This window comes from Haemaphysalis longicornis, unplaced genomic scaffold (genome assembly GCF_048455015.1).
Source record: "Haemaphysalis longicornis isolate Haplotype H1 unplaced genomic scaffold, Haemaphysalis longicornis Haplotype H1 scaffold_8, whole genome shotgun sequence".
NCBI lineage: Eukaryota > Metazoa > Arthropoda > Arachnida > Ixodida > Ixodidae > Haemaphysalis > Haemaphysalis longicornis.
In genome coordinates this window covers 185,353,347-185,481,326 of record NW_027526445.1, presented here as the reverse complement: position 1 = coordinate 185,481,326, position 127,980 = coordinate 185,353,347, and the positions used below count along the sequence as shown (strand labels likewise).

Below are 127,980 nucleotides of genomic sequence, written 5' to 3'. Positions count from 1 at the left end.
TCAATGACTATGGTTTCCACGCCAGCCTTAGAGCTGGGATACCTCGATACGTGTGCTTTAAATAGAAAGACACCTGCATACGAGATGGATTACCGTGTAGCCGTAGAAATGTTGCGGTAGTTTACACTTTCTGTAACCGTGAGCTTTGTACCTTCGGTTTTAGTGAGCGACACTGACAGCATGGGAGCCTGAAAGCAGAAGTGGAAATCCCACGTTTGTGGTGGTCATTTTATCAAGAGCCAAAGTTATTCACCAACTCAACAGCCCAAGCTACAAACCATCCCTCCTCCCCTTCCCGTTTTACCACCTGCGTAGAATAAAGGCTGGCACCGATAGTTAAAAAATGTGGCAGTGTTAACGTCAGCCGGTGTTTTTTAATGCTTAAGTATTCTTTACAGAGTACCTAAAGAAATCGTGTAACACCTGGTGAAGACACCAAAAACGCGCGATTAGTTGCCTCAAATATGGGTGCATGAGCACGAGTCTTCCACCGCAGGCACATTTCTGACATGCTGGAAAAAGTTTAGATTTTGAGAGGGGGCTTGGAAGTTCAAAATTAAACAGCAAAATCATCTAGCCCTCCGTCTAATGGTTATGATGGTTGAACACAAAGCTTTCTTCGTGCGAATCGAATGGGAAATGGTCAAAGTCAAAGACACTGCGATCAAAAGACTAAACTGCGTGCTGGTCAAATTCGACGCTTAACTAGTCAAGTTTAAATCCAGAAGGCAGCCAAGGAAACCCATACGATAGAGCTTTGCGATAAACCATCATCGTCGTTAGACTGAGGTGTGCATGATTTTTCAAGCGTAGGTGGCAGCTTGTAAACCGACCCCAGCATTCAGCTGTGAAGCTTTCGGTTTCGGGTTTCGGGCACCCTCCTGTCTTGCGTCCTTCAGCCACGCAGTAATTGGTTTTTGAAAAACCATTTACCAACTAGCCAGCAACCATTGCAATTCTTGTAAAGCAATGCTTCTCCACGACAAGCAATAACGTTATACTATCATGCGGTATTTATTCTATCAACGATTCCCGATGACTATAGCAGGAGCATTTCTGTGAAATTAAACACGTTTCAGCCGTAGGTAATGAAGTTACGGAAGCGTCGTCCGTCACAATTTCTGTTTTGAGGTAAATCTTCGAAGACACAGCTCAACTTTGTCTTTCGCTTGTGCACGATGTCGACGCCGTTTCGCCATCAACTGCCAAAGGCCAGCGCCGCAGCTTTCCTAGATCGGTTGCACACACCGGCTTTGTGGGAGCATTTAGCGGCAATATGCTCCTCGATTCGCGAAACTGCATGCAAGCATGAAAAAATTGCATGAAACAACGAACTTTCACTTCCAGCTTGACTTCCAGCTTGGCGCATTGAGCGTCGTCTGCTATTTGTAAATACTGAGTATGGGCGTAAATAACACACATGGCATGCCTCGTAAACGTCACATCCACGCTCAAGATTTACCGATCTGAAAAATGCACGTGGGGTTACGTACGCTTTGCAAGCCGCACCGCAGAAAAAACGACAGAAAGCCATGCACAACTACGCTGCGCTGACCGCCACCGGCATTCCACTAACGAGCGGTTCGCCACGGGCGGCGCTGTTCACTGAAACGACGTAAGGTCCCTAAAATTACTAAGGTAGCGCCATCTTTAGATCTCGCCGCCTTTCGCCCTCGCCCGCGCTCCTCTCTTACTTCGTTTTTTGCCATTTTCTTTTTCGCCGGCGAACGCCGCGCGCCATTGGCCAAGGGAAAAGTCACGTGGTTTTGTTTTTTTTTGCTCCGCCGCCGGGTCGCCTCGCCGATGCCTCGCCGGCTGGGACATTGCGCAACGCCGCTGCTGCGACGCCATTGCTGGCTTCCGAGCCACCGTCGCCACCGTGCTTCAGTACCGGCTTTATCGTAGGCGCCAGCTAATAGCAAAGTAAGAATTAGCTGCTCGTTTCGAAAAAATGTCGCACCGGTGTCGTTTTAGGTTGCTTCTCGGTGTCGATGTGCTGTGCCTTAGGCAGCGCGAATATCGTCAGGCAGGGCGCAAGACTTCGTTATTCCGTCCGGGAAACGCGACGCAGAAAGGAGAAAAGTTTGGTTGCATAGATTTGAACGGGCATACTTCAGGCCGACGCTGCCATCACACTTTTGCGAGGTAAGTTTCTGAATGCTTGTTCTTGCTCTGTTAAATTCTGCGCGAGCTTGAGCGGTCACTTACGAAGAAATGCGTATTCCCTTCGCGACCGTCGTTCACGCTTTGTTCTGGGTAGGCATTGCGCGCAGCGCCGAGTTCGTCCAGTCGTAAGCTATGGTTTGGGTAAGAGGCCGTGTATTTGTCATGTGCGCGCTTAACTTCCAACATCAATATCAGCGGCGTAGCATGTTCAGTCAGTTGTCGTAAGGTTTTCGTGACGCGAGAATTGTTCACCTGAATTCATGCTTGTTTTGGCCGACGGCAGCTTGCGTCTGACCATGTATCGTGTGCGTTCCGAGTGCGTGTACGCTCTTTTTGGCGTGAAGTCATGTTTTGTGTGTTAGCTACCCGAGTGGTATTATAATCCCGTTGTTATGATATCGGAGTGATTTGCTGCGTAATATGGGCTTGGTCGGTGCGGCGCAAATTGAGGCTGTTGCGAGAAAAAAAAAATTGCGGCTAGGTAAAACAATTTAAGGTCAGCTAATATAGTGACCGCGCCGTTGACGTACGTTTGATGCGCAATTTCTGTTATCGCTTTATTAAATCGCGCACGTTTGAATGAGCACTTCAAATGCATATTCGCACCGTAACGGCTGTACGCCCTTTCTTCCGTGTACGCACAGAGGAACTTCAATTACGACTTACGTTTGCATTACACGCGATGCCGTACATTTGCAGAGTGCGCTCTTACTTCATCTTAGTAGTCAATGGCGCAGCGTATTCAGTCATTGCGATTTGAACCAAAACACACTGGGCGACTATATTATTTTCAGCAGACGTATTTGTGTCCAAGCAAAGCGCTTGCTAAACGGGTTTAGTGTAGCGAGTTGAGCGGTCGCGGCACTGAGCAGATGCGCGAACACGAACTGCAATGCATTATTGCCTATATTTGCGGACTGTTTGTGGCGCATCTCAAACTCGGTGGCGACATTTTTTTCCCTTCTCAATAGGATTATTTCACAGATCAATTTGAGCAACGGATATTGGAGAAGCTTGGCGTTAAAAAAACTAAACCCAAATGCCACTCCCAACATTTTTTCTCACGGGAAGCCACGTCAGCAGCACAAGCCACCTGCACGACGTCATTACGGACGTTTGTTCCAATAAAATATCTATTTGCTGGCACCAATTCATTTTTGTGATTTATTGTTTTCTCTTGATATCATCGTGACATTGGTCCTCTTTCGAATTTCTTTCGGGTGTATCCCTGTGTTAGTGCAATGTGCAAATCTGCCAGAATATATCCCAGCACAAAACAATTCTGTCCAGGCGCCTCCATTAATAACGGCTGTAAACGACCGCGCCCGGTGAAAAAACGTATTGCATGATTAATTAACTCTAGACGGGGCTCTAGAAATCCTCTAGAAATTAACGGGGCTCTAGAAGTCCTATAAATGCGACCAAAGAGCGATTTCGGCGCGAAAACAAGAGCAAACTGCAGCGAGCGCCCTGAAGCGTAGCGAGGGGCGTCTGCTCTCAAGTGGCCAACAAATATGGCGGCCCCGCCGCGGAGTTAAAGGGACGGCGGCGCCGCGGGTGAGGGGAGAGAAAAAAGAGGAGGGCAGCGGAGAAGGAAAGAGCAGTTGGCGCTACCTTAGTTCTTTCAGGGACCTTAAAACGACGGTGGTGCCATACAACGGCCGCCCGGTCCCTATACCGCGGGGTTTTGTATTTACGACTGCTCAGAGCCCGGTCAACTAGCGCCGCCCCTCGTCCACCGCGGGAAGACGTAGAACGTCTTTTCCCAGCGGCCGCACGTAAGACGTGGTCGGAACTTTGGCTATCCCCGACTTCCGACCACGTCTTACGTGCGGCCGCTGGGAAAAGACGTTCTACGTCTTCCCGCGGTGGACGAGGGGCGGCGCTAGTTGACCGGGCTCTGAGCAGTCGTAAATACAAAACCCCGCGGTATAGTCGAGAGAGGAGTCGCCGCGGAACTAGCTCAATGGTAGAGCACCGCACGCGTTATGCGGAGGTTGTGGGTTCGATTCCCGCTTCCGGAAAAAACGGCGCATTTTTTCTCGACTTGAATTTTCAATTATTTATTCCTGCAGAAAAAAAAAGCAATCATACCTCATTCGGCACTATAAAACATTGTTAAAACGCCAAAACAGCACTGGCAATAAGGACTGCAACTTTGATATGTGTCCTTACGGAATCCCTCGTCCCGTACGTCTCTGTTCTATATATCTACATTGCAAACATGTCGATTGCGCACGTTTGCAGGTTCTACTTCTACCGTTCTTCGAGCCGCCGCCTAACGCGCTGTCGATCAAGTTAACTGTTTCCGAAGATACGGACATTCCCACGAGATCTTCCGTCATAGTGCCTGTTTTGTGCAATGTGGACGACACGACTGTGCTTTTCACGCCTTCCAGATCCTTCCTCTCGCGCAAATGTCTGCCTTTACCCTATGCTGTCATGAGCGTCCAGTCCGGTTGCAGTTTTATCGCCATCTGTAACCCATCTTCTTGCCCGACTACCTTGTTCTATGGGGAATGTATAGGGTGTGGGGAAGCCGTTGACCCTCCTCACGTGAACGCTGTGCCCGACGAACCATCGCTACTCACTGTTGGCACACTAAGTCCTGCGCGTGCTTGCGTCAAGCTCGGATGCGTTCCTGCAGTCTGTCGACAAGGGCCTTAACCTTGAGCAACGTCATCGCCCTCCTCCAGAGTTTTCGCGACTAATTTGATTGCGTGCAAACCACCCTTGGACGCACGTCGGCCGTTTCACATAAAATAGACACCGGCTCCCACGCCCCACTGCGGCAAAGACCATACCGCGTGTCACCTGCGGAGCGGCGTGTGACCGACGAGCAAGTGTCCGATATGCTTACCCGTACGTCATCCGACCGTCTACCAGCCCGTGGGCCTCTCCCGTGGTTCTGGTCACAAAAAAGGACGGGTCGATCCGGTTTTGCGTGGTTTATCGCCGCCTCAATAAGATTACACGCAAGGACGTTTATCCCCTGCCCCGTATCGACGACGCCCTTGACTGCCTCCAGGGTGCCGAGTTTTTCTCCTCCTTGGACCTGCGGTCTGGTTACGAGCAAGTGCCCATGGCTGATGCCGACCACTGAAAAACAGCGTTCGTTACACCTGACGATCTTTACCAATTTACCGTGATGCCGTTCGGGCTTCGTGATGCGCCAGCCTCTTTCGAACGAATGGTGGACGACGTTTTACGGGGCCTTAAGTGGAAAACCTGTCTTTGTTATTTGGATGACATTGTTGTGTTTTCATCAGATTTTGACAGGCACCTTGAGCGCCTTAAGCAAGTGTTGACCTGCCGCATGCCAGCCGGCTTGCAACTGAATCTGAAGTAGCGCCACTTTGCTGCTCGCAAGCTAACAATTTTGGGGCCATGTTGTGTCCAAATACGGCATCCTTCCAGATCCGGACAATCTTCATGCAGTGGCAGAGTTTCACAAACCGGCGACTCTGAAAGACCTCTGAAGCTTTATCAGCTTGTGTTCGTATTTTGGCCGATTCGTCCGACATTTTACCACTACCATCGCCCCTTTAACGCAGCTCCTCAGCGGACACAACGATCGTCTCCAGTTGTCGCCTGCTTGTCACACCGCATTTGTGACCATGCGGCGCCTGCTTACGACACCCACAATACTGCGCTAGTTTGAACCGCTTGCACCTACTGAAGTGCACACTGACGCGAGTGATGTCGATCTTGGCGCCGTGCTCGCTCAGCAGAAAGCTGGCTGCCATGAATACGTCGTCGCATTTGCCAGACGCACTCTGACGAAGGCGGAACGGAATTATTCCGTAACAGAGAGAGAATGTTTGGCGATCGTTTGGGCAATCAACAAGTTTCGCCCTTACCTCTACGGTCGCCCATTCCACGTCGTCACGGACAACCACGCCCTCTGCTGGCTGTCTTCACTCAAAGACCCTTCCGGCAGACTCGTTCGGTGGGCTCTTCGCCTGCACGAACACGACAGTCGAGTCGTATACCGGTCCGGACGCAGACACACGGATGCTGATGTCCTGTCCAGATCACCCGTGGGGCCGGACGATCACAGTTCATATATGCCAGATAGTACCGTGGCGTCTATAGGCTCCCTTGACATGGCTGCGGAACAGCGTAAAGATCCGTGGATCGCCTCTGTCCGTCAATATTTGTCGAGTCCGTCAACAGTTGCCGCCTCTCGGGCGCTGCGTCACCAGGCTTCGCACTGCGCCCTTCGGGACGACCTTCTTTATTGGCGCAACTATTCATCTGAGGGCCGGAAGTGGGTACTCGTCGTCCCTGGCCATCTTGGCTTTGGTTTGTGCTCCCACTACCACGCTGACGCGAAGTGCGCGCACGCTGGGATGCTCAAAACGTGCCAGCGGTTGCGTTTGCGCTATTTCTGGCGTGGAATGTACACGTTTGTAACCAAGTACATCCGCTCGTGTACAGATTGCCAGCGTCGCAAGTCTCCCCCTCAACACCCAACCGGACCGCTGCAGCCGCTACCATGTCCGGCTCGCCCCTTCGACCGTGTCGGCATTGACATATATGGTCCGCTCCACACCACAACAACAGGCAACCGATGGATTATCGTTGTGGTTGACCACCTCACACGGTATGCAGAAACAGCCGCACTACACACCGTCACCGCCCGCGACGTCGCATCATTCCCAATTCAACGTTTTATACTTCACCATGGAGCGCCGAGAGCATTGTTGAGTGACAGGGGACGCGTCTTTTTGTCAGACGTTGTTGAGGCGCTGCTGACCGAATGCCGAGTCGTTCATAGAAAGAGCTATCATCCGCAAACTAACGGATGGACTCAGCGCTTCAACCGTACATTAGGCGACATGACTTCGATGTACGTTTCTCCCGACCATTCCACCTGGGATTTAGTTCTGCCTTTCGTCACTTACGCCTAAAATACGGCGACGCAGACAACCACGGGCTTCTCGCCGTTCTTTTTATTATACGGACGTGAGCCATCGTTTACATTGGACACTATCCTTTCATACCACCCGGATGCGTCAGAGTCTGCACCAGTATCAGAAATCGCCAACCATGCAGAAGAGTGCCGCCAACTGGCGAGATCATTCACAACCGCAGAGCAAGGCCGTCAGAAGTCCCTCCATGACGCTTCCAGCGGAGCTCATACGTACGCTTCTGGCTCCCTCGTTTGGCTTTGGACAACGTCCAATACCCCGGCCTTTCGAGCAAACTCCGAGCTAAATACGAGGGGCCCTACCGAGTCGTCAAGCGAACTTCACCCGTGAATTACGTCGTTTAGCCGGTCAATCCTCCTAAGATCGTCGTCGCCGTAGCCGCGAGACTGTTCATATTCAGCGCCTTAAGCCGTATTACGACGCGCTCGTCCTCGCCTCGCCTTGAGTCGCCAAGGATGGATCCTTTTTCCCCGGGGGTAATTGTAACAGAGGTAGTGGCCGTTAGAAGGCGCGCCAGTGTGGCCAAAGGGGTGTGTGCCCAACTGAGACCGAGGCTGACTGTCAGGTGGCGTCAATTCCCCAACTAGGTCTATGTGCAAGGCTCAGTCATCGGAGCAGCCCCATCGAGAACGATCTAGCCGTTTGGTAATAAACCCCATTATATATATATATATATATATATATATATATATATATATATATATATATATATATATATATATAACACAGAAATAATGGTTGGCAGTCGAGAAAACCTCGGAAAGCAAAGGGGAGGATGTGGTAGATCATTGAAACAGATTAAGAATTTGGAAAGAATCGCACCAGACCGGTATCGCACCAGACCGGTATTCTGGAGGTCGTGGGTTCGGATCCCACTTGGCGGGCATTTTTTCTTCACTTTCTTTCTTTCTTTCCAAATTCTTAATCTGTTTCAATGATCTACCACATCCTCCCCTTTGCTTTCCGAGGTTTTCTCGACTGCCAACCCTTATTTCTGTGTTATTTTCAACGAGCCCCTCATTTCCTATTCTGATTCGCTACATGCATAGCGAGGGCCTCTGTTCTGGCAGTCTTGTTGCCAAAGGGAGCTTAAGAGGGTTCAAAGCTGGTCGACCACTCTGGACATGTCGTAGACACTCGAGTCACGACCCGGGGGTTAAAAAGAAGGTCCCCTTCACCCCGATTAGTCCGAATGGCGCTGGCTACCACCCCCAAGCATAGGAAACAAACATACCTAACATAAATACCCCAGAAAGTGAATGGGAAAATCGCCCCGCCGGTAGCGTAGTGGTTATCGCACCAGACCGGTATTCTGGAGGTCGTGGGTTCGGATCCCACCTGGCGGGCATTTTTTCTTCACTTTCTTTCTTTCTTTCCAAATTCTTAATCTGTTTCAATGATCTACCACATCCTCCCCTTTGCTTTCCGAGGTTTTCTCGACTGCCAACCCATATTTCTGTGTTATTTTCAACGAGCCCCTCATTTCCTATATATATATATATATATATATATATATATATATATATATATATATATATATATATATTGTGAGCGCTGTCTTCACATTGATTGCTTGAGTGGTTATTCTCCCTATTGTGTCCAAACACACTATCATCAGCATCGTTTCGCCCACGCATCGTTTGGTGTCATCATCGTATCGCTGGGCTCACACGATTTAAGAATTTGGATTTAAGAATTTTTAAGAATTTGGAGGGTCGCCTTGTGTCGTTCGCTTTTCACAGGGATCAGCTTTCATCGCGGCACTAAACATTGCCTTTGAGCCGATTCTGCTTCCTAAAGGCACTAAGGTTGCTTCTATTCTAAATGAGGAAGTTGGCCGTCTTGCGCTTTGCCCTATAGCATCACTCCAGCATGCCTGCGGACAAGCGATTACGTCTTCGAGCCATACATCCACCATCAGCACAGAACTAAGCGAGGAAAATCAAAAATCACTACTCGCCCTCCTTACCAAGCACAAGGCGGTGTTTGACAGCCATTCCCTCACTCTTGGACGAACATCAGCAGCGACTCATCGCATAGAAACCGATGGTTCTTGTATCGTCCGCCGTCGCCCCTATCGCGTTTCATCCGCAGAACGCAAAATCATTCAAGAAAATGTGGACGACATGCTTCAGCGGGACATTGTTCGCCCTTCGGGCAGTTCCTGGTCTTCGCCGGTTGTCCTGGTCCGGAAGAAAGATGGCTCAGTGCACTTTTGCGTGAACTACAGAGCGCTTAACAAAATAACCCGGAAAGACGTCTATCCTATGCCCCGAATTGACGACGCTCTCGACACGTTACACGGCGCAGAATACTTCTCGAGTCTCGATCTTCGGTCAGGATATTGGCAGATTCCCATGGCCGAAGCCGATAAAGAAAAAACAGCCTTCGCCACACCAGACGGCCTCTACGAATTCAGCGTCATGCCGTTTGGACTTTGCAACGCTCCGGCCACCTTTGAGCGTATGATCGATACTGTACTTCGTGGCTTGAAGTGGAAGACTTGCCTATGCTACCTAGATGATATCGTCATTTTTTCGTCCACTTTCGCTGAACACCTTCAACGTGTGGATGAAGTCCTCACCTGCCTTGGCAATGCTGTTTTGCAGCTGAACACCAAGAAATGTCGCTTTGCCAGTACCTCAATCCAAGTCTTGGGCCACGTTGTAAGCAAGGAAAGTATACGCCCGGATCCAGACAAGATCAATGCGGTCCTCAATTTTTCCCGGCCTCTTCGCCAGAAAGAGCTACGAAGTTTTCTGGGCTTGGCTTCCTATTTCCGTCGCTTCATCCGAAATTTTGCAGCAATAGCCTCGCCCCTTCACAAATTGCTCACATCCGGAACTCCATTCATCTGGACCCAAGACTGTGAAAAGGCTTTCCAAACCCTGAAACAAGCTTTAACTTCTGGACCGGTCCTCTCGAGCTGTCCTCGGCGGATGCCCTTCACACCGGCTCCGTCTTTAGCCCCTCGTTTCTTTGGTATATTGATACCCCCGCTCTCAAGATTGGTACCACGAGGATCGCTGTGTCACACGGATTCCTGGGACCCAATATCTTGGACATCGGAGTGCCCACCGGACAGTTACAACCATCTGAAAGTGCGACCACGCCGCCGACCGCGCTAGGCCTACTTCGGCCTCGCGATTCCATCTAGCTCGCTTGAGCCGCAGCGGCGGCGTTCCACTCTACCGGCTGCGGCGCAGCGACGCCGCTCAATTCCCCAGCATGGAAAACGTCGTCGAAGGTGAAGAGATGGACCCCGCTGAGTTTCAGAAGCCTGGCTGGGCCACCATCCGGCACCGCCAACAAGTCTTGCACGCCGCGGAACAAGCCTCCACAAGCATGATGAATACTCCAGGTCCAATGCACGCAGCACAACAAGGCCGCCGGCGCCCTCCGAAGCGCCAGCCACCTGCTTCCCCATTGCCAGCCTCCGACGTCAAAATCATCTTACGCCCACGAGGCGGATTAGCGTTAACGTCTGTCGCACAAGCAACGCTAGCTGACGTCATCCAGGCTCAAGCTGGATTAGCACCTAACCGAGATGACCAGATAAGAATTAACCAGGTCGCCAACTACGTCATCAACAGCACCCCATCAGAGGAACGAGCGAAAATGTACGCCAACATCAACTCCCTCACGCTCCGTGGACAGCAGTATGAAATTGCAGCTCACGTCTCGGCACCAGCCAACACCGTTGTCGGTGTAATCTTCAATATTCCCGAGGAAGATACTCCAGAGCAGATCATGAACAGCATTTGCAACTACAACCCGGATCTTAAAATACTGGAGGCCAAAAGGTTGAACTCTTCCAATATGGTCCAGATTCTCTTCGACGGCATGCACGTGCCCTATTGGATCCGCTACAGGGCGACTACCTATCGCTGCAAGCCGTTTTGGAGGAAGACAGAGGCCTGCACAGCATGTTGGCAGGCCGGACACAGACCAGATGTGTGCCCGAATTCGAACGCTCAAGCTCGTTCCCGCTGCTCCAGCTGCGGCACAGTGAACCCCGCTGAAGCCCACCTCTGTTCTCCCAGGTGCATCGTCTGTGAGGGCCCTCATGTCACTGGGACTGCGGATTGCCCTAAACGATTCCAACCGCGCAGACGACAACCAACATTTGCCCCGATCGTGGCTGAAGGCCACAACATCAACAGGACCCCTGAAAAGGACGCCGAATTCCCGCGATCACAAGACAAACCAAAGGATAATCCCACCAGCCAGGCCAACGACGCGGGACCCAAAACAACTGGTGGCAACTCCTTCTCGCCCCGCCGCCGGGTCACCTCGTCAAAACCCGAACTGAACTACGGAAAACAGGTGAGCTACCCTAGCGCCTCCCACCCTGGCTCGTCACACCCGCTCCCGCCCCTCCCTCCCTCCCATGACATCCTTAAAGAGCTTAACGCCATTAGGGCGGAAATGACTCTCCTTCGCCAGGAGAACGCAGCACTCAGGTAGGAAAACCAATCTCTGAAACAGAGAATTACTGCTCACATGGAAGAAGCTCCCTCTCCCTCTCCCAATCCCCCACCCCCAAAGCGTAAGGCAGTTTCAGACGACTCCCAGTCCGCTCCCGCCTTGTCGGACAGAGAGGAACTGGTGGGCAAGCACCTTACCGCTATAGAAGACTCATGTAAGCAGGCGCTCCTGGAGCAAAAGGCAGAATACTCCAACTTTTATCAAGGCAATCTCTCCGTTGTTCAGGCCAACATTGAAGAACTACGAACAGAACTGCACAATTTCATGAGGGAAATTTTTGCCCGTATTAACGCTCCCACGGCCCCTCCTGCGGTGAACCAGCCCCCTTATGACACCACGTATGAGCAACAATAAGGAGATGCTCCGAGTCTGGCAGTGGAATTGCAGAGGGTACCGCAGGAAACGCCCCAATCTGCAGATGCTCATTCAGTCTACGGAGTTACCCCCTGTAGTTATTGTCTTACAGGAAACAGGCACTGCAGTTAAGCTTCCGGGTTACAAGGCGTTCCAATGTATAACCAGTCCAAAAACGGCGGTCTTGGTTCAACGGAATGTGCCAGCTCAAAGATCTCAATTCGATAGCGTTGATATCGCACATGATCTTGTCGTCTTATTTCCCCCTAAACGAGATGCACTTAAGATATACATACTTAACGTATACAGCAGCCCCAAAGATACTGGGCACAAATTTGGTCACTTATTTTCTCTCGCTAAGCAGGCAGCCCAGAATCACATGCTGATCATAGCCGGGGACTTCAATGCCCCTCATACTGCTTGGAGATACTCTCATTGTACAAAGAAGGGTCGCCTGCTATGGGAACAAATACAAGCACACAGGCTTGTTATTGAGTCAGATTCCTCGATCCCCACCAGAATTGGCAATAGCGTACAAAAAGACTCCTCCCCAGACCTCACTCTCACTCACAAAATCAAGCGCTGCCATTGGACCTGCACTGATTCATCACTGGGCAGCGATCACTTAATTATTCAAACGGATATCTTCCTTTACGTTACCATTCCGCCGCGAACCAGACAAACCTATTTCACTAATTGGGATGAATTCCGCAACGTCCGTGCTGATAACACCTCGCAAGAAGTTAGCCCCGACAACTTCCAGGACTGGGTAGACAGAATCATCTCCGATGCACGACTTGTAAGCACTCGCTTAGACCCAGAAATTCCTTCGGATGTAGTTGATTCCCGGCTACAGCACATGTGGGAAGCATTCAAAAGCATACAACGCCGCTGGCGCAACAACAAGCACAACCGCAAACTCCGCCTGAAGCTAGCTGAGTTAACCGAGTCCATACAAAACCACGCTGCCGAATTAGCGCGAGATCAATGGGCCCAGATCTGTGATCAGATGAAGGGAAACTTAAGTATGAAACGCACATGGTCACTTCCCAGACATCTTCTAGATCCCGAACGGTCCAAGACAACTCAGTTGAATCGACTATCCGCCATAGTTCATAATTTCCCGGGCACTAATCAGCAACTCCTCAATAAGGTACGCTCTCTTTACATCCCGACAGGCGATAGACAGGCTCTTCCGTCCTATTCAGGGGAAGCTAATGCTGAACTAGATGCGGAAATAACGGAAGCGGAGGTGCGAGCCGCCCTCCTCCACATTCGCCCAGAGTCGGCCCCAGGACCAGACGGCATCACAAATAAGATGCTCCGTAATCTAGAATACCAATCTATTTCAACCCTTACAAAATACTATAACCATTTTTGGAAACTCGGCGTTCTACCCCAGTCCTGGAAGCACGCAAAAATTGCACTGATACCTAAACCGGGGAAGCCGCTCAATATTGAACATCTTCGGCCCATCTCCCTCACTTCATGCATTGGAGAAGTTCTAGAGCACATTATCCATGTTCGCCGTACGAATTATCTCAACTCTACTAATTTTCTTCCTCACTCCATGATTGGCTTTAGATCAGGATTGTCCACTCAGGATATTCTTCTTCAACTATCCCGGGAAGTAATTACCCCTCCGTCAAAAATGGACACGGCCGCTGTACTTGCCCTAGACCTCACGAGGGCATTTGACCGGGTATCACACAAGGCAATCTTGCAAGGGCTGGCAACAGCCTCCCCTGGAGAACATACTTACAACTACGTCAGGGACTTCCTCACGTCTCGCACTGCAATTATTCAGGTCGGAGACGTCACATCAAACGTTGTTGAACTCCCCTCAGTTGGCACTCCGCAGGGCGCCGTACTGTCTCCGCTTTTGTTTAATCTCACCCTCCTCAACATCCCCAAGAGGTTGGAAAGAATCCCGCACCTTCACTTTAGCCTGTACGCGGATGACATTACACTCTGGGCACCGAGTGGTAGCGATGCCCTCATAGAAGAAGTCCTACAAGCAGGTGCACAGGTGGTTGTCGAGGAGGCGGGTGCGGCAGGACTCAGCTGTTCACCTCAGAAATCTCAGCTCCTTCTTCTACCCGCGAAGCGTAAATCGAAAGCCCCACCGGACATAAAAATTCAGATTGGGACCAACACCGTTCCAACAGTAGAAAGTGTTAAAATTCTTGGTCTTTTCATACAGCGTAACAGATCAAACACTCAATTTATATCGCAAATTACATCGCATGTAAACCAAACTATCGGCCTAATTCGACGAATAACCACCCGTAACAAAGGACTTAAGGAGACAGAAAGACTCCAGCTGGTACAAGCTTTCGTGATAAGCCGCATCACCTACTCACTTCCTTATCTTAATGTAACAAAAACCGAACTGCAGAAAATTGATTGCCTCATTAGAAAAGCTTATAAGGCGGCGTTACAAGTGCCCATGCACGCATCCACTGCTCGACTCGTACGTCTGGGGGTTTATAATACCGCGGAGGAACTCGTGGAAGCACATCATATTAATCAACTGCGGAGGCTTTCGGCCACCTCCACCGGAAGGCACATACTAGATCGTCTGAAGCTGCACGCCCCTCTAATTACTGATAAGAGACTCCCCATTCCGCGTGATACGCACGCGTGTCTTAGAGTCCGCCCCATACCGCGCAATATGCACCCCATTCATCACAAGGGTCGCAGGGAGCATAGAGCACGACAGCTGTGCCGGCGCTTCCCAATAAATCCAGGCATACTTTATGTCGACGCGGCGGACTATCGACACCACGCCGCATACGCAGTGGCAGTAGTCGACCGACCAAATGCCCCCCTGTCACCTCCCTCTCCGTCCGTACCACCTGTCCCGCGACGGCGGAAGAGACGGCAATTGCACTAGCCTTAACTCAACGGCCAGCCCCCGCAATCGTAATCTCTGATTCGAAGACGGCCGTCCAAAATTTCGGCCGGGGTCTAATAACCCCGCAGGCCCTCAAAATTCTCTCCAAAAATCCACCCACCACCCCCATAGAACTGATCTGGACCCCAACCCACACCGGTGTGGGGGGTAACGAGGCGGCCCACGCTACTGCTCGAGAACTCACTATCCGAGCGGGCCCCAGCCTTGTCCCCTCCCACGGTGCCAGATCGGCTCGAGATAGCCTCCTCAGCTATCACGACTTGGTCTTACACTACCGTCTCTCCCGCCGCGCGTTTCCGCCCGCTCATGTCAGTCTTAATAACTCCCAGGAACGCACGTGGCGGCTCTTGCAGACCGACACTCTTCCATGTCGTGCAGTGCTGCACCATATTCACCCCTCACTATTTCCCTCCCCCAACTGCCCTTCGTGCGGTGCTCTGGCCACCGTGTCGCACTCCATGTGGGCATGTCCTAATGATCCCTTCCCCTCCATAGCGTGTGACGAGCAGTGGGAGGGGGCGCTGGGTAGCTCGGATCCGGGGATCCAAATCTCCCTGGTGAACCGAGCCACCCATGTCGCCGCCAGGCTCATGTCACCGGCCACCCCGCCCTCTTAACTGCCTTGTACAATAAAGTTTTTCTCTCTCTCTCTGCCACTTCGATGAGTCGGCACCCACAATTCTTCACACCGATGCAAGTGGTCACGGTCTTGGTGCTGTCCTTCTTCAGCGTACGGATTCCTCCTCGGAGCGAGTAGTTGCCTATGCAAGCCGCACTTTGACTCCCGCTGAGAAGAACTACACCATAACTGAAAAAGAGTGCCTCGCTGTTGTTTGGGCAGTGCAAAAATTTCGTCCTTACTTGTATGGCCGCCATTTCTCAGTGGTAACAGACCACCACGCCCTGTGTTGGTTATCCTCCCTCAAGAACCTCTTGGGGCACCTTGGCCGCTGGGTACTCCGTCTACAGGAATATGACTTCACTGTGACTTACAAGTCGGGGAGAAAGCACAGTGATGCCGACGCTCTTTCCCGTTGCCCACAGCCGACCACCCACTGCCCACAGCCATCGTCTCAAAGTAACTCATCGCCTTCAACAACTCCGCTCGCGTTGCCCATGGCCCCTTTGCAAACCGCCGGTCAAGATATACTACAAAATCTTGTTTCTCTCCAATGAGCCGACCCGTACTGAAGACGATTACTGGATCTTCTCGACGGTTCAACATCCCCACCTAACAGCCGAACGCGCCGCCAACTAAGAAAATTTCGCCTTTCCATTGGCGGAGCCCTTTACCGCCACAATTACCACCCTACCGGAGAGAGATGGGTTCCAGTCGTCCCTCGCTGTCTTCGAGCCAACATCTTGGAAGTTTTCCACGATGACACCATAGCTGGCTATCTTGATTTCTACAAGACCTACGACCGCATCAAAAGCAGATTCTTTTGGCCAGGCCTTTCCTCAAGTGTCGCTAAATATGTTGCGTCCTGCCCTTCGTGCCAGCGTCGTAAACGCTCGACCTCAGCCCCTGCCGGTATGCTACAGCCGCTGCCGTGTCCTTCGGCCCCATTCGAAGTGGTGGGCATCGATTTGTATGGACCATTGCCTCTCACTTCGACTGGTCATCGATGGATTGTAACCGCTGTGGATCACCTGACACGGTATGCAGAAACTGCCCCTCTACGTACCGGCTGCGCTTCTGAGGTCGCAGATTTCTTTCTGCAAGCCATCTTCTTACGGCATGGACCACCTCGTACTCTTTTAAGTGATCGTGGCCGAACCTTTCTGTCAGCAGTCCTTGAGGAAGTTCTCCAAGCTGCTGGTACTGCCCACAAAACCACGTCGAGCTATCATCCGCAGACAAATGGGCTAACAGAACGGTTCCACCGTACACTTTCGGATATGATTTCTCTCTATATCAACCCCGACCACAGGAACTGGAACGTCATACTTACCTTTGTCACATACGCCTATAATACCGCCGTTCAAAGCACCACCGGATTTTCACCTTTCTTTCTGGTCTACGGCCGCCACCCACCGTCCATTCTAGACGCATCTTTCTTTTCCTGTCCCGTGGATACCACAACCAACACCACCGACCAATTTGTTTCTCGACTAGCGCAGTGCCGAAACCTCACACGATTGAACACCGAGTTCTGCCAAAATGACCGCAAGTCGCGCTATGACGCAGACCGACGGGAACTTATATTCAACCCTGGGGATGAGGTACTGCTTTCGACGCCGCTCCGTGCGCCAGGACTCTGTGAAAAGTTTATGCCGCGCTTCATTGGTCCGTACACCGTACTACAGAGAACATCTCCAGTCAACTATGTCATTGCTCCCACTTGTGGAGTCGCTGACCGACGGTGCCGTGGCATCAAAACTGTCCATGTTTCGCGCCTAAAGCCCTTTCGGCGCACATCATCCTCCCTTTGACGGCCAGGATGGCCGCTTCAGCCGCCGGGGAAACTAGTGTGAGCGCTGTCTTCACATTGATTGCTTGAGTGGTCATTTTCCCTATTGTGTCCAAACACACCATCATCAGCATCGTCTCGCCCACACATCGTTTGGTGTCATCATCGTATCGCTGGGCTCACGCGATCGTAATCATCATCGGAGTTCGTTGGTTCGGCTGGCTGGTGAGTAACGACCGCCGGAATAAACACCGCCCTGCATTAGGCCTGCTTTCCTGCTTCCCTCTTTCAATATATATATATAGAAATAAGGGTTGGCAGTCAAGCAAACCTCGGAAAGCAAAGGGGAGGATGTGGTAGGTCATTGAAACAGATAAAGAATTCTGAAAGAAAGAAAGAAAGTGGGGAAAAAATGCCCGCCAGGTGGGATTGTCAATGTTGACAAGTCAATGTTGACAATGTCAATGTTGACAAGTATGAACATTACACGGGCTTAGATGGGTAGATATGGCAGTGAGTATATAAGACTATTACGCAGTGTCTGCTTCACTTTCGCCGGGTGTCTGAATCGAGTCACAGACAGACAGACAGACAGACCAAAATTTCTGGGTTTAAGTAGCCGAAGAAAGACTATCGTCTTCAAAAATACCAAGAAATCGCCGAGCGCACGCATGTTAGCGCGGGCCTCGCGGTGACCGCCGGATAAAAAAAAACAAGAAAACGCAGAGCGCTTGTCTGTGCGTGCCTCGGGCCGACCGCCCAGCGTCCCCGGCATGCAGTTGTCAAGCCAAGCATACCCACTTAAGAACATTGGCCAAGATTGGCCAAAACGAAACTCCAGCGTTCGCCATAATCGGGGCAAGACTTGCCGGGAACTAAAAAAACACGCCATTGCGTACGCACCTCCAAGGTGATGTCATCATCACTTCTAAAAAGAAAAGCTGAAGAGGCATCTACGTTTGGAGTTCAATATGTAAGGCGCGATAGCGATACTTCAATTCCCACGGAGCTGTTTCGTACGCCGTTGCCGCATTTCCGATATATGCTTCACGAGCACTAAATGTCATGAATAATGGAAAGACTAACAACGAGGGTTTTTAATCGCCGTGTCTTAGGAGAGAGAAAGGCTCTATGCGCTTCTGTGGCTTGAAATGTGAGCGTGAAAGATTGCGGATGCGAGGTGTTGATCAGTTTGAGCGGGGAGGTGCCAGTGTCAGTGAAACAAAATTTTTATTCAATGATGCCTAGGCTGGCCCAAACAATTTTGCTTTTTTCAGAAAGAGAGAGAGAGAATATCTTTGTTAGGAAGAAATATTTGTGGTTTTGGAAAATGTGGTAAAGAGATGGCATGGAGCTCAAAGGTGGAACCTGAGCCTACGGCACCATTGACTGGTACAGGTGTCCACGAGACATTGTTAACTTTTTCCATAGTGAATAAAAATATGTTAGCGAAAACCTTGGGTATTCTGCCTGCAGAAAACAGTATAATGTCCTTTGAGGGTCTATATTGATGTTAAGCTTCTTTTTCATACTTCCACTATTCGAATTCCCAAGAGGATGGCTCCTACTTCCACTTCGTTATTCCTATATGTTGGAGTGCCATGCAGTCACAAGGAGTGACACAACAGTCAATTACAACAATTGGGGCCTCGTGCTTTTGTACATCCCAAAGTCGGTGTATACTGTGGTCTCCTGGTATTGGAACTTTCGCCGAATGAAGTTCATCATGCCATATCGCCTCTTCTTGTGTAGAAATGGATCCATATTTTTGGTACAGGAGCGTTTTTATGCGGGGTTGTTGAATCAGTGCCTTATCTTATGGCGTGCAGTGGTTTCTTTTCAAAGGGAGGGTGGAAGGGGCATGCCTGTCTTCTATACAATGGCCCCTCACGAATTTGTTTTTTTTTTATCCGCGTTCTTGGTGCTTGGAGAGGGGCCTCTGTGATGTCTTGAAATTCGTTAGGAACAGACAAGTTGAGGACCTATTCATTGTCGTTGTAACCAACATCCAATTTAGGACGACTGCCGGGTGAAGGACTTTTCCATTGATCTTCACCCGCTGTTGTCTGGCGCTTCCCGAGTCCATTCTTTGCTCTGAATGTAGTTATCTTATCCCTCCATCGAGTAATTGGCCTTCCCGTCTATGCATGTCCGTCTGTGCATGTCCATTCTCTTAGCCTGGTTGCCCACCTTTTGGTAGTTCATCTTACAGTCAAAACCTCTGTATTGAGGACTACCTTATGTGCTCTACTGATGATGGTGTTTTTTTACTTTCTTTGGTGCAGGTAAGTTTGTGGCACGGTAGGCTATGCAATATTCGGGTCATGATCAATGTTGCATGAGCCTCATCGTTTCGTTTTCTCTTTTTGTTGCTATGCTTTTGGTCGGGCGTTCTGGTTGTGGGCAACTGTTTAAAGTTTTTCTGTTTTTGGCGATTGTGAGTTTGGCACTACCGCTTCTCTCTAGAGCTACGCCGAGAATTCCTACGTTACTGTTTTCTGGGAGGACATCCGTATTTACTTTTAATGCGATTTTTAACTTGGCCGCGTGACGCGATCGCTCATTTGCCAAACCGAGCTTGAAGCGGAGACACAACCACGCGAATGTTTGAAAATTCATGTGATTAGACCCTTGGGTTTCATTTTAGTTCGTTTCTACTCATAATCAATGCCTTCCGTGAGTTCTGAGAGACTGGTGTTAATTCTTTGACCCCTGTTTTAGTTAGGTGACCCAATGCTGGTGCCGGCATCAGTCCCGGTGAAAACACGCCGGGGTGGCCCAGTAGGTAAGGCGTCGCGCTGCTGAGCCCAAGGAAGTGGGTTAGATTCCCGGCCCCGACGGCCGTCTTTCTGATGGAAGCAGGCAACTGAAACGCCCGTGTGTCGGCACTTCAGCGCACGTTAAAAATCACCAGGTGGTGGAAATTATTCGGGAAACTTCCGCTACGGCGTGCTTCGTAACCAAGGTGTAGCATAGGCTCACGAATTACGGGAACCTTATATTTATCTTTCGGTGAAAAGACGCTTCGATGGGGTGGCGTAAGTTGCGGGAACGGGTGGCGACCGCGTCTGCCGGGCATGCTACCACCGACTGGGCGTAGAACAACCTTCACCACGCAGGCGCGGCACCTGCTGATAACGCGTGTCCTTTCTTTCGTATCCGACGTTGTATCACTAATGTCGTTTCCAAACTTCAGTTGCGCCACATTACAGATTGAGGGGAGCAGTCAAATCTTTCTGCCTCAGTCGTAGCTTTCGGGTTGCAGCGGTGACGTATTTCCGTGCACGCCTGATGAGCACGGCTGATAGCGGAAGGCTAGGAGCCAAGGGGGAATCGAAAAATGAGCCTAATAACGCTATCCCGTTAAAAATGATAGAAACGCACACTTATACCAACAATGATGCAGTAATGGTAGTTGCGGCAGCGAAGATATACAAAATCGGCTGAAATCGTGAACTTATATCGTCGTTAATGTCGTGAAGGTGATTGATTGGTTGTGGGGTTTAACGCGCCGACGCAACGCAGGCGATAAGGCGCGCCGTAGGGGAGGGCTCCGGATTAATTTTGACCACCTGGGGATCTTTATCGTGCGCCGAAATCTCGTACACACGGGCGTTTTTGCTTTTCGCCTCCATCAGAAAAGCGGCCGCCGCGTCCGGGAATCGAACCCGCGACCTCGTGATCAGCAGCGCAACGCCTTAGCCACTGAGCCACCGCGTCGGGTATGTCGTGAAGGTTGCGCACAGCTTCGCGGCCTTCAAGTTTTACGCGTTGGTGTGAGCTTCCTGCTTTTTTTGGCTAAAGCTACTGCGCAAGCTTGGCACTATACACTCTCTCATGAGCCCTCGCCATTTTCTGGTTCCTCGTGGTTTGTGCCAGTTTTTTTTTTCTTTGGCCGATCGACTATCCCAACTCGCCACTATAACCCTTCGGGGAACCGACTACGCCGTTTCCGCCTACATGAAGCCACCACCCGGTACCTCCACGGGCGTTATTCATGGCATCCCGGAGAACACCACGAATGAGCAACTGCTCGAACTCACGGCTACCAACCGCCCATATTTGATCCACGCCCGGATGATGGGTAACACAAGATCTGCACTGCTCACCTTCAACGGGCCACGCGTACCATACTACATTAAATTTGACTGCGAACTAGTGCGTTGCCGCCCCTATCGTCGTGCCGTCCAAACTTGCAAGTGTTGTCGCGACATCGGCCACCGTCATGACGTGTGCCCCCAACCCGACCAGCCACGCTGCCCGGCTTGCGGCATCTCCAACCCCCCTCCGGATCACCCCTGCGTTCCAAGCTGCAAGTTGTGTGAAGGCCCTCACCTCACGGCCCACAAGGACTGTCCCAAGCGCCTGCTTCCCACCCCAGCTCCATGCAAGCCTCGCAGCCAGCCCAGCCACCAACCTCTTCCGGCCTACTGTACTGAAGATTTCCCGGAGCTACATACCCCACCGACGGACGCCCGCTCCAGGTCCAGTCATAATCCTCCAACACAGGTGAGCTGGTCAGCCGCACTTCGCAACACTCCCACTGCTCCCAACCCAATCCCCTCCCACCCCTCACAATCACTCCCCCCTGTCCCCCCTACTTACGAATCAGTGATAAAAGAACTCAAAGAACACCAACAACGTTTTCAAACACAACTTGACACTCTCACCAAGAAGATTGAGGCCCTCGTTGCGTCCCCTCTCCCCAAACCTGTCGCACCAGTCGTGCCCACATCCGACCAGATAAACGCCACCATCGACAGCAAGCTAGTCGAAGTCTTAAAACAACTCATCGACGCCCAAAGAGAGAGTCTGGCCCCCTTATGCCCTGGCATTCAGGCGCTCACTGACCGACAGAACAAGTTAGAACAGGCTATCCAGGGCATACATGACACCCTGGCGTCCTCCCACCCGACCAAGAAGCTCAAGCATCACCCCTATCATGACTAGCGCACCGGAGGCCTTCCTCGTCGTATATCAATGGAATTGTCGATCTCTGAGTAGTAAGCGACACCAGCTAGCCCTCCTTACCCAACAGGACCCACCAGATGTCATTGCTCTTCAAGAAGCAAATACTCCTGCCCCTCGCTTGCCACAATACAACACCTTCACCCAGGACCCCCAAAACCGCACAGCCATCCTTGTACTGTATTCCCACCCAGCCCAAGCACACCAGCTCAGCCAGACCATTCCTAATACCTTCGTTGAAGTCATCTCCACCCGCCCATCGCAACCCAGCATGTATGTACTAAATATCTACAGCCCTCCCACCAGCAGTCTTCACACCATCGAGGCGCTCTTGCATGAAGCTACACTCAAGGCCAATGACAACCCGCTGCTTCTCCTTGGTGATTTTAATGCCCCGCATACGGCTTGGGGATATATGCGCGCTTCGAAGAAGGGTACGGCTTTGTTACGCGCCACCCAAAATCATCAGTTAGTCCTGCAAAATGACCTTACAGTCGCCACCCGGACCGGTAACAGTGTCACACGTGACACCACACCCGATTTAACATTTACAAAAAACATTCGAAATATCACGTGGTCATGCTTGGATGAAACTCTCGGCAGCGACCGTAAGATCATCTCCATGCGAATTCCGACCTCGAAGAAGTCTCCTCGGAAGGGCACTGCCCGCCTAACCATTTGGTCCGCGTTTCGAGATGACGTCACTCCTCTACCACCCATAGATCAAAATCTTGACGAATGGACACTGGAGCTTGAAAAGCGGGTCAATAAGCACACCAACAAATCGCACTCACTGACAGTACACCAACCGCGGACCCCCACCTTATGCACATCTGGGAAGCTCGACGAAGCCTGTCAAAACGTTGGAAACGCCAGAAACACAATCGTTCCTTGAAAAAACGCATAGCCCTTCTAACACAGCTAGCACAGACCTACGCTGCTGATCTTGAACGACAGAATTGGCACTCTTTTTGCGACAAGCTCCAAGGCACTCTGCACACGAAGAAAACCTGGCATCTGCTTCGGTCCCTTTTCAACGACACCACTACCAGGCGACAAACAAACCATAAAATACACCAGTTGATTCGGAACAGCTCGCTGTATTCTCAGGACCTCCTGAGGTCTATCCAACTCCACCTTTTTGGAGACCCAGCCTCTTATCCGACCTACCCGGAAACACATTACACCGGCCAGGCAAATCATTAGTTGGACGCACCTTTTATCCTCGCCGAACTCCACGCTGTACTTGCCCGCTTGAAACGCAATACTGCACCAGGCAAAGATCAGATAACATATCGCATTCTCCGAAACCTGGACGAAGACACCCTGCAGGCGCTCCTGGACCTGTACAACCGCCACTGGGTTGAAGGCACCTTACCTGAACAATGGAAATATTCGGACATCACTCTAATCCCAAAGCCAAACAAGCCCGTCTCCCCCACGACCCTTCGGCCGATCTCCCTGACGTCCTGCCTCGGGAAACTTTTCGAACACCTGGTCCATCAACGTTTATCTACGTACTTGGAAGATCACAATCTGTATCCATTAACCATGTTCAGGTTTCGACAGCATCTCTCTACGCAAGACGTACTAATTCAGCTCAAGGAACAGGTCCTAGATCATCTGAGCAGAGCCACTCCTAGGGCCATCTTAACACTTGACGTCAAGGGCGCGTTCGATAACGTCACGCATCAAGCCATTTTGGAAAACCTCAACACGAGCAATTGCGGCATCAAGACTTTCCACTTCGTAAAAGCTTTTCTCCGAAACCGGACCGCAACACTGCGACTTGGGCCCCTTCGATCCCCCATCTTCCACACTCCGCCCAAGGGCACCCCACAAGGCTCCGTTATTTCGCCATTGTTATTTAATATTGCCCTCCTTCACTTTCCGAGTCGCCTACAAGCTATCCCCGGTCTCCAGCACGCTCTTTACGCGGACGATTTGACCATTTGGACAACGCAGGGCTCCAGCGGCGCACAACAAGACGCTCTCCAACAAGCGATCGACACAACTATCGACTATCTCTCGCCCAGAGGTTTGACATGCGAACCTAACAAATCGGCTCTCCTAGTCCTTCGCGCCCGCACGCGAGGTCGGCCTGCTGTGGCTACTCCCGATCCTCAAGTTACCATCCAGGGCTCTCCTATTCCCCAAGTCCCCACTCTCCGTATATTGGGTGTGCCTATCCACTACGATGGTTCCGGCGCCACCCACCTGCCGCAGCTACAGAAAACGGTCACACAGCTCACTCACCTAATACGACGAATAAGAGGATCCACTCACGGCCTCAAAGAACAAGACACCTGCCGCCTGGTCCAAGCACTGCTGGTCAGCCGTATAACCTACGGAACTCCTTTTGTCAACCTAAAACCACAGGAAATCAACAAGCTGGAAGCTCTAATACGGAAAACGTACAAAGCTGCCCTCGGACTCCCAACTTATACTTCCAATGCGCGTCTGCTTCACCTCGGCCTGCACAACACGCTCAGCGAACTACTAGAAGCACAGCGGACGTCCCACCTCCATCGCCTCGCCCTCACTCCCTCAGGTAGACGCGTTCTCCAAAACATTGGCCGGCCCTCCGCTTCCCCTCAACACGAACTCCAACGCATCCCCCTGTCCATTCGTCAACGCCTGAAGGTTAGCCCGGTACCCAAACACATGCACTCATCTTTCAATCGAGGACGTCGCGAAGCCAGGGTGAAGATGCTTGATAAACGGTACGGCGCCGACTCTCAAACCCGATATACGGATGCCGCAGCCCGCGATCTCCTTACCCGGGCACTCCCAACCGCAAGGACCGACACCGCCGGGCGCCTCATCTCTGACCATGAAATCCTAACTCCGCTGGACTCTACCTACAGCTCCCTCCTCGCGCACTACACACACATCAGAAGAACATACCCTCCCCCACACCACAGTCTCTCCAACCACCAAGCTTACATATATCGGCGTCTACAAACAGAAACCTTCTACAACCACACTATCCTCTCCCACATATCTCCGTCCATTTTCCCCCACAACTGCCCACAATGTGACATCCCTCTCACAACCTACCACCTTGTGTATTCATGTCCCCACCACCCCCACCCCATTCACTCCCCTTCCCTTGAGCAGTGGGAGTCTGCGCTGACCAGCTCGGCGCCGGAGCATCAAATCGCCCTGGTGCAACGAGCCCTGGAGTCGGCGCAGGCTCGCGGCCTCCTGGACGTAGGAGGCTGACCACGTCCCTTTCCAGTTCCCTTGGCTGCTCAATAAAAAATGTTTTTTACCACCACCTTTCCTAAAGACAATGCGCGTGTCTAGGACGCTCGGCGGTGGCAGCGAGGCACGCGCTCGCGAGCGCTTAGCATTTTCTGGGTATTTTTTTTTCAACGGCGAACTTACGGCCAGTAACAACAGTTCCGCTGTTAAGAAGGACTTTGAGATTCATGACGTGACTTACTGGGCAAGGAAACGGTGATAATCACACATTTTATAACCCCAAATTAACTTTTTCACCCCGAGTAAAGCGTTCTTGGGGCCTTGTTTGACCGGCAAGTACTTACAGGCTTTCAGCATTGGTGTTGTTAATCGGCTGTTTAATTGACCGCATGCAGTACAAGTTTCTCTTTGTGAATAGGCGTCACTGCAATAACTTGTAGGAACGCCTGGTTATAAAGACCAATTTCACCGCGAGGACTTTAATATGAACTTCGGTTTTATGCTCAAATGCATTGCTAGAGACTTTTTTCAGGGGAAATACAAGCCGCCTCAGATCAGTATTTTGGGAACATTTATGCGAATTAGTTATAAGCCTAATGTGTGGAGCAACACTGCGTCGTTGATTTCGAATGGCACCAAAAATAGACGACTCTGCAATCAGCAAAATCAGCTAAAAACAAATTTTGGATTGACTTCCAATTTCTTAGGGCGATTCCTACAAAGAAATTAAACTAATAGCCTTTAAAAGAAGGTGTGGTATATTAAGCTCTGAGTGGTAATTGAACTCGGGCCTCACGGATGCGAGGCGCTTCTGCATAACGCTGGCTGACTAAAAGCATGCCTAGTGCATGCATCATTAGGCATGTGTTGCGCTATATAGGAATCAGTTGCACTGCAAGTGATGTCATAAAGAGACCCTGCAACACTCTTTGAGCAGTGCAAGTAAACCTGCGCGACGTTTAGATTACACTGCCAGGAATACCTGAGCCAAATATTACACGTGCACGTGAAGCGGTGAGCGCGCAAATCGATGTGAAAGACGCGGAAAAACCAACCACTCTCTCTTCAGTTGTCCTCATTATGCATGGCCTAAGGGACGTCACATAGGCCATGGCTGCCCGATCGGTTGTCACTAGTCAACTTCGCGGCTAGATTCTCCCATTTCCGTCGTCGTCATCGCTGTGTACGAACCTCTTCTATGCCTGAACCTGTAGGCACAGTTTTGCCGTTTCTTTTGTGTTTTGAGTGCACACGAAGTTTGAGTGATGAGCTCAATACTTCCCTTTCAACGGGACCACTCGACTAAAACCGTTTATTGCTTCAAAAACGCCCTACCAACCCGAGCGCGCACTTGCGAGCAGGCACCCATGCCTGCTTTTTTTGTGGCACCAGACCGGAAATAGGCCCCTCCGCGTTGCGGAGAAAAGGAGAAAACTACCCGGCATGTGATATATCGAAGGCCGCCGAAGAGAACGCCGCGAGCCGCCCCCCTCTCCGGGAGAGAGCGCGCAGCTTTCGTCGTGTTGTCCGCGGTCGAGTTGAGAGGGAACGATTATGCGCGATTTCTCATCGCGCGTAGTTTCGTTAATTGTGAACGGATTTTCATAATTCTTGCGGGAGGAGATTTCTGGGACAATAGACTTTATCCCAAAATACATTACTAGTAGTCGATGGCAAGTGTTGCATGGTCCCAAAGGAAAACCCCTGCACCCCCGCCACGGTGAATACTGACTCCCGGGAACCAATAGCGTGAGGTGGCACCACCAGTCAGTCTACCAAAGAAATGTCCGCCGTGTCTCCTAACAGTGAGTTTAATAGGTCGGCCGAATCACCAGTTTCTGCACCAACTAAGCGTGGTCCACCGTGCAAATGCGTAAAGTGGGTCGAAGCACAGAAGCGAAGAATGCTGCCAGAAAGCGAAGGAAATCCAAGAAAGACACGATGCTAGAGTAAAGAAATTTTTGAAAAGTATCACCAGGCACAGCCAAAATGCTTTTGTATTCAGAGTATGTAAACAGACTTGAGTGCCACGAGAAAGTTAATCACTGTAGCAAGGTTTGGATTGGGTTCGAAAGCAGCCATGTGGGTAGGCTAAGGGCATGCCAGGATGTCCTCAGATGTCCGTATACTGATGAAATATTGATGACGTATACTGATGACGTATACTGATGACGAACTCTCTGCTCACACTACCGCCCCTGAGAAAACCGCCGTAACCCATGGCACACCGCCCAGTTTAGTTGAGAAAAGTACCTTAATTGGCTACCCCACGCCTCTTGAAAGAACTGCAGGGCTGGTTTCTCTATCTCCCGATTTTTGACGTTATGGTACAAAGCCGCCCACAAAGGTTGCACTCCGTTCGTCGGTTTCGGTTTTCCAGAGACGTCGCTACGGTTGAGTGTTTTTTACTTGCTCATGCGTCCCCATTCTCTTGGTTCTACGATTTCGCCACGCTAGTTGAGGCTCTGGGAAGCGAACTGGTACTCGCGGTATAATACATACCCAACCAAAAGAGGCACGCGACGAGGGCTTTTGTGACATCGAGGGAATACATGGTTCTCGTCACCTAAGCAACCGACAGACAGACCCCAAGCAATTTATTTTGGGGCTCGCCCATATAAAGTCCACTGTGACCGGCGCTTGCCAAACACCAGAATCGGTGTACCACGACCCCGCTACCGATCAGAGGCAGTTTTATGTGTAACTGCATTAGAACACGCAATAAAGGCCGATTTAAAAATGAGAGAAAAAGTAGACAGAAAGAGCTTATTGAATTTTCTTTCTATTACGCCTTAAGTCGGCGCGCAAGTTGAATTAAAAATTGAACTTTAACTTGCCGGGGTAAATGTTTTACGCGTACACGTGATTTGCCTTCAATAAATTGATTTCTGCAATAATTTGTACTCATATTCCTTTCACACAGGATACGAGAAGAGAAAGAAAGTCCTATTCACCTTTCAGACCAACTTCATCCGTTCAGGGAGACAAATACACTTTGTTCACCCTTGGCAGCCTCGGGCCGACAAAGAAGCAGAATGGTCCTCTTCACCTGTAATATCTTATCAACCGCAGCTGCACTACGACCTTCGAAAAGGACAAAGTTTTACGCCCACGGATCCATTTTTTGCTTTTGTATGCATTTGGCGCCATTCGCTTACAGCTCAAGCACGCCGGTGCCTTCCGATAAAAGATTCTTTCGGGCCGCGAAACCTTTATTTGATCACGAGTTCCCCTGATATGGCAGAACCGCTAGCCGTATGACGTAACAAATCGCGTGATCTGAACAATAAACCCACTTCTGCAAGAGGGCACATTCGATGTGTCAGCTTCACATTGTATTTACCCTTTGGTAAGGCTTCACCTGCACTGTGGTCAAAACGTATTGCAGGCCACGTACGGGCAGCTCAGTCATGGGTGAGTAATTTTCAAGGCAATCCTTTGATATCTGCGAAAGGCAAATCAGGTCAAAGCTAGAGGCCTTTTTGAGGTGTTTATAAGTTTGGTTTATGTCTTCAAAATAAATTTACGTGTAGAAACAAACGGCGCAGACTCGTATAATTCAAATATTCACGGTAAATTTGTCAGTGCTCTCGAAGTTAGCTTTAGTTTTATATAGAAAATTAGCTTAGAATTATGTCCTTATAACAATACAACTTTGGCATTGGTAATACAATGTTGCATACCGTACATTTCGGCTCATTATACCTTGTTGCAGTGCCAGAAGGTTTTCATGCCCACCAGAAGGTGGGCATTTCAAAGAGGAGTCAAGTTATAAAGCTACAATAGACACAACAAAATCCGCCGACTTTTTAAAATTGACCCGCAAAACGAGTGCAGCCCAGAAATACTGAAAAAAAAAGATACTCTACGGGAACCTAGCTTCTAAGCTTTTCCTATGACATGTATCTGCGAGAAGATTACTTGTTGCAGACTAGCTGAGCGTGTAGCTGAGTAGGCATCTGAGACTATAGTTGAGCCATTGCAGCAGATAAACGCTGTCGAGTTTAGTGCTATGTCCCTCTGCTGCCACTACCACTTTACGCTGCCTCTCGCTTTCGATGATGAGTAGGAATAAACGTCTGCACGCCGTATTAGCCTTGGGGAAGAGTCCCCATTCCAGGAACCCTTGAATCCGTCCGGCATTTTGGGCTTTCTTCACCAGCCAAAGCTGGTCGTCAGGGTCCAAGCTGGACAGTGCTGTTTCTTAGGGCTCAGGGGAGGAGAAGGGCAGGGGGGTAGGTTCTGGTTCTTCTGACAGCTATATAATTGGTGGTGGTGCCCGGAACCTCGCAGAAGCGGTATCACAAGCAGTAGGGGGGTGGGACCAGAATAATAGGCTTTAGTGGGGTCAGAAATGGTGGTAGTATACGTGCCTCGAAGGTGACCTTCTTGTTCTTTCGTGACACTTTTGTGCAGATGGGGACACATTGTTCATCTCATTTCATTTTCATTTCCTGAAGGACCCCACTGCATTACATCAGGGGTGGATATACAGAAAATAAAAACGCATATGAATGCATTTGTTTTATGATGAATTAGTTTATGAATGCATTATTTTGATGGGCAGGTGGCTAAAAACAATGGAGCAGGCAAGCTCCTTCCAATCTTTGGCTGCACGGGGGAAAAAGAAGCGGAAAAGGTGACAGTTCTAGTACAATAACGGGACATTCCAAGTTTATGGCCGGTGTGGTGTGAAATGCATGTCGGGGGGAGGATGTAAGGGGCTACATTTAGTGAAGAATGAAAAATTTTGTGAAAGAGGGAAAGGGTGGCGATACGGCGGCGGACCGAGAGTGGTGATAAACCGGATTGTGGTTTCAAGGGTGAAACGCTGATGCTGTACGAGTACAGGGAATGAATAAATCAAGCGGCGCGATTTTTGACAGATTTGAGATCATTTATGAGATATGTTTGGGGGTGATTTGATATGGCGGAGGCATATTCAAGTTTTGATCTGATGAGTGAGTGGTAAGCGAGCAACTTTACGTGATGGGGCGCATGGCGTAGGTGATCTTTTAGGAAGCCAGGTGCTTTGTTTGCGTATAAAATGACGTTAGTAATATGCGCATTCCAAGTAAAATCGCAAGATAAACTGACACCCAGATATTTGTAGAATGATTGTGGCTCTACAGGGACGTCCGCGATGTGATATGAAAAAAGAAAGGGATTTTTACGGCGGGAAAAGAAAACAAGTTTAGAGTTATTCGGGTTAAGAGACAGAAGCCAATTATCACACCATTCTTGAATGTGGCTGCAGGACCACTTGGTCGTGAGCGTTAGTTACTGCTTGATAGATTACGCAGTCATCCGCAAACATGCGTATTTTGCAAGATACGCTGAGCGGTGAGTCGTAATGTATATTAGGAATAGAAGGGGGCCAAAAACCGAACCTCGAGGTACACCTGATGTCACTTGGAGACACTCCAAACATTTGTTATTGACATGCACGAATTGAGAACGGTTAGTTAGAAACGCTTCAATCCGCTTTAGTAGATCTGGGTTTAAGTTTAACTGGGATAATTTTAGCATAGGTCATTGGTGGCGAACTGTGTCGAATGCCTTTGCGTATTCTAGAAAGATAGCGTCAGTTTGTAAGCTGTTGTCGAGGTTAGCATGCAGGTCGTGAAGAAAGATTGCTGGTTGTGTTTCACAAGACAGTCCTTTCCGAAAACCATGCTGGCTAGGGTGAAAGTAGTTGTTAAAGCCTAGAAAGTTTACTATTTGATTGTAGATGACATGTTGTATGATTTTTGCACAGGACGCTGTTAGAGAAATGGGCCGGTTATTCAGCGGACAGTTTTTATCACCTGACTTGTAGACGGGAACGACCTTGCCCATTTTCAAGTCATCTGGAAGAATGGCGGTGAAGAGCGACTGCGCAACATACAACACAGAATTGGGGCCATAGCGTCATGAATGTTTTGTAGTACTTTTGAATTATTTTCATAGACGCCACCTGACGAGGACAGTTTCATATGTTGGATGACAGATAAAATATCGCCTGTGCAAAAATAAATGGGACACATACTGGATGCTAAAAGTACCATGGCGGATGGGGTAGGTACGCTAAATTCGCTAGTAAATAGAGACAAAAACGCGGTGTTAAAAGCATTCACGCATTGCTTATCCGTGAGCACCTGACTCGATTCGTTAGTACACTCTTAATCTGGATCCACATAAGATCCACTTAGTAACTGGAACTTGTTTGCAAAAAAGTTCCACTTATATATTTGGAACCGTGTTCCACATACCCTGAAAATGTAAGTGGAACAGTGCACCACATATTTTTGCAGCTAAATTATGTGGATCGGCGTTCCAAATAAAAGTATACGGATCACTGTTCCAAATAAACGGGTAGTGTAAGTTACTGGAACACTGATCCACGTAAAATGATTATGGATTTATTCGGTGCGCCGTTCCAGGTACCTTCAGACCAGCTGTTTATATAAAACGGTGTTCCTATAGACGTTGGGAAGCTGTCTATGGGACTCCACTTTTCCAATATATCTGCTTTCCTGTCGGTATAAACCGAGGTCATATGCCAGGCTGGCGGATGCATTGGTATCAGAAGAAAACCGCAAGCACCATTCTAACACAGCCTTGACATATGGCCCGCAGAGATAGCAACAACTGGAAAGCAGAAACCGCCGCAGAAGTGTGGTCCCTGGCAGTTCCTAACAGTTGCCTATCGGAGCACAGTCCTATATAAAAGTTGCTCTGAGATACCTGGAGCGGCACACAGGTACTTTGGTTTCATCCGTCGAATCCTGTTCTGGGTTTTGGCTGCATGTAAAAGAAACAAGACTCGCATTAAAATGCATACCAAACCAACTATTAGCACTGATACAATGCTATTCAATACACTAAACATTTTATTCGCTGATATTATTGCGTACATTTGAGATACGGAGACATGTCTGTTTGACGTTTATTTTAATGTTACCTTCAGAAAAATAGCACTGGAACACTCCAGACATAGTGATACAGACTTCTAATTCCTAAGCAACGTACAACCCATTACCTTAACTACAATAGCTTGAAATTTCTCAAACCGAGTTAGTTGCTATGGCCACAGTCCTTCAACGGTTTTCTGGTCATAAAACTCCGCCGTAACGCTATGGAAGGGTTTCCTACGTCGCCGAAGGCCACAAGAGCCCATTGCGGGAATAGGGTGCCTCGATTCTAGCGCCGCCGTACGGCAGATATTCGCGAATCGAGGCACCCTATGTGGAACAGACAAGTGCGCACTGCGTCGACGAAGCTAGGCTCCTACAGAATCCGACAGCATTTGCAGGTTGTTTTCGCCATTCTAAGTAATTAGTTGATGTGACGCCTTTGGTCATATTGTGCGGTAACACTGGGCGGAAGGCCCAACCAAGACTTGCTGCATACGGCGATGTCGTCCGACTACAGTGGTACGAGTGAAACGACCGACATAATGGGGCTAGTGTTGTTAACGCACGAAAACTGCGTATCACTATGCCTTCAGTGTTCTCGTTGTTTCGTTTACTTGGTGACGCCGATAAGCGTGAGCAGTGGAAACGTGCGATACCTCGACGCGAAGCCCGCGGCTTTTTTTTTTTGTTTTTGACTCGTAACATCTCTGTGTCTGTGAAGAATATTTTGAAGCAAGAAACGTCGGTCTTGTCACTAGTGCGTGACCGCGCCCGGCTCACTTAACTTGGGTGTCCACCTGAGCGCGACCTTACTGCTGTCGTAAGCGACGAATGGCAGCGTTGTTTGATAAGGGAAGGGTGTAACCTTCTCGTCACTAGCCCAGACTTCTTATCTCATTGGCAATGCTCCCGGCCTGTACGAATTTTTATGGAAAGAAAAGCCTTCATACACGAGATAATGCAAACTTTGCCGCTTTCAATGCGCCAATACTGGTCTGTGCAAGTGACTTTGCTGACTCTTTCTTACGTTTGTGCTTTTCTTGCTTATTGGGGAGAAAGCGCTCCAATAAGCCTTATTGCTTTCCGATTCCTTAGTTGTTCTTGACAGTGTACCTAAGTGCGCTTTCTGCTGTTTATACATTTATAGCTTATTGCGGAAAAAACGCCTTCTCCAATAAACCGTATTGTCTTAGGAACACCACATCGCCCTTGACTCCGTGACAATAAAAATTGAAATATACCCCGTTTTAGTTGCGATTTAAGGCTATGAGGGACATAAACAACAGTCCATCATCAGAGAAGGATCTGGCTACCTTGGTATAGTAGTTGGCCGCCGCCTCCTATGACTAAGCAACTCAACTCTCAGCCCTCACTCGGCAGCAGCTGTAGAGCACCTGCCCACTGCGGCGATCAGAACAGCGATACAGAAGAAGGTGCTAAGAATTTCTGGGTCCGGACAGCCGGTCTTTGAAAATTGATCCTGGCCACGTTCAACGCACGCATTCTGTGTAGCTAGAGAAGCTTAGCTGTACTACTAGAGGAGCTCTCAGACATTAAGTGGGATATTATAGGGTTAAGAGAAGTTTGAAGGAGAGAAGGCTTCATGGAGCTCACTAGCGGGCATATTCTGTGCAACGGGGGACCAGAAGAGAAGAATGAACACGGGTGGGAGTTTTAATCCACTGAAAAATAGCAGGAAGCGTAGAGAAGTGTTTCAGCATTAGCGAGAATATTGCGGTGGTTGTGATCAAGCTAAACAAGTAATGCACGTTAAATATAGTACAGGCCTACGCGCCAACAACCAGCTATGATGATGATACCGTAGACAGCTTTTACGAGGATGTAGAATCATCTATGAAGAAGGCAACAACACAGTTCACGATTGTGATGGGAGACTTTCCGCAAAGGTCATTAAGAAGCAAATGGGACAAAGGACAGTGGGAAACTTCGGAATAGACAATCGCAACAGTCGGAGATACACTGGTGGGATTTGAAGAGCGAAATAACTTGAGGTTGATGAACACACTTTTTTACAAACGAGAGCATAGAAAATGGACATAAAAAAGTCCAGATGGTATGTACTTATTGAACTATCGAACGAAAGGAAGGTCCGCCAGCAGGGGTAAATTGTCACGCCTAGGGGCGGACACCGGAAGCCTGCTGGTGTAGGGGAGGTGGGACAGGGAGGAAAGAATACATAGGAATAGGTGGATAGGGTAGAGGGCTTACATCCATCACATATAACACATAGGCAAGAGTAAGAAGGAAAATGCGACAAATAGGTGAAAGAAAAAAAAACAAAAAACGAGGGGTTAAACAAGAGCAAAGGACAAATACATATAAACACTAGACATATAAATTTACACCAAGATATATGACACAATGGTGGCATATAAGGCACCTTCACACATACACACGCACACGCACACATATACACACTCAGGAAAGCTACGCCTGCAGCAGCACTCCACTACAACCTGGGCGGTTACGTGTTGTTGTAGCGCAGTGCGCTGTGAAGCCCCGAGGCACCCAGGTATGCACCCAGGGCCTCGAGAACTTTGTCCCGCTCCCTGGCACTGCCTGGGAGCCAAAGCAGTTCCTCGAACGCCCGCACATCTCATCTCGTAGCACGGCCAACAGCTCTGCCCGCCCTGCTGCAAACTTGGGGCACTCGTAGAATACGTGCAGCACGGACTGCACGGGTGCTCGACAGTGAGTGCAGGCGGGGCTGGCCACCCGCCTCAGTCGGAGTTTCCACTCTGCCCTCCACGCGTCCGCAACGCGGAGGCAGAGGACGGCCGAGCGCAGTCGACGCGGCAGGCGTGATGCCCGTACAAGCGGCAGGCCCCATCCGACTCACAGCCGCGGGTCTAGATGCCAGGTCCGAAGGTGTTGTTGGATGAGCAGGCGGGCGTCGTCGCTGCCGCATTGGCCACCATGTCCGAGGGAGGCAGCGCATGTGCCCCGGAGGCCAGTTCGTCCACCCGTTCATTGCCATCCAGCCCAATGTGGGCGGGGACACACTGCAGATACAGCTGTGTGCCCCGATCTGCCAGGTGCGCTGCTTTCTCTCGGATACCCCGCATCAACAGGGAGTGCGAGTCACCATCCCGGAGACGTGCCAGGGCCACCCGGGAGACTAACAGCTGGGCACAGCGCTCGGGCAAGGGCTCCATCTCCAGCACCAGGTTCAGGCCCAGACCTACACCCACCAGCTCAGCTGTGGCCGAAGATGAGGCGTAGGGCACCCGCGCCTGCCGGGTGGCCTCTCCCAGCACTGCGGCTGCCGCGGCTGACCCTTGATGCTGCCGCACCGAGCCGTCCGTGTAAACAAGGGCGTGGATGTCTGGGTCCCCCCAGACGATGCCCCGTGCAAGCTGCAGTTTTCCGCAGTGGGGTGTCCGCCTCTTGCTTCGCAGACCTGGGATGTCTAGCCTCACGTCAGCTGCCAGAGCAGGAGCCAGGCCACCAGGTGGTGCCTCCACGGGGGCCGCCACCTCTTCGTAGAGCGCGAGCATGCGCCACATGCGTGAGCGGTGGTGGCCCCTCAGTCATTGCAGCAGTGGGCCGCTCCCCTAGGCGCGCCGCAGCCGGTCAATCTGGCCAAGCACCCGCTGGTCAGTCACCATCTCGAGGGTCCACGCCCCCGCCTCGGCCAGTGTCTTCTCGCACGGCGAGCTCTGGGGCAGGCCGAGGCAAGCGCGGACCCCCTTGCGGTGATTTCTTTCCAGCTGCCGCCAGGTTGGCTTCCGCAGGTTCACCAGCGGCAGCGCATACATGAGGAGACCCACAGCGGAGGCCCTGTACAGCCGGAGAGCCGTCCGCTGTGAGCAGCCACTGTCCCGGGCCAGCATCTTGTGCAATGCCGTGGTGGCCAGCAGCGCCCAGGCTTGGAACTCCTTGGCTGCCTGACGAAAGTTCAGCCGGCGGTACAGAGTGAGCCCCAGGTAGCCTACCATGGTCCTCCACTGGAACTCCTCGCCATCGATGATCAGGCGCCGAGTCCATCCATGGGCGCCGGCCTCCGGATGCCCCAGCATGGCGTCTGTCTTTGTCGCCGACAGCTGTAGGCCGACGCCCGCCAGCTTGGACCGGACTGTATCCATGGCCGCCTGCAGTTGCCGCAAAATGGCTCGGCCCTGACCCTTGGGCTCCAGCCCCCACAGGGCAATGTCGACAGCGTACACCGAAATATACACTCGGTGGCCCCCTCCTCTGGGCAGGCATCCTGGCAGGGCTGCCATCACCAGGTTGAAGAGGAAGGGGCTGATAACGGAGCCCTGTAGGGTGCCCACGTCCACCGGTCAGGGTGCCGACAGGGCGTCTCCCACCTGCACCTGCGCCGTGCGGCCCTTCAGGAACGCCTCGACGAAGCCCCGAAACTTGCCCGCAATGCCACCCTCCTCCATGCCCAGGGAGATGGCATGACGCTGCTGGTTGTCGAAGGCGCCCTCCACGTCTAGCGGCACCAGGGCCGCCACCTGCTTGGAGGCCCTGGCGCGTTCAAGGGCCGCCACGACGTCGGCAATGAAGTCGGAGGCTTCTCGGTGCCTCCGGAAGCCCGCTAGCTGCTCGGGGATGGCCTCTTCCTCCGCTGCGATGGCTTCCATTCTCCACAGCGCCACCCGTTCGAGCAGCTTGCAGCCGCAGGATGTGAGGTCAACGGGCCGGTACGCCGTGACTGCCACAAGGCCCTTTCCTGGCTTTGGGATGGGCTGCAAGATGGCTAGCAGCCATTCAGGTGGGCCCGTGTCCCTTATGACGTTATAGGCGACCAGGAGCCGGCCGAACCCCACCTCATCCAGATTACGCATCATCTGGTAGGTGAGGCCGTCTGCTCCTGGCGCCGTCCTTGATACCGTCCTCACCGCAGTCGTTTTAGAAGCGCTAAAAGAACAGAGAATAGGTTAAACCTACATAGGAGTTCTCGTAGACATATAAAAGGAATGCACCGGCAGGATCCGATTTTGTCGAAATTTTCGTCCGAAAGGGAGTAAGACAGGAAGGTACCGTTTCGCGAAAACTATTCACAGCATGTCTGGAGGGGGTATTTAGAAAGCTTAACTGGAAAAACATAGGATTAAGGATAAACGGGAATACTTGAGCCATTTGAGGTTTGCGGACGGCACAGTCTTGCTGAGTGAAACAGCAGAAGACACGAAAAGAGTGCTTGAGGAGCTACAATCAGAAAGCACGGCCATGGGGCTAAAAATGAATATGTATAAATATAAACTAATGAGGAATAAGCATGCCGAAAACGTTCCCGTCAGCTTAGGAAACGAAACGCTAGAAGCAGTAAAAGTGTATAACTACCTCGTACCGATGGATAGGGCTGACCACAACCACGAGAGATAAATCCGGCGTAGAATAGGTAGGGGTCTGGAGCTCTCGGCAAGCACTCCCAAATAATGAAAAGTAAGCTACCTCTGTCACTGAAATGAAAAATCTACAACCAGAGCATTGTGCCTGTTATGACGTATGGAGCTTAAACTTGGCGCTGTACTAAACAACTACAAAGCAAACTTAGGTCGGCTCAACGGGCCATGGAACGAATGAAGTTAGGACTTGGGCTGGCTGGACTTGGTGAGACGAACCGACAACCGGTGGACCATTAGGGCAACAGAGTGGATACCAAGAGATGGGTCTAGAAGAAAGGAAAGGCCATTATTCCGATGGAGGGATAAAATAAAGAAATTCAGGGGTAAAGTGTGTAGCCCTGCAGCGCAGAACAGGAGCGGTTGGACGTTAATGGGAGATGCTTGCTTCCTGCTGTAGACCTGACTAGGCTGGTGATGATGATGGTGATTATGATAATGATGCCCTTTGTGGCATTAGGGTCTCCATAGCTTGACAAAATCTGCTGTATTTTGACCTATGTTAAGTAGTCAAGGGAATAAATCATTGGTGGAGCAGCAGCATCATGCGCATTAACACGTGACGTTATTTTTAAGATTATGGACCTTGAAACACGGCTTCGTTCCAGTAGACCAAGTTTACCCGGTGCAGTCTTGATTGCACTACACCCTGCTAGTATAGTCGGACCTAGCAACACACTCTACTAAATATGAACCGTGCAACATCAGTGTGCTAGTGGGATTCGCTCCAGAGGGTGAGACATTTCTGGGAGCGCAACACTTTCAGAAATTGGAGCTTCCTGAATGACGTTGATTGGCTGAAAAAAAAATTACACGAGACGCAGTTTCGCTCGTGCAGTGAATATGTAACATTACCTTGTTGAAGTTCCGTGAAAATTACCGCAAGTTACCAGGGGAAGCTGTGTTAGAATCCTAGAGATCAACCCGCATTCACGCGACAAAAATGACAAAAACTTCATCACTCGCGTTTTGAAATCTTGCAGAAGGACTATGTGATATGCGCACAAGAATGACATTAACATCGCTAAACTGTAAACACGGGAAATCCGTAGGATTTTTTTTGGTGCGGCAGCCGCGGCGAACACCGGCGCTGAATACGGTCGGATTGTGTATAATTCGCGCGATCGGCGTTCCGCAAGACTTGCTGCGCGGTTCATATTTGCGAGTTTCTAAATCTGAGGCTTCGTCAGCGTCACAAACCCTAGTAAATAACCTTCGCTTAAATAAACCACATTCTTACGCTGCTTTGCACGAGGATAAAAAAAAGTGCTGCAACAACACGTACAGTCGTGATCAAATGAGAGTGAGTGAATGAGTGAAACACTTTATTAAGGACGAGAGGCCATGAGGCCCTGTGGGGAAGTGAGGATGGCGGAGAGGGAGGAGAAAGGGAGAGGTCACAATTCATCACAATTCACACAGTGTACACTCTCCTAGTTTAAAGGTCCTATTCACAACATGCACATTTCACTCTGTCAGTGGCACCAAAATGCACAGTTTGCACTGTTGACATAGGTCGTGGATGGGTATGGCCAGTCCGGGAAAGTCTGTCAGTCCGCTACACCAGCTTGTACAGACCGTTTTCAAGCGCGTACTGGGTAAATAATTCTACAGTAGCGGGGTCTTCACGCACACGACTAACGCACTCCAGTTCTGTCGAGGGTGCAGGACCCACAGTTAGCAGTTGAAGGCAGTTACGGGCGAATATAGCACAGATCCAAATTAAGTGGAAGAGATTTGGTATGGCATCACTATTGCAGTGGGGGCATCGGTGCAATTGCGAGCCTGCCGGGGCAGACCACTTATGTACAATGTGTGGTGTGTACGCTGCATTTGCATACACTTTATTGGCAAATACCTCGGCCGAACGTGAAAAGCGCTTGAGACCTGCAAGGATACCAACCGGAGTTTCAGGTTGCAAATGCTTACTGCTTTCTTTTTTGAGGAGACGTAGCTGAAGTTGCCAATCTGCTTGGAGAGAGGGGACGGGCGTGGCGGGCACCGTGGGAGGTGATTGTAGCATTTCCCTGGCAGCGTCGTGAGCCATGCGGTTGCCTTGTGCGCCGGAAGTATGTCCCGGGGTCCAAACAATGCGAATTTTGAATCCTTCAATTTGTAGGTCTCGTATCGTAGTCAGGATATTTGTCGCCGTGGTGTTCGGGGAATATGGACGGTTCAATTCTCGGACAACAACATAAGAATCCGTGATAATGCGAAATTTCTTCGCTGTAAGATGGGCGGAATGGTCATAAATTTGCCGGGTGGCGTCCAAAATTCCCCGAAGTTCTACTTCTTCTACAAGGCCGTATGTGTTGGAATTTTGCCGGGATCCATTCAATTCTGGCAAGTCTGTAGATGTCCAGGCAATGGCCGCCATCATCCCATTCAAAGACGCGTCGGTTTAAATGTCAATTTCGTCGTCTGCGAGCGTGGAACGTATTGTTCGCGTACTATTCGGTTATGGCGCCGGATCGGGCGTCGACGTGGAACACCAATGGAGGGGCGTTCCCACGGAGGAATTTCTGGCGGCGAATCCGTGCTGTCAGAGTCACTATTTAGGCGGTCCCATTTCTGAAGTCTTCCCTGTGGCGAATGGTCCAGATGATATTGGAAACGTAGTTTGGTCTCTTCAATGAGATTAGTGAGAGGTGGAAGATGAACTGCTTCGTGGAGAGTATCTACCCGGGTGAATGAGGGAAGGCCACTAATCGCACGGAGAAGGTGCCGATTCATCTTGTGAAGAGCATTAACATGTGACTGTCGCAGCTCATAGACCGGGAAGCCGTAAGTGAAACGTCCATGCACCACGGCACGCGCGAGCATGGTTCAAGCAGCTTGGTGCGCCCCTCCATATTTATTAGATATCCGTGTATCGAGGTGTAAGGTGGAACGCCAGGTTTTCTTAAGTGATGCTATCCACTGTTTTGAGCTATTACAGCTGCTGACTGGAACACCCAGCAGTCGAGTTGTTCCGTTGCAAGATTCAAGGAGTGTATCCCCCACTTGAAGGGCGATAATCTGTTCCTTACTAGTACGACGTTTACCATTGACGCTGAGCAGTGCTGTCTTTGTCGGGGATAGCTGCAGCTGAAATTGGGACAGCGTTTGTTCCAAACTCAGGACTGCTGCTTGCCACTCTGTTTTGCATAGCTTCCTCTGTGTCATAATCGGTGGCTTCTGTCCATACCACAATGTCGTCCGCATAAAGACCGAACCGGGCGGCAGTGTCCTGTTCAACAGTTCGAGCAACGCGGTTCATGGCCAAATTGAAGAGGAGAGCAGCCAAAATGGACCCTTGTGGGACTCCTCTGTCCAGGTAGAAAGTAGTGGGCTGGTGGGTTCGAGGGTTAAGACGGATATGTCGATGTTGAAGAAAGCTGCGTATCCAGGCCTGAGGTTTTTGGCTAGGGAAGGCGAGGGCAAGTTCCTGAAGGATTACTGATTGGCTTTCATTATCAAATGCCTTGTGCATGTCTAAAGCGGTTACGTAGTCCAGAAAGGCCTTGCGCGAGGTCCGAATACCTACCCTCAGCAGCCACAAATAATCGTGGGTAGCATGGGGGGCGGAAGCCTGTAAGAGCGGGATGAAACCAATTTGTACCCTCCAAGTGGTGTACGATCCGATTGTTAAGCATACGCTGGATAAGCTTACATATTACAGGGGTAAGAGCGATGGGGCGAAGATTCTGAGGATGACGAGCATCTTTGCTGGGTTTGGGTATTGGATGAATAACCGTTACGTTCAGGGAGTCAGGTATCTCACCTGAGTCCCAGGAGTGGTTGGCCAGATGTAGTAGAGCGTCGAGGACAGGGGGGGGGGGGAAGTTTCCGGAGATCTTGCAATTTCACTTGGTCATGACCAGGAGCAGACTTGGTCTTGCCTTAAGAAATGGCTACTTGCAGTTCACCCAGGGTGAAAGGGGGGTCGTGTTCAGACAGGGGGCGATCAATGTGGATGATCGGAAGAGGTGGGAGGGTTGAAGGATCGGTAACGGCGTGAGGGAACAACGCGTGAATGATGGCATCTTCCACTTGTGTGTAGCCCATTTGAAGGCACATATTTTTTAATTGAATTGAATTTTATTGATCAGGCGTGGACATGAAACGTGAATGGGTACAGATGCACTTTGAGGTCCCAAGGTAAGAACCGCAGGCGGGACCTCCCATGATGATTGTAAAAAAAAGAGTAATCATCAAGCAAAACTAGAATACATTGTCAGCAAATAAACACTCAGCATAAAACAGAGAACGATGAATACAAAAACCAAAGAAAAAATATTACACTAAGAAGCAGGAACACTAAAAAAAATCCCCCCACCTCACCGAAGGGGATCGTGCGGAAATGCGAATGCATTGGGTGCACCGAATTCTTCTTTGCGCTATCGTTGCCGCGAGGGATTCGGCTTCACCGACTTCCATCGCTATCAAGGCGAAAGTCGGCAAGCAGTCACGGAGAGAGGCGCGTGCTCCCTGCATTTATATGCGCAGCGAGCGGAGAGGGGTACGCGGAGAGGAGAGAGAGACCCGCGCCAGCCCGCGCGCGAGCTCTCTCTCTGCCCCGAGCTCCGCGATGCGAGCGCCCTCACACGCCGAGCGCGCTCCTCCTCTCCGCTCACTCTCCGCTACTCCGCCCGAGCTCCGCGACGCGAGCGCCCTCACACGCCGAGCACGCTCCTCCTCTCCCCTTGCCCTCCGCTACTCCGCACCTGCTCCGGTTGCTAGGCGCGCGCCACAGCTGTTGCTACGCGCACGCCGCTCAACGACGCAAGACAACCTGCGACTAAGAAATGCATTCGCATTTAAAAACAAAGAATATCTCTCCAATCTATTCAAAAATGGGGATCGGGAGACGCACCTTCGCACAGCTGTTCATGCTGCGGAAGACACCCCAAAGACGAGAGAGACCAGGTTTATGTCCAAGATCTTCACAGAAACTCTGCCAATTCTCATTTTGTAATGTGACCTGATACTCGCGAATAATTCGATAATGACGTTTCATCTGCATCAGGTGATGATGTCGTTTTCCTTGTGTACGATATCGTTTGGTTAACCCTTCTGCTTTGCGAAGTTGGAACATGTGGGAATCAGGGCAGTCCCCATCTGGCGTACTGGTGAATTCTTCAGATGCGAGCTACTGTGCTTGTGTAATGAAGGTGATGAATTCGTCGAGCGTAGGTTGAGAAGAGACTGCGAACTGCGAGCGATATGACGTACAGTTTATCTGACAATAGGCACGTGTAGTGCGTAACATTGTGCTGTTAATTTGGAGCATGATTGGGTAATGGTCCCTACCCCAGGTGCTGTTTAACGTTTTCTAGTTCTTCACCGCCCCAGGAGTAGCTAGAGTGAGGTCCGGTGTAGTATCTTTTTGAGCGTAATAAAGGCCAATGCGGGTAGGGACGCCATATTCGTTTTTTAGTTGAAGGGGGCTATACTCAAAAGTTTGCTCTAAAATCCGTCCTCGGCGGTTTGTGGAGGAATAGCCCCAAAGAGTGTTACGAGCGTTAAGGTCTCCCCCGATAATGATGGGACCGGTAAAACGCAGTCAAAAAAATTTCCCCGCATTTCCCCGAGGGGAAGAATGGGAAAGTGCGAATGCATGAGTTGAATTTGCGCGGTTCGGTAATGTTCGCGAAAGAGAGATCACACACACACACACAACTACAAAGAAAGAAAGATGCATTTATTCACAGACACCTATTTGTGTTGTCGTTGTACTTGATTGCTAGAGCGGATCTCAGCTTTGAAATTTCGTGTCAGTACTCCTTTAAGCGGGTGCATTAGCCCTTCTCACGCCTGATTCCTGGCCAATCCCCCACGTGGGTATGTGCCATGTCAGCGGCCAGGCAGCGCGCGCCCATCTCCCCCCGTTGCCAAGGAAGACGAGGAGCGCGCGCACCCGCAGCTGTTGCTATGTGGACGGACGGCGGTCACCGGAATTCAGGGTCGCTTATAAAGTGCATTCGCACTTAAAAGATATGGGATCCAGTCATAATGTGTTGAGGGAATGGTACTCGAACTTGCCGTGTAGTAAACCGACACAAGAAGTATCGCTTTGCCTCCTGGTGGCGTAACAAGGACAATAACCACTTCTCTGTCGCCATTGCATGCTTGGTCACAACGGTGCTGGACAGCGTGGCAGGATTTGTGTACAAGTACCACAGCTAACCCTGGAGTCGGGCCATGTGGGGAGGGACCTTGGCTTGGAATAGTAGGATCTGGAAAGGTAGTATAATCTAAAATTTTGCAAGGACCACGCGTTTCATGAAGCAGTAATGCCATATGATGGAGCGTTCTCAGTTGGGACTTGTGTAGCGGGCAGGTTTGAGAGAAACTACGGCAATTCCATTGCAGTATGCTTTTATTAGGATAAAGGGCTGAGGGGAACATTCGATGGCTAATGTTTTTTCTTTCGTTTCGTTTCGCTGGGAGGGAAATGCGAACACAAAAATATGAACTACACAGCGCGAGGAGGAGGAGAAGGAAAAAACTTTATTTGTCCCATCCGTTGAGTGCAGTCACTCCGGACCAGTGAGGGGTGTCCTCAGTCCAGGACTCCCTTGCTGTAGCCGGCCTTCCGGGCCCTATTCACCAGCCGAAGCTGGGAGCAGGGGTCGGAACGCGAAATCGAAAAAAAAAACAGTGTTCGTTGAGGTCAAATATTGGTATATAAGAAAGGCCGCATGTCCCAACTTTGTTTTTGTAACTTAGCCAGGCGTCATCTTGATTTGCATGGACAGATTTTGCGTTGTTTGTGCGTTCTGGTTCGTATTTTCTTGTTCGCGTTTCATTTGTTCATGACTTTACTTTCGTAATTGCTGCGTACGCACGACTGACTCCATCATAGCGTTGATATCTTGCAAAGGTGAGCGATGAAATCTTTTTTCAAATGCGAATGCAGCAACCCCATTGTATGTGAAGGTAAATATGAGCGACAGCCCGCTGCTGTAAGCGTTACAATCGTCAGGCTTATCGAGGGGGGAGGCATGATAACCGCGCGCACTTCCTCGGAAATAGCAAATTTCCTGTCCTCTTTGCTTCACCTTTCGGTGAATCATTAGTCCCTTAGCTCCCTAAGGCGAACGCCATGCGGTGCTAATTGGCTGTGGGTTTCAACAGCTGTATCGCCAAATGTCTAATATTCATTATCTTCTCTGCAGCTCAACAAACCGAGGGATTTCAAGAAGACACTATTCAGGACTTCCTTTGTTACGTTTCCGTCAACATGCCAGATTTCTCCGAAGATCAAATGGAACTTCTTAAGGAGTACATCGATTCAGTTAACGTCACATGTGAAGCAGAGCTGTACAAAATAAACGAAGAGGACCTTGGCAAGCTTGTGGGAGTAAAGGAGGCCAAGCTGATTATGCAGTACCTCAGAGCAAAATGTAAGTACTCGTTTTGTGCCCACGGTAAAACACGCCTCTTAGGCTGTTCGCACGAAAAATTTAGTGGCCAACTAGCCCGTTAATTAGGTTCGATATTAGAAAGGAAATAGAACGCTTCAAGGACTTCACATTCCTCCCCGAGTGGCTGCGAGTTCGCCGCCGATAAAAAGTCACGTGCCGCCGATAACAACTACAGCAACGTACACCGCGAAAGGGCAAGGCCAGGCCGACTCACAAATGCGGCCAGATTTTTCGTTCGCTTTTCCAGCCTTGAGTGCGGGATTCATGGCGTCAACAAAGCTTGCCCGCAGCAGACAGCAGTCTTAGGAGCGCCATAGCGGAAGTACGTCACCGCTGACGAGCGCAGCAGCATGGGAGGGAAGGCTCCCGCGCCGTCAACAGCGAAAGGAGGAGGAAACTCGGCGCGACGATAATGCGCGGTTTTTGATTTACGATTTCTCAGCTAATACTCATCGCTTTAACAAAATTCTTGCGGGAGGAGATTGCTAATACATTGCTTTATTTGGTTACATGTACATCCATGCATCGGCGAAAAGTATTTCAGGACCCCTTTAAGTTCCAGAAACTTCTCAAGTGATACAAAAGAGGCCTGACTGGGATGTCTCAGGTTAGGACTTTACTTAGAGGTGTACCCTGCGAGAAAGGAATTCTAGTACTATTACTGAAATGCGCTTGTTGGCCCGTACTTTTTGGGACATCTTTCACTCGGTTATAGGGTCATAGCTCAACATTTTGTTGCAATTAGGCTTTCCCATCACTCAGGTGCCCAATTCGACCTGTGTGCAAAGCAAAAAAATCCTGGGCCATCTCCACCAACGTGAAACCTTGGCAGGGGTGAAGCATGCAGTGTATAACTGTATTCTTGGCGCTTCGCGTTTTTGCCCACAGATATGAAACCATTGGGGGTTAGAAGTATACAGCTTGGCTGTAAAATTCGCGTGTATTTGAAGCACGAGGCGTTCTATCGCTTTTTAGTACGCGTTGTCGACCACAGAGCCGTAACGTTCTAGCGCGAGGGGTTGGATAACGAGTGTCCCGGGGTGTTCTTTGAGTACGCGTTACGCTCTAGTGCGAGGCGTTGGAAAACCAGCGTCCCAGTGTTTTATTACCGTGACTACATGATACGAGATACGACGACGAGGACAGGAGACGTCGATAGCCAGAGCCCTTAAAGGGCTTCGCCCCTAAGACAGTTTTTGGTGCTGATTCCATACGATACAAAATCATGTGGCAAGGTCCAGCAGCACACTAAAGGTACACTTGTGTACCTTATAATAACTGCATTGTATACACTTCTTATGCCACAAGTAAACTTCCTGACAGTTTTATGGACTCCTTATGCCTCTGTTTCCGACTATATATTCCACCAGCTGTTAAGCATAATTCAACTTTTGCAGAAAAAAATCAAACGGTAGCAGCTGCTGTGTACAAAAAGATAACAGTCGTCTCGTTTACATTATAAATGAGCCAGTCGAACTAATGTGCGTTTAGAAGAAGGGGCAGCATAAATTCTACCCGAGTTATAGCATGACGGATGAGATTTAAAAGTACTGTACTTTTTGACATAACAAAGGTGAAACATTTTTCACGGCACCGGAAAAGCACATTCTTGCACGGAGACCTACTGGGAACCCTTAAAGTGGCGGCAAGACTATCTCACGGTAAGCAGACAGTTATGGACAATTTGGAGCTGCCGTGGCGCATCACTTTGCACCGCAAACATGGAAATAATTTGAAAGGGCAGCTCATCTAGTTTGAATAATATGACAAATTTTTGTAATATGTTGCACGAGACAGAAAATGAATATTTTAAACTTGTAAAATCGGGCTTTGATTCACGTGCGCCAGCGTCCAAAAAGATATAAATGAAACTATTCAAGGTGAATATGAGGCATGAGGTGAATTTGTCGGCTTAAAGACATGTCAATTGGCTGAAGGGAGACCGTAAATTGTCGTCAGCAAAAACTTTTACCTGTTTGCTAAAGAAAGGCCAATAAAAGCTAACCGAAGGAAAATTTATTACCCGTTAACATTACACAGATCAGTGTTGAGAGAGAGACACACACACACACACAGAGAGCAGGGGTTTCCCCAGGCATCGAATCAAGAGGGGGTGTCTCAATGGCTCTAAGGGGGGGGGGGGGGGTTCATAAACTAGAAAAGCTGTTTTTTTATCCCACTTAAATAATAGACGTCTGTTAACCAAACGCTCATCCCCGTGACGTACGTTTTTCATTGTCTATCATTCTTTATTTTTATGCCGCACGGGCTATCTCATTCAGATAAGCAGACCAGGGGTTTCCCCAGGCATCGAATCAAGGGGGGGGGGTGTCTCAATGGCTCAGGGGGGGGGGGGTTCATAAACTAGAAAAGCTGTTCTTTTATCCCACTAGTTAAATAGACGTCTGTTAACCAAACGCTCATCTCCGTGACGTACGTTTATCATTTATATATATATATATATATATATATATATATATATATATATATATATATATATATATATATATATATATATATATATATATATATATATCTATATATATATATATATATATATATATATATATATATATATATATATATATATATATATATATATATATATATATATATATATATATATGTATATATAATATATATATATATATATATATATACACCTGAAAGGCGGTGCTTCCTATTCAGTCTAAGAAAAAAACCAATTTAGAGAAATTCATGTTTTACCATGAAAGGTCCGTATTCAGTTTTTTTTTTTCTCGCCATTTTTCAACGTATACGGACATTTTCGAACTTGTTACCAGGACCAGTGACGAAATTTGAGTTCTTGAAAATGTTTAGGTAGTACACGAATTATGCAGCACTTATAAATCAGGCACCGATTGTACGATCCCGATTTATTAAAACGCCAGGATTAGCTTCCGTAGCGCTTCGCCTCGCCAAATTGCCCATTTTAAATGTACATGCTGAAAGAGCTTCTGCAAAGATTACGGTTGTAAACAAAGAGCGGCATCGAATCAATGAAGAAAGTAAATTATATGTGTGTTTATGTGCGGGAGGAAAAGATGCATACAAGGACTGACAAGAGTGAAATTTGGGGATTCAAGGGGGGGTGTCCAGAAAAACTAGGGGGGTCTACACACCCCCTAGGGGGGGTGTAGGGAAATCACTGTCAGAGAGTAATCTTTATTCCAGGCTGACAAACCGGAACCGAACCGAACCGAAAACCAGAACTGAACCGGTATTTTTGCCGGAACGGAACCCGAACCAGAACCGTTATTTCTTGAGCACGCTGAACACGAACCGGAACTGAACCGAAAAAAGAAATAACGGCCGGTTACCGGTTCATGCCGAAATGGTTTGACCCTCTGTTGTTGATATTGCACAGGCAATGCAATTCAGGCCTTTTTTTATTTCACGTACCCTCAACTTCGTACCCGCTCTCGCACTTTCCCCTCCAGACAATTGAACACTATCACGCTCTATGTAACAACAGGGGAAATGAGTCAGCACCAATGTAGCAATGGTCTGTTGGTGCTGGAAGCGCGAGCGTAGTGCAAGCTGACAAACGAAATGTTATTCTCTGCAGCCTGCAGGGGATATAAAACGAATTTTCACTTCCCTAGCTGTGACTTTATTGGAGCAATCAGGCTGCAGGAGTGCTGTACTGCGCAACAGCGATAGCGCACACCCGATGTGTGCAAACTTTTTGCAAACTTTTGCATGAGGATTAGGAGCAAAGATACAATGACTAGCAGAGGTGCGCGTCCACACGCATCTTGAGTTACAAAGCCGTGCGTAAAAGCCACCCGTACCGAAAGTAGGAGCCACCACGCCTGTTGCAGCGGCGGGACGAAGTCAGCGCGCACGTGTGCTGCCGGCAGCGCCCGACGCAACGAGGCACAGCGGCATCCGATGACCTGCGCACAACCCGAGAAGTTCGGTGCGCAGCACTAAAAGCAGGCTGCCCGGCAACGGTGGAACCGGCGGCGTGGTAGCTGGTGAAAATCAAACACGCAACTCTGGCGAAGCTTGCACAGGAGCTCTATGGAGGATGAATGGATGGATGGATTGACTGATGGATGGTAAAACGTAGGAGGGGGCATGGGCAAGCGTATCGGCGTGGTATCTACCGGGAAAAAACTGTACTTTGCTGAATATTTACATATTAACACCACCAAATATAAAATAAAGCTTCGTTTTCTCATTAGGAAACAATAAAAATGTAACGTTTACATGTTTCTACGGTTTTACTTTTATGACTTACGGAGTACCCGTGAGCACTAGCGTGCTACTTGAGCTTTCTGTCGCAGATAGCAGGCTCGGCAACTTGCCTCGAAGGTTTTCCATGTTGGCCCTTAACTCAAAGGGACAACCGCGGACCGGTTTTTTATACATGGCTATAGGAAGTTTTGCAGCTGGTGCATATCGAGTAACTCTGACCGAGAACGTGCGAAGCCGTGGCCAGCGTAAAAATAACACCACAACCTCCTCCAAAATGTTAACTGGCGCTACACAAGTGAGGCTAACCAGTGTTGAATGTGAAGCGATGCATTTACGAAGTAGTCATTACCGTCCCAGTAAGGCTGCGTGCTGCCCACTACTTCGTCGTCGTTGGTGGTAGGACAGCAAGCGTTACCCGCCATTGTCCACAGGTTGTGCATATCCTGTCAGTGTTGTAATTAGCGATAAGGGTCATGATGAATGAATACACAAAACATCCACTAGTCTTAAAAACAAATGAAAGTATATAAAACGCAAGCACCGGTTTTCCAGTCCAAGATGACCATATTTGAGGTGTAATTACGGAAAGGGGAGAACGACACGTGTCCCGGGTGGCTCATCCGGTTTGTGCTCATCGTATGGGGTATACGTGTCCTGCTAAAAAAAACTTTTCACTGCCTTTCACGCGCACTACCACCGTTCTCGCTCTGATATCTTTCGGAACAACGCGAGGCGTCAACTCACAGTTATTGCCTGTGCCGCGTACACAGCATGTTCGAGTTGACTGCCTTGTGTTGCCTTGGTGAACGCTAATAAATTTTTGCATGTAGTTTCTTCCGTGAACACCCTTGTAGATACAAGGTGCGTCTTTTTTAACAGCGGTGCTGTTTACACTGATGTTGGCCCGGCAAACGTGTGCAACAAAACCTTGCCGAGCGATAATGTCGTCACGCGCGCCGGCACCGCTTTACTTTCGAAAACACTCTGTCCAGCATTCATGAGGTGATCTCTCGCGTACTCTTCTCCTCGCCAGTTCACGTCCATTTGCGCCTCAGGTGGGAAGTACCGAAAAGTTCGCCCTACAGTCGCCGAGTTTCCCAGCCGGTTACCGCGGGTTGTAGCGCGTGCTGACGCGGTCAACTTTGGGACAGATGTGAAATCCGACCGACAAAACTATCCAGGCCTGCCAGCCACGGAGAAATTTCGTTGGCAAGTTCGATAGCTTATGTGAGGTGCAAAAGCCGGGTCTCCAACGAGGGGAGAGATGGGGCCACAAAAGAAGAGCGTCACTCCCGCTGTGCGAGAACGGAGGCGACGACTTCTGTCCAATCCCGAATATCGCGCCTGTGAATCGGCGGCGAAACGTCAGCGAGTTGCAGAAGATCCGGAGTTACGAGCTCGCGTACCTTGTATACTTTAATGACCGAGTGTTCATCGCTGATTGGAGGGCTAACGACGAAACACAATGCAGACTTCACCGAGTCTCGAAGCATAACCACGCAGATAATTTGGCCGAGTCCCCAACCATAGCCTCGCATAAACTTAGCCAGCTTCGCTGTCTGCCCAGTCTTCGCGCCGCTAGTGCGAAGCCTCCCCAATTGTTTTGTTCTTTCTTTATTACAGTGCAACCCGGTGCCCCCGAAATAATCGTCACGAGCACAGAAGTGGGTGATGAGAAGCAGCAGAGCGAGGAACAGCCACAGGGAGCAGTGTGAGTATAGTTTGTGCCATGGCATCTGATTAGAATTCTATGAGGCCGCGGCCAAAATTTGCAGTACATTTCCTTTATTGGACTGCATACTTGTAGAGATATTTCTGTAATGCGGTAGTCTATTACATGTAGACGCCACGCTTGCGCCATTGTGATTGCAGAAGAGGTGAGAAATACGAGAGAACTGAAGACTTCAGTAATGCTAGGGGTAGTGCTTGCTGTGCGAAAAGAGGATATCCAGATGGATGCGGGGGAGAAAATGTTGTCACTGCAGCGGGATCGAAAACCTAAACAGGTCGAAAATAATATCTAAGGAAATACTGGGAACAAAATTTGACAATAAATCAACCAAATAAATAGCAGCCGTTCCACGCAGTGAAGCTGAGTGACCAACAAAGCTGTATGATATTGCCGCGAACCATACATTGGGTTTGTTTATTTGTGTTTTGCTTTTTTTTTGGAAGGGGGGGGGGGGGAAAGAAACAAACCCAATGTATGGTTCGCGGCATCCAGGAGACGACGCAGCTGACGCCGTTCGAGCTTGTCTACGGTAGAAGGCCGACTACGGTGCTCGACGCAATGCTTCCACACGTAGAAGACGACGACCTCAACGCCGACGTCCACGGATATCTTCAACGTGCGGAGGAGGCCCGCCAGCTCGCTCGAGTTCGTATAACGGACCAGCAGCTGGTGGATGCGGGCCGCTACAACCTCCGACGCCGAGACGCCGAGTACCAACCAGGGGATCGTGTGTGGGTTTGGACTCCCATCCGACGACGCGGACTCAGTGAGAAGCTCCTGCGACGGTATTTCGGACCCTACCAGATTCTACGACGTGTTGGCCAACTTACCTACGAAGTGATCCCCGATGGTGACTCCGGCACATCACGACAACGCACGCGGCCTGAAGTCGTCCACGTGGTTCGCTTAAAACCTTTCTACGGACGATGACGAACTTTTATTTTCATTTGTTGGGACTGTCGCTTATGTTAGCATCTGGTCGATGCACTCTTAGAGGGGGGGTAATGCCGCGAACCATACATTGGGTTTGTTTATTTGTGTTTTGCTTTTACCGCCCGGCTGCGCCGGTCTGTGTTATCTCTGCGCCAAGGGAAGCGCGTGTTCCATTCTTTCTTTCTGTGCCGCATGTGCTATCTGTTGTAGGGAGAGCATTCCGGTCTAACGTGAACAGCCCAGAATAATCTTCTTGGATCTACTATGTTCTCGATGCGAATCGACGTTTCGAGAACCACGCGCGCCGAAAGATAAAAAAACTCCCAAGCATTTCCCCGAGGGTGAACATGGTTAAGTGCGAATGCACGGGCTGATGCTATGAGGGGGAGTAAAGTTAAAATCCGTTGGCATTCGCCCGTGAGCGCGCGCGAGCCGACCCACGGAGGTCTGGCAGTTTATCGCTGCATATATAGGGGGGTACGCCGCGCCGAGCGCGCCGAGCCAGGTGGCTGAGAGAGGAGGCGAGCGCAAGGGGAGAGGGACAGCGGCGCACGGCAGCTGCAGCCGAGCGAAGGGGAGAGGAGAGAGTGTGACGTCACGGTGGAGAGAGAGGCGCGCGGCAGCTGCTGGGGAGAGGAGGCGCGCTGTGACGTCATACCATGACGTCACGGCGCGAGGAGCGGTGCGGGGAGCGGCGCGCACCCGCGCAGCCACGGCGAGGAGGCGGAGCGAGCGCGGTCACGTGGTGAAGTGACGTCACCGCGCCGTTGCTACCGACGCTCCTCTCCGCTACACGCCGTTGCTAGGGAGAGGAGGACTGCGGACGCCGCCGCCGCCGCCGCCGCCGGCGGTGGAAGGTTTGGGGTCGCTTATAAAGTGCATTCGCACTTAAAAGCCTGCAGTGCGGACGCCGGGGCATTCGATTCTGCCACGCTCGCCGACGCACCTACGTCACTTTGTTGACCGCTGCTTCGCCGCCTCTGTATTCTTTTCAGTTGTTAGGGGAGCACAAGTTCGCTCCAATAAACTTGTTTCTTTCCCAAATAACTGCGTCGTCCTTGGCTTCGTGACAATATACACATCACAATCACACACATGGCCAGACAATGTAAGCGTAATTATTCTTCTGATCATTTAGTATTGGTAGTCACATGCTTTCTGATTACGTAATATAACTCGGAAGGGCTTGAACTTTATTCTTTGTAGTACAGTGAAAGCTCGTTAATTCGCATCTCGTTAATTCGAACTTTCAGATAATTCGAACTGACTCTTAAAGTCCGCCACACAGCATAGGCGACCATGGGTAAACCAACATGTTAATTCGCACACGCATCGGCTCCTCCATCAGTAATTCGAACTGCGCGCCGCCGCCCGATGATATTTTATACTGCAGCTGCAAAGCTTTCTTGGCGCAATGATAGGTGGCGCGAAGCTTCAAGGGCAGCGCAGCGCTCGGATGCGCGGTGTCGCTGGTGTCCCCGGTGGCAACAACAGGACAACAGTTCTTTCGCGTCTCGACCGGTTCGCGCTTCGTTGCTCTTTGTTGCTCCGTTGGACTTCGCAATGTGTTCTCGCGGCAAAGGCTACGGCGCCAAAACGCTCAAGGAGAAGGTGGAGATCATTCGTGAAGTGGATGCCGGGAATATCAGCAAATTAGAAATTGCTAAGAAACATTCCATCCCAAAGAGCACGCTCTCAACTTACATGAAAAACAAGGGAGCTATTGAGGATGCCTATGCGACTGAAGCTTTCGCCAGCAGTCGCAAGACACTACGGCCTGCGAAGCGCCCGGAATAGACCCTATGCAAAATGCGCCCCGCCATCTCACGTCGACTCCGGTAACTAGGTCCGCCATTTTGGTACGGTCGTTTGAAACCGAAACCAATTAGCTAAACATAGAAGGCGGGCATCGACTGCTCTTGGTGATGGACTACAATGCCGGAGCATTGCTTCGTGCCGCAGTGCACGCAATGCGGAAATACCGGTCCAAATGGAGAACAGCTACGTGAAGTTCCATGCTTTTGAACGAACTTTCTGACGCGAACTATGCCGGCGCGAGCAACCTTTGTGACATGCTGGGCGCGGTGCGCTGGGAGCGAATATTTGTCGTTGGTTCGCTAAGCGCGGGATTCCGTAGTCGCTTTCCGGATGAAAACTACAGCTGCGTTGGAGTTCTGAGGTCCAGCCTTTGTATTTGAAATCATGAAGCCTGAGCGTGCGCCACCTATTCATGCGACTGACACCGGCGCTCGACCGGGAAAACAGTACCACACGTTGTCAAAATTAGGCTGTTTCTTTACTCGTCCCTGTGGCTCTGCGCCCGCTTTATTTCATTGTTAATTGGTGCCGCTTAGCCCCTACACGAGCGTTTATCTTACCTAGGGCTGTAAACAAACTTTTCTTACCGCACTACGCCGTCACGGCGCGGTTGAAAATTTCCTCTGTGGCGGGCGCGCACGGTATGGGAGTGTGTTGTTGGTTTCTTTTACGTTGCATTTAGCCGCGTGTCGTTGCAGAAGTGGCGTACACTGTTTTATGATGATCTAACGGTGGAAAATTCGAGCTTTTGCACTTGGTTCCTGATTTGCCGGGCTGAAAGGTTTGTTGTTACGTCAAGTTAACTTGGTGCCCATTGTCATTTCAGCCACGATGTATTTACTGTCGAATATTTTGCGACTAAAATACACGCTCACTCCTCTAGTTTGTCACATGCTGCATGCATGCCTCCGACGTAATGATAGTGGCCATTGATGTAGGTAGCTGAGACAATTTTCAAGTTTTATTCAAAAAAAAAAAAAAGAAAACGGCCACATTTGCATCAGGCCGCCGCGCATCAGCTTGAGCGCTTTTGCATTTTTTGTATCCACAGTGAAAATCCCAGTAAATTAAACTACTTCGCTGATTTATAGCGCGTACAGTATAGTAAACTGTGGATATAAATGGAACAAACGGAAGCATTAGCGCACGGTCTAGTAAACACGACGTTGCTCAGCCTCTGCGTGCTCGCGAGATGACCACGGTGAAATGTGGCATGAATGCTTGCTGGTAGCTCATAGGTGACCCTTCAGATGCCATGCCAGTCCTTGTTTCTGTCACTGTGGGGGTGAGGCCAGCACAACTGGGACAAAAAATCCATTCCCAAGGCTACCAAGTTTTCTCCCAAGCGCCTGCACGGCACTTTGTTGCTGCTCGCATTGCTCCTGTACTCGACGTCCATCAAACAGACGCATTGGCAAGAGAAGGGAGGGGCCATTTTCTCGCGGGCTTCTCCAGTCAATGTCTTGGACACTCGCTGGCTTGATGCCCTGCTGTCCCGGACGCCCCCACTGTTGTGGCAGCTCAGTGCACGCAAGCTCCGGTGGCGCCTCTTAAAACCTTCGGCTTGCAAGAGGGCGAGTAGGTGCACAGCAGCCAGGATGTGACTCCATGCTCCACTGCAACCCACCGGGCAATCGCACGCTGCCTCACAATAGCCCCACTGTCCGTCTCAAACGTGAGGCACACAACATAGGGCCGGCCACTTTTCTTCTGGGAGCGAAAGCAGCTGCTGAGCACATGGATGAGGCCCAACCTGCAAGAACAGAGAGAGTAACAGTAAATAGCACTCAGGGAAGAACATGACTAGTCCGATACAGTTTATGGTAAAGGGAGAGAGAGAGAGAGAGAGAGAGAGAGAGAGAGAGAGAGAGAGAGAGAGAGAGAGAGAGAGAGAGAAAGACTTTATTTGAGGCCAGCAGGGAGTGGGAGGTCGGGATGCGCAGAGCCTCCACATCCCACCCACGTTCACGACGTCCTCGGGACTAGGCCCCGCCGGTGTCGGCGTGAGCGGTGCGCGAAAGGTACTCGGGAGTTCGTCCCTTTCCCCCCCGTCTGCGACTCGCTCCGCTTCTGCCTGGCGAGAGCAGCCTCGAGCTGCTGGACGGCTAGAGTTTGTGCGTTCAGGTCCGTCGAATAGACGGCACTCGTTATGGTGTCCGGCAGCCGGCCGTAGAGGTCGGCAGCTTCCACGGGGTGCACTGCACAGTCCCACAGGATGTGGGCCAGAGTTGCGCGATGTTGCCCGCACACACTACACACGTCACTGGCGTACACGTCCGGGCACACGTGACGCGCGAGCGCCGGCGTGATCACTGACTGTGTTTGTAGTTGGCGTAGTAGCACTGCCTGCTGTCGTGTTAGTTCCGGGTGGGGCGCCGGAGCAGTGCGCCGGCCGAGCCGGTACCACTCCAGCACCTCCCCGTACGTGAGGAGGGGCTCCGGGTCCCACTCCACGTCGTCGTTGTCGTCTTCGTCATCGTTGTCTTCGCGATGGCCTCCCTCTGTCGCGGAGCTCGGCAGGGGGGAAGAGACCGCCGCCGCGCGGTTGGTCAGTCCTCGCGCGGCTGCGTCCGCCGTCTCGTTGCGGTTGGGGAGACCGTCGCCCACGTTGCCTCTGATGTTGGTGTGCGCCGGGAACCACCGAAGGTGGGTGGCCGGCACCGCTGCACTGATCACCGCACTGCACTTTACCGCGCGCACTGCACTTTCACATACGTTGTTCTTGGCGTAGTTCGCGATGGCCGTGCGCGAGTCACTGAGCACTGTGGTGCACTGCGGATCCGTCAGCGCCAGCGCGATCGTCGTCTCCTCCGCCTGGCTGGCGCACGGCACGCGGACGCTGCAGGCGCTGTATATTTCTCCCGTGGTGGCGCGGACCGCCACCGCTACGTAGGCGTCGGGTCGGTCGGTGTACCGGGCGGCGTCCACGTACAGGGCGCCCGTGTCGTTGGCGTGCGTTGCGGCGAGAGCGCGGGCCCTCGCCTCTCTGCGACCGCGGTTGCGGTCGGGGTGGACGTTGCGGGGCAGCGGGAGGATCCGGAGTCGCCCCATCACCTCCGGCTGGAGCTGCTGCCGCTGCTGTTGCTGCGCTGTCTCGTTCTGCTGCGACGACGTGCCCGCCAGCCCGAGGCGTTCCAGGATACGCCTGCCCGAGCTCGTGGTGGCGAGGCGCTTGAGTTGCGCCGTTCGTTGGGCCTCGCTGATCTCCTCGAGGGTGTTGTGCACCCCGAGCTCGAGCAGCCGGGCCGTGCTGGTGCTATTTAGCAAGCCCAGGGCCGTCCTGTACGCCTTGCGGATGGCCGCGTTGATGCGGTCCCTCTCCTGGCGCAGCCAGAAGTGGAACGCCCCGACGTAGGCGACGTGGCTCATCGCGAAGGACTGGAGCAGGCGGAGGAGGCTGGCTTCCTTCATTCCGTTGTGCCGCGTCGACACCCTCCGGATGAGTCGGGCCGCCGCGCCGATCTTGGTGACGAGGCGGTCCACCGCGGTCTTGTTGCTTCTGCTGGCCTCGATGTGCATGCCGAGGACCCGGAGAGTGGCGACCCTGGGGATGACTGTGCCGTCCCTCGTTCGTATGTGGATGTTTGCCGACTCTTCTGCCACTTTCTTGCGGTACCTGCCCGGCGGTGGGACGATCAGCAGCTCCGACTTCTGGGGCGAGCACCGCAGTCCCGTGCCGATGAGCTGGTCTTCGATGGCGTTCACCGCTGTCTGCAACGCGTCCTCGATGTGTCCGTTGCTGCCACCGGGGACCCACAGCGTGATGTCATCCGCGTAGATGGTGTGGCGGACCTGCGGGATCTCCGAGAGCCTGCGCGCCACGCCGATCAGGACTAGGTTGAAGAGCAGCGGTGATATCACCGAGCCCTGGGGGGTTCCCGTGCTCCCTAGCTTCTTGGGCGGCAGCTGCAGGTCGCCCGCGTGTATTGTGATGGTTCGTTCTGAAAGAAAGTCCCGAATATATTCATAGGACCTTCTGCCCATGCCGAGGCTGCTGACCTGCGCGAGGATGGCGGAGTGCTTTACTTTGTCAAACGCACTCTGCAGGTCCAGCCCTAGCACGGCCCTGTTGTCGTTGGTGCGTACGGACGCGTCCAGAATGTCATGTTGTAACTGAATCATTGCGTCTTGTGTGCTCAGTCTCTCCCGGAAGCCGAGCATGGTGTCCGGGTAGAGTCTCTCCGATTCTAGGTATCGTTGCCACCTGTCGTTCAGTATGTGTTCTAGGATCTTCCCCACGCATGACGTTAGGGAGATTGGGCGCAGGTTCTCTATGCTCGGCGGTTTGCCCGGCTTTGGAATGAGTACCGTCTTCGCCGTCTTCCACTGCTTCGGTAGTGTTCCCGAACGCCAACAGCGGTTGAAGTATGTCGTCAAGGACGCGATGGCTCCGTCTCCGAGGTTTCGTAGGGCCTTGTTCGTTATCCCGTCCGGTCCGGCCGCCGATTTGCAATTGATGCTCTGGAGCACAGCCCGGACCTCCCACTCCTCGATGTCGCGGTCGAGAGCCGGGTTGTCCACGCCCGCGTATTCGCCGTGTCTTTCAACGGGGGTGCTTGGGAGGTACTTGGTATCTATGCGGTTTCTCGTCTCTTCTTCTCCCAGCGCTTTGGTTGCCGCGTGTATGACCTGCGCGAGGCGGTGTTGCTGGTAGCCCTTGGTGCCGGTCTCGTCCAGGAGTTGGCGGAGTAACTTCCACGTTCTCCCCTTGTGGAGTTGGCCGTCCGCTTCGTTGCACACCGCGTGCCAGCGTTGGGTGCAGAGCTCCCTGCTGTACTTCTCGATTTCGCGGCCGAGCGTCGCTATTCTCTTGCGGAGGCGGTGGTTGTTGCGCTTTCCCCGCCACCTCTTCTGCATCGACCGGCGGGCTTCCAGCATGTGCGCCAGGCGGTTGTCCATGCCGGGGCAGTCCTCGTCTACGTCGTGTTCCGTCGTCACGTCCTTCGCTAGGCGAACGACGTCGCTGGTCCAGTTCTCGATGTCTGTGATGTCTCGTGCGGGCCCTTCTTCTTCCACTCGCGCGCGGAAGAGATTCCAATCCGTAATCTTTTGTCGGCGGCGATCGCGCTCGTCTCGGTGTCGTGCGGACGTCGGCAGCTCGATCTCTATCACGAAGTGGTCGCTGCCCATGTTCTGGCCCGTGTTTCGCCACTTTACGCCTCCTTTGGTTGTGTTGGCCGCGCGGACGAACGTGAGGTCCGGGTTCGTGTCCCTGGTCACCGACGTGCCGATTCGGGTGGGAGCCGAGGGGTCCGTGTGTAAGGTGAACCCCGCGTCGGCCGCCTTGTCTAGTAGTTCTCTGCCCTTGAGCGTTGTGCGGGTGTATCCGAGCTCCTTGTGCGGAGCGTTAAAGTCTCCGCAGATCGCTATCGTGTCTCTCGGTGCCGCCGCCAGCGTCTTGTGCAGCATGGTGCGGAACTTTTGCTGGCGGTGCGCGGGATTGCTGTATACGTTCAGCAGGAGGATGGATTCCTTCTTCTTCTTTCCCAGCAGCACCTCGGTCGCGCAGTATTCCAGCGCGCTCCGTCCGAGGAGGTCCTCGTGCTTCACGAACGGGATCCCCCTCCTTACGAAGGTGCAGACGCCTTGCGCCGCTCCCTTGCCGCAGGCTCGCGCGCTCGGAGGGCTCGCGTGCGCCCTGTAGCCCGAGAGGGACGGGGCGTCCTCCGCGTGCGTCTCTTGCACCATGATGACGTCCGGGGGCTTCTCGGCACTCTGGATGATTTGGAGTAGCGTTGCCTTGCGGCAGTGGAAACCGTTGGCGTTCCACTGCCATATTGTGATCTTCGAGTTTGCCTTTTTGGGTTGTCTGTTCATGGTGTTGATGTTCTCGAGTTATCGGTGTGATTGCGGTCTCCTGTTGCCACCACGTCTTCGTCGCGGCCGAGCTTTTTGTATAGGAATTCTTGGAGCGCATCGAGCCGTGTGTTCACGCTGCGTTCGAGCTCGTCGATTCGAGCGTCTAGTCGCGCGCTTAGACGGTCGACCCTCTTCTCTAATTTGTCGATTCTATCGACGCAGCGCCGCAGTCGAATCCGGTCGGCGGCACGCATTCCTTCTTGAGTTCGCATTTCTTGTTCGTCTTCTGCTGTTTTAGGGACTGTTGCGTCTTCTTCTTGGGCCTCCATATCGGCTACGTGGTCTTCCTCGGTCACTCCAGGTGGTGGTGATGGTGTTGGACTCCTTGCTTTCTTCTTCGGCTGTGGGTTTTCCGGTGTTGTCGGCGGCGTTGGCTTTGTGGGCGTCGTTGGTTGGGGTTGGTTTCGCGGCGAGAGCGATTGGGGGAGCGGAGCCCGTCCCAGCTCCCATCCTGGTTTGGCCGGCGCTTTCCGCTGTGGTTGCGGCTGCGATTGCTGTTGCGGTTGCTGTTGTGGTTGCTGCTTTTCCCGTGCGGCCAGGAGACGCTGCAGGAGACGCTGCAGGACAGAGCAGAAAGAAGTGGCCGCAAGGAACAGACTCAAAATGACCAGATTTTGTGTCTTGCTTAACACTGTTGCAAGGGCAAGGACCTACACCTCAAACAGCAATGATGTCAAAACTGTTTGTCAAGTTCGAGCGTGCAAGTATCTCTGCATGCTTTGTAATGCATTTTCAAAAGAAGGAAGTTTAACATTTAAAAACCCCACCGTGGGTAAGGATACCAGTACCCGCATAATCGTGTTCGTCATAACTTAAGCAAGCAATAATGTGATTATCTGGAGCTCACTTCCAGAACCTTTCGAGATAAACAGGTAAACATTCGAGCTATACCGATGACCCATCGAATTAAAAAAAAATCTTCTAGTTCAGTGAGTTCGAGCTAACGAGGTTTTACTGTATTATCTATTCGTGCACACCAAAAACATGCGCTTTAGAAACAAACACAACCACCCCACCACCAAAAAAGGGGAAGAAATACACACAAACGGATTTTTGCGGCACAACATGCGCAATAAATAGTGAAACACACAAAAAAAGAAAACTCAAGGCGTATGTGCGCTTTTGTAGTTGACTTCACCGCAAAGCGCGATTGCTTTGCGGCAAACGCACGGGCGGACGACCGTCACGGAAAACGGCCGCAACCTTTCCGCAAAACATCTTCGCCAAAAATCATCCCGCAAATTCGACGTACAGCATTTGAAAATACTTAATCCACCCACTAGCGGTACGGTCTGGCGATTGTGGCTTTCCTCTTTCAGGGTTACTGCAACAGGGTCGCCGCTACGCGTTTGCATGGTAAACAACGGTGAACAAAGTGCTATACGAATGCTCATACCGGTTAACTCGCGTCAAGTAAAAAACAAAGAAGGATTTACTTACTGCGAGTCGCACGTGTTTGTCCGCACCGATGAAGGCGAGCAATGCGCCTCGGTGGCTAGGCGGTATGCCCTGCTCCGCTGCCGCTCGGATGGGTCTTTGGCGTGGCACCCCGAGTGGTATGAGTCTTCAGACACAGTCGGCAGCGCAGACAAGTCCTTCGTCCACAATCCGCGGTCGGGAGCCGGAAAACGCCGTCCAGTTTGAGCCATACCGCGTTACCGTCACCTACTCTTCCACAGTAAACAATACGAGACTTCCCGATCGGCGCCCGTACCAATATGGCCGACGGTCTCGTTTACATCAGTGTTGCTAGATCACCAAGCAATTTCGCATAAGGTCTATTGGAGCAAGCTGTGGTAACTTGGATTAGAGAGATGACAAGCCAGGACATTCCACTGAGTGGCCCGATGGTCATGGCGAAGGCAGCGGACTACGCGCTTCGCCTTAACATCAACGATTGCAGTGCCTCTGAAGTCTGGCTTCATCGTTTCCGAGATAGGCACGACATCATGTTTCGCATTTTGTCTGGCGAAAGTAAAGACGTTAACAGTGAGACGTGCGCTACGTGGAAAAACGATGCTTTGCAGGAGTACCTGAACGCCTATTTGCCGGGTGATATATTCAATGCGGACGAGACCGCTCTTTTCTACAAGCTGCTACCAAGCAAGACACTGACGTACAAAGGAGACAGTTGTGCAGGCGGGAAGTGGAGCAAAGACCGCGTAACCGTCCTGGTCGCAGCAAACATGAGCGGGAAGGAGAAGCTGCCTCTCCTTGACATAGGAAAGGCTCTTAAGCCTCGCTGCTTCAAAAATATTCGCACACTGGCTGCGGAATACACAGCCAATCGCAAGGCTTGGATGTCGCGGGAAATATTCAAGCAGTGGCTAATCAAGCTCGACCGCAAGTTTGAATTAAGCAGTAGGAAAGTGCTTTTGATTGTGGACAACTGTTCCCCGCACACGGCGGATGAAGACCCGAAGGCTATTTAGCTTGTGTTTCTACCGCCGAAAATAACGGCAGCCCTGCAACCAATGTACCAGGGCATCATTAAGAACATAAAATCGTTCTACAGGCGCCACATGTAGGAGCGCTTGGTTTTGTGCGCTGGTATGAACACTGACGCTCCTCGCGGCCTTACATATACTGGTGAGTGCCTGGGATCAGGACACGGCAGCAACAATTGCTAACTGTTTCCGTCACTCTGGTACGGTCGATGAGGGCAGAGAGGCACCTTGCCAGCCCGGCCAGCATGAGGTCATCCCCGCAGGATTGCGTGATGCACTGGAAGAAATCAGCTTAGATGACTACGCCGAACCGGACAGCAGTGCGGTTATCATCGCGCAGGTAACTGGCGAGGAACCTGTGGATGAAGATGACAGGGACGAAGAGGAAGAGGCGCCGGTGCGGCCCTCAGCTTCGCAAGTGATGGAGGCGATCGGTGTCGCGCGCCTATTTTTCAGCTTCGGGGAGGGCGAAGATGATGCTCTGCGTCATGTTCGCGCTTTAGAAAACAAAGTGACGGCCATCGCTTCCAAGGAAGAAAGCAGAAAGTGATCACTGATTATTTTCGTCAATAAATATTGTGTGCTGCGGGTGCTTTCAAGCAACGCGATCCGAATTCTGGGTGTTTTTCAGTGAGTTTCGTTAGTTCTAATTCGGTTTATTTCGAACTCGTTAAGCGTCCCCGTGAAATTCGAATTAACGAGCTTTTACTGTAATCGTGGAGATCCGCGATACAGTGTACTCCGTGATCACGAGTCAGTGATCACGGTACTCCGTGATCATGAGACGCAGTGTACTCCGTGATCACGAGACACAATGCACCCAGTGTTCCCAAATTTGAAAAAGAAATGCAGCCCAGAAACAAACAAAAAAAAACATGCAGCCCAGAAATCGCCAATACTACAGCCAGAAGCCTATAGTACGTATACACATGCAGCCAAAATTTGTATACAAAAGCTATGCACTGCAAAGTGATACAAGCATTTTTATTGGCAAGAATTACTATGACAGAAAAGCAAGGGTTGACCCGTACGCAAATACACATAAATTGAGGGACAGCAAGATTGCAAACCCTCTTCTCGTCTCACACCAACACTTAATGTCAAATACAACAATGACAAAACAGATACTTAGTGAATTTCTTGTAAGTACAACTCATTGAGGTACAACTAGAATATGAACACGTCACCTTTCAGCAGACCACTTGCTGCCAAACTGACAACGAGAGAAAAAAATAGTAGTAACTTCCCTAAAAATGCAACATGCGATACGCAATAAATCTTTTCGCCTTGTTGTACATACGCAATTGTTCCCAGATTGATAGAAAAAACATTGGCCCAGTGAGATAGAAAAAACATTGGCTGGCTTCTTTGCGAAGGCAACTAAACTGATACAAAGCAAGAGCAGGAAATCATTTTTTTCGACGCACACCACTCTATGATTTCAGGAACATTACTAATCTCTTACATGACGGCACAGTTAAAGTTCTCTTTGAAGCGCTTGCTTGGCTTAAAATCGTTACAAGGGCTGAAATACTCCTTCAAGCCACACCTAATGTGCAAGTATAATTTCCAAATTGCGCAAAGTCGGTTTGTTTCTGAGGTGCGTCTTTGTTGAGGTCAAGAGACTTCGCGCCCTATCTGAAGTGGCGTTCGACGCAGGGAAGCAAAGTGCGAACACCGCCCAGCCACGCCAGTACACGGGCAACGCGTAACGCCACTTGTTTCTCCTATCCTGCCCCTTTACCTGATTTCCAATATCACTTGGGGCGCGCCCTCTGAGCCGACCACCCGCGGAGTGGCGGCCACAAGCCGATGTCCCGGCTTCCATGGTGTCACCATAAAAATCGTGTTTCATAGTTTCTGTGTGCTACCATAGTTTCCGCGAAGTGAAACTGTACCCTAGCCAACAAAAGGCGGCACATTCAGCGCACAGTACCGCGCTTGCCAAAAGTAGCGCATTTTTAGAACACTCTTTTTAAAGGTGATATCATTTGTACAGGTGTCGGCCAAAAATAGCCAGATAGCCCAATCGTCTGAAACAACGCCAAAAAAAATCTTACACAATCTTCCCGTGGGGAACCCTGATGAGGATGCGAAGCATCATGGGGGTTCCGTGTGATTCCATTGTGTTGCCGTTATGTTGAGTGACCTGGTGTTTCGTAGCGCCAGAAGGAATCCGCGTCCGGGTCCACACCAGTGACAAAGGCACGCAAGTACTATTGTGTGACGGTGAGTAGGCGTGGTTCTCGAGGCGCCGAAACTCCTCCATCATGTTCTTGTCGATGTTGTCGTCTCTGTGGTAGAATCGGTAGTCTCTGTCAGCGTTGGTGAGGTAAAGTTTGTTGACCTTGGTGCACCGGCTGAGAGCAATGTACACGCCTTCGCAGCTTTGTCTTCTTCTCCTTCTTCTTCTTCAGCGGTTCCCCTACGGGAAGATGACGACGGTGGTTGAACGCGAAGCCATCTCGTGATAGATTCTTTGGTTGGCCAATTCCTAGGGGCTTCCTGCCACAATCATCATCACAGGAGCTGTGGACGGGGCACGGACAAGTGACATGCCCCCGAGCAAGAGATGCTTCGCATTTAAAAGTCGCATACTTTAGCTATCAAGCTTAATCTGACAACACTGGATGCGCCGAGAAGTTTTGTTAGTGTTGCCAGACGGCGCCGCTCGTTCACCAGTGCCCCGATGCCCCGAGAGATGGCCGTGGGGCCATCACTGCTCCACACCCTATGCAAAGGGAATTAGCAATAAATCATCAATCAAATATTGCACGCTAGCCGGGGACCCACGATCGTGCGCCCGAGAGCCAGATGGACGTCTGCTCTGAGGAGAGATCAGCGGAACAGGCGGACTGAATGTACGCGAAGCATCTCACCTATCTAGGCTGTCTTGGTTGCGCTTGCAATTTCGTGCGTGCCTTTCGTTCAGATCACGACCGGATGGCATGAATCGTGAACGCCGTCGAGCTTCATGCCCGCATTCTTTGTGAGATCTCTAATAAACGGCTGTACTTCGGCACTACTGGCTACTGTGTTCTAGTATCGGCGAACATCACTGAGCTGCCGTGGATGCGGCGACCCACGTCGTCGACGCCCCGGAAGCTTAGGTAGTGACCTACGCCTGAGCGTCTGCTAGGTCACCCCCCAAGAGCCCTACTAGATTCCACAGCTTGGAGATAAACATGGGGCCGTTTGTTTGCCTCCCGTAGTAGCTCATGTACTGATAGCAGACTCAATTTCAACAATATTTGGAACTTCACTGTGAACTAAACGTGATTATAGAACATTTATTCTAACCTGACTGTGAAATAGTAGGAAAGGTAAGTAGTTGCACCCCTACTGTCTGGAATACAAACATGGCCAATTAGTATATGTCGCGTTGAAGTTACATTTTCCATAACGACCCTTGCCCACATTAACAAACAAAAAGTAACACCGGAATTAGCCACGCTGCAAGGCGGAGCGACCAGACCTCACCATCGCAATGGAGTTAGGCTCTCTGAGATCGACACATATACGAGTGTATCGATTCGGTTTCTGTACAACCACTATGCGAGAGACGCATTCTGAGTCTAAGTAACATCTCGTTGCAATAATTTGTCTATTTCCTTCGAAACTACCCTTTGAAGTGCTGAGGCAAATTGCAATTTGAGTTATTTCGGTTGAACAGACGATTTTATTCTGCCTTTGTTTCATGCCCTTAACTAAACAAGCCCTGGCTCAAAAAAATTACCCGAGCTTCCCCAACTTGACGTTGCGAACGCTGAAGTTAGCAGCATCGAAGGCGCTGGCGTTTCCTAATCGCAAAGCTAAGCATCACAGGACTTACAAATGCCAGCGGATCACTCCCGTTTCGCGCCAATTCATTTGTGCCGTGATCTGTTGCTCGCGCTATCTACTTGGTCATTTTGTATATTTTTAACTTGGAACACTGCCACGGCAGGGGACCCTGAGCGCCTTTTGTTTTTTCACGGCGTAGTGTTTCATTTTCCATCGCCAAAATCAGGCAGCCTTTAATTAAAAGAGCAATGCAAATTTACTTTTGCGTTGATGTGTTGCCTCAAATGGGCTTAATGTTTGCTTTTTTGTGTTCCGCAATGTTGACAACTATACTCATTGCCATCAGATTTATTAAGTTTAGAGAAGCTTTGCGTGCATAAGCATCCCGTTCAAGTGTCCTTTTAACTTGCTGCATGTGTGCTTGGCGCTTGCTCTGCTCCTGGCAGGGGTATGCCCTCTCGCTGCGACCGCGTTACATTTCATCCCAAGAAAGCCTCGACCAAGAACTGCTTCACTGTAAAAATCACGAAAACGTGATAGCAGGGTCATTGCTGGTGATGTGGTAGACGGACTTTGGTCGGATGAGGTCGACAGGGTTGTTAGCGATGTACCCGTGAGCCACTGTGGTAGTTTTCTCCTTGAACCTTCAGTTTAAGTGCACGAGTGGCATACTCCCAAGTGATCGCCCAAGCGATAACACATAAAAATTCACCCTTGCTGAGTGGTCGTGGGCATGTATCACTGCGTCAAAACATCCTCGAACTGAAATCATATATCTAGAATAATTTCTGAAAAATTTCTGCCGTTGTGAATGAAACTGGATGAAATTTGGAGAAAAGTCTGAACGAAATATCTTCGGATTTTATTGACACTGCTGAGCCTGGATCGACAGGAAATTCTAGTGTTTGGCAAGTTAACACCATTTCTGCGTAAAATTCGTTGTCACGAGGTAGAGGTCTTTTGTGGCCGTGGTCGACAGCGAAGAATTCGTTCACCGCAAAGAAAACAAGCGCACAGAAAACACACGGCTTCGCTCGGCCGGGGTTGACTGTCATTATCAGACCGTTTTGGTAGGACTTGTCCTTGGCGTGAACGCTGTACAGATGTTTGATTTGCCACGCTACACTGCCAACTTTCAGACTCCGAAAAAATGTAGCATTGCGTGCATAGGAAACGTGTTTTTTCTTGCACTTGGGAAACGTAAAACTTATGCCGGTTGTATTCACACTGTTTACAAAGTCGTTGCTGAAACCGTGGAGCCATCTGCGAACGATGAAACATGCGACATGTTCGGGTAGCTGGCGGAAACAGATGTTCTTGATGGGTCCAATTGACGCCATCGGAGCGCGTTACTCGACACTAAAGAGCAACTTCAGCTGGTTGTTATAGCTGTGTTGCTATTTGAAGAACTTTCACAAATGCCAAAGATGTGCCTTCGAAAATCAGATGTTCCCGGATTCTGTCGTCGGCTAGGCCCCATAAAAATTGATTCAGCAACGCCTTGTTCCCGTCAGTTTAGAACTCGCATTGGTTGGAAAGTCACTGTAGACGTACGGCGAATTTCTTGATATCATCTTCTTGGTGATGGCTGATGTTCGGAAAGGATATGCTGGAGTAAAAAACGGAGACACCGACCAAAAGAAACTTAAAAACTTTAAAACAACAAACAAGATGTTTCGGCTTCGTTACTGAAGCCTTGTTCACAATGAGGCGAATAAAAGTTCATGCACGCTTATGTTCTCTTGAGCACGTGACGTAGGCAGCGCGTGTACGACGGGGGGAGGGTTCCTTCATTTCGATTGAGTGTATGACGTGTCGTCTGTATTTCCAGAGATTCGAGATAGAGCCGCGATCTGTAGTTCCTTTCTTGGCCGATGATTGTGGAATTATCCCAATCAATCCCATGGTCCGTTGCACCCACGTGCTCGGCAAGAGCATTCGACGCCACACGCTTGTTTTTTACATCGTTCTGGTGCTGCCGTAATCTTTGCTTGAAGTTACCCGATTCACCTATGTAAGCGAAATCGCAATCTGCGCATGAAATCTTGTAGACTACGCCAGGAAACGATTCTCTTGGAAGCCTATCCTTACCGCCCACGAGTGCGTTCCGCAGCTTACACGTAGGCACGTGTGCCACCTCAACGTCATAATTACGCAGCACGCGGGACAGGGCTTCGCTTACACCAGGGATGTAGGGAATGGCAGCACGCTTTCTTGGTCGGGGATCAACCGGAACGGCAGGATTGGACAGGCGGCGTTCCACCCCATTCAAGAACGCCCGGGGATAGCCGCTTGCCGAGAGATCGTTTCGTACCCTGTCGAGGTCGGTGAAACGGTCTTCTGCTTTCGTACAAAGGCGTTTCGCACGGCTGAAGAGCGAGGCAGCAACAGACCTTTTGTGAGCGTCAGGGTGAACGGACCGAAAGTTTAGGTATCGGCCAGGTATCGGCCAGGTATCGGCCAGGAAAATTTAGGTATCGGCCGCTCAAGGATATGCGGGCGCGACGTTAGTCGACGACTTGAAAGTGTAATGTGACAGGCTTGAGTTTGTCAGAGTTAGAGAGCTGAGAATCCCCGGCGTCGCCGACGTCATCGATGCTCAATTTAGAAGCGACGGAGTTGCCCTCTGCATCAAAAAATTTGCATAGGACGGCGAGACGTCCTTTAAGAGAAAATGGGTCTGAACCTGCGGCTACAAGGTAGTTCCTAAACTCTTAATACATTCAAACCTAGGCACGAGTGGCCTCACCTGGTCAGGAAACCTGGCGTCGGGCTGAGTGAACTGCCATCTATTTCGGACATAGTAAACGCTGGCTGTCAAGATGATGACGCACTTCTGTTTCTTGATAGCCTGAAGGCTTCGAAAAGACGTTCTGGGAAATTACTTGAATTTTTTTCGCTTGCCGTTCATCATACTTTCTTTTATGTTGCTACTCGCTGGCGGTGACGGGGCGATGCTAGTGGGGCATCGACGCTCAACCTGACTCGCTTTGGGTGAGACGGCTGGCTCCCAACTTATAAATCTCAAAGCAAAGCTTTACTAATCTCGTCGAGTGGTTTCGTCGTCGCCCACAATTTGACCTTCGTTTGCCCGCGGCTGCGCCCCCCCCCCCTTGCAGCACATCACGTGACTCGCCGGGCTCGCTTTCAGCGCTGCGCACAAGGCACTGTTTTGAGTCAGTTCTGCTCAAGTGAGCGGCGGCGGCTGCGTCCGGAACGAGTGGCCGCTCATCTGATAGGCAGCTGACCACTTCCGAAGCGGATTCACTGCCCCTCTGGCACACGCATGCGCCGCTGGGTCGGCAGCCCCCCGGCGGCGGCATTCGGGCTTCTCCCTTCGCCCTTCGTGTGCCTGCGCTGCCCGTTCTTGTCGGAAACTGAGGAAATGGGCTTTCCTGATGGAGGCAACAAACGAAAACGCCCCCCGTATGTTCGAGATTCCGCCGCACGTTGAAGACCCCCTGCAGGTGGTCAAAACTGATCCGGAGTCCTCCACTATAGCGCGCCTCATCGCCTGTGTCGTCGGCGCATAAAAACTCATAATTAATCAATGAAAACTGAGGAATAGCGAGCCCTTAGGCTCGGAAAGCGCTGGAAGTGGGACGTAGACAAAGGCAGGCTTTGGATGAATAGTATAAAAAATACGGCGAAAGAAAAGGTTAACCAAGTGAAACCAAGACTCAACCAGACTAAGCCAAGCTTTTGCTTTGCATATCCAGAGTTACCTCAGCTAAGCCACAGATACTTTCTATTCGCGCGAGGCGGTTGGCTTTTTCGGTGAACTGCGACGTCTTTCTGGTCCCCAGAAATGCCGGCGCAGTCATTGTAGAGGTGCCGAGACGACACCCGGAAGAACAAGACGACGTGTGATCAGATCCTGGCTGACTGGACAAGTCCCAACCTCCCTTATTGCAGTATGTTTTCGTGGATATGGATGAAAAAAAAAACGTTTTTTATAGGATAAAGCAAACGGCAAATGGGGAAGGGGAACAAAAAAAAAAGAATTCATAAGTGGAACCCAAAGTCACGGGCTCCGGAAGCAACGGCGCCTACTCTGGCCCGTGACCGGAAGGGACAACCGGGCCATGGCCGCCTCCAATGTCTATAACATCTGTATCAGTGCCGCACTCAACGAAGTGAGGAGTCTAGAACATACATAGACGAAGAAGTGGTGGCAACTGCCCGCTCCTATCATTATAATTGTAATATAACAGTTCCACACGGCATTAAATAATCCCTCACGTCCCACGATCCGCTCCTCTGTTCCTCCAACACAGAAAAAAGCCATTCACAGGCTATAGGCCACCCACGGAGAAAGACGTATTTGGGTAGATAATCTGCTGGGCTGGGACAGTGCGAGGGGGCGGTGCGTTATTGTCACTGTCTGGCGAGGAGGAAACGCAGCTTGCGGAGCAGCACAACCGAGGGCGTGTCAAGCGTGTTGCCATATGTACATGTTCCTCTACGGATGTGACGCACAAAAATCGTAATATCATCGACTATATCATAAAAATTGCCAGATTTCTTTCTGGACAATAAATAAATAGAAGTGCTAGACATTGTTGCAGCAGTTATTAATAAATACTGCCCTAGTTACAAGCTGTACCGCGCTTGAAACGAAGCACTAGGACTAATCCCGGAGCAGACGACGTCTGCCGACGCCGCCTTCCCGCCACGAGTGGTTCACTCTCGCCGCTCTCTCCTATCGCGGGCTTGTCAGATTTGCGCGCGCTTTTCATGATGCACAGGCACGGCGGTGAAGTTAGGAAAGTCTACTTATAAACTAATGGCATAGAGGATAAGAACCTACATTCACTGGAGCTAATCTTACCTGTAATCTCAACCACATGTTTTTTATTGTAGTTTTCGCATTCTAAAAAATCAAAGCCCCTTCGTCTTACGACAATGATGTATGAAACGTGAAAATCTCTTCCGCTGCGAACCGACTCCAATAAAGTCCAGTCGCGCGGGGGATTCGTCGGCGTCGCCTGCCCACGACGTAAGCCGGCTATGCACTGACTTACCTTGAACCTGCGAGCCCTTTGGTACTTATGCCTTTGGCGCCTCGCATGCCCGGCGACGTATTCCCTAACCATATCCCGTAGGGGCCCATGCCGACCACACCCCCTAAGGAGCGGCTCAGCCAATGAGGTTAAAAAAATGCAATTTTAACATCCTTGGACGCAGCACAGTGACGTCACTACCTATATGTGCGCGACTTCATGGGAAGTGGATTTTTTCTTTTTTCCCCCTCCCCCCGTTTCGGCTGCTTTGCGGGCGCGCCGATGGTTTCGCTCCGTGGGCGGGGCTGGCCTGCGGCGCTGGGAAAGCTGACGCACATGTGGTAGAAGTTAACCTTTTGTACCTGAGCCCCTCATCTCTCCGCGTTCTTCTTGCGCGCCTGCAAGTTGATGCTGACCTCCGATCGTGTTCCTAGATAAGCGCTCGGCTCGGTGCTCGAAGTGCGCGCGCGCGGATGGACGCTTTCATGCGTATGTGGCAATTATACACGTTCCGGAAAGTAAACACCCTCATTGAAAGCTCATACTACAACACACAGAAGGGCATACCATTGAGTTAGTGCTCTTTCACTATATTCACACCTCAAAACACGATTCGGTGCTGCGGGTAAGGATTACAAGAAAGGCAGCCAAATATCCATGACTACATTTACAAACTCTCCTACCATTGCGAAATATTACAGCTGCATGAGCTGCTACATTTTGGCACTTTCATAAACACTATTACATTGAATTTGGTTAACATTAACTTCATTGCATTAATTATTTATCAGGAACAGTGCCACTAAGGAAAACATTGACATTTTGTTAACAGTAATGGAAGGTGTGAATCGTTCTTGCAAGGATGATACGTTGATAAGAAAGACACCAGCTCAAACGTACACGTTTTACACTCGGTCATGAATTCTGCATAATTTGCACTGCTGGTCATAACAATTTAGGGAAACAATATCGAAAATATATACCAATCAAGGGCTAAGTAATAGTTGGATTGTACAGCTACTGAAGTACTCGAGGAGTGTGATATATGTCTTCTGTACAGGGCTATTGACCACAGTCTCTTCACTGAAGGCAATAGGGCGCAGTTTGATATCAGTAATCATGCGTGCTACGACTCACACTGTTGCCAATGTCGATTAGTTATTTTTAACAATGTGTGCTTCATGCACACACAGTTTTGCTGCATAAGATACGTTATTTATAAATACACAGCTCCAGCAGGATCCGAATGGCGCTGATGCCCCCCTGTAATCGGGAAGGCACACCAAATCGTTACCACTTAATTTGGTTCTGTCCATTATTCGACTTTAATCGCCATAAGCTTTTAGCTCTAGGCCCCGCCCCTGCGACTGAACAGGAACATGTTAGTCGGGTCCGTGACGATCCCACCGCACTAGAAGCAATTACTGAGTACGCCCTTGAAAACGGACTCTACAAATTGGTGTAGCAGCCTGGCCGACTTCCCCGTTCTGTCTACAATGTGAACTGTCTGCAGCGTGCACTGTTTTCAGTGTGAACCGCATTGTCTACAGTGGTCTACAGTGTGAACTGTAGAGTTGTGACCTTCCCCTTTTTCCCTCATCCTTGCTCCCCCAGTGCCCCATGACCTCTCATTTAATAAAGTGTTACACTCACTCAGATACGTATATTCTTTTCGCTGGGACTAATGAGTAGTTGCGCGTGAGCTTGAAGTCACGGTAGTCGCAGCAGAGGTAAAACTAAGTAAAAAAAAGTTATCTCCTTGGCGCACTATTTTTGCGGTAGTGATCTGGGAGTACAAATAGCGGCACAAAATTGTCACTTTGCGAGACCCACTGATGGGTATAGATGAGCAGTTTGTGTCTGTTTCCTGCGACGCATTTTTAGCTACCACATACATAGATTTCTGTAGTGTCTGGCCTTTTAATTCGCGCTCCTTGTGTCACAGCTCGCACCTAAACTGTAAGCCACACTCACGCAAAAAAGTATACAAATGTATAAACAAGAAATAGCAAGAATAAAAATATAAATAGTACAACACACGTTGCAAAACGCCGCCTCGCGTACTACAACGCTTCGTATCGAAAAACATACCTTTCTCCCCATTTCTGGACCTTTTGGACAATCCAGGTTGTGTTGGTACATCCGCTCTACGTGTCCATGAAGGCGTTGACTGCTACTTCGTCAGGCAGGTTCACGCGGAACACAGACTCATTATTTGTTGACGCGAGGTCATCTCTGACGACCTCGAGCGGCTGCTGGTGCTTATCCATGAAGCAGAAGTTGTAAGCTTCGCGACCATCGCGTGAATGCGCGGGGGACGCGCATGGCGCACACAATTATGAGAACGGACCTTGTGATGGGCAGTTCTGCGCGAGTGCGAGGCACAGACGAGTATGGCGAATAACACGCTCGCTGATGTTCGCAGCAGATGAGCGACCGACGTACGCGTGTGCTTTCGACCGAATGAGAGCAAACGTTCTGCGCTTCGGTAGGGAGTCCAAAGGACCACCCAAGACCACAAAAAAGCATTTTTGCCTTTACTTTATTGGGAGTGCTTGCTTTCCTGAACGTAAGCAATAACTACATATGTAGGTACAAAAGCATCCATCTGAGTGCGAACTTTGAGGAACGCGCCGAGCGCTAGCTTAACTAGGAACAGCATGGGAGACGAGCGACTGACGGCAAGCGCGGAGAGCGAGCTTGCTCTTCCCAGCGCGTACGCCAGGCTTTCGCTAGGAGCGAAACCATCGTCCGCCGCGAAGCAGCGCGATCACAAAAGATCAAAACAAATATTTGTCTTCATTTTTATGAGAGTGTTTGCTTTCCGGAACTTGTATAATTGCCACATGTACGTGAAAGCGTCCATCCGCGCGCGCGCACTTCGAGCACCGAGCCGAGCGCTTAACCAGGAACACGATCGGAGGTCAGCGTCAACTTGCAGGCGCGCAATAAGAGTGCGGAGAGATCAGGGGCTCAGGTACAAAAGGATACCTTCTACCACAGGTGCGTCAGCTTCCCCAGCGCCGCAGGCCAGCCCCGCCCACGGAGTGAAACCGTCGGCCGCCCGCAAAGCAGCCTAAACGAGGGGAGGGGAAAAAAAGAAAAAAATCCACCTCCCATGAAGTCGCGCACATATAGGTAGTGACGTCACTGACGTCACTGTGCTGCGTCCAAGGAGGTTAAAAAATTGCAATTTTTTTAATATCATTGGCTGCGCCGCTGCTTAGGGGGTGTGGTCAGCCTGGGCCCCTACGGGATACGGTTTGGGAATACTCTGCACGGCGCCGAGACTTTATCACGCCGTCGGAGCAAGCCGTGTTGCGCCTCCTAATGAAATCTTGCTCCGTGGTGCCACCCAACGTTTGTGTTCCACCTGGTTTGATTTATCGATTGTTTGATGGTTAATGGTAGCCCCTTTGTAATGAGGTGATGATGTGTCATATCACCGAAAATTCTAACATGTGCATACTGTACTTTTGGTTCAATTCCAGCGCTGCTCTTGGGGCAGGCTCAAAATAAATTTTGTTCGTTACAGGTGGTAGCTTTCTTAGGCGTTATTCTCATTTCTGCTTTTCGTCCAGCAGCCTTCTAAATCTTTTCGTCGTCTCGAAAGCCCCAAAGATAACTCCCTCTGCGCTACCCTAAACTCCTAGGGGTTCGGGAAACTGAATAATTCCCCCATATAAGCTTTGGATGGACACACTCACATTGCAACACTATATGCCGCATAGTTTCTGTTTCTTTTCCGCAGACCACGCATACTTCAACAATTTATGTATACTTTCTCAAAAACCTCTTAGTTCTCAAGCAACGTGTTTTAGCCTCAAAAAGCAAAGCACTGCCCTTGGAATTATCGTAGAAAATTTCCTTTCTGATGCCCAATTTCTCAGCCCTGTACATCTCTAACGACATTTTAGCTTCCATTTTTTCTCTGAATTTATTCGTTTCTATCTGCGTTGTCTTTTTTTTTTTGGTTACCTTGGCTGTTTTGGATTCTGCACTGTTCTTTCCGTACTTCATCGTTAGCCTTCTAGTCTTTCTGAACCACTGCGTGCCCACGCTTTTTATGTATAGGCACCTAAACACTTTAGCTGTCCACCTACGTTGATCCATTTCTCTAAACCTCCTCTCAAAACATATTTCACTCTCACCTTCTCGAACTTCAAACTACTCTCAGCCCACATCTCCATGCACTCCTTCATTGGTTGTTCTTCCATGCGCACCTAAGGCCAAGCGGCCTACCGCTCTCTGGTTCACTTCATTGCATGATAGAGCACCTGACTGTAAGCAGACTGGAGCATTCGCAAATGTGAGAACGGGAACCATTACTGCTTTCCCCATTCCTCTCACTACTTCATATTTGTTACACCCCCACAGAGCTATATGCTTCATTGTGGCTGCTTTTCGCTTTCCTTTATTCTTAAGTTGCTCCTGGTGCGTTCTTAAGTAGTTGTCCCCTTCTTTTATCCACACTCCCAAATATTTACATCCCTGGACTCTGGGTAATTCGGCATGTTGGATTGACACTGCATCAGTGCTAGTGTCATTGAAAACCATTATTTCCAATTTTTGAGTGCTAACATTTGACATGCAATAACACCTGGCATGCGGAATAGGAATTATAATACCTGTAAAACCACCCCACACGACTCTTTGTCGTTCCTCAAAAAAACCTTCATACTGGTGTGCCGATTCACTGCTTTCACCCGCGCGACAGTAATTGGCTGGCATTTAAGCGTCGAACAACGTGATAATCTGTAGTTGTAATGTTGAAGAACTTGCAGTGATATAGGTAAGCTTTGCACAGTAATGGTAAACATTAATTTAAAATGCCCGGGATTCATGACAATGTTTTCAACAATGAGCGCTACTCTGGAAAATTTACTACCTTTTACTTTCTTCCAGTGCTTCATCGGCCAGTAGTGTGCTACCACGGATAGATCTGAATTGCGGAGAACTGACGACAATGTGAGTATGAGAGTAGAGTTTATGGAACACCAGTTCGGTGTTGTCAACTTCACGACGTCATATTTTGCCTCATGTTAGGCGAAAAGCGTCGTAAAAATTGGAAACCTGTTGAGGAATTCAAGTGCTTCTCTCTCCCTAATCTGCACGTATTGTCCTACACTGCGTGAGTAAAAATCCAAACGAACACAATAATGGTCAGCCGTTGTTAGTGCAATCGACGATTAACGCCTCTGCTTTCTTTATTACTTTCACTTGCACCAATCTGGAATCACCGGAATCCGTGCAATAACGCATTTTTATGTGACCCAATTATATAAATCACCAAGGCGGCGTCCCGGGGTAACGCTGTTGTTCGCGGCGTACCCCAGAGTATTCGAAGCGGTTTATATAGTCATAAGCGTTCAAAGCTCATGAAACGCTGGCGCTTGTCATACATCTTCCCGTTGTTTAGCGCAAAGAAAACTATAGGTACATTTGAGGAAAAATATACCTAATTAACCGGCAGCGCCCACGTTCCTTTAGTTAGGACGCCCGTCGGGTTGGTTTTTACGATGGTAAACGCAAAATGTGGCAGTGCAACGCCGGCACGTGTGAGAGGAAAAGCAAGCACGAAAAGAACAGAACTCCCGCGGGCGCAGTTTCACGCAGGGCGCGCGCGAGCACTGCGAAGCCGGAAAATTTGAATTGCATGGGGTGGTAGGAGTAAGCGGATAACGGCGGAACATCCCATTATGGCGAATCACTGCTCTGCACTTCCGACAGCTTTCACATTGAGTGGAACAGCTTTATTTTATAAACCGCTTGGCTTTCGAAGTTTTTGGGTTACGCCGCGAACAACAGCGTTACCCCGGGACGCCGCCTTGGTGCTCTATATACTTGGGTCGAGCGAGCGAGCTAGGACGACAAGGCGAGCGCCTTAAGTGCTCTGCACTTAAAATTTTCCACATTAGGTTACTAGAAAACTGCCCGCTGAACTCTTTCATGTAAAATATACCAATTTATTATGTGCCAAGAAATAGTTTGGATAAAGGCGGATCTTTATTCTTAAGCGTAAAAGTTATGTCTTTCGTTTTGCCAATGGTATTATGCAAGCAACTGCTGTTTCTTCACAGAAAAAAAATTGGTAACATCTCTTGACCACTTTTCCCAGTATCCGTTTCATTTCTACCCGTAAGGTTTTACTTATTCCTACAGTATTCCTGTTTTTACGAATCTACGTCAAGCTAAAAATTACTCAAACATGCATGTTATTATCGGGTATTGGTGTAAGAAAAAAACTTTTATTCAACGTGGTGCAAAGCAAAAGCGCCTCTTCAGTTCAGGAGTCCATGAGCCGCCTTTGTGAGCGCAGCTTTCTCCACGAAAATCAAAGCCGTTCCACCCAATGTGAAAGCTGTCGGAAGTGCAGAGCAGTGATTCGCCATAATGGGATGTTCCGCCGTTATCCGCTTACTCCTACCACCCCATGCAATTCAAATTTCCCGCGTTCGCAGTTGTGACGCTCGTTAATTGGTTAGTCACAAACTTATATTAAGGTGGGTCCACGCAGAGCTTGGAGGAAATGAGACACGCTGAGGCGGGCGAAAAACATTAACAATTAGTTTAATGGGTGCCTCAGCGGTGCCGACTTTCTCACCGGGTTGGGCGGGATTGTTCGGGTTGCAGGGGTGGTCAAACGTCGACGGGACGCCGACTGGCCAAGTGGGTCTCGGGGCCAGGAGACGGAGGCAGTGCGGGGCCGGTGGCTCGAAAGGTCTGCGCGGTGAACCCGAGGGCAGAGACGGGAGGCAGTATCGATCCGGTAGTTCGGCGAGCTCGAGTTGTAGGCCGCGGTCAGGAAGGGGAGCCCGGGCAGGACCGGTAGCTCGGCGGGCTCGAGGTGCAGAACAGGTCAGGAAACGCTGGCAGCGTGCACGCTCCTGGGAGGGACGCGCTTTCGGATTGCTCCTACAGCTGCGTCCGAATAGCAAGACGGTCCCCCGAAGTCCAGCCACGATCCTCTCCCTTCGTTCCTCTTTATCTCCTCCTCCTCCTACGTCCGAGCAGCGGCGCGGAGAAGGGCGAGAAGGGCCGGCTATACGCCTCGAGCGCGGCCTGTAGGGGCGCCACTGAAATCCCCCTAGCGGCCCGTTTCGAAAGCAGGCGCGGGAGTCCCCGGCCCGCTCCCCCCTGTCGCCGTTGCTTTTGGGGCTCGTTCAAGACAGCGATTTACCGTTCGTCCGCGTTCGGAATACCGAATAACGTGGAGCAGGCACTCTGTTTGCAAGCCTGGTGTGTTCACGAGAGTATAACGTTTCCGACGCGATCTTAATACGAGCGCCGGGCGTGTGTGACAGGCCGGCGTCCCGAAGCCAGCATTTGCATGCGGCTGATTGCAATTCCACTGCCCTGAAATTTAGTGGCAGTGTCTCCGTAAGCAGTGTTTCCTCCGATGGTCATGTTGCGGCCATACACACTATGATGTAAATCGACTTTGTGCACTACAAAATCCAGCGGAGCACTCATACCTGACAGCACGAAAGTTACGCCTGCCAATATCACATATCAGATATTGATCAGTACCCTGAACAAGCCAATGCGGCATAAATTTCGCAAACATTGTACCAAAGAAGTACGATGGATAATGCAAAATTACACTCCGGAGTCAGCACACGACGACAAATTTAATGCTGGGTCGTCTTGTCCCGAGGTGAGCGCTCGCAAAGATTCATCTGTTACATTTATCCTCTACGAGAAGCGCGAAGATGGGCTTATAGAGTAATCCGCGTCCGCGACCAAACTCTTCTTCGAAACATCGTCGTATGACACAGTGAGACTGCAGAATCTAGCATAAACCGAAATCAGAGACCCTTATCAGATACGACACTCTTCCAACGAGCCCGTGTGTACGAGATTTCGGCGCACGTTAAGGATCTCCAGGTGGTAAAAATTAATCCGGAGCCCTCCACTACGGCGTGCCTCATCGTCTCCGTTGCGTCGGCGCGTTAAACCCTGCAATCAATCAGTCAACTCTTTCAACGACACCTCGTATTTCTTGTGAACTGCCTACCCTGTATTCTTCAAAAAATGCGTCCGCCGAGTGATCAGCCGTTCGTTGAAGGCGAAAAAGAAACGAAAAGTGAACACGCAGCTTGTGTGTGTGATTACTAAAACGTTCATTCGTTGATTTCGCTCCGCATTTGTAAACAACGATAGTTGAGCGTCCTCCTCCTCACCGCCCCCCCCTCCCCCCCCCCCCCCATGTCTAGCGAAATATCAGTGCATTTCGCATCTAGTTGGTCTGGTGAATACTACCTTGCTCAAACAATAAACGTCTTTAGCATTTCAGAAGCTGCACTCGGTTGTTTTTTTCATTCCCGTACGACTATTCTAATTATTCCTGACTTGCAGACCATTCATTTTCCCGTGGTTTCATTAACATATACCTTGGTTCTTACTATAAGGCATGAGTGAGCACATATCTGACAATGCACAGCCTTTGAGTTTACTTAACATTTTCGCGTGGCTTATATTCCCATGAAAGGCACAAGTTTTTGTCAGCTATTGGGTTATCACATCCCTGAAACATATTTTTCTACGACGTACATACTCGAAGCAAAGCCGCATTTGTTGTCTGCGCTGCAAAACGAACCAACCTCTTACAGTGCCAATATCAGGTCTAAACGAGGTGACAATAAATAGAATTCACTTGTGCTGACGTGTTCGAAGGTGACAGCGGTGATATGCTGCTGCCGTCGCCGACGCCCGCAAGAGTAGCCGAGAAGCGCTCAGAACCGCCTCCCCGGGTAGCTCTTGTTGGCGTTCGAGCGCTCTACCAAGACGCAGCTGTTTTTTTTAAGCACCCTAAACGTGCAGTTAGCTTACAGACGTCACCATAACAAGTTGTTTAGTGCGCGGAAAGGCAAAGAGAAGCGAAAGAGAACCAAAACACTGCATGACCACCTATCAGCCACGCAGCGCTAATCCCGCAAACGCCGCGGAGAAGCGGCGGCAGGCGGCGCAGCGATCGCGAATCTCGAGGCGTATAAGCGGCGGTGGACGACGCGGCCGTCCGCGAACCCGCCAAGGACGCGTCGAGGAGGAGGGGAGCCTGGCTCGCCCCGAGGCAAAGAGGAAACGTGTCCTTTGAGATGCTGCCGCGCGTTTCCACGGAGATACTTCCTGCGGACAAAGTTTTTCCATCTGGCTCGGAGAAGTCGGGACACGCACGACCGTCACACAGTGCTCGCGCGCCCCCTGCCTGAAACTGCGCCAGCGGGAGTTCTGTTCTCTTTGTGCTTTTCTCTCCGCACGTGCCGGCGTTGCACTGCATGCCACATTTTGCGTTTACCATCGTAAAAACCAACTCGACGGGCGTCCTTAACTAAAGGAACGTGGGCGCTGCCGGTTAGTTACGTATATTTTTCCTCAAATGTACCTATAGTTTTCTTGCACGAGGTCGCGGGTTCGATTCCCGACCGCGGCGGCCGCTTTTCTGATGGAGGCGAAAAGCAAAAACGCCCGTGTGTACGAGATTTAGGCGCACGTTAATGATCCCCAGGTGGTCAAAATTAATGCGGAGCCCTCCACTACGGCGCGCCTCATCGCCTGGGTTGCGTCGGCGCGTTAAACCCTACAATCAATCAATAAACCTATAGTTTTCTTTGCGCTAAACAACGGAAAGATGTATTACAAGCGCCAGCGTTTCATGAGTTTGGAACGCTTATGACTATATAAACCGCTTGGCTTTCGAAGCCTCTGGGGTACGCCGCGAACAACAGCGTTACCCGGGGACACCGCCTTGGTGTTCTATATACTTGGGCCGAGCGAACGAGCTAGGACGACAAGTGTCAAGGGGAGAGCCTAAAGTGCTCTGCACTTAAAAACCTTGCGAACGTGTACTTGTAGCCGAACGTATCCGTGCAGCGCAAGCGGTGGCGCGCTTGGCATGCCGCCCAGCCGCGGCGGGAGTCGTAATTGCGGCCGTTGTAACCATAGAGTTTCATACAAATAACTAGAGTGAACTAGATTACAGAGTGGTTCAAACGCCTATACTTTCAATGCATCAAAAGTGAAGAAAAAAACGGGTAAAATCCGGTAGGGGCGCTGCGATCGCAAGACTTCCAAATGTGGCGCAGTGGTAGAATACTCGCTTCACACGGAAAAGGCCGGAGTTCGATTCCCACCAGCACCACGATGTGATACCTTTCTTTTGTAGTTTTAAAAGACGATAATCTTTCTTGGGCTACTTAAACCCAGAAATTTTGGTCTGTATGTATGTCTGTCTGTCTGTCTGTGACTCGATTCAGCCACCCGGCCAAAGCAAAAGAATGGCTGCGAAATAGTCTTATACAGTCACAGCTAAATCTACCCGTCTATGTCCGGTGTAATGTTCATACTTGTCAACATTGTTGAAGAAGAACAAGATATTACGCAAATATGAGACAACACATCAATACTGAAGTGATATTTGCAGTGTTCCTTTATAAAAGAATCAAACATGCTTGACTTTTGCGAAATTAAATACTTCATTAACTGCAGAAAAAGAATTCACTCCGCCGTCGCCTGCTGTCGCCCGCGCCACTATATCTTCTAGCGGCATTATAAGGAATCAGTCGGCAACAGTTACGCAAGGTTCCACTAGATAGGTTCCATGTTCTGCTTGCAACGCACGTGGAGTAGGGAAACGCGGTTCTATAAACGTTGAAGTAGGGCGCATCGAATAACGCGCGTCTCCGCCATACGGCAGCGTTCGCATCGAGACACCCGGTTTGGAGCAGTGGAGCGCGGGGAATTTAAAATGATTTAAACAAACCTTTGACGTCTTTACCTTGGGAGGAGCGCGACGCAAGAGGAACAACATCAGAGGTGATCGGGAAAGCGAAGGGAGGCATTTACTACGCAAAAGCCGATAAAGACTATCGTCTTTTGACGGCATTTGCAGCGAAAGGAGCAGATACGCGGCCAATTTTTTTTCTTTTATTGTCCACGAAACCTTGGGTAAATACGCTTAAGGGTCACTATATAGGCCTTTAGTACTTACTTTCTGTTCGGCACGACATGCAATAGTCATACTTTGACAGTGAAATAAATGTTCATGCTTTCTTGGAACAGACAGTCACGGGCAAATTTGTAGTTTGCGATTAAAGAAAAGGCAGCACCGCAATTTTCTTAGCTCCGAATACGTCATCTACATATCTACGCCTGCCTATACACATAGAGTTTCATACAAATATTATTGTATGAAACTCTATGCATATACATGCTTTTGTTCTATGCAACGTCACCCTCGCTGAATCTCCGCCTCATAAGTGCGTCTTCATGCAGCGAGTTGCTTGTCAGAGCCCGGCAGCGCTTTTCCCCAAACGGTAAAAACCGAGGGTAGATTAGGCGAAGAAACATATATTTGGCAAACTAATGCGCTACCGATTCATATTTTAGACGATAGGATTACTCGCTTCACGCCGGTTTTTAACATGTATGCGCTGTCTTCAATCCACGGGGTGCAGTATCATCCATGCGATGGCTCCGTGACGCAGAAGTTCATGCATCAGACGACGTGAAAGTTGTGGGTGGCCGCCGCATGACAGCGCCGGCATCGCAAGAATACAGTAATTTTCCCTTCACTTTCGCAGTATTAATAATAAAGTGCAATTATTTTTGTAAATAATTATTTGCCTGCTTATATTTTTATATCATTTTATAAATATTGATTTGTTTGTTTTTAAATTATCCATGCAGAAGCTGAAGTTGCCACTGACCACCGTGTGGCGGCGAGACGATCGCAAGACTTCAGGGGATTCGCCTTCCGATACCCTGTTTTTGCTTCATTTTTAGCAGCTCGTTTGAACCACTCTATGTTCTAGTTCACTCTAAAATAACTAGAGGGGAAATTGGCGCTAGTGTCAACGCGAACATGGCAGCGGCGCTTACGCTTCAATGGGAACATAGAGTTTCATACTAATATATACTAGAGGGAAATCTGGCGCTGCATTTGCGGGCCGCCGTGGGCCGCGCCATTGCAGCTAGCGACGTTCCTCGCCTCCTTGGCTTGGTTAGCCACATGGCTTCTTTTTCGTCTTGAAGCCAAAAGGGGTAACATTGTTTTTTTGTTCATCTTCCATGAAGCTTCTAAATAATCCCTGACAAATAAATTATTCGAGAGCTTTAATTTGATAGTAACCGAACAAATTTGATTAATTTTCTGCAGTAATATTGTTGCATTTTTGCAGCCAAAGCTAACTTTTCAGCCTGATCGTGAGCCATGCCAAGGACAAGTGGAACGTGCCTGCCCGGTACATGACGGCACGCTCGCTGAAGCGTGGCTCCCCTAGACAGTGGCGCCAGATTTCCCTCTAGTATATATTAGTATAAAACTCTATGAATGGGAATGGTGGGTAGTTCTGGAACCGGATTGCGTAGGATCGAAACGGGCTTATGGCTGCGCTAATTGTGTTTTTTGACAAAAAAAGCTCTTATTGCCCGGTTATGCGTTTACAAATTACATGGCGAACATGAAAGTTAGTGACGAAAAACTGGTTTTGTAGGAAATAAAACGGCGCGTTTAAATAAAAAGCAGAGGCGGAGCCGAGTGTTGGTGGAGCAGGTTTGCCATTTTCCGCCAACTACAGCCGGACGCGGACTTCTTTAAAAACTACTTGTAAAAGTTTCAGCGCTGGTGGTTTGTGATAGTAAGAGAAGTTTTGTGCTCATAAGTGCTCATAAGAAAAAAGAAACCGATTATCTTTGGAGAAGTTATTCTTGCCTGAATTAGTGACATTCATCAAGCTGCGTTTCCTATCAGCCGCCGGTGCTGCTGTTCTACGCCGTATGAGCCGGCGTTCGCACGATAGGTGTGGCTGTTCCAAAAGTTCGCAACCGTCGTCAGCTTTGACAATACATTGCTCTGCCGAATGAGCAGCTCCGCAACTCCTAATTCGCAGACAACTTCGCCGCACAGAGCGCCGTCATTTGTGTTTTCGTGCTCGCTGTGCGGCAATGAATTGCTAACGCACCCAATTCGCAACTCTGGTTATAAAACATTCCACTCAGGGCGGCGTCAGTGCACGCGAGGCATGCAGTTCAAGGAGAAACGTATTTTTGATCGCTCCTCCCAACACCCCGCGTAGGCAAATGCGTTCATGTAAATCCGAAACGAAAACGAAACTGCCTGCAATCCATAGCAAGTTTCACAAGCCATCGAATGCCAATCCGAATCCAAAACTACCCATCACGCCCGTTGAGGTGTACGATCGCAGCGCCAGATTCCTCTCTAGTTATTGTATGAAACTCTATGGTTGCAACAGACGACGCGGATGTCCTCACTCTCAGCGGAGCGCCGATCATCAAGGCACCCTATTTGGGGATTAAACGTAGCCGCACCTGACGGGGCGCGCCGTCCCTGCACGGCAATTAATGCACTTTATAAGCGACCCCAAACCATCCACCGCCGGCGGCGGCGGCGTCCGCAGTGCTCCTCTATATTTGAAAAAGAAACAGCATCCGGCGCCAGGTTTCGATCCGAGGACTTTGCGGCCGCAGCGCGACGCTCTACCGACCAAGCCACGGACGCGACGGTGATATCAGTGTTAGACGCGCCTTATATCTTTAACGCATTCAAACTACGTCGTCAGCGGCGTGCGTTGGCGACTCAGCGGCGTTATAGCGGCTTGATAACTGCGTGGTGTACACGTGATACTACAAACCCGATGGAAGAGATGGAAGAGAAGGCGGCGAGGCGGTGGGCTGCGGGGGCCGAGCGCAAGCGCCGCAAGCGGGCCGACAACCGTGCATTCGCACTTTCACATTCTCCCCTCGGGGAAATGCGGGGGAATTTTCTTTTTCGTCACGCAGGCTCCAATTGTCGCCGGCTACGATGTGCTAGTGCTGCGTATCAAGGTGGTCGTGAACGAGACACACCAGCTGACCTCGTCGGAGAGTTTAACATAGACATCCTGCTCCACATAAACGATTTGTTCCCGGCTTTTGATTAATTGTGGGGTTCCACGCGCCGACGCAACGCAAGCGATGAGGCGCGCCGTTGTGGAGGGCTCCGGATTAATTTTGACCACCTGGGGATCTTTAACGTGCGCCGAAATCTCGAACACACGGGCGTTTTTGCTTTTCGCATACATCATAAAAGCGGCCGCCGCGGCCGGGAATCGTACCCGCGACCTCGTGCCTAACCGCACAACGCCTTAGGCATCTGAACCACCGCGGCGGGTTCTTCCCCGCTTTTATAGTGGTCTTCCCCGCTTTTATAGGGGGCAACTTTTGACTCGCATGATACAACCCCCGTCTTCATCCAACCTCACGGTACAGATAGCGTTAAGGTTGGTCGTTCGCAGCTAAACTGCTGCTATCATTGATTAAAGGCAATAAAGCACTTTATTTTAATATCGGCATATGCAGTGGCTTTTCAACAATTTCGCGGGAGATTCACCTTCGCGTTGTCAGACGGCGCATCAGTTTTTATTCTTTACTTCGATCGGTGTGGAGCGTTATCTTCTGAAAGAATCAGCCTAGTTACACAAGTCGCTCCAGCTGGAGTAATAGGTTTTCTGTTTCGTTTTGTAACTGACACAATGCCCTGCGTATGTTCACAATTGCAGCTTACCCTACAGTGATTTCGAAACACTCGTGGACCGAATCGACAGCGGTAGGAATTCATGCCACATTACAATGTTATTTTTCACCAAATAGATTGTGAAGCCGTACGGAAAAATAAAGAAGAGTGGATCTTGGGCAAAAAATATTCGAAGATTAGAATTAGAATTAGAAGATTGGAACTATTAGAATGCCTAAGCATCAAATCTTTTTTGTCGCAAACTTCAGGCTGGACCTGAGCGCACGCCTTCCTCATGCTGTAGAAGTGCACAACGAGGCGTTTTCCGCCCGTACCTCGTACTGTGTCGGAATTCTGTGCTTAGCGCTCTCAAAGTACTCAGTGATCGCGTTTGGTTGCTTTAGCAGCGCATTGGCTTCCCCTAGCCCTTTTTGGTCCCACCAGTATGGGCATTTGTTCGCAGTCATTTCCAGTCCTTTCCTACAGTGGCTTGTGGACTCGATTGTAAACGCGCTCAAGCAGTCGCGTGAATCGCAAGGCCTGTCGAGCAGTGACCTGGTACTTGGAGCCCCGCGCTGCTAGCTGCATCCACGGCAACGTTGCCAGTGTTCTGGAGACTCTCCGCGCGTTGTCTTCACTGTGTCGTTATGTGCCCTTTCATTGCTCCACATGCAGCATGTAGGGCGACGGGGAATGGAACAGAGCGCAGTAAAAAGTATCGCGACATGCACATCACGCAATAGCTTCCCTGCGCATGAGTTGTAATTTGTTCCTTAGTCAGCTCCACGTTCCGCGTCACTATTGAATTAGAGTGGGCGTGTCGGAAGGGGAAAGCAGAGAAAAATCATAGGGAGAAGCGTGCGAACATTTTCTTATTTCTATAAAGTGCGCGAATGGTAAGAGATGGTTTTCTGTAGCGGTTTACACCGCTTCGCTTTAGACCGCGACGGACGCACTATGTCTCGCCCATGATTTCAAGCCAACGGAGAGAGCCCCTTTGTAAATTTTGGGCCACAGAAGAAGGGGTGAAAAAGGTGTGGAGGGGCACCCTCCTTCTTGCGAAAGGCATCCGAGAGCCCGATGGCAGGCTGTATTTTCTGGCTTTTCGCTTTGTCAGAAAATTTGCAGCGAGCTCACGCACGTCAAATTTTTCACGGATGTGCACACACCCTTTCCCATTACACAGTATCGTGCAACCTTCTCTTTGTTCTGTGCACTGAAACAGAGATCCAGATTGGCGTGGCCTGCTTTTGAGAAAACTACGTATTCGCAAAGTCCTTTGATCCATAACAGAGAGGCGGACGTGTGAAGAGAGCGCCTATCCACGTCCTTCAGCACCATTTCTTGCTGCCACCACTTGGAAACGTCATCGCTGTAGACAGAAGAGTCTTCACTAACGAACTTCCATTGCTTTGTCCCAAGCTTCCTTATTAATTCTTTAGCCCATCAAGCAACAGATCCACAACGATAGCATGCTACCAGATAATTGGGTACCATTAGCTACATTTTCCGGTTCAGGTGCAAGCGCGAGGATTACGGCTATTGTTCAAGTTATTTAGGAATTCAGCTAATGACTGTGCCAGTGCAAAGATGATGCGCTTTATCTCATAGGCTCCATCATTTGTAGTCCCGGACACTAAAGCTTTCTTTCATTTGTGTCTTTTCTTTTCAGGTTCGAGAAGTTCCTCATCGTTCAAATTAGTGAAGGCGAAAAAAACCGCCAAGCTATGCAGCAGATGCTAGCCAGTTCAGTCGACAGTGTAACGCAAAAATTGGGTGATACGGTGGAAAAGATGAGCAGCATGATGAAAGAACAGTTCAAAAAGCAAGATGAACTGATGGAAAAAATTAACAAACAAACAATTTCGATGAACGAAAAGATGGTGGAATATAATGCTGTCCAGAGACAGGAATTGCTACAACATATACAAAACGTCCAAAGTAAATCTCAAGCCGAAGCAAAGAATTGGATGGAAAGTGCGCACAAGTCGCACATGGAAGCTTTTCATCAACTCCAGAAAACTATGGATGATGTCCAGAGATCTGCTCGAGAAAAATCGGAAGCGTCGCGTAATACGAGGCGTTGTTGCATTCAGTGATATTTCACCACCACTGACATTATGGACACTTGCGCAGCTGAGCCCAAACACGCGCGTTCGATTCCCGGCCGTGGCGGCCGCTTTTCTGATAGAAGCAAAGCGCCAAAACGCCCATGTGCTCGAGATTTCGGCGCGAGTTCAAGATCATCACTTGGCCGAAAGTAAACCTCACAGTGCGTTAAACCTCATAATCAATCTATAAACCAATTAATCAATCAATCGGCATTAACTGACACACGTTAGAATAAGACTGCGCAAAAGACAAGGATGAATTCGACACAAGGAGGACGGGATGTGCACAACTTCATACTTTATTTAGGCGTGAAATTGCAAGCCCATATATACTTCCCATCGACATCATCCATAAGCCAATCAATAGCCGCACCACCCTCTCGGCGTAACAATAATCACAAGTCGAACACAACAAGCAAAACAAGCCGATACGGCGCGGCAAACAAGTCAATAGGCACTACAGAATAGATTGAACGTGCAGAAAAAAAAAGCGTCAAAATAGACACACATCATTCCATGACAAAAGAGTAAAACCAGAGCCAGTAAGGCATGACATCGTCTAACTAAAATGATAACAGCATTGGGAAAATGAAAGTAGTGAACAAAACGAAAGGTGCGTTTCATTTTCTTTTTCTTTTTAACAGAAGCCTAAACATACACCTAAAACAAAAAGCTTCCTGATGTTCTTTAATTGTGACCATGTAATAATGCGAATTGTGTGGTTAGCAGGCTTACGGAAGGCGCGCTGACACAATCCTCCCCACAGTCTCTAATCCTGTAGCCTTCGATAATATTTATCCCTGTTTTACCTTTACCACGTTCAAAGAATTCCGTTCCTTCACCCTTGGGAACGCAGCCTCAGGTTTTGCCATGTATAGCCAGATGCTCCCCAGATTTATTTTTAAGAGAGAGAGAGAGAGAGAGAGAGAGAGAGAGAGAGAGAGAGAGAGAGAGAGAGAGAGAGAGAGTTCTCATACACCCTATCATTAAAACATCTGCCGTTTGGACCAATGTACAACTTTTTGCAGGTCAAAGGAATTTTCCAGATTACGCCCGAAAGGCACTTTCTATACCGTTTTTAGTGTCTTTTTTCACACGCATTCTTTTTACGTTTAGACATTAGCAGGAATTACTTAGAAGCTTACAAAGCACTGAAAAAAATCGCGCTAACACTGCACCGGCGTGATACTTTTTTAATGGCGTGCGACACTCTGTTGTCATTTCAAGCAAAAATACAATCGGAAGTTCCGCTCGTCTTGCCACGCCTGATTCTTCGTCCTGGTCTTTCACGCAGTCTTATGCCTTCGTGTGTCCCGAGCCAACTAGCTAGCAGCCAAGTCTTATTATGATATCAATTGATTTGTTACTTTAGTTTTCATTACTGCATAGCCAAGACGCAACACTTCATTTTTATTCTCGCTTATAGTTGGTGTGATGGTGTTTTCCAAGCAGAAAAATCAACAACGAATAAAAAGTTTCAAAACTGGCCTGCTTTTAAGAATGCCGTGCTTCCGGCATGAAAAACGATTTTATGCGTGAAGCTCACCTCCACAAACCCCGCAGGTTTCTTTACGTAATTGTCTAGGCGTCGGTTTCCTCGCGTAACTTTATTTAAACCTATTTCAAATGTAGTAAACCTGATTTCCCTGACCAGAGTGAGTATTAATGAATATGTAGACAGAGAACTTAGCCAACCACCAGCTCTCTAGGCCTGGGTCACCGATGTCAACATCCTACGGTAACAAAGAAACGTGGGACACAGTTGATGCAATGCACCCCTATGACATATCTGAGGAAGAATTATTATTTTACGCAAGGCTTCATATTGGGTTGGATTTTGCTAAGAACAATTCAGAGCTAGTGCATTTAGTTGAAAAGCTAGATTGACAGGGGCGAGATAATTGAGACAAGACGACGACTCACTCGCAAAAAGTGTCCTCTGTTTCTGGCTATAGTGGCGCCGATAACTGAGTTCGCGTGATTGAGATAGTCGAGGCTCGGTCCAGGGGTAAGGTCCACCTATTTAGGGGCGAAGCCCCTTAGGGGCTGTGTCGGGCGCTTCGACGCACGAACTGGCGCGGGCCCTGGGGCGAGCAGCGCGGGAATGGAAAGCACGTGTTGCGCGGCGTTTTCGAACGCCGCGAATTCCGACAAGGGCCGCGCCTGCTCGCACCGGCTGTCCTAACCGCCACCACATGGGATGGCCACCGACGAAGACGACTGGCTTTTCCTTCTTCCCCGGCCGTCAGCGGCAGGAGGAAGGGAAGATGAGACAAGAGAGACGCGGTCCGGGCGCAGGAGAGCTCGGCCCGTCGTCTTCGAGCTCCGCGTGAGCACCGTTTTTAAGTGCGAATGCACTTCTTAAGCGAGCCTGAATCGTCCGCCGCCGTCGTCCGCATAGCAACAGCTGCGTGTGCGCGCGCTCCTCGTCTTCCCTAGCAACGGGGGGAGATGGGCGCGCGCTACTCTCCTCCTCCTCTCTCCGCTCAGTGACTGCGGGTGTTGGGCGCCTCCTCTCCACTTCGGGCGGGAGAGCTCTCGCTCGCGTAGCGGGCGCTCCGCATTCCAACGCGTGAGGGCGCTCGTGTAGCCCTCGCCGTAACGGCGGGCGCTACTCTCCTCCTCCTCTCTCCGCTCAGTGACTGCGGGTGTTGGGCGCATCCTCTCCACTTCGGGCGGGAGAGCTCTCGCTCGCGTTGCGGGCGCTCCGCATTCCGACGCGTGAGGGCGCTCGTGTAGCGGCCGCGTGGCGCGGGAGGGTATTAGTCGAGCGCGCGCCGTCGTCGATAGCGGTCGCTGGTCCTGCATCTCGATAACGATGATGGCGGACCGGGCAACGGTACCAGCAATAACGAGTGAAATATCTTTCTTTGTAGTTGTGTGCGTGTGTGTAATCTCTCGACTACTCATTAAGATCACGATATCCACCGTAATCGCGCAATCAACAACCGTGCATTCGCACTTACACACTCTCCCCCTCGGGGAAGTGCGAGGGAATTTTTTTTAGCCGCCGGCCGGGCTGTAAATAAATGTACAGTTTTGTATCGGAAGCTGAGTTTGTCGGTTGAAGATACCCGGAGTCAGATCCTCAGCGCTGCTGCGGCTTGGAGGAGAAGCCCCGGGGAAAAGAACATCACGAAGATAACTGGCTGGGTCTGTTGGCGTCTCCTGTGATCGTCATCGTCGTCGTAATGGTCATCGTAATCGCGTTTCATGTTGTCACGGTACTAAAACACCGGGAAACTCGTTTACGCTTCGCGCTAGAGTGAATCGTGCTTCGCAGACATAAGACTGCTACAACAAAGCTGTATACCTCTACCACCCAACGGTTTCACCTTCATTGGCAGAAACGCCAAGGCGCCAAGAATACACTTATACACTGCATGCTTCGCTCCTCCGCAAGTTTCACGTTAGTGAAGATGGCCATGGACTTGATGATGTCCTATAAACTAAGGACCGCCGTTCTTTCCTTATGCAAGTGCAAAATCAGAAGGTGCAACAGCTTCTTCTGGTTCATTTGGGTGCGCAAATAAGTTCGTTTTATCGTCATCACGACCATCAGTCATTTATGTTTACTGCAGGATGAGAGCCTCTACTGAAATGCGAGGACTCAGCCGAACACTACGCTGAAGGAACCGATGGGGTCCTTCCCAGTATGGTTGCACCTATCTCTTGTAACCTTCTCTTGTATCACGACCTTCTGTACTTCGGCAGACGAGGCGTCAATTGAAATCTGGGTGTATACTTCTTTAAAAATATGTACATTGCTTGAAAGACGCTCGAAAATCTTGGAGGGTGGAACGCAAAAAAAAAAAAAAAAACGCGACTAGTGCAGTGAAAGCGCATTGCTGAGGCACTTGTAGTGTACTTTGGGTCATTCGAACACGAGGCGGCAGAAGTATGAGAGGCGACGTGCTTGGCCTTTATTTCTTCAGTATTCCTGAAGTTTCCAATTTTAAAATGCGGTAGAAAACTCATTGCGTATTGGCTAGACTAAAACTGCCGGGCCGTCTCTACTATCGTAAAACCTGGGGAGGGGCGAAGCATGCAGTGTGCGCCGGTGTTTCCACGACCAAAATCGCTGCTAATGGGCAATGAGACACAGAATGCGATTTTGTTTCGACTATATCCATGTGCACATTTATTATATACAATCAGCAATTGCGTAGCTAATCGCAGTCAATATGCATGACGTATTTTTTTGGTTCTTCTTCCTCGTCCTAATGCTCCTAGTATTGATGAGGCTCATGCGCTTCAAAGTCGTCGATCGTGCCGAGTTCAGGTAGAGATGTACAGCTTTGCTGCAAAAATGTCGTGTCTTTGAAGCACAAAGCGTTCTAGCGCGAGGCGTTCGAAAACGAGTGTCCCGGTGATTTAGTCCATAACCACACGAGACGACGCCGACAGGAGACGCCGATAGTTTGAGCCCCTAAGGGGCTTCACCCCTTAAAAACGGGCCATCTTCAATTACGTGAAACCTGGGGAGAGGCTAAGTATGCCATGTATAAGTGTATTCAAACATTATAGGTCTCTTTCTTGCCACACGGCGCACGCTGATTGGGCGCCGGAGAAGCGCCGGTGGGAGGAGAAATGGCGCACTTGCTGGGACGGTGGCACCCTCTCTTGCGTTGAACCAGATTTAAGCAATTTGCATGCCCCATCCACTCAATCTAGGGTAATGACACGGGTCAACACGAGCGCAGTGCCCGCGCCTCGCCCTGGGGTGGGAAATGATAATTTGTTATGATCCACAAATCCGGGCGCAGCGACTTGTGGTAACGAGGCCCCGGCACTAGGTAAATATGCCTTTTCTTGCTTCGACGGACAACCCGACCACCGATCAGACCAAGAGTCAAGACCCGGTGGGTACCTGAGTGAGGTACGTCCTCACCTGCGGCGCAGCGCGCGCGCGCAGAAACGCCGCCGCTTTTTGAAGACCACACTACTGGCACGGCCGCTGGATGAGAGCGCACGCAAGGTGCGGCCTGCCGCGTTCCTCGGATTTCAACGGGCGAGGGCATGAGTGGCGGTGTTTACGTTTGCCGCTGCTTGACTACCTCGTGGCGCTAGCGTTCGGGGACGTGTTTCGGGACGGAGCGGGGTGGTCCCCGTAGGCGAGCGCTTGCGCCGACTGAGAGACAGCCAGCGCACGGGTTTTAAAAGATGTTGTTGTCATTCCTGGGCTACTCAACCGCGAAAACTGTCTGTCAGTATGTATGTATGTCTGCCAGCCTGTCACTCGATCCAACCGCCCCAACGGACTGAAGCAGCCAGAAGTTAAAATAATTCTTGAATGAGATATAGGCAATACATTTTCAATCTAACAAATCTAAAAAGATGTCCCATATTCGACAACATTGTTAAAAAAAGATTATATTCAACAAAAAGATAATAAACACCGGTTAACTTTGTCTGAAAACGTCTCACACACAGCACGTAAACCCCGTTGCACAGTTTAAAGCCGCAAGTTGATTAGTTACAGTTCAAGCGGCAGGGATATGGTGGGAATTTATTCGTCCGAAATTTCAAAAATGTCCCCTTTTCTCGGGAAACGCGGTGTCGACACACGGTAGAGCGATGGATATTTGCCGGCACCGGATTAAAGCTTGCCTTAAAGACATTTCTTAGAAAAAAAAATGTTGGCCTGCGGAATGCGCACCTCATAAAACGAGGACACGCGATAGGATGGTTGAAAAGGGATTTGAAAAGAATAGACATTTTGCTATGCGTGTCTTACTCTTATACTGGCTCGATCATGTCTTGCCGTGAATAGAGATCTGGGTTGTTTCATTTTCTCAGGCACGACAATGCCTTTAAACGCGCTACTGAAAACTTGATGACAGAGGTTGTATAGAAAAAAAATACATGCACCGCGCTGTGTACAAGAGACAGTGCGTACGGTCCACTGTCCTAGCTGCTAAGCATTTTTCAAACTTTGGGATGAGAACTAGCGCTAGGTACATTTCTTCCGTTATTTCATCGCCGATTCAAACCCATATGCATTTATCCCTGAAGCCAACGGACGGGCTCCTGGAGCAGCACAAGTATGGGCTCAAATTAGCGCGCTCTACAGATGTTGCGATAGCTTTGCTCTGTGAACATACTGCGCTTCAATTCGAATCAATTTTCGTAGCATAGGAAAATTTTTCACACACGTTATTATTACGTCAGCTTTCTTTTTTGAGTACCCAAGCATAATCTCTACGTAACGCAAGAAGTGTAATGCCTTGTATCTGTACAGAAAATGCGTAATTCACGCAGTTAGAACAACTAATAATTATGATATTCAAGATGTAGATTGTTGGTTTAAATTAGCAAAGTAAAGAAGAAAATGTGAAAGGGAAAAACTGTTTTTGAATGTTTACGCATTATTAGGCAATTTTTAGAATTTCTGTACAATTTCGCATTTTTCTTTTGTGTCCGGGAAAAAATTTAGCTTGCCGAGCTCGCCAAATATCTTTTTAAAGTTTTTGTGGACCCGGACATCCCATATGCTCTCCTTAATTTTTTTCGAGGCTACAGGGACGAAGTAATAACATCAGGTAGGAACTGGAATCGCTTTTCATTCAACTGTATATATATATATATATATATATATATATATATATATAGACACACACACACATGCACGCACGCACGCACACACACACGCACACGCACACACACACACACACACACACACACACACACACACACACACACACACACACACACACACACACACAACGGATACCCAGAGCGTTCGAAACAACTTTAAAGAAAAATTGCCCCCACCTCCCCGAAGGGAATCGTGAGGAAGTGCGAATGCATTTCTTGCGCCGAGAGTACACGGCGTAGTAATTCTGCCATCACCTTGAGAGGCGCAGTACCGGCGAGGGGGAGCTGTCAGGCGAGGGGAGAGGCGCGCGCTGCAGAGCATGTGACGTCAGGCGCGAGGAGACGGGGGAGCAGACGCAAAGGCGCCAGCGCGTGGTCACGTGGGAGTGTGACGTCACGGCGCGAGGAGCGGTGCGGGAGCCGGCGCGGGCGCGCGCAGCCACGGTGCGGGAGGCGGAGCGCGCGCGGGTCACGTGGGGTGTGACGTCGCTGCGCCGTTGCTACAGACGCTCCTCTCCGCTCCTCGCGCCGTTGCTAGGGGAGAGGAGGAGGAGCAATGCGGACGGCGGATTCAGGGTCGCTTATAAAGTGCATCGCACTTAAAAAAACTCCCGCGCCTTCCCGTGAGGGGAACACGAGTAAATGCAGAGCATTGGGGTCTCAGTACTGGTTGAAGGCAGTGTTGCTTCCATCGCTTCTTCCGTGATGCTGTTGTAGCAGACACGAGTAAACGTGGGAGCGAGCGTCAACCAACCAAGGAAGGAGCAACGCAGTGACTGAAGCACGAGTGACCGCTAGCGGCTTTATATTTGCAGCACGAGCAGTAGAGGGAGAGCGGTACGGGGGGGAGAGCGCGCACGCGCAAGCAGCGCGCGCTCTTCTACGCCCCACCGCGCTGCTATCACGCACTTGTTACGCCGAGACACGGCCGGACTGGAGGAGCGGCGAGCACTCACTTTCATATGAAAGTGCGCGCCCGCCGCTCCTCCAGCCCGGCCGTGGCCGAGACCGCGACGGAGCGTTCCGGGGGTGACGAGCGAACGGGCTGACTACGACGCATGCGCGCACCTGCTGCGGACGCGGAGCTGTGGACGCCGTCCGACGCAGGAAGAGGCGAGGCTAAGAAATGCTCTGCATTTAAAAGCATATTTTCGCGCAGCGATATCGCGCAAAAATGCTGTAACAGCGAAAAAAGAATTCAGCCCGCCGGCATTCACTCTGCCAGGGATGACAGAACCCTGGGTTATGGCATTCGCCTTTAAAGCAAACGTCCACTAAAGCTGAGTGCAAAGGCAATCATGGGTGTTCAACAACGTACGTTAAACAACCGTCCGGCGCACCGTCAGACTTGGCTACTGCGCAAAGGAGGCGCACAGCTGGGCACGCGCCGGCGCCAGTGCGTCTGCCGCGGCTATGACACGTCACTCCTCTGGAATGCGCAGACCGGCGAATGTGCAGACCAAACTCTCTACACACCCGTACTGAAATTAGACTGGATTAATCCAATCCATTCGAATTCAATTCAATTCTGTCCAGTCTACTTCAATCCAATCCAATCCAATCCAACGCTCCTCGCGCTTGCGCAGCACGGCCCCTCCAAGGTCCACGCGAATCTGCTCAACCTCGGGCAGTGTAGCTTACGCAACAAAACAGGTGAGGAGAGAGTTTTAGCTGACCGTTTCTGACGGTCCGCTCCGCTCCGATAGCAAGCGGGAGCGCCATTGCGCATGCGTGGCACGCTAGCGCGCTACCGACGATACCGGAGCGGGCCCCCGCTCCGCTAACCGGGGCCTCTTAGCGGACCGTCGCGGCAGCTTACGCTACCGTGCGGAATAGCAACATGGCTGCCCCCGCGATGCGAGCGCGCTACGGCGAACTTCGTTTCTTCAGTTGAAACACGACCGGCGAAGCCGCGAAAGCGCAGACAGCCGTGGCTTGGCTATTCCATAATTTATCGGCTTGTTTATTGTTATTTAGAAAAATTATACCATGTCAGCGACTAAATTATACAAAAAAAAGGTTAAATGAGGCCAAGAAACATGGTATTTTGCTTTGTTTGGGCGACCAAATACAAATTCTTGTTTCCTTTAGGATGAAGTTTCAGTTTTCACGCGCGCGCGAAACGACCAGTCACGCGAATCATTCATTCCCCGTCGAGGGAGATACGGTTATCGCTTAGCTAAAAGCCATTCGGCTGCTGACCCTCCGGTTGTGCTGAGCGGCACGTCGGGAGCATAGCGGAGCGTCAAAAACGGTCAGCTAAAACTCCTAGATTTCCCACTTACGTACCTAACAAATTAGCTGCCGCTTGCAAGCCATGGCAAATCCCCCTTTCTGAGGGTGCGAGCCACTTCATTATAGTGAACAAGATGATATGAGCAGGCTTCTTGTGAAGCCTTTTGTAAATTTATGGCAACGCAATGACGAGTTTTATGAGTGTCTTCAGGCCTGCTTAAAAAGGTATACCCCGCAGAACCACCCGAAAAAGCTGCTAATGCTGCCAAAAAGAGTCACCGGGTTTTCAGCTCTGTTGCACGTTTATTGCCTTTTTTGCTTAAAGCTCTATCGTACCATTCTTGAAAGTCAATTGCACTAAAGTTTTCATACCAATGCCGCATTAACTTGTCCGTTTCAACTGAGTACGAGTCAAATCCGAAGTTATTCTAATGTTGCTCGAATTCTCCGTATAATTCTTAATTACTTGTCCCTATAGATTTCCACTAGCTGACACGTAAACACGTCATTTAATAGTTTTGGCAGCATTGCATTTAGGTTCAGTTTCAAACTTAGATTTTTCAACGCAAATTCTCCTTAGGTGGATTTGGCTCCTTTCGAAAAAAAAAACGCCTCAAATAGCTATGAAGCCCAGGGTTGGATTTATATGGCGGCGCTTTATAATGTGTGCGAGGGGAGAAGAAGAGAGGCGACGCGGGGAAGGGGGTATGGCCCAAAAAATTTCGGGGAAGGGGGGGAGGGGTGGGGGGGGGGGGGGGGAGGGCCCTTTGGGCCTCCCCTCTGGGTACGTCCCTGAGCCCATACGGTCAGGAAAGGGCGGCTCTCAAGCTGCTCATGGGGCCTAGCACCATCTGTGTAAGGAGGGAAAACTTCCGGAGGAACAACAAATAAACCGCTTGTGATGCAAGACGTGGTCAAAAAGTGACGTCATCTTGGTGGCACTAGCGCGAAAATTTGACTTCAAAATAACTTTGGCAGGCCTCTGGTCGCTGAGGGCTCATGTCATTGCCATCTGGCGCAAGTTGGCGAGCCCTTGGCGAGAGTATTTCAGGTCAAGGCCAGCTTAACTAGTACAGGAACGCGTCTAGAGAAACGTACTTAAGCATACTGTCGTTCGATTTCACTCGGTATTGCTAAAAACATCTTGCATTTTCTCGGAAACTTTATTCTGTATTCATGCCTTCCAGTGCTGTATGTCAGTTGTTTTCCTGGATTGCAGTGAATGGCAAACCGGGAACCGGGCACGTACCACCCACTCCCGAAATTTTTTGTGCCATGGGATACAGTGTACGAAATGATCCTTGACCACAGTTGTCTGCTGCCCACCCCCCCTTCATATAAAAGACGTGCCCCCTCCCCCTGATACAAATTTTTGTCTACGCCACTGCTTGTTTGTTTAACTGCGTCGGACATACGCAGGTTGCGTGCGTGCCTTAAGAATAGATCAAGGTTATATAATGCTTGCGCGGTTTGTGTACTTCAGTTCTAAGAGAAGAAATAACGCACAGTCATGCCATCATCATGGCATTTCAATTTTATTCCAGGATGAACAGTCAACTTTATTACACGGTAGAAAACCATCACGTATGGAAAGAAGTACAAAATTGCACTAAGTACAATAAGTACAAATACCGGTGCATGAGAGTGCAGAGGACCCGCCGCGTTGGCTCAGCGGCTAAGGCGATGTGCTGCTGAGCACGAGGACGCGGGTTCGATTCCCGGCCGCGGAGGCCGCTTTTCTAATGGAGGCGAAAAATGGCAGCATCTCCACTCCGTGGATGATAGCGAGGGTGCGGAGTAGGGGGCTCGAAATGACATCCAAGTCACGCCCCGAGTGACATCCGATTTGCGCTCCGACCGTCATTCAATTTGAGCCGTGAGTTGCACCTTCATTATTCCCGAATATAACTGCAACTCACAGCTCAAATCGAATTTCGCTTTGTTTTCGCTGATGGCGGTGTGCGCATGGATGGACGCGGACGGACATTGGGTACTCCGCACTAAGGTACTCCGAACCGTTACAGGCGATGGAGTAAGTCGTTTGACTCATGGTTACTAACTCATGGTCGTAGCCCAATGGGTAACGCGATTGACACTGTTTCTACCAGACACATGCTCGAATCCTGCCGGTGCCTGTGTGATTTTTTGCGATTGTAAATGCAATGCGCACGGACGCGGACGAACATTGTGAGATCCTAAGGTACTCCGCACCTGAAAGCAAAAACGCTCGTGTGTACGAGATTTAGGCGCACGTTAAAGATCCACAGGTGGTCAAAATTGTTCCGGAGCCCTCCACTACGGCGCGCCTCATCGCCTGTGTTGCGTCGGTGCGTTAAACCCTGCAATGAATCAATGAAAGTGCAGCAAGCACACCACTCTGAACCGCAGCTGTCCCGGCGTCTTAAGAAGTTGACATGAGTTTCCACAAAACCTCACCCGCGATTCACGCCTGCAATTTCATGGTTGAATTGTTTAGGGAAGTGTCGCAACAGATAAGTAAAAAAAGAAAAAGAAATGTACAGAGAAAAAAGAGTAGGGATGGCAGTAAGTAAAAAAAGACAAAAAAATAACAAAGCGACGGCAGTACGTACAAACACATAGCAGAAAAGATATGACAGCGGCGCAGCAAAGAGCAGCACAACACAGTACTGCGATTGAAAGATTGCTTGCGCATGCAGGCACGGGAAGAAAGGATCACTACAATCGTTGTTATGCAATAAAGAAGGCGCTGAGATAGACCATTAAAGCGAATCCAAGGTAAATATAAATGGTAGCGAAGGTTCGGGCAAAAAGCGGTTCAGAACCTATTGCCAGCGACATCAGCATGGGGGCTTATGGGAGTGGCGATTGAAGCGCGACTAGGTGAGGAGGGAACAAACACTAGTAACAAAAAACCAAGTTTTGTTCAACAATAAAACAACAATTATATTTTACGAACTATATTTATTTCCGAAGCACATTTATTTAAGCACAGTGTATAAATAATTTATGAAAATGCCGTTCATTCTCAAAAACCTTTTTTGTAGCGCCCTCTGAAGAATGGCACATGTCATTGCTTTGTGATGCAGTCCTTGTAGTGATCGGAAAGGCGCTCCTAAAGTTCGTCTGCTAGGAAACGCCCCTCGTGTGTTTTGTTGGTGCGCATTTGCATTCGTTTTTCCTTGTTAATTTGGTGTGAACTTAATTTTTGTTGTGCGTGGACTTGCGAGGTGCGTTGTATCATCGGTGAACACGTTTAGTAGCGTGCCCGGCAGGCACGGTGAACTACGGGACGATGCTGCCAACGGTTGGAGCGGAGCGCTTTCGTCGGTACCTACAGAAACGATGTGCTGTACACGTTGCAACAGCAACTCCCGTACACCTGGCGTTTTTCTGCACCATTTTCCTCTCATTTCCACAGGTAACGCGAAACTATTGTACTGTTTAATATGTGCACGGGGGTTGTGTAAGGGGACGTGGTGGTGCTTCGAAAAAAATGGGTGTAAAGCTTTGTTATGTCACAGTTATCTCTTGATTTCACCTCAGGCTGGCTCAGAGCAAGTTGTGTCAATTACTCTAGGACTTCTCGGCGTAGTACCACTCGAATTTAAACGAGTCGCTTTAATTGTCTATCTCAGTGTCTTCTCTATGGCATTACAACGCTTGTAGTGCTCCTTGCTTCCGGCACTTGTATGCGCAAGCATTATTTCCATCGCAGTACTGTGTTGTGCTGCTCCGTGCTGCGCTGCTGCCAGATCTTTCCTGCTATGTGCTTTTACATACTGCCGTCGCTTTGGTTTGCATTGATCCATTTTTCCTCTTTTTACTTATCTGTTGCGACACTTGCCTAATAATGCAACCAGGAAATTGCAGGCGTGAATGCTGAGAGAACTTCTGTAGAAACCCTTGTCTACTTGATAAGACGCCGGGACAGCTGCAGGGTGCTCGCTGCACTTTCGTGAATCGGCATTCCTGCGGCCCGGTTTTCTGCAGTGCCTAGTTCTTTCTCTTGTTTGGAAGTAGTTCTGCTGTTGACGCTTTCATTGCTCATAGTGCTATGTGTTACGGGTAAAGTCAATTTTTCGGCGCGTAAGGAAAATCATAATGCATGTAGTGCCCACGAAAATTTTGTACTTATTGTATACGTGCTCATTTTGTGCAGTGTGGTAAATTTGTTTTATGTTCATCCTGGAATAAAATTAAAATGTCTTGATTATAGCATGACTTTGCGTTATTTCTTCTCTTAGAACAGAAGTACACAAACTGAGCAAGCATTATATAACCTTGATCTATACTTAAGGCACGCACGCCTACCTGCGTATGAGCGACGAAATTAAACTTAGCAGTGGCGTTGGTAGAAATTGGTATCGGGGTAAGGAGTGGGCACGTTTTTTATATAAAAGGGGGGCCGGGGAGAGTGGTCAAGTGTCATTTTGGGCTCTGTATCCCAAGGCAGAAAAAAATTCCGGTCGGGGGGGGGGGGGGGGGGGGGGTGTACGTTTGCCACCCGCTGCAATCAAAATAAACAACTGATTGCTTTTATACAGCAGTGGAAGGCATGGATACAGAATAAAGGTTCAAGGAAGATGCAAGATGCTTTTATAAACACGGAGGCGAATCAAACGACAGTATGCTAAAGTGCGTTTCTCTAGTCACGAGTATAAGCTGGCGTTGACTTGAAGCACACACGCCAAGGGCTCGCCAACTTGCGTCAGATGGCAATGACATGAGCCCTCAGCGATCAGGGGCGTGCTAAGGCTATTTTGAAGTGAAATTTTCCCGCTAATGCCACCAGCATGACGTCACTTTCTGACCGGATCTTGCGTCACATCCTGTTTATTTTTTGTTCCGCCGGAAGTGTTCCCTCCTCACACAGATGGCGCTAAGCCCCATGAGCAGCTTAAGAGCCGCCATTTTCTGAACGTATGGGCTTCTATGGAAGCTTCGCTACCAGTTATATTTACCTTGGCGAATCGTTCGAATCCGTAGGAGTGGTGTTCAATACTTGCGCTATTGGAATACGCTGAGAAAAGCGGTAACCACACGCACGCGCCTGCGCGCTCGGTTCTACCCGCGTTCTCGTGTCGACGCGTCCAAGAGCGCGACGAGGGTGCGGGCAAGCACCCATACGGAGCGAGCGTCCCGGAGCGCGAGCGTAGGCCGCCCCGCGCTTGACGGGACCGCCTTGTCGACATGGCCCAACCATACAGCGTCCAACACTGCTACACTGTCGTCGCAGCGCACATAAACGTTAGCTTTTCATCTTGCAGCAGAGCAACATCACTGTTATGCAAGCTTCGAAATAAAACACAGCTGCATCGCCATGTTTGTTTCCGGCTGACGGGCTGACGAAGTTTGATTGCGTGCGTTATTATTCGCCGATAGCGTATTTTGCTGGGGCCACAAGTAGGAAGCGCATGAACCCAAAAAACGTTTGCGGCTAACGAAGCAACTGCGCCGATTTATCACAACGAGGAAACGGGCAGCGGCACCAACGTTGTTAGCTGAGGCCACCGGCGGATTCACCCGCTGCCGCAGCCGCAGCCGCCCGCCCCGCCCGGGAAATGGAAGCGCGTCGACCAGCGGCTCTGATTGGTCCTAACCAAGTCCTAACGGGTAGGCGCGCAGGAGAGCGCGCCAAATATCTGGCCATGCCAGACCACTGCCGGACTCGACTCTCCTCCTCCCGCGAATATCCTCCTCCCGCGCAACAGGAGAGTCGAGTCCGGCCGTGGCCAGAACGCGACGCGCTTCGCCTCGCGCCCGGTCACCGGCCATCGTGAGATGGTGCACGCGGGCGCCCGTGCGCGTGGAATCGAGCGCGCAAGCGCGTGCGTGTGGTTACCCCTTTAGAGTATTTGACACCACTTGCTCCGAGCCAAACCTGAGGTGAAATTAAGCGATAACTGTGACATAACATAAAGCTTTAGACCCACTTCTTATTTCTCAAAGGACCATGACGTCCTCTTACGCAACCCCCCGTGCATGTATTACCAGTACTATAGTTTTGCCATACCTTGCGGAAGCGAGCGGAAAACAGTGCAGTAAAACGCCAGGTGTACGGGAGTAGCTGTTGCAACCTTGCAAAGCACATCGTTTCCGTAGGTACCGCGAAAAGCGCTCCGCGCTCACCGTTGGCAGCATCGCCCCGTAGGGCACCGTGTCCGACGGGCAAGGTACTAAACGTGTTCACCCGCGCTACAAAGCACCTCGCAATTCCACGCACAGCAAAAATTACCTTCGCACCAAACTAGCAAGAAAGAACGAATTCAAATGCGCAACATCAAAACACGTGAGGGGCGTTTCTTAGCAGACGAACTTCACACGCGCCTTTCCGAACACTACAGGGGCTGCATCAGAGAGCAATGGCATGTGTCATTCCTCAGAAGGCCTGCAGAAAAAAAAAAAAAAATTACGCCCACCTCCCCTCGCGGGAACCCTGGTGTGATGCGACGCTGAAGGGGGTTCCATTGTACGTTTCCGTTGGGTCGATTACTCGAATTGCGTGAGCAATCGTCGGGTAATGCGAGAGAGAGAGAGAGAAAGAGAGCACCCGTAGCGCGGATGACCGTCGACTGAGAGACCGGCCGGAGCGCGGCACTCCGCTTATACCCCTGTCACACGGGCACTTTCAATCGCGATTGAGTCGATCCGGATCGAGCTCGATCCGGATCGGGCCACTGCTACACGGCGATTTCAAACGTGATCGAGCTCAATCCCGCTCGAACTCAATCCTGGTTTCTCAAGCGCGATCAAGGCTTCCAAGCGCGATCGAACGAAAGCGGCGATACTCTCGTCCCCGCTCAGCAATGGCACAGAAGGTGACAACTTCAACTAACGCCGCAAATTGTGTCAAATAACTTGACCGAAGTAAGCGTTCGGTAACATTTACATAGTTACGCATACCTACGACCGCGCGAAGTTACCAGACGCCGGCCGCAAGTACATTGTTAACGCCATCTGGCGTGCACGAGCGCAACCGGTGTAACTTCTCAATCGCGAGTGAAACGGGCCGTGTAGCAGCGGCAGTGCGTCGAGCGCGCTCGAAAACTCGATCGTGATTCACTTCAATCGCGATTGAAAGTGCCCGTGTGACAGGGGTATTATATGCGCAGCGCGCCCGAAGGAGAGGAGACCGCGGAGAGAGAGGGCGCTGCACATGCGCACAGCGCCTCCCACCGGCGGAGTGAGAAAGCGCGCCGCACTGCGCGCGCCACAGATGTTGGGGGAGAGGGCGCGCTATCACGTCGAGAGGAGAGGGGGTGAGCGGAGGAGAGACGCAGCTGTGCGGACGCGGACAACGACGACGCAGGAAGGACAGGGCCGCCGGCAAGAGATGCTCCTCTCAGCGTCGCACCTAAACGTTTTTGAGAAGGAACGAACTTTGCACACTGATCATAAATAAATGTGATTCAGAAATAAATCTCCTTCGTAAATTATAAGTGTTGTTTTATTGTTGAATAAAACTTGGTTTTTTGTTACAAGTGTTTGTGCTCTCCACACCTAGTCACGTTTCAATCGCCACTCCCATAACTCCCCGTGTTGATATCGCTGGCAATAGGTTTTCAACCGCTTTTCACCCAAAGCTTCGCGAACTATTTGGATATACCTTGTTAAGAACTTCCGCACACACACAAAAAGAAATTCACGAATATGCACCACATCGTAACATTGCACGTTTCTACTTCCTGTTTGCGGGTATTCCGTTCAATAGCGCAGCGGCATTCTCCAGCGTCGCATCACCTTGTAAACGGGGCATGTACAGAAAGAACTAAAGCTAACCTGTTGATGAAATGTCGGCATTCCGCCTACTATTTACTTCCCTACAGTAATCACCTCTAGACCGCCAAGGGACGCAGAAATAGAATTCGTAATCGGGCAGCTGGTCACATAGGGCAGTTCGTCATAGGGCTGCTCGTCGAAAAAAAAAACGTTTTATTAACTTTCAAATACAACGGACTATTCGAAAAAGGGCATCTAACATGTATCAGTGAAAGAATAAAGTCCATCCTCCCCTGCAGAAAAAATTATTCCACCACTGCACGGGAGGCTGCGTGTTCAACGGTACAACCTTATCACTCAAGGCCGAAAGTTAGTGTTACAGTGAGCCTGCAGCTTCCAGAATGAACTTCACAAACTTACAAAATGAAGTTCTCCAGCCACATGCTATAAAATAACCGGTCTAAGTGTCCTTTTTAAATGCGGAGCATTTCTTAGGCTCGCGATGTCACTCGTCGATGTTGTCGGCGCCGTCCACACGCTCACTGCGCATGCGCGTCGCGTCTCTCCCCCGTACCCTCCTCGCTCTCAACAACAGGTGCGGCGGTGCGGGAGGAGCGCGTGTACCCCGTGCGCTCCGTCGCTCTCAACAACAGCTGCGGCGGGGCGGGGGGAGCACGTCCGTGCGCGCATGCGTCGTAGCTACCCGTGCGCTTTTTCGCGCTCAACAGTAACGGCGGCAGGGCGTGTACACGTGATAACGGCGTGGTGGGTGCGTGGAAAGTTCGGGCGCTTGTGTACGGAAGTGTGCGCATGCGCGTCTCTCCCCGTACTCCTCTCCCTCGAACGCGGGCGGTGTGTATATAAGCGGCGGAGCGCGCGTTCGGAATTCAGTCAAGGGCGTCTTTGCTTGGCTTTCGCTTGACTTGACTCTTTGCTTGACGGCACCAAGCAATAAAGACAGACTCTAACTTTACACTCCTTGCCTTCGCTTCTCCTTCATTCAATAAATAAGAATATTAAAGACGAAATAACAATTAAGCATTCCCAAACCATACCGAATGACGCAACATTCACGCGATACCCCCACCACTCTGCCCCGCATTTACTCGAGTTCCCCCCGTGGGAAGATGCGGGCGGTTTTTTTTATTCGCATCCGTTATTGAGGTCATCAGGACTGAAAGAGGTGGGAACATGTTGGTTTGCGAAGGCTTTTTAGAGGCGAAGTATCTCGTCCTCGGGGATGGGTCTCTCCCTTGCTCGTTGTCGTTGTCCGCCGTCCACACTCTACTGCGCATGCGCGTCTCTTCATCCCAGTCAGCGTTTGGGCTCACGTCAGCGCAGTCCACTATATAATGGAACAGTTAGGCGGTGCCCGGTTTCGATCCCACGACTCTCTGGGCGCAATGGTAGGTACGCGGCGCTATTCCCACTGCGCTACGAACCGAGACTGAAGCATGTGCTACGAACGCGCCCTATGTCCTTCACTCATTCAAACTACGTCAAGAAGCCACTCACACAACGAAGGCACGCGAAGCTGAACGTCAACAGAAACGACGAACTGAAAACTGTAATGGGAACTTCAGTCAACCCCATGGCTACTTCGCATACTACTCATGGTTCCCCTACGGGAAGATGGTGTAATTTTTACATACTTTGAACCGAAGAAGGGAACATTTCGTCTACTGCATTTGAAGAAGAGGGCCTTGCAAAGTGATCATCGTGACTGGTGTCTCAAAGCTGCGCGTTGTTCAACTCACGGATAACGACAGCCGTTCGCCATACCCAACCGATTTATTTATTTATTTATTTATTTATTGTAGGGTGTAACGCGCTGACGCAACGCAGGGGATGAGGCACGCCGTAGGGGAAAGCTCAGGATTAATTTTGACCCCCTGATGAAATTTACCTTGAAGAAGAAGAACACATTTATTTTCAGTTTACATAAAGGACGGAAAACGGTGTTGAAACCCCTGACACAGGCCACCGCTTCCATAAAAATGAAAATAAAATAAAGTTGATTGATTGTTGGGGTTTAAGGCGCCGACACAACGCAGGCGATGAGGCGCGCCGCAGTGGAGGGCTCCGGATTAATTTTGACCACCTGGGGATCTTTAACGTGCGCCGAAATCTCGCACACACGGGCGTTTTTGCTTTTCGCCTCCATCAGAAAAGCGGCCGCCGCGGCCGGGAATCGAACCCGCGACCTCGTGCTCAGCAGCGCAACGCCTTAGCCACTGAGCCACCATGGCGGGTGGCTCAGTGACACAGTTACACAGATAATAAAGTTACACAAATAAAGTTACACAGATACAAAATACAATGAAAGAGAAACCAAATAATGAAAATGAAACCTAACTGCATACATAATAGGGTTGAAACGTGAAGGCAAAACTAAGAGTACAGAGGCAAACTTTGCCTTGCATTCAAAATAAGTTCTAAAATAAAGTTTTAAGCCCGTGTCATAGCTGAGAAGAAGGAAACTCAAGAAAGTGAACTATCTCGAAATGTATGGCAAGTTTCATGACAGCAGTTACTGGTAATGACATCCAGCAAAAATTATTTGGCGCGTGCCTATTTCGAGACTAAGTGGAGCCATCTCGCCGTCTTTGCAATAATAAGGTATAACCCCAAGCAGGATGAGTTGTTCAAGCATTATGGATAATTGAATAGAAAAGTAAATTTTGACATTTTTTTTAAATCATTGTCGTAATATACCGGGACGCAAGATGATAGCTTTAGGAGGTAAATAATGATGCAAACACTGGAAAAATCATATCTTCTATATGTGAATACGTCGTACACGAGTAACCTTGTCATTCAGCACAAACAAAGCAATCGTGCTCTTTTGAAGCTCCTTGCCGAGCTTAATAATGAAAGTTTTACTATACAATCTTATCTCGCTTACTGCAATACTGGTCCTGCCCCTATAACATGCATTGAGAGCACACCGAGGATTGTCGTCCCCTCAGAAATGTGTTAGGCAGCCCCGCAAGATCACCAGTAGCCGTTTAGACAAACCGGCCTGTACACGGACAGCGTTACCAGAGCCTTCTATACTACTAAGAGTTCGGCCATCAATGTATTTCTGCGAGCGGACGCTCAGCACGAATAGTGGTGACGTCATGCTTATAAAACGTGACGTCACTCATAGGAACCCGCCAGACCCGCGCGCGCGTCCGGCCCCGGCAACGACGCCGACGACGAGGCTTGCTACACGCCGGCCAAAAGATACAGTACGTCTTATCAGCGTGGGGGATTTATCAGCGTTTTCGCAGTGCGCGGAGAGTGAGCCGAGTGGGTCGTACTTCGGAGACGCCGAACCACCGCCGAGCTGCGACCACTCCAACGACGCCGTGTTTACTTGCGATCGGTGGTTGCTGTGTTGGGGCGGCAACCGCAGCGCTTACGATACCTCGCCTGTTTAGGCTCTCAAAAGACCCAGAGAGGCGGCGCAATGGTTACAGAACATAATCGTAACGACTGGACGCCTGGTAACGTGCGGACCTATGCGAGGTAAGTGCGCAGTTAGAAAATGATGTCTCTTGCGTGTTTCTTTACCGCTTCGTGATACGTATAACGTGGTAACCACGCGCGCCTACGTCGAATTGTTTAAATGCGAACTTTTCACCGCATAATTAGGGTTGAAACAAACTGAACGTTGTAAAACACGCCTTTCGCGAGTTGATAACAAAGACGCAATTCAAATCAAGCAGGCTCGTTCGTAAGGCTCTGTGGATATGAATCTTAGGGGACCGCCACCGCGCCGTCACCGAAATTTAAAACAACAAAAAACTTTGTGGCGCACATTTGCACGCTTCTTTGCCGTTATGGAAGCATCAGGCCGAAAGTTAAAGGCGCACTAAGCGAAATACGAAATGGCGCTCGGTAGTCGAAACCGTCCAGGCTCCTTTTTTTACGTGCATGCATGTATCGCTGGGCACTCACGGAGATGTCTAGAAAGTTCTGGGGGATGTCAGTGGACCTATTCGACTTTTAAAAAGTGTGATAAGTGTGGGATGATTGCTTGCCTCAAGCTTCCCGCAAGCACAGCTTTCCAGATCAATCGCAAAAGCCTTGTCTCCGCTCCCTGTGCATAAGCAATACATAGCACAATGCAGACGGCTGAAGGAAACTAAGGCATGTGTTCGAGCAGTATTCGGGCGCACACTCAAGGAAACAAATATTACACAGCCCGAGACAGCGCGAACATCTTTACGTGGACGTAAATAAATATGCGTCTATCTGAATTATGCATTTCTAGCCAAACATGTAATTCAGACAGTAATGAGCTGCTCTTGCAACATTTTGTTTCACCTGTTCCTCAGCTCAGCAGCATTCATGAGGTTGGATACTCATGCTTTTGGTGTCACATACAACTAAGTCGAGAATTGTTGCCAGTGAGAGTCCCTTGTTGCAACCAGCAGATGGGACCACAATGTTTGTAGTTGAATTCACTAACAGCGGTGCCACCGGTTTCGTGGGATGCTCAATCCTGTTTGTTTGGTTTGTATTGTTCTTTACTTTGTTTTATGCTCGCAGTGATATGGCCTGCAGTACAGACCTCTGGGTTGCTGCAAAAGTACGTTGCAGGCTGGGTGACATAAGCTATTAATGTCCTTTTTATCTTACAGTTTGATCAGCAAACCAATGCTCCACTGCAGCCTACATTCCTATGGACTTGGTTAGCGTCAAGTACCAGTGCAAAAAGTGCACCATCAACCTTTTTTCACGGCTAGAATGTCTGTTATGGTAAGGACAAAGTGTTCATTACATTTTTAAGGCATCTGCACAAGTCCAGCAGAATTTTGAGCTGTCTACAAAACCCGTCGGCGTGACTAGCTTGGTTCATCTGTCCATTGGCAAACAGACATGTTGCAACAAATTAATTGAGGCACTTGTGTGCTGATGTGCTTTGAATGCATATGTTTCGTTACTTGTTTAAGACTTTTATTCCTACATTGTGTTTCCTTCCTGTAAGGTCCACTTATGAGATTAGCGGCCAGGCGCCCTGGCTGCGCGTGAGAACCCGCCACTTTGTCTGACGAAGTAGCACTACCAACACGGCAGAATAGTCGACGCCAATTCGTCACGGCACGCAAGGGAGACGGATTGTCTGGCCCACCGCATATCACAAGGGTAATCCCCCATTGAGAAAGCAGACAGCGCCACCGGATTCCGGGAACGTCTGCTAGACGCGCGGAGGTGGAAGAATTACCGTCGTCGGGACGAGCGCCGCACGAGTCTCCATTGTTACCACGTCCCGGGCAGCATGACGCACAGTCGCGTCTGTCGCTCTCATCCCTCGGGGTCGTACGCACCTGCTGGCCCGTGAGCGGTCCGTTGACCCGGAGATAGCGGCCCGGAGATAGCGGCGCCTCATTGAATATTCCGTGGCGTGCTGAGTGACAGCTGTCTACGTGAATTTCGGCACTCCCTTGCGCGTGTACGAACGCTACAGGGGCGTTCCCGAGAGAGGGTGATCTCGAGGTTTTATATGGCCGAACTTGGTCGTTGGAAATCGTTCTTTTCTGAGCGCCGAGCTGGGCAGTTCCCGGCGGGACAAGGAGTCTCGACCGTTAAAGCTAGGTTGGGATTTGTGAGCCCCCTAGTCGAGGTTAAGATCGCGTCGGAGGTTTAGGGTGCAGCGCCGTACCGGGCAACTAGACGGATCTTGCGGCGATACAGGGTCTCGGCCATCATTTCTCGAGCGGTTTGTGTACGCTCCGAGAGTAGGAGAGTTAGACGAAGTTGAGAAGCTCAAGTGGTTTGTGCGCACTTGGAGCTAGCGTCTAGCTGAAGTTTGAAGTTTTTGTTTTTATTACTCATGTACCCAGTTTCCCTACTATAAATAGCTGTATATAAACTCGTCGTTTCACCTAATCAACCTCAACGCCTCGAGTTCGTCAATCCGACCGCCATCTCCAAGAACTTCAACACCATCGCCCTGCCAGCCTCCTGCCAAATCAACCGGAGCCCGGGCGATTGGGTTCCTCATCGACACCGGACTTTGGGGAAACGATCTTTACTCTTCCCTTTCCCCGTGCTCCTTTCTTTGTCTTTTACCACCCTCCTCTGCCTTCTTCACCTCTGCGCCACTTGAGTTTCTGAGGCATCGCTCTCTTCTAGGCTTTGAGGCTTGCTGGAGCCATTATGACCATTTTGCAAGCTCTAAGCACACGCACAAGGTCTACCTTGATACACGGAAAGAAAGTTTCTATGTTGTTTTTATAAGTCACAGTGATTTGCAGTGTGAAGCAGCCGATAGTGTGCGGCTGTCTTAAGCAACCTTCTTCAGAGTGGGTTTGGAAAAGGTCTCAAATGGTCTTAAGCTGGTTTGTAACCGCACATTCTCTAAGCCATTTTTACTCTGCCGCAGCCTCACACGCGTGCAAGCGCCCCTGTGGTCAAGTCGCAAGTCACGGACAGCTCCTCCTCCAACGTAGATGTGGTATGCACAATTTCTATGGAACCTCACTATGCATTGGGCCAGGTCTGAGTATCCTCCTAAATGGATGGGGCAAGAAGTAAGCACAGAGATGGGGAACTTGCTTTGCCTAGGCAGTTGTCAGGTTGTTCCATCCTGCTGAAAAGTGGGGTCGCACAGTGATGGAAGCATCACACAGCATTTCTCTGACCCTTTGGTGCTAGGGCATCCTGTGCGCCTTACCACTAGAAAGGCCGGCGTAAAGAGCGGAGTAACTGCTTTTTTACCCTTCTACATGCTGGCGTAAAAGTTAAAATGAGAATCGATATTGTTGTGAAGTTAGGTTCCCGGCCCTGTGGCAAAATGATGAAATATTAAAAAAAAGGTGGGATGCTGCTGCTCGCTGACATAAAAAACTGTGTGAACTGTACCAGGTTCCTTATTAGAAATGCTAGTCATATCTTCACAGAAGTGGGGAGTGTCCTCATCTGGGGCTGTGACGCCATTCCATCCTCGCCTAAAAAAAAAAGACATCCCCCTCGCGAGGGGCACGATCAAATGCACAGCATTTCCGAGGGGGTGCGCCGGCAAGTCGTATCTCTTGATCGCGGGACCCGTGTCGCCATCTTTTGGAGGCGCGGGACAACTTGTGGCGCTTTCGAAACAAACGAGAAATGAGTGAAGGATATAAGGCGCGTTCGGTGCATCGAAATGTGTGTCGGCTTCGTGGCTCGGTCGGTAGGGCGCCGGGCACCTTGCGTTCCGGAACGCCCGCGGCGTCATGGGTTCGAAACCGGGCGCCGGAAACTGTTATTTCTTCCTGGCTGCGGACTACGACAAGGCGCGCATGCGGACTACGACAAGACGCGCATGCGGACTACGACAAGGCACGCCAACGCCGCGTGACATTGTGAGTTACTAAAATGCTATGCATTTAAAAGACTGCAAGGAGCAAGCATGATGGTTGCACTGGTGAGGATTGGTTGTGGAATGACTGGAGTGCAGAGCGTGAATGAGTGGTGGGACATTACCCAGGCGGCACAGAAAGTGCGCCCCAAGACCGGCCCGTCTATGGCCGCTTTCTGGCATGTCCGGCCAGCATCCAGGTTCTGGCAGCCACTGATCATGCGTTGAACGGCGAACATTCGGCAACCAGCGCTTCGGCATTTTTCCGTTTGCCCGTGTCCGGACGCACAACGGCAGCTAACCGGCTGCCAGATATTCAGTTGCCTTTCGGCTGCCGATGTTGAGAAAGAAATCGGCCGGTGTACGGCATTAGGGCATCCGTTTTTTCTTCGGGAAGCGGTAATCGGCCGAAGCACGGCAAGTGACCGGCCACAGAATATGCTTATTCTTGCGGCAGTTGGTGTTCGAAAGAAGACCGGCCGGAGCGCGGCTGCCGTGCATTCGTTGTTTCAATGGTGAACCGCGCGTCCGGCGGTAGAATATTCGTTTTCTTCGGGCAACCAGTGTTATGAAGGATACCGGCCGACGTACGGCCCCAGAATATACGTTTTTCATTCGGTTAGCTGTCCTCGGCCGAATTACGGCAAGCGGATGGCCACAGAATATTTGGCAACCGGTGTTCAAGAGGAGACCGGCCTACGTAAGGTATCTGGTTATACGTCATTTTTTCGGCAAACGGTATACAGCTGAACAACGGCTCGCGCCTGGGCGCCGAGAATTCATGCACAGACGTGTTTGGAAGGAGACCGACCGGTTTTTTCCTAGGGGGAGAAAAAGCCGTTAGGGAGCCGAACGACGGGGACGCGTTTTTCATCCGCTCCGTGTTTCTACGTTTTAAATGAACGAACATCGTTTGTCAAACAGTAATGAGGGTTCTCGCTGAACGGGCAAGGTGCAAGGACTCACTGGACATTATCAGGGAACCTTTTAGGCCATCTAAATGTCACTTATTGCCACAAGAAGACTGCCATAGCGACGGGCGAGCTAAGCCTCGCCAGTCATCGCCGCTACCACGCCTCTGCCGCCGGCTTCGTCGACGCATCAGCTCGAGGCTATTCGCCCCCTCAAGAAATGGAGAGCATTGGAGACATCGACCCGACAGAGATGTCCGATCCGAGATGGAGATGGTTCACCAAAATAACTGGCCTTCAAGGGCCTCGAGCAAGCGGCCACCACGCAGGAGCTAAACCGCCACCATGTCAAGGACTCCCCACCAAAGAAAGGCAAGTGCGAGCAAAAGCGCAAGTTATTCTGCTTACAATTATACTGCGACAAGCAATGTTGCAGTATGTTGCTGGTGATAAACGTATAAGAGACTCGCTCGTGCACTGGTAGGATCAACTTCATGTCCTGCACTATGTTACTTCATGGGATTTTACGACTGCCTATTAAAAAAAAAATTATTTTAAATTTGCGATAACAGCAGAGCCTTGTCACTGACGAAGCCTAGCTGTTAATTTAGTTTCGATGTTTGAAGGTGAGCTTAGCTACTCTTTGGTAATGACTCATTTGGTTATACATAATCGCCAGCATCCTAGCAAACACGGATTTTGTCAGGATTTTCTTGCTCAACGCAGATTGTTGAGTTCACGCACGATTTGGCTCTTGCAATAGATAAGCTTAAAGTGGTTGACTGTATATTCTTGGACTGCGAAAAAGCAAATGATGGTGTTCCATATCACCTTCTGCGTAGTACATTTCATCCTATGAACTGAATGAATCGGTTTTTGCATTGTTGATACTATTGGCCCTAAAGCTTTGTTCAAAAGTACTGTGTAGTTTACCGGACTATAGCGAATGAACGTGATTACGTATACCTGCAGCTTTATTCGAATTTAATAAAATCCTGGTGTCCTGATTCAGAAAAGTTTTTGGATGTTAAACAGTGTGTTAACGGTACCTTTACAAGAAAACCTTCATTCCAATTGAATACGTATACCGTAAATTATGCTGCTGTGACAACGGTCGAGGAATATAAATACCTAGGAGTTTATTTAGGGAGTGGTTAGAGGTTAAATAGGGAGGTTCACACCATAAAAGTTACGGCTGCATATGTTTTTGGCTTTCTGAGACGAAATTTCAGGGAACTTCCATTTAACTGAAAAGAACAACCGTATTTCACTCATGTGCGCTCAATCTTGGAGTACGCATGTGTTTTCGTGGATCCCTACACCAAAGAGCTGGTTTATACGCTCGAAAACATACAGAATGTGTCAGTGCGATTCCTATTAGGTAATTGGCACGCTCAACTTAGCATGAGAGAAAGCAAAAGTAAACTGAAATGGCAGGACGTGAAAGATCACAGACGAAACCACAGGTCGAACTTTTTTCGTAATATCTATCATTCGGAAACTGGAGTAGAAGGGGAGAAGTATGTCCAAGCGCCATTCTACATATCGCAAAGTGGGACCGCTAGCTTAAAGCAAATTATTAACTTTCCTTTAAAGGTGACGCCTTGCGGGATTCATTTTATTTTACATCAATACTGCAGTGTAATTATCTTCCACGTATGATTGCATTAACTGTTTATATTGACGATTTTCAGCGCGCTTTGTAGGATTATTTTGTTATTTTGTCTCATATTTAATGCTTAGTGTTATGTATCTCCCTTCTGTAGTGCATGCAAAGGCAAGCAGGCATCAAATAAATAAATAAATAAATAAACTTCCAGAGGCGCAAGTTTGCCTCCGACGGGTTGAGAACCCTACGCATTCAACCTTGACCAATAAAATATTTATTGCCCTATTCGTTGCAGTATGCAAGGTTTCCGGTATGCATGCTACCATTGCTATGTTATTGGTTTGAAACAAATTATGTAACTTTAATTTTACGCCTTTCCTTGCGTTAACACAAAGGCAGCCACCTGAAGCAGGGCGTCATTCGCAACGCGTTTAGAATTTTTTGAACGTAGTATGACATTAGAAGAAAATTAAGTTCTTTTGGACTATTAAGTGGTGTGGACGTATACTCATGAAAACAACATTAAAATAGATTAAAATGAAGTACCTGTTCGCTCCTTCTTAGGATCAGCCCTGCGCAAGATCATCAGAAAAGTTGATCGAGTAGAAAATGTCTTTGCACAAAAAATGGGCAAAAACTGGACATACTTTTTTGTGAAGGAGTTATATTAAATGATCCCGAGTGTTTTGTTGAGAAGCAAAACGCTTCGTAAAGGCATTCACGCCGGTTTTATATACATCAAAATTGGTCAAGCAACTGTTATAAAAATAGTTTATGTAGTCATAGTATGAAAGTGTTCCGGAATATTGCCCTGAAAGAAATTGGCTAAAAGCGGCGCAATTTATCTCTCTGAAATTCAACCCCCTAAAGTATGCGCCCTCCGCCACCCCCCCCCCCTCCTTTTTCCCCGTTTATTACAGGTAAGCCGCCCCACACAGGATATCAGGACCTGGACAATACATCTATTCAAGCTGTACAAAGAACTGAATATTTTCTGTGTTCGGCAGTAAATGAGGTACAGCAATTAAGGGAACGACAATTTGTGAACACTGTTTAATAAATGAATTTTGCTGTCAACTGAGGCTGGTAATTAAGCAAGGCTGCGCTGAAAGCTTGACGGCTGGTGGTTGCGCGCGAGCTCACTTTGATGTGGCTGCATTGGACCCAAAATGCTGGGTTTGTGCTGCTTCTGCACTGCGCGAATGAGTCATCTGCTTGCGCGACATGAAGTGACCGGCCTCAGTACAGTTAACGTACTGTGGCTGAACTCCAATGCCCGTAGCACGGCCGTATTTCCGGTAGCTGTAGTCCGGCTGGAGTCCGACGACCGCATCTCGGCTGTCCTCCGGCCGCCGTACTTCGGCCGCACATGGGTGGCTTTGGAATGGCCGGAGCCCTACGGCTGGAATCCGGCCGTATGACCGTTAGCCGGTCGACTGGCCGACGGACACTGGCCGTTGGACAGCCATGGGAGTACGGCCGTATACGGCCAAAAGGCCCACATTTGGACATGGGCCGAACATGGCTGCCGGAAAACGGCCGGACAGAAAATCACCGGCCAAAGTACACCGGCCTGTTTCAGGCCGAACAGTCCTGTGCTGCCTGGGTACCTACCAGGCGGGGTTCACACAGGAACAGATTTTGGGACAAGTACCCAAGTAATGCATGAAAATATGGCAGGCAGTAGAATGTTGCCAATGACTTAGCTGGAATGACTTAACAAAGCTACCATTAGAGCTCTGTATGTCTTTTTATTTGAAAGTAGGTCTTGTCAGTAGCACAAATATTGCAAAATTAACCACCTCATACATACAGTTGAACTTGCACCTTTCATGTTTCTTGTAAAGAGCTCGCACTGTATGGTGGAATCACATTTTTTGGATTACTCGGAATCCACAAGAAAAATCGTTTCGAGGAGAATGAAGGAAATTTCAATAAACTCTTGACATCACGAAATTTCTAATGCATTGTGCACCAGTACCAATAAGGAACCTGCCTTCCTTTTTTTTCTACGTGAACTGCAACAAGGCCCCTTATGAAGCAACACTGGTGGCTAAGAGGCATTATGTTACTTTTAAGGTTAACTTGAGCGTTTATTTGTATTTTATTATCTGATATTGTCTTTTCTATTAAATATTATTACAGAACTTTAGTTGCTGGGTTAATCTCATAAACAATTACAAGCAAACAAAACAGCAAGCTGTGCAGTGAGGGGTGGTGGCATTGAAAGACTGGGGCCCTTGTGAGAGTAATTTTTTAATAATCTCGCAAGCTTGATTTCAAATGTAGCAATGGTTGAGTAAAAATAATACATAGACACCACAAGTAGTGCATGAATTGTGTTTTGAAAAGCCGTATAGGTTCCCAGAATTTTCGAATCGGAATGCCCTGTGGATTTAGACAACCTCTTGTTTGTCAAATTGGGAGGGAGCGTGTGAAGAAGCTCGGTTGATATGGTAGCCTCCAACTGGAACAGTGGACAAGTGTATGTAAATACATTCTGTGCGTGCACTTTGTGCCTACTCCGTGCAAATCTTTGTGCTTAAGAAATTCTCTGCTGCAGGGTGCAGCACTACTTTGGCCAGACCCTAAGGTACAGGAACCTGCACCAGACCCAGAATGGTATGCTCTTAGGGTTTCTTATTACACCATGTGAATAATATAGCAGTAGAGCTGAGAACACGGATATTAGCTTGCTTTTTTCCTCGAGCAAAATCTGATGCGACATTGAACTGTTGTTTTTAATTCATTCTTTCTGATACTGTTGTGTTGTTAATACTTTAAGGCCTGTCCTTTAGACCTATCAACTGATGAAACAGAATGACATGCACAAATAGTAGAGCGGAAGAGGACTTTCGGCCCATAACTGCTAGTGAACACAATCTGCATTCCAAACCCACTACAATATCGTTTTCCTGCGTAGTGCTTTGGCATCTGAGCTGTGGAAGTTTCTTGTTGAATGCAGGAACACCGGAAGCTCATAAAAGTGCCTGGAAATGAATTTCTGGAGTCCTTACTTATGTGGGAATTCTGCACTTCTCCAAGGGAAATTAGTTCTTTTAGTTATAGTGCAAGTAAAACCTCAGTTTATTTCTGGCGCTCAGCATCGGGCACCCTCCCCACCAATTTCGAAATTATCACGGGATGTTGAAGTAGTGGTTTTCTGTTTGGTATGATAGCATCTTGATCTTTGAACTTGTGGGTATTTTTTAGTTTCTGGTGGGTACAGGTTCCAGAGCTGCCATGCACCCGCTTTTGCCAGAGTAAGGCGTGGCATGGCAAACAAACATAGCCAATAAATGCACATCGGGCTCAGTGATTTGGTTACACTCTGTTTAACGAAAAGATCAGAGTCCAGCACTTTTCAGGTGCACCTTCGAACAGAAGGTGTTTATTAACACATAACCAAACGCAAAAGCAGATCATGCTTGCAGTCAGCCTCCCACCTGTCACAGCATATCCTCCCACCTGTGACAGCATTTACACTATTTCAAGTTGTGCTGTACTAAGACTCAAGAACAAAGTAGGTAAATTTTTGAACTATGGAAATTGTCGCATCACATTGCCTTCTATGTGTAATATATTCCTTGTTGCTGAATTCCTTTTACCATCTTTCTCAAGGAGTTCGCTAACTCAGGCCTCTGAAAGGTTGAAACTTTGTCTGCAATGGCTTCTTCACTGCTCTCTGGTTTCCTGAGTTCGCCGTCCTTAGTAGTCATATCTTTGCATTCTTCGACAGCTCACTTAGACTTGTTTGCCTCGATTCATCTGACCCGTCTTGCGCATGGCCAGGGTCCTATTCTCCGAGAGGTGCAGCTTGTTCCACTTCTTCAGAGGCAACTGGAAATCACTGGGCTTAACAACCATGGGAATAGGGTCCTCCCTTATTGCAGTGCCTTCGATGTTCGTCTCTTGGTAATCCTCACTGCTTGCGGCTCTGATGTTTTTCTTGCTCTCCTTGGCTGCAACTACATGTTTAACAGTTGAGTACGAATTTCCTAGGTTAACTTTCCAACGCTGCTTCTGCGTGTCCTTCTACTTCAAGAACAGCATCGCCTACAAAGCAGATTTTGTGGCCCAGTGGCCATTCAAAAGGTGACGAGTTTATGTTGCTCGCTTCATCAAAATTCTTGCAGCACGCCAAAATAACAGTTGGTCGTCAAGTAGTGGGACAGTCTGTATATTCAACGGGTTGCGTGCACTTTTTCTCTGTAGGCTCGGAGAAGGGAACCAGTGCCCTCGGATGCACAACCTGTCTGCTTTTCTTACAAAAAGGCCTCTCTATGTAGTAGCTGCTGTGGCGGAGGGCACTTGTGCTAGTGTGTTGTTAGGAGAGCCGCTTAAACTGATTTCTCGTTGATAGGCGGAGTGTCCTTGTGCTCTTCATGTACCTCTATACCAAAACTGAAGCTCTGTTGAGGGCTGGAAACATTGACAAGGGGCTGGTTTACCTAATCTTGTTAGAGTGCAGAACAGCTATCTTTGTTTAGCATTTGACAGATCCAGCTCTTTGCTTTGGCCACCGTCAAATCTCGTTTGTCTTTCAATCTATGCAGAAACTGTGTTACTTGATGAGGTGCTGTCATTGCGTACATTGCCCTTGTGAACAGTCGTTTTTCTTCTTTGTTTTGAAGAAGGCTTCGGTTCTTGAGATGTGCGTGCTAACGTTGGTGTAATGGTATCCAGCTGTACATCGTCTTTCTTCAAGTCCTGACATAGTCATGAACAAGTGTTCATGAAAATATGAACCAGTACACACAATCGGGCAATTTCTTCCTATTCAAGTCCAATTTTTTTGAGGCACGGCTTAAGTCTAGTAACAAAGTTGCGAAACGTGGTTTTGTAGATATAGCAACAGCGACCCAGTCTTGGACGTCCACAAACAGTATTTCAGTTTTGCATGTTTTGGTTCACATTTGCATGTTCACATTTCATTTGTCCACCACTGTACGTCATTAGCTACTGCAGCGAGGTCTTCCTGGGTGCTCTTTAATGGGCCTTGTGGCATCCACCCTAAAGACGTCTCGCTACCATTAACCCGTTTTTAAGCCATCGAGTCTTGCCACTTGCGACTTTCCAGTACACGACTCCTATCAGTGCTTTGATAGTGCCATCTGATGTGACAGCATCATCCGCGAGGTAAAGATCACTGATATTCCATGCGAAAAGTACAAACCGTGAACGGATTTGCCCTGCATGTCAAGGGTACCTCGAGGCCTTCGTCTAAGACAAACTTGTTGTGCTGGCTTGGAATAAGCAGCTCCACGCATCTTGGGGTTTGCTTGCGAGAGGGCATTTTGCCTACGTTTGTAATTTGGGAGACTCGTTTCCGATGACTTTACGGTGAAGGTTTTTCGCTATGCTGTCCAAGACCAATGTTCACTGATTGCCACCGCCCAGAAGGCAATGAAGAAGTTGCAGCCTAGCGGAACCACTTGCCCAAACTGTCGCTGTTTGCAGCAAAACGGTATCCATCACATGTGTCCGTCACATGTACTGCTCACTTGGACTCTTTTTGTGACAGACTAACTGCTCCTGGGTGTCTGTTGCCAAACAACTGGTATCTTTAAGGTCACACAAGATTTTTTTAGTGTCGGGAGTGACAGATTTGCCAACGCAGGAATCATGCGTTGCGATAGTTATTGACACAGTGAATTTTCTTGCAGAAACGGCTGCTTCATTCGGGTAGGTAATTTGGCTCGAGGGTTAAATTTTGTCACACCTAGTAAAGGTTGGTTTTTGCATTGCAGAACTGGCAGCTTTGTTATTTCTGGAAATGGTGGTAAGTGCGAGTAAGGGCTTTTTCTGGCGAGTAAACTCAGCCAATACGGTTTCAAAGCCTCTTCACTGCTACGGACTTCTACTGATTCCGTGCCTCTGGTCTTTTTTTTTTAAAAAGAGGTCCAGTAGCACCGCAAATGTGTCAGTGGACTGAGCTGCATCAGCTTCTGCTCACAGTAGTGAGGTAGCCGCTTCTCGATAACCACTCTGAGCAAAGCACTGTACGTCTGCTTCACCCCTAGTGCTTCAGAACTTCTAACGTTTTTAACCACTTGGTCGTAGAGATGTCGCAGCAAATGTCTCTTAGCTGAATCAACACCCTGTAGCTGTAGGAAGTGAGTTGTGGTTAATCGCAAGGTCCTTCCTTCCACAGTGTTCCTCCAGTAGATTGACTGCTATTTGGTAGTTGCTGTCAGAAAGGGAAAGGCTGCTGATCTTGTCTTGTGCCTCCCCAACAAGGCATTTGTTGAGTTCTTTGAACTTATCAATAGTTGACAGCTGTGCTGTAGTGTGGTGTCTACATACTCATCCCAAAAGGAGCGCTCGCCTCGAATCGCTCCATCCAATGTTCCTTGTGCACTCAGTGACCCTGCATTATTTATCGGGGCTTTTGCCAATTGTGGGTATTGATTTTCTTCGTTCCGACGTGAGAGTTTAGCTTTGGCCACACATGAAAACATGACATGCTTCCACAGCTTTCCGCTCGAGCTCAGAGTTGTAATCATACGCAAGTGCTCAGTCTGTTTGTTGATTTTCCGAAGTTCATTGTGGGTACACCGACTCAAAGGGTGGCCTGCTAGCGCTTGTGTCAATGCATTTTGGGAGGGCTTGGGCATGGGATCAACTGAGCTCATTCACGAATGGCATGGCACACCAGTGCGTTTAGGTTTGGACAGTCTAAAGATTGTTGGCAGCTGGAAAGCATTGGGTCTGAACTGGACATATTGTAGTATAGCGGGTTTTGGTTCAATTGCAAAGGCTGCTTCTTTAGTGGTTTTGAGGAGATGATTTGTCACGTCATTCCCAAGTTTTCAGCTCCAACGTTTGTGAAAATACAAGAACTCAGCAACATCAGCCGCACCATTCAACAGAGGGTGTTTATTAACACATTGCCAAAGAAAAGAAAGGGATCCCGCATGCAGTTAGACTATTCGGTAGGCAGCTTCTTTGCTCATCTTCTACATAGGTATATGCCCTCGTTTGAGAGCCAGCCAACAAACTACTACTTTTTCGTACACCTTGCTGTGGGGTTCATTTCCACACCTACCGGTATGGTTACGCCTCTTTCTAAGTCGTGGTATTTGTTTCACTTGATGAAAAAAGTGGGAAACTTCGTTCGGGCAACATTACGGGTTCAAAACATTGCGATTTCGTCTTTCCAGTTGTTAGTGTGTATTCACATTTGCCAAATATTGCATAAATATTACACCTCTGCGTAATTCAGGGGCCGTACAAATGTGCAAAAAGAACTGCTTTGTTTCCTTGTTTACCTGCACATCCTTATCGCCATTCAGCCTAGCACTTATGTAGCTGTATGTGTGTGATGCAGTTTCTATAACCGTTATTACTGGGTGTCAATAAATATTGCATCCAATTATTGTTTCTGGCTCCTGGGGAAGCCGCTTGTGTTCCAGAGTGTTCAGGCAGCTTGCACAGACGGTCGCCATCTGTGCGAGTGACTGCTCAGTACAGCATATCTTTGTCGCGCAAGCTTAGGATAGTTTGTAGATTTACAACCTCACTAGTTTCTTCTAGAGAAGCTAGTAATGGTCAATTTGAATGGCCTGTTTACGACCAAGGGATCAGAGGAGCTGGCCACTTTCTTTAAGGACAACCACGAGCAGACGTTCACAGTGTTTTCGGTCGACATTAAAAACTTGTATTACAGCTTACCTTATGGCCGACTGTTGGAATTTATAGAACTTCGACATTTATGGGGTACTCAAGTTTCAAAATTCTGCTGGTTTGACAGTGGAGGGCTTTATCGAACTGCTTTAACTTTATTTAAAGTCAACTTTCGTGGATTGGTGTGACAGCATTTATCTGCCACCAAGCAAAATGTGCATTGGGTCCTGTGTGGCTCCAGTTCTCATTGAGGTATTCTTTGGAGGTTTTGAGAGACTAACAACCGCTACAGCAAAGCTAGAACAAAGTTAAGTTTGTTCGCTTTGTGCACGACTACCTTGTGTTTAAAGGTGCTGTTGCCTATCAACCAAGTTGTTCTGCCACACTCAGTGCTTTCCCTCAGCATTTGCAGCCGCTCAGTTTAACTCGTGAACTTCTCCCGGACAACACGATAAAATTCATAGACTTAAAACAACGATTCTATGATGGCCGTCCGTGTTAGCAGTATGAGCCTCGAGCATGCAAACCGTTACTCCTTTTCTCGTCTGGACACTCGAAGATTGTAAAGCGGGGTGTAGCTAACTTGTGTATTCTGAACAGCCTCAGGAAATCTTGTCCCCGCAACACGGCAGAAAGCCTGGACTTAACTGACCTAAGCCCGGTTCCCGAGAATCTCTTGATAACAATTGTGCGCGTGACGTTCTGAAAGGATGTAAGGAGGGCATCCGTGTATGGCAACAGTAAGAAGACAAGAGAAAACAGAAATACGCCCTCATTCCTTACAAGCATGGTGTCCTACCCTCTTATAAAGATTGATGGAAAAGCTGATAAAGTTGAACATATTCAGTCTGCAACACGCCATGATAAGGTTGAACATTTTCAGTTTGCAACACGTACACTCGACGCTCATCAATTACACTCCTGTAGGACCACTAAAAGGTGGTCGAGCTAAGCGGAAAATAGAATAACTGTTGGCAAATTGGATGAGACCTCTAAATTTGATTAGGCAAAGTGGTGAGATAAAACTTACCATACTAAGAAGCAGCTGTACTAATCTGCAGTAAACTGAGCAATTACAGGTGTCTTTTTTCTTTTTCTTTGCAGGCTATTCCTTCAGTGGGCAAGATGTCAGAAAATTAGTTGTAGGGATTTTGGAACCCTCCCGTGCAGTTGGCCCAGATGCAATCTGGTCCTCACACAGACATAGGAGCTGGAAGCTACGGCATGAACTTGTCCTCAGAAACGGTGTCATTTGACATTGCATGAGAATGTAAGACGGTGCAGACTGAAAAGAAGTTTGTGTGCACTGCAGCCTTTGTTGAAACTGAGAAAAGAAATGTAAAATCACTGGGGCCTATTTCATGTCCTAGGACAGCACAAATCTCAAGCTGTTACAGTGAATTGATTAACTTTGGGCTGAGGCCATTGTGATTAATTCCCCAAGGTTTTACCCGCGTCCCAACAAGAAGGCTGGTAACATCTGCAAAACAGCTTACACAATTGCTATCTGGTCTGGTCGTGCCTTACTTATGACTTTCCAGCATTTGTGTATAATTAAAAATAAAGAATCCTTCAACTCAACTTGTAAGGAAAGCAAACGTTTTTTAACACACGTCTTTAACACACATTTTTTAACAAGAATAACAGTTTCTTGCGTGTTCAAGATCTCAGGCAGATTGACTTTTGTTTGACTGCACTTTAAAATGTTTGAAATGATACTACTCCCCTCCCTCAAGAAAAGTTTGTGTGCTGCTCATATTGTGCACCAAAAGCAGTCAACTGTTTCCACTGCCTTTCTGACATGCACCTGCTCAGTATGGAGGTTATGAAAATTCAATGTAACTCTGTCTGCAGTACATAGTGCCCCTAAAGGCGTTTCTATGTTCTGTTCTGTCTTTATTCCATACTGCTCAGCAAAAGTTGCCAATTTGAATGAACCATTTTTTGTCATAAACATTGTTTTTCATAGACCATTGATATTGGGCAAGAGTACCCAACCACACAAATACACGAGTGGCTGGCTGTTGCGGCAAATCTCAAAGAACAACGGTAACTGGCAACCGACGCCATGAAAGCTTTCAGCGGCTGCCTCGACCTAGGCCTCTGATCTGATTCTGCTATCCTGTGAGTGATAAAGTTTCTGTGTATCTGTGGCTGACATTGCTAATCCATGTGAGAAGGGTAGTCAGGGAAAAGGGAAATAACTTATGACATATGTACTCTGTTTACAAAAAAGTAATGTGTAAAATTAGTGCTAAGTGAATTACCGCTGGGAAATTTAGGTAGACTATGCCAATGAGAACAGTGTGTCATCATTGTTTACGGTTGCTTCCCTGCTTCAAAAAAGTAAATTTACTTTTTTCATCAAAATCTACCTAAATAAAAACTACTTATAGCTTATTTTCAATAACATGAATGCCAGTGTGACTTCCTCGGTGAAAGTTTGAATTGGCACATCTTTAGGGTCACCATTGCAATACACGTTTTTCATTGAAAGCTGTTCTTGCAATCTGGCAGCCAAATTGACTTATTTACAGTATACCACCATTATAACGAAGCCTTTTGAACAACAAACTGGCTTCACCATAGGTGACACTTACTTCAAAAGCGGATATATGTACGCTGCGGTAAGAACTATAAAACACCTCAAGATATTTCTTATGAGGTTTTTTTCAGACGATTGCTTTATTAAATGTCATGCCGTCTACTGATACATCTGCAAGCATGTTGCACGTTGTGAGAGGTGGCATATAAAAAATGCATGACCTAACACCTACGGAATCACTGAAGAAGCACACGGCCGACAGAAAAATTTGGGTGAGCTCCAGTTCAGGTGAGAGTTCAGGTGAGTATAACTTGACAGTTTTTGAACGGTTGTGCTTTGTGGAGAGAACGTTTAAGATCTTCTGTTACCCTGGCAAGACTGACGAATACAGGCGTCCCCATTTAGTCTGTAAAACCTAGGTGGAACGTCTGAAACGTTTTCAGACAATTCAGAAAGGGAACTATTTTTGTAGGGTGAGTAATGCAATATTTCACTGCACATTCGGAGGTATACAGGCTGTAGTGTGGTTATATCCCGAAATGAAGCACTGGTACAGTAACTTCTATTTATTTCAGTGAAGATAAAAAAAAAAGAACGCTCTTCAATCAGCTTGAACAACATTTTAGTGCATGCAAAGTAATATCCACAACTTAGAGAACTGAATATGAAAAAAGGAAAAAAAAAATTAACCCAGCTATTAGTCATAAATGGTCCAAATATTCGTGCACATGCATGCGTGCCGTCGGCGAAGATCAAGGCTAACCAAACGTAAAAACTTGGTATTCAAGTTCGTCTATTTTACAAGGCGCTTTTACAATATACGTAATGCTGGGTCACGGTTTATAACAAAATGTAGCATGAAAACCTGTTCCTCAAACTATTCATTCCTTATCTAACAAGTGAACGGACGCTTGGTCATGCAATTTTACGACGAGACAATCGACAGGTTAAGCGACAAACTTTGTTAAGTGTTGTTGCGATCATTACCAACACGGCCCAAATGTTCCGTGCGCGTTGAACAAGCCTTATTTAGGGGCTAAATAACCTACGGTATACCCTGAGCACTTTTTAAACGCTGGGGAAAAAATGCTGAACAACACCGCTACGGCACCGAGTAACAGCAACTTCTTTGGCACAAACCAAGCGCCTTTCTTGCAGTAACAGCTGACCGCCGCAACAGCTGGTGCGATCGCCCGATTTTCAAAGCCGGTCGCGCGGATACATGCTGTTACTTCGACATGCCCATGTCCACACGCAAATGATTTTGTGATTTTTTTCGTCGCAACCCCCCAATTTAATAACGTGGTCCAAGACAGCCGACAAAACATTTTCAATGGCAGCCCCACAGTCTGTCGACGCGTAAATTAAGCCTACGCAACACTTCGGCCGATAATGAGCTCGCGCAAAAACTAAATATCATTTACAGCGGCCGGTAACACTCTGCACGCATACGCCAGTAGCCTAAGCGTTGACTATTAACGACAGGGATTGTTTATCGGCGTGAAAATAACTTTCTGCTGCCTTGTTTTCTTACATGACTGATCGAGCTTCCTCACACATCCGGGCGCCGCCATGTTTACGCCGCCCTCCTCCGCGGAACCCTCCCCTGGAGCCTTCGGCAGCGACTCCCATGTTCTTCCTCCATGCTCCATGGAGGAAAAAAAGCTTAGGAGAGGCCCCCAGCTATCCCCGCGAATTGGCAAAAGTGTGGAGGAAGTCACGTGTTTTTGGCGGCCATTGGAAGTCGCGTTAGCAACGGCGTCCTAGCAACAGCGGCCAGCCCGCTCGCCGTTCGCCAGTCATGGAGGAAAGGCAGCGCCTGCCTTGTCGTCCGATTGCGAAGATTGCTGCTTCGCTTTGCTGCGCTGTGGTCTTGCGGAACTCGAAAAGGATGCTGCGAGTTGCGACAGCTGCGCCGATGTGATTATGTCATTTAATTTCTACTTGCAAGTGCACTTTATACCGCGTTAAGCTTTTGCTCCGGTCGCGATCACGACGCGCCTATTGAAGTGCAGATATCGTGAACGCGCCGTCCCGTCGTACGCGCGGACACCCGTCAGGTAGATTTTCGGGCAGTGATACACGGTGTGCAGTACGTAGGCGACTTGCAACCGAACGATTCGCAACTCAATTTTTTTGTTATCGCCGCTGCATGTAGTTTGCCAGGCAGGCAATGTGCGGCAGTGCCTTTGCAACTGTTACAAGGTAGATTCCCATTTGATATAATTCCATCGTCCTATTACCTTAGTAGGTGTCCGTCTGTTGACTGGAAGAGTGCTGGATCTGGAATCTGGATCTTTTTGTGGTCTCGCTCTGGATTTCGCTTTTTAACGCTTCATACTGCGAGGTTAGTGTATGAACGTTTTCAACTGATATCACCTTGAACTTGTTGACACTGAGACAAGTTGAAACTTGGCGAAAAAAAGTTTATTGACGCCACCCACCCTCTCCTTTTTTTTACTCAATAAAACGTTTTGCCTCCTCCTCCTCCTCCTCCTTCGCAAAAAATTTTATCGAAGGCACGCGAACAACGGTAAACACATTCCACAATTTTTTTAGCTTGAAATCTGCATGAAGTGCTGCTTACCTATATATATAGAGCGGTCGTTTAAGTGACTAGTCATCTCTGGGATTGCCAGTGAAACTGCAACGCAAACTTGGGCACTTTCCAGTCCGGTAGCCGCACGGCGTTCGCCCACTGTTTGCGGCGTTCTCCATCGCTTGGAACCTATAAACGGCGGCGATTCCAAACAAAGGATGAATGCACAGCAATACTTGTCAGCGGAATGATGCACTAACCGGTGGAGAGTGGGTACCGATCGCGACTTGCAGCCTGGCACCGAGCATTGCGGCATTGTTAGAGCGAGCCGCTTCGCAAAACTGCTGCGGCCACACTGAAGACGTGTAACGGTGTAACCGCGCGTTTAGGTTCACGGTCACGCGCTGCAAAACGGCCTTCTACCTGCCGATCAGCTGATATCCGCGCTGGCAGATGCAGACGACAAGAGAGGCGATACAGGACGGAGGAGGCGGAGAAGGTGCACCGAGAGAGAGGGAAAAAGAGTCCGCCATTCGACTTACAGAAATGGCGTTTCCGGCTGCGCTGGGTGTGACGTCAGGGCCTCTCCTAAGCTTTTTTTTTCCTCCATATCCATGCTCCCATGCTTTCTCAATGGGCGCGGCGTAAATATGGCGGAACCAACCAACGATTTTTAATGGCGTTCTGCGTAAATATGGTGGTGGAACAACAATTTTTCGTGATGTACTTCGTAATCGTTACGTCACAGCATGACAGGCTCCTCCCCCTGACCGAACTCTTAAAATAGAAGGCTCTGAGCATTGCTATAATGGTGCACCCCCTATAGGCGGCGAACGAGCCCCGCGCCGAGAATAGTGGGTCAATAATCAATCGGCTCGACACTTGCTACGAGCGTACTAGAATAAACAATGGGTCATCCGGCAAGAATGTTGACACCTATGATAACCTACAAGACTAGACTCTCCTGAGACGGATTTTTTTTGTCGACTTGGCGATGTACACGCACGTACGGATAAAATTTTCCCGAGTAGCCATATACAACTTCGCTGTAAAAGGTAATTACAAAAAACACAGAAACTAAAATAATTATTTCTTTTGCAGAGAATCGGTGACTGTGACATATCAAAATGCATTGCAAAACGCTGTCACAACGTTATCAACGTCATCAACGACGTCAACAACGATGTCATCAACAACGTAATCAACGTCATCAACACAGAGGCATGAATCCGCGAAGGTTGCTTACAAGAAATAATTTGAATTAGTCCCGTTGAAAGGGTGACCAAAGGCTGGCAGAAGACGGAAACAAAACGACAAACACTGTATCTTCAATTTCGTGG

General features: G+C 49.4%; 2 protein-coding genes and 1 long non-coding RNA gene across 8 annotated transcripts in view; 2 read left to right on the top strand and 1 right to left on the bottom strand.

Annotated features, from left to right (window-relative positions):
• LOC144148723 (uncharacterized) overlaps positions 1-6,124 on the bottom strand; it is a 204,859-nt gene extending 198,735 nt beyond the window's left edge. For all 6 annotated transcript variants that reach the window (XM_077680246.1, XM_077680247.1, XM_077680243.1 and 3 more), the window contains exon 1: positions 6,027-6,124. The gene's annotated coding sequence lies outside the window, so the exon portion shown is untranslated. The remainder of the gene's footprint in view (positions 1-6,026) is intronic.
• Positions 6,125-28,757: 22,633 nt separating this feature from the next.
• On the top strand, positions 28,758-89,743 carry LOC144149000 (uncharacterized). Its single transcript, XM_077680524.1, has 5 exons — positions 28,758-28,859; positions 44,877-45,104; positions 50,973-51,060; positions 75,830-75,892; positions 87,109-89,743. The coding sequence occupies exons 1-5, from the start codon at positions 28,856-28,858 to the stop codon at positions 87,533-87,535; spliced, it is 810 nt and encodes a 269-aa protein (XP_077536650.1). The 5' UTR covers positions 28,758-28,855; the 3' UTR covers positions 87,536-89,743.
• Positions 89,744-107,164: 17,421 nt separating this feature from the next.
• On the top strand, positions 107,165-123,605 carry LOC144149438 (uncharacterized). Its single transcript, XR_013318307.1, has 5 exons — positions 107,165-107,593; positions 108,712-108,829; positions 110,457-110,528; positions 116,494-116,552; positions 122,661-123,605. It is a non-coding gene; the product is annotated as an uncharacterized LOC144149438 (long non-coding RNA).
• The last annotated feature ends 4,375 nt before the right edge of the window (positions 123,606-127,980 follow it).

Excerpts from the sequence above, each read along its gene's own strand:
- LOC144149000 (XM_077680524.1), top strand. Across the intron at positions 45,105-50,972 it reads GCAGTACCTCAGAGCAAAAT|TGCAACCCGGTGCCCCCGAA; the intron begins GTAAGTACTCGT and ends TCTTTATTACAG. Across the intron at positions 75,893-87,108 it reads TGCGGAGAACTGACGACAAT|GTTCGAGAAGTTCCTCATCG; the intron begins GTGAGTATGAGA and ends TTTTCTTTTCAG.